At 41.6% G+C, this 137500-nt stretch overlaps 2 protein-coding genes across 3 annotated transcripts in view; one reads left to right on the forward strand and one right to left on the reverse strand.

Moving 5' to 3' along the window:
- Window positions 1-7719: 7719 nt before the first annotated feature.
- LOC103175416 (protoheme IX farnesyltransferase, mitochondrial) lies at window positions 7720-58942 on the reverse strand. Of its 2 annotated transcripts, XM_042342370.1 has the most exons (7): window positions 58844-58942; window positions 52283-52422; window positions 51017-51329; window positions 44361-44485; window positions 20496-20566; window positions 12241-12473; window positions 7720-8702 (listed from the first exon to the last, which is right to left on the reverse strand). In XM_042342370.1, exons 1-7 carry the CDS (start codon window positions 58872-58874, stop codon window positions 8299-8301), a joined length of 1317 nt encoding a protein of 438 aa, XP_042198304.1. In that variant the 5' UTR covers window positions 58875-58942; the 3' UTR covers window positions 7720-8298. The 2 variants fall into 2 exon arrangements, with proteins under 2 accessions (XP_042198304.1, XP_007886637.1); XM_007888446.2 differs by lacking the exons at window positions 52283-52422; window positions 58844-58942 and adding an exon at window positions 52193-52274.
- Window positions 58943-137095: 78153 nt separating this feature from the next.
- The window catches only part of LOC103175712 (heparan sulfate glucosamine 3-O-sulfotransferase 3A1-like), a 61912-nt gene continuing 61507 nt past the window's right edge, over window positions 137096-137500 (forward strand). Inside the window, exon 1 of the mRNA XM_042342572.1 lies at window positions 137096-137500. This exon is cut by the window's right edge and continues 9 nt beyond it. Within this exon, the coding sequence (XP_042198506.1) occupies window positions 137243-137500 (258 nt within the window). The 5' untranslated portion in view covers window positions 137096-137242.

Genomic DNA, 137500 nt, shown 5'->3' on the forward strand with positions numbered 1-137500 from the left:
GAGATCCCGTGAAGGGTGGGTGATGCATCTTAATATTTCGAATAACCTGTTTTTCCCCCCTGTATCCTTTGCTCGTGTGATAGTTACTTACATTGCGTGTTGATGTGCGTGTACCTGTGTTAGATTCGGCCCCAGTAAGTGGAGCCGAGCCGCCAGTTTTTGCTCAATTTAGGAATTTAGAGAACATTACTGCTTTCATGTTGGCTTGAGAAAACCTGGCAAATTCACCAAAAGAGCATTCAGCCTGAACAGGAACATTCAGCCGCTTTATTGTATTCTTATTTCATTTCTAAATCTTAAGTATTTATTTCATTTTCTTTACAAAATGTACGTGAAGCTGCAGATCGTTGAGCCACATTATATATATATATATATATATATAAGGGGTGACCAAAAAGTCATGATAACTACTCTATTATCGAAAAAATAACATGTATTTAAGACTTATTAGACATTGTAATGGTATCACGACTTTTTGGTCACCCTGTATGTAATATATATATATATAGAGAGAGAGAGAGATAGTATAATAATTTGTGGGAAGCCTGTCTTATTTACTGTGTTACAAAAGGAGAAACTATATGATAATATTTAATACTTTATACTGAGTATTCCTGACAGGAGAGCGTTTAAAAAACACTCGCCCTCTTCACCGCATCCATTTCAATTTCCACTTTGTGTACACGTATCGACATTTTAGACTTCAAGCAATTTATTTTTTAATCATCTTTTAGCAATTTTTAAACCCCAACGTTTTAAACCTCGACTCAAACCGACATTTACTCGAGTCAAAAAAAAATTGACCCCCTATTTATTTTTCTGTTGGGAGGGGGACTTCGGTCAAAGTTCTCGGTTATTTTTTTGCGGCACAAACGGACTTTGACACTGACGGGAAAACAGTGTCAAATCGTTTAAAATAACAAAGTTAATGGAAGTCTTCAAAGTGGCGTTTTTACGAGGAGTTTCAATAGGAGAGGAAGTCACTGCGGGTTTCCTATACTCCGCGCAAAATCCCGAGTCCTTTCAATTCAGACCTCTTTGAGGAAAGGTTGAAATTTCTGTCCGAATCGACCACAAAAGTCAGATTCGGGTTCAATTGAATTATTTATTTTTTTTGGAGAGGGGGAGGAACGAAACAACAGCAGCAACTAACCCGTTCATATCTTTTTTTTTTAAAAAAATGTTTCAAATTAATATCGCAGCGGTGTCATTAATCTGATATTCTATTAGTCTGGAAATTTACATCCGACGTTTGTTTAAACGCTGCACTGAAACACAATAAACTCATGAAACGAGTGAAAGACTTCCACAAACAAACCATCGGATTTTTTTTGGTTGGTGGTGGGTGGAGGGGGGTGGGGGGGTGTGGGGGGTGTGGGGGGTGGGGGGGGTTGGGGTGTGGGGGTGTGGGGTGTGTTGGGGGGGGGTGGGGGGTGTGGGGTGTGCGGGTGGGGGTGTGGGGGGGGTGTGGGGGGGTGTGGGGGGTGTGGGGGGGTGAAACTTTCCTATCCGTCCTCTGGATTATTTGGGACATAAATCTACATCGATATCTGTCTCTTGATCGCCTTTCGTTTCGTTTCCTTTTAAGAATCGTTATGAATTGGGGTTTTTTTCGAGGTGGGGGGAGGATTTATGTGTTTACTCTACTTCCAGACCAGTGGCGAGATCAGATCCATCCCATTACACGCGAAATCGACGTGGAATTAACGCGAAGGGATGTGTGTGTATGTAAGCGGGGACAAGGCGCTGTGACACTGTGCGGTTGGACGGGTCTATTGAGAACCGATTGACCGCACATTCCTGGTCAGGAAATACCGATAGAGGAAAGGTCCCCAATAGCTTTACTCAAAAACACCGTATCTCCGGCGGCTCTCACAATGTCAGTGAAAACTCCAACACAAAGGTGTGTGTGTGTGTGGCCAACACAAACTACTGTCACCCCCCCCACCCCCCCCCCCACCCCCCCAACCCCCCAAAATAAAACCCAGACCCGGATCAACATCACCCACAAATAGCAGGAGTTGGCAAGTTCTGAGGGCGACAAAAAAAAACACTTGTCGGACTGGAAGTGTGAAGTTGTCGGGGACTGCGGTGGAATCATCTCCCACTCAGGATAATCACCAACTCGAATTAACACCCACATTTCTGGCAAATTCGTTTTTATTGAAACAAAATGATGAAGAGAAGAAGTCATTCCCCACTCCAGAAGCTTTTTTTACATACAGTATATCTATATATATATATACACACACACTTTAAACTTATCTATTTAAGTTGTGGCATATATAAATATATCTTTATGTATCGTTATATATATTTATATGCCGCAATTGCACATTCCCCACAATTCACAATTACACGACTTGCGATCAAACACTTCTGGGCGAGGTATATTATATATATATTATATATATTTATATCTACAGGGTGGCCAAAAAGTCGTGATACCGTTATAATGTCTAATCAGTCTTCAAAGAAATTATATATTTTTTAGATTATAGAATAGCTGAAAAATAAGACGTTTTGGTCACCCTGTATGGTATATATATATTTCTCTCTATATATATTGTATATATAACTCTGATAGTCCCGTTTTGTGGAACAAAACAATTCATTTGAGAATGTTGGAAGGAGCCAGAAAACACGAGCTGTCCATTCCCCTCCAAACCACATTGCTGCGGATACTTTCCAGAGAAATGTCCACCCACCCCCTCTCTCCCCGGGGTCAGTACACAGCCCCTCTGCCATATACACAATCTGCTGTTTTGTTGAGCGTTCAAAAATAAATCAATGAAACCAACTTTTCTAACCCCCCCCCACCCCCCACCCCCACCCCACACACACACTCCTTTAATCAGCCACTGTGTCCAGCGCAGTCACAACGCAATGCATACTGACAGTGTGACAATGTTAAGGCTACTTTTATTTATATTTATATATATATAATTAAGAATTGCATTTAAGTTCTGTGGACTGAATTTAATCTCCCTCATCGTCCTCGGGAAGGGGTTGAAACAATAGTAAAACACAATCCTATTCCCCACAGCACATCATTTCCCTACTTGTGAGTTTAGTTTACACCTTACATTCAAAGCTGCATATGATAAGTTTACTGTCAGTTCCAGTTGGATAATTACTAATTGGATTGACTTAAAGACAGGAATTTATACCCGAAGCTGAACACATTTTGTCTTTTTAACCCGTGTGTTATTATTGATTAGTAGTTTGGGGGATATATAAGTGTATATATTGAGAATATGGTTTTTGGTGGCCAAGAATCTAACCTCATTGCTCGTTGGCCTCTGACTGGAAAAATCGCAACCAACGGGGGGTTTGGGGAGTGTGAAGTGAAACACAACGCGGTCATTTGTTTTAAATGGGAGAGACGCCCAATTAAGATAAATAAGGCAGGAAATGGTCGCTGTCAGACACTGAGCGATTGAGCTTTTATAGATTGAGGCTTGTGGGTCGCTGCAAAGCACTTGGGTCAGGACGAAAATTGAGGCAAAAACGAAAACCTGTCCTTTATTTATTTTGAATTAACCACCTGCCCAGAGAGAGAGAGAAACTTTGTGAAACAGTCTGTTTACCCGACACTAAACTTCAGACGTTGCAAACTTTATAAATCGAAGAGTAGCAGTTGGAAGGTGGGTATTTCCTTGTGTTTCGAGGCTTCGGGAGGAGAACTGCAGAGGAACTGCAGAGAGGATTTGCAGAGATTCGCCGCAGATTTCATGTGATGCAGAAAAGATAAGCGTTGAGGCTGCAACGATTGAACCCACTCCGCACCCAGTGAGTGAGTGTGAGTGATGATGAATGAACGCTCTCTGTGACTTGTCCGACTTGTACTCAGGACTATTGAAAAGGCTGATGTCTATTTCCACAATTCCCCAAGCTCTCCTTCTGTCTTTGCTGCTTCTTTATACAGATTCATTATTGCTGGCGATCTCGACATCTATTCTAACGCTGAAATATGAAGTGCCGCTGAATGGCGGAGACAATATTTAATATTCCGAGAAACAGCCTTCCCCTCCTCCTTGACAAATGAACTACAACCTAAACCAAATGGTTCACATCTGTTTGGGAGCTTCTTCTGTGTTGCAAATTAGCATTAAAATATGGGTAAACAATAAAGGAAGCCGTTTCTAGATCACAGGACACAGACAATGATTACTCCACTAAGAACCGTGCCAAAAGCATCTGACATGGTTACACCAGATGTTTTTACATCTCCAATAGCTTCCTATTTATTGAAAAGATCCCCCCAACTAGCTGCACCTCTGATTATTTTTCGACTGCTCGAAATGGATTGAATCATGGAATTTTTTAGTCCAGATCATTTGGTCAGTGCTGCCTGTGCCAGTTCCCTGTAAGAGCTATCTGTTTAATAATAATAATAATAATCCTTCCATTTGATATAGCACCTTATCATGCTGTTGAGATACCTCAAAGCGCTTCACAGAATATACTGTAAAGTGAATTGACTGGATATTTTGTGGGCGAAATGCGGCAGCCAATTGCGCAGAGCAGTGTCCCACAAATAGTCATTTAATTTTTTATGTTTTATGTTTTATATTGAGTGACCAAATTATTGTTATTATTTTTAGCCCTACTCTACCCTTTTACAGTATCCCATTTCAAATATTTTACCTAATTCCTGTTTTCAGTGGGCCATTGGATGTGTAAATACAATTCTAACCTTATCCTTTGCTTTTGGCAATGATCTTAAATTTTGGTTAATAATCCTTGTGTTTGATGTTGAGCCAATAACGTCAAAACATCTCAAAGTGACGATATCTAGGCTATTGTTGTTATTGATGCACCTAATCTGGTCAGAGCAAAGTCCCACAAACAGCCATGACGTGAATGATGACTGTTGACCAGGACACCAGGAGAAATTTCCATTTTTTTCTTCAGTAATGTTATTGAATCTTTGTCTACTTGAACAGGCAGGCAAAAACAACTTGCATTTATACAGCCTTCCCGCACGCACACAGGGTAGCGTCCCAGAGCACATAAAATCTGTTGAACCATAGGCTAAAAGTCGATTAAGTTGACTACAGGCAGGGCATTGGCTACAGGCAGGTTAATCATGTCTCACTTGCCTGAAAAGGTGGTGGAAGCTGATTTGATAACAACTTTTAAAAGAGAAGTAGGTAATTATTTGGCGAGGACAAGTTTGCAGGGCTATGGGGAGAGCGCGGGGGAGGGGGATTGATTTGGAAGCTCTTTTCAGAGAGCCGGCATAGCCACGATGGACTGAATGGCCTCCTTCTGTGCTGAATAATTCTATGATTCTATGACTGGAAGAATGAGTTTGCTAACAACGTGGCACTCCCCAATATTCACTGGAGCTTCAGTCGAGTCTGTAATAGCCCATAAAACAGTCACTCCACTTTACTGTATATACCGTGAAGTGCTTTGGGACTTCCTGCTGGCACGAATGATCCCATACCAAATATGAGGATTATTATCTCAATGTCCTGAAATGTGGCTTGAATCCACAACCTTCTGAACAAGAGGTGAAAGTGTTACCAACTGAGCCAAGCTGAATTTGCCACTTTAATTACCGATTCATAGACAAGTAGAAATATTTCTCCCTTATGAAACTACTAATGATTTAAAACACCTTTGTCAGATTGCATCCCAACCTTCTCTATTCTGGTGAAATCTGCCCCTAGTTTCTCTATTCTCTTATAGATAAAGCCTCTTATCCTTGGTATCATTTGGGTGAATCCGCTCAGGAAACTCTCTATACAACTCTTTACAACTTACCTAAAGCGGGGAGCCCAAAACTGGAAATTTGGTGCAGAAATTGGTGAGTTCATTCTCCACTTTGAAGCCATTTTTCTGCAGTTTTTAAAAGAATTTACAGGAAACAATCTTCAAAATTGTGACTGAATTTTAGAATTTGCCAAATTCTACACTTTCTTTTAGGCCTGTTCGCCTCATTAACCGATTTAGACTGAATACATTCCACTTGGGGAACAAGGCTTGTTCTCACAGACAAGTCCCAATCCTCCCCACTCTTCTGGGCCCCAAATTGTCACAGGACAATGTGGACCTGAACCATGTCTTCATGACCACCCACGCAAGTTCTGTACGCTCCGAATCATTGAGTACAGTAATTTTATACCAAGGAGGAATTTTATACCAAGGAGGAATTTCTGCCCCATAATGGCTCCCCCACCTTAGCCCTCTAGTTTCGGTTCTGATGACAGCCCCTACCTGACACTTCACATATCTACTTCCTTCACTGTCCGGCTATGGATTTGAGCCAAACAGCAAAACCTGGCTGTCGTCTAGTGTTGCCATTCATCCTTCTGCTACTTGTGGACATACGCATATTTATGAGACATGATTTCAGCTGTACTCTGATGCTTTATTAGGTGGCAGATGTTTTCTCAGACCCAGAGTGAATGAACTGAGCAGTTCATACCTCGAAAAATCAGGCCAAATTTTTGCAACACCCTCCCCCTCCCCCATATAAATCTGATGTGAACCAAGCAATGTGAAAGTGATTCGTCACGGAGTCCGGCTGCTCAGACAAAATATCTTTCATATAGTAGGAAGAATGTTTCAAAGCATTTCCCAATGAAGAAGGGGATCACCAAAGCAAGGAAAAGGAGAAGGGAAGAGTTTAAAGGCACAGACAAAAAAATATGTTTTTAAGTGGTGTTTGAAAGTGGGGAGACAGGGGATAGACAAAGGGATTTTGGAAGAACGTTCCAGAGTGGGGCATAGTAGCTGATGTCTCGGTAAAAGGAGTGAGGGACAGAAACCAGCGAGAAGGGTCCGAGAAGGAAAATGGAGTAGAATGGGATCAGAGACAAGGATGTGTGAGACCGTGCAGGGACTGAAGATCAGGAGGAGAGGATTTTGAAGTCGGCGAGTGAAGCAGGAGAGGACACAAGGTATGGAGTTTCGTATAACAGTTATAGAGGGTACAGCTCGGGCGTCCAGCGAGGGAAGAAAACATGGATGAGTGTTTGGGCTGGGATGGGAGTCAGCTAGAGATTGCATTGCCTTAGTATGTCGGAGCGTGTTGGAAAGAAGATTTTTTTTCCCATGCTTATTATGTCAATGTCTCAAAGACACCATTACAAATAGTCTAAAATCTCATCAGGAATAATGTGCATCAAACAATACATTTTTGCCCTTAATTTGAAAAACGAATCCAAGATATTAAGCTTCAGAACCTTTTGAGTACCTCAGTATTGCAAGTCACCAAGATCCTCCCACGTCCCACTTTGCAAGAAAGCAGAACATTGTGAGATTATACTGTTCATTTATATTTATTGTGGAAATTTGTTTTAAAAAAAACATTATGACAATATAAATCAAATTGCGTTACACTTGATTAATGTACAATAGGGCTGGTTTCTACACTCAACATCAATTACTCGATGTTTGTGAAAAAGGATAACAACTGAAGAATTTCTTCACCGTTTCACAATTGCAATTTTATTTTCTTATACTGGCACATAATTTTGAAAATGTCACCCTGCTTTTTAGGTAAAACTATAATAGTGCAATTTAAATAACATTCCCTTTCCGATGTGTATTTCCTTTTCATTGAGGTCATGCTTTCTGTAACATTGTGAATTGATGGCTGCATCCAGTGTTGCCACATGTTAGAGTGCTTAAGAGGATAAGAGAGGATAAGGAGGTGCATTTCTGATATAATAAGAGGTCAGAACATGAAAAGCTAAAACTGTATTTCAAAGCAATAGTTAAAAAAAACTTTAATATCATCACAATACTCCAGTGCAATCAAGCGTCAAACACTCTTCAGTTGGAGAATGAATGCTTGGTACAAGCTCTGAAATCTCACACTTGGAGATACCTTTCAAGTTGAGGTATTCCTTTTTATTTTAAAAAAAGCACTGAATTCAAAACTTGATGAAAGCTTTAGTAAGTGCAGTCGAATTTCTGAAACTCTCACTGAGTTATTTTCTCTTCCGGAGGATCAGTCAAACAAAATATTTTACCATTTTGTTTTAAGAACCACAACGAATCGAATGTTGTGCACATCAGCCCCACGTTACCGTTGAGAAGCTGAACACTCAAGAAGTTTCCCTGATGTTCAAACACATTAATGACATTTGAATGCTGTCGTCCTAGACAACGTGACACGAAGACACTCAACATAGGATTTGAAGACACAAAGTGTGGTTCAGATATCTGAGCCACGCACAGGAGGTCCCGACAATTCCCAGAAATGTCTCGTTGGATGAAATCACGCAACAGTGCACCAATATAATATTTCCCAACTTGTGAAGTTTCCCCCAAAGAAAATTAATGTTCTGTTTGCACAGGATCATTTCTGACCAGAGACTTTTTGCAAGTTAACATGAGCAGCAACAGCATGGGCAGGTGCCAGAGGCTGCAGAAGAACAAGCTTCGCGCACTGCTGCGGTCGGGATTCCTGTAAAAACGATAGCCGAGGTAGCTGATGTACAGGTTGATAGGGAGGGAAATGAGCGGAAAAGTCCAAGTGGTTACATCGAGGACGGGAGCCAGTGTCGAGAGCCCAATGAGTCCAAGGCAGTGACGGAGCGCAACACGCTTGCAGAGCGCTGGGTGAGTGACAGACATCATGCAGTAGCCTCCTCGAGAATAATCTTCTCGTAGATTCCAGCTCAAAGCATTGAAGTGTGGGAACTGCCAGCAGTACAGGATGCCACCCAACAGCAAGGCACCTAACAACAAGAGGGGGATATGGGTGTAAGGCTTCAACACACAACCCTGGTTACATTCATAGCACCTTACAGATATTAAACGCATAAACAGTTGACATAGATACAGAATCTTGATTCAAATAATAATAATAATAATAATTCTTGCATTTGATATAGCGCTTTTCACGTCAGGAGGACGTCCCAAAGCGCTTCACAGAACACCCTGTAAAGTGAATTGACTGTATATTTGTGGGCGAACGCGGCAGCCAATTGCGCACAGCAATGTACCACAAACAGTCGTAGATTGAAAATGACCAATTTATTATTGTTTTGGGTTTTGGAGGGATTATTATTAGGCTCTGTGTGGAGTAAGGAAACTTGCCCAAGGTTTCGCCCTCTGCCTGGAATTGAACTTAGGTCTCTCCCTTGCAAAGCGAGTGCTCTAACCACTGAGCTACAGGACTCCACAAATACAGAATTGTGAAGCGAGGCTCCATCACTTTCCCCTTTTAGGGATACAGGCAATGAGGAGGATATTCAGTCCGTCAAGCATGTTTTATCAGTTTATTAGATCATGGCACATTGCCTTTTCTCTAAAGCCCTTAATCCCATTTCTTCATGCTTATCAAATCTGCAATTGTTTTCTTCAGGGGCAATCTGGGGCTTTGTTTATTAACAAAATAACACATCTGTTCATAACATCACCAGGTAAAGTCTCGCCTCGTTGAATACATAAATACAAGAGTCTTTTCCCTGCTGGCCGAATACAGACCTCTTTTGTCACCTTTTCATCCTATGTTATTGCTCCTAGCTATAAAACAGTACTGTTCAGAGCTGGGACATTTATAATGAAGGGTAAGTCAGTCCAGCAGTATCAGTGATCTCTGATCTTCTACTGGTTACAATACAATTTCTGTTTATATAGTGCCTTTCACATCCGGGGGCGTCTCAAACACTACACAGGGGGAGCCAAGGGGGGTGGGGAGAGTGGGAGCCGAGATGGGGGGTTAGGAAGGGAGGGAGGGAGTGAGTTGGAGATACTCTGGGCTAGGGGTAGAATGGCTGGAAGCCTGGCTGTTGGTGGTGGGACATTCCTTCACACAGGCTTCTTAGAATGTGGACTGCATTACCCTGTTTCAGTGACTTTTTTAAAAAAATTCAAACACGACCACCATTTGTGCTAGTTGTGTCCCACAAAGAGTCATGAGGTGAATGACCAAATTAATCTGGAGATTTGCTGGCAGAAACTCCTTTTCTTTTTTTGTGTCACAGTAATAATATAAGCCAACATTGCTGTAGGACATTCCAATACTGCACGGGAGTGTAAGCCTAGAGTGCCAGCTCAAGGCCTGATGTGGGTCTCGAACTGACCACCTTTAAAGAATTTGGTCACCATGAAAACGGTCCTTGTCACTCACAGGATGAAAAATCTTCTCTGTGGTATCCTGTTTACGTCTCCCAGCGTAGAAGTGGCAGGATGCATAAGAGACAATTATCCCTGTTTACATTAGCAAATGCATTACTATCTGGGCAGAAGGGCTGACAGATTCTGGAGCTGCTCTGTTTATCTTACAGTCTAGGAAAAGGCCAGTGGAGTTAGGTTGCATGTTGTACTTGCAAGTTTCACTTGGAAAAGAGCTGCTGGTAGCCAGAGCGTGTCAAGTACCCGCAGCATTGCTGCATTGGCATTGCAATAAATAGGCTGCTCCACTGCAGGGCCATTAACAAATACCTTATGTAACACCAACTCTCCATGTTAAATGAGCACAAAACACTGTGAGGAACACCTCATAGGTTACACAAGTCTCAAGTGAAGGACTGAGACAGGGTCTCAGTGTCAAGTGCTCTGGGGCGCTACCCCGTGTGACGGGCGCTATATAATACAAATATTTACAAAAAAATACAAAAATATAAATCAAAGTTGTTATTGAAGCCGTTGTTGACTGAAAACCAAGTGAAATCCAACCTCAATTTAATTTACATGCATTTGGTCCGTTTAATGCACAGCAATGCGGGTCACATTGGAGACAAGCTTGGAGACTAAGAGCTGTGCGAGGCTGTGCAGTGAGAGGAATTTGGTCTGAGTTTAAATGGGAAATAAAAACAAAGGAAATTCACAGAGGGCAATGAACAGTTGAAAGAGATAGACAAACAGGTGAATGCTCTGGATAGGATTTTACACCGGAACTGAAACACTGGGCTAGGGGACCCTGATATTAAGCCCCATAGACAGGAATGTCATGAAAAGAAAAGTTATCATTAATATGGCATGAGGAAATAGATGCTTCGAATGACGCCACAGGAGCAGAAAAGCTGCTGCTCTCAGGCCACCAAGGCTGTGCACTGTTTGAGGTTTGTTTCCTGGTTAAGTTATTTGTTAAAACACCACCCACTCTGAGAAATCTCTTTATCTGATTAACAATTAATGATAATGACTATCTTGCGGCCATTGGGACCACCTCAGACCACTTGCTGGGTGGCTCATGCTCGTTGGCAGAAACCTTTAATCTGTGTCTTCCTGGCTCCCCTAGGCACGATCCCGCAATGATGGGAATGAAGTTTGGGCGCTGGGACTGCTTTAAACATTGCCGCAAAAGGCTTAATTCACCTGAAAATCACTGGCATTTCATTCTGGGTTTCAATTAAATTTTGATCCAGTAAACAGCAGGCTAAGAAACAATCAGCCACCATTTCATGGGGTGACTACGCTATCCTCACACAAGCTCAGATTGTGGAAGACGGGATTGGTAATGCCACCAATTACCCTGTGGAAAGCTCATCTCAACTGCACAAGATGTCTGAGGCAGGAGTGGTAGGCAGAAAATTGCTCTAAGGGAACACTGCAGTTCTGTTCTGCTGAAAACACTTCCATTTTTATTTATAACCATAAAAATACAAGGGATTTAATAGAAACCATATAAACTTGCTGCTAGTTTTGCTAAAGAGGGCAATCGTGTAAACACCAAAAGTGATGACTTACATAGCATCGAAATGACAGAACGTAAAAAGGCCATTCTGACGATTAAGCCGAAGCTGGTGCTAACTCCTCCACTGGAGCTAACTAAACCAATTCCCTCCACTTACCCCATACCCTTTACATTCTTCCTACTCAAATATTTTTAACTGCTGTTGAATGTTTTATTGTTTTAAACGCTCCCTCTCTCAAAACTAATTCAAGGTCCATCTCAATACCTTGACTGCACTTTCGGTTATCTTTCCCCCTCCCCACCTCAGCTCCTGCTTCAGCTTGGATATCAGGCCAATAATGTCAAGCACTTTGCAACGTCCTCCCGACGTGAAAGGCGCTTTACAAACTACTGTTATAGTCTCAGTTTCAATAGCCAATGTAGCAAAACATTCCACGTTCCAACAATCCTCTGTGTGAAACAGCTTGCTTTAACTTCCTCTCGACTCCTGTTGGCCTATCCTGAGATTACGCATGAGAGAAAATCCTAAAATGTTCTGCACTGGTAACGTATAGATTAGGACGTCTTGGGCATGTCATGTATAGATTTCTGTCTGCCATGCACAGTGAATGAAGGTCGCCCCTCAGACCCACCTGCAGTGATGCTACCCGTTGCTGCAGTCCAGCCCATGACTGGCGGGATGGCTCCAACCACGGATCCCACCCATGTGTTGACAATGCTCAGCCGCTTCATTGGCGTGTAGATGCACGTGTAGAGGAAAATGTTAAAGGCTCCCAAAGCTCCAGTCAGTGGATTCACTCCAAGGGCCAGTAAAGCTATCCCAGGCACGCTGCAGGCTACAGCAAAGGAGACTCCATGGAGAGGGCTGAGAGAAAGAGAGAGAAAAATATAATCAATAGATAATTCTGAGTAGTTCTTTAAATTGCCAAATGCAGTTCATCAGAGAAGTTCGGATAAAGAAGTTCCTTTATCCCATCTAATCTTGTCCTTCCAGAATACCAATCTAAATGAATTCCATTCAACCATCAACGACCTTTGCCTCGTTGATCAAGCCTATAATTATAATTTCAAAGAATTATTGGGATGTTAGACTATTCAGCCCATGAAGTCTGCACTGGTGTTATCCTCCACATGAACAAATTGAATCCCTCTCTCCCACTTGCTTTGCTCCTCATACCCTTTAATATTACTTTACTAGCATCTAATTCCCTATGAAAAGAATTGATGGATTTCTAGTTTGACAACGATTTGTAGCTGAAAATACTATGTTCCAATCAACCTCTGTGATTTTCTTTTTCTAACCTCCCCTTTAATTCTTTGTGATCATCTTAAATTTTACCCTCTCATTACTGACTCTTCGACTTGTGGAAATAATCCAGAAATTGTGTGAAATAACAAGTGCCCGATCCTGTTGCAAAATTCTTCACATTTCCCTCGTGGAACGGTTCCAGTTCATGGAGCCACATAAACGTAGGAGACTTTTTAAGAATTGTAGAAAATGGCTTCCAAATTCAGACTGAATTAAGAATTTTGAAATTCTTAATATGAAGGCATAGATTATAAGGCTAATAATCATGAGATATTTTGGTCCTCCCCGGTAAGTGAACACATTAACATAACTACTTCTGCTGCAGCTTTGCAATGAGACATGGCACTTGACGGTGATCCAGAATTGTTCTTGTTTAATTTTTAATAACCTGTCGATCCTTTCACCTTTTTTAACATTATGGTCAATAATTGAATCTTATTTTCCAGATACCCTTCAGTACTCTTATTTCCCAAGGTTCTATTTGTATAAGCTTAAATGCATGAGTCAGTGGAAAAGCCTCACAGTTGCACGAGCGCTATCTTGTTGTGATTAAGTAGGTTAAAATACGGGGGGGGTTTAAATTATTGCTTGGTGATAATTTATAAAAATAATCTTTGCATTTGATATAGCGCCTTATCACGGCTTCGAGACATCTCAAAGTGCTTCACAGAATATACTGTAAAGTGAACTGACCATATATTTAGTGGGTAAAATGAATCAGTCATGGATTCAGTGGCCACATTTTTTTTAAAGGGATTATTACTCCCAGAAAAGCAATATGCCACTTGATCAGCAACTAGGTTCCTACTTATTACTATGTAAACAGGAGTGTATGGAGTAAGGAAACTTGGCTAACATTTTGACTCAGCCCGGGAATCGAACCCAGGTCCTCTCGCTTGCGAGGCGAGTGCTCTAATATGCTGCAGGACTCCACACTTTGGGAAAAAAATGCACTGATCAATTCAATCTGTAAAATTCTATGGGCTTAAGAATTCTTGCAAATTGAAGCCAAGGGCTGAAAAATTATTTCAGTAGAATGTGCATAATCACATGTCCACTTAGTGAAATTGTCCTATAACATTGGCAAATAATTTGAGTTGTGCATTTGCGTGCGAGGTTGCCCGAGTGTGAACAAGCAGCTGGAGGTGGAGAGATCTAATTCAGGTAAGTATAGAATTTCAGGTGGTCAAACCACGTACACATGTTTAGAGAAGTAGAGTGACAGAAACACACCACACCGAGGCAGGGATACAGACACACACACACACACATATTTACATAATTAGAAATACAGTCAATTCACTTTACAGTATATCCTGTGAAGCGCTTTGAAACATCTCGAAGACATGATAAGGCGCTGTTTCAAATGCAAGGGTTATTATTATTATTAGAAAGGCAGAAAAAAAAGGGAGCTAAAGAAACAAAAGAGAGAACAATAAGAGAGATAGAGGAAAGATATACATATGGTATATCTAGAATGAAGGGCTCAATTATTGCAGATATTGTGCTGTCTATCATACTTCTGAAGAGAAAACAACAGAAAACTGGCAACTATTAATGTGCTGAACAGACACATTGACTTTACCATGGGGTTAACAAAGAAACCTCTTGTAAAACCACCCAGTCTGCTGGACTGATGCTCAATTCCTCAGTAAATGTTCTTTGGGATATTCTGGTTGCATTCGCCACAGCAGAAGAGAATGTTAAGTACCACCTTTGCTCCCAGTCTAAATAGCACCTGAACCCCTTCATCAGATTTTTGCCTTGTAATCTCTCTTTAGTGTCCATTACTTGGTCTACAATAAGTACAAGCGTGCCTCTCCTCTGCACAATAAGATTATTTTGCCTTAAACATTTTTTTTCTGTTTACAAAGCCCTTTATATAAATGGTAATATTAAAGCTTGGGATGTGAGTGAAAGTGAGACGGCCAGAGGAGAACTCAAGAGAAGAACTTGTTCTGACTTTCTTCCTTTGTGTTCAGGTGGGGATCTTCATGTATGAAGCTGCCTGCCCTCTGAGCTGGGAAAAACTTTTGACCTTCGAGGCAATAACTAAAAGAAAGCTGAAAGTTTACGCTATAACCTATGCTTTTTTGTGTCGGCAGTTATGATGATAAAACCATTTTGGTTGACCCAGTTACAATGCACTATGGTGTTCTAACTTTGTCAGTTTATAGTAAGGTTGCACAATGGTCCCACACTATCTTAGAAATGTGGTACGCTTAAATCCCGCCTAAAGACCTAACTTTTTAACTGTGCTTGCAGACACCTCCCCGCACTCTCTCTCCCTGGCTCTTTGTCAGACTGCCCCACTGTCAAACGCCACCCTGCATGAAGGGCGCTAAATATAAATGTCATTTTTTGTTGTTACACTTCCAATGTTGTTCGGCTGGCTTACTGGGCAGGAGGTCCTGCTCACATCACTTAATTGACCTAACGTGCATAGCGGGCAGAAATGGGTTGGTCTGTACTTGTTTTTGGCAACGAAATTCCAATTCTACGTGGGTACAGAACAATTCCAGTGATGTACCTGGAAAAAATGCATTTATACACAGTGTCACAATTCTTGTTTTTTCTAAAGGACTTTTTGAGGAAGCTATTCCCAGGGCAACTCCATATATTCACACAGGATCCACACACCAACAATGGTCTCCTGATCCCAGAACCCCATTACTGTTCTTATCACATTCTTCCGATAGTGACACTAACCCGTAGTTACTGGGGATCATCTGCTAACTGCTGCACGTACAGATTAGCACTCAAAGGAGGTTCAGGACTGTGCACTTATCATTCAGGTCTACAGTGGATTCGTTTTTAAATCCCTTCCTTCCCGTTCCATCTGTAGAGTATTCAAGTCTGTAATTGAGATGGGTAACTGGTGTAATGTGTGCAGCGGGATAACGCTTTCTACAAACGGGAATTGAGAGTCTTTGACCGAATAGAAGGCGTGTCTGAGGTCAGGATGATGTGAAGAGATTTAAAAGCACAAATATTGATTAAGATAAAAAGTGGAGCCAGGCAAGGTAAAAGGGCATTACAGAATAAAGTCTGACTGATGTGGGGCTTGACGGGTGCTGGGCAGGATGAGATAGGAGAACCATATTGAGAGAACACACACCCAAAACATCAGTAATTCCTGTCAGGCCTTGCTGCAGCCGAGGTCATTCAAGCTGGATTGACTTTTCGGTTTAATTTCAGTGAGGATTGTAGGCGTGGCATTCTGCCAGGCTGATTCACATTCTTCATCCTGATCTTTTAATGACAGCTTTGGAAAGCGAAGAAAAATATCTCAGGTGTAGCTTCCTTGCAGGCACTGTTAACTGACAGCTACTCAGGAGGTTCAGATCATAACATTACTGTAAAGAATCAATGTCTCCTCTGTATTTCAGGATGCAAAAGGGATTATAATACTTTGTCAGATTGTATCTTAAAATAAAAATTGTGTTTTATAGTGCCATTCATGTCAAAATGTCTCAAAGCGCTTTACAAATAATCACTGTCATGTGCAGTGACTTTTGTAGGCAAACGTAACAGCCATTTTGCATCACCCTGTCCCATAAAAAGGCACGAGACAAATGATCAATTAATCTTGGCCTGGACACTGGAAGAAAACTCCCTTTCTACTTAATTATGTATTTCATTAAACGGCAGCTGGAACCTTGAACGCACCTGTTCTCAGTTATTTGATGGGAGGGAAAAAGGGTTCCTTTGTGAAGAGGCGTTCTGCCCTTTGCACATCACTAAGTATGCTGCAGTATCTGATACAGATTTTAACAATAATCATCCTTGCATTTGATATATCATGTTCTCGAGACTCCTCAAAGCGCTTCACAGAATATACTGTAAAGTGTAGGATTTGTGAGCGAAATGCTACAAATTATTTTGGGTGGTGAGAGTGACACAAGAGATGTCAGTTATTTTTAAGTAATTAGGTGAATATTTAACCCAAAGACTGGCATTGAGAAACCTAATTCTACTAAAAATTGATAAGTCATTGCTGAGTGAGTGATTTACCAACACTGAGGTTGGTTTGTTTGTAAGCAGTCATGTGTGTGATGTCACCACGCTCACCAGTGCCACTCCTGCAAATACATCTTGAATACCATCACAATTTTTTTTACAACACTGATCTTTTTAAAATTGTCATTGTCAAGTTTCAAAACCTTGTGCTGTGAAGGAACACATTTCTAAAGGACTGTCAAATAATTTGCTTTCTTCCTCCGCTTCTGCCCTGTGATTGAATAGTTGAATATGAAAGCACAGAGTGCGTGTATTGTGCTCCTTTTTAAGTACCACTGTGATTTTTTGAACATCGGATACACTGGCACATGTAGAAACAATGTGCCGTGGAACAGTGTGAACGAGTATTGTGAGGAACGGCCAAGGAGAAATTCAAGCACAGAGATCACAAATAATATGAACAGCTGCCCCTTCTTCCCCAAGGTGCTGCATCATTTGCAGTACCTGCCATTTCTCTGCAAACAAAAAAACATGGCGTTTGGGAAGAACAGACCCCGATGCCAAACATCCGCACTGCAACCCGTTCGTTTAGCGAGAGGGATTGGTGAAGATCCTAAGAGCAAATGTCACAAACCACTCAGGAGTTATTGTGCAGTACATAGCTTTAAATGAGAGACTCAAGTTGCTGAATCCAGGTTGCAGGTTTAAAAGCCGAGACACACACAGATGATAACAAGACACGAGGAACTCTTAATCAGCGCTCCTCAAAAGGTTGAAAATCGCCATGAATTATGAGCATCTATCTATCTGCCTGCTCTTTGGTCTCGTGATAAGCAGAGTAGTAACCATGGCTTTGCGCACAATGAGACATTGGGAAGAAGGTATACAATGCTCCAGTTCCATCAAATTAACTCAGCTTGACCTTTGGAAGGAGAAGGCAGTAGCAAAGGAGTCTCTCTCTCTTCTCAGTTCCCCACTGAAGCAGATGGAGCCTCCATTTAGCAAAATGCACCGTGACTCCAGTGTATAGATGAGCATCTGGGATGTTTCCTCACGCAGTGTGAGGTACAACGCAACCAAATCTATCAAGTGCCCAAGCTTGCGGGTAGCGAGCTCACTTTGGTCGTGACCCCCTTCCCCCATCCCCCCAGCACTCTCAGATGTGAGGAGTCAAGGCTACCTCTGCAGAAACACTATTGAAAAGCCCCGATACCACTGGAATTCAATATTGCAATAGTTTAAACTGTGAAACACTGTAACACAAACAAAACGTTACGGGATCTGTGTAAAAATATAGACCAAAAATTCTTTAAGGTTCAAGTATTCAACATTAATAGGCACTTTATTATTATTATCATTATTCATATCATCTGATGTCCAAATGATCTTAGGTTTCCGGCTGTTGTTTTACCATTTAAGATGGTGCAGAATTTTGGAAATTTTTAAATTCAAGCTTAATGTGAAAACCAGTTCTTTCTAAGAACTCGATAAACTCGCTTCTGGAATGAAGACAGAATTTTCCAAAAATTCTGAGCTTTGTGGGCAGGCAAAGTTCCACGTTCAAAGTCACTGCTTTTTGAGGCATAGAATCATAGATCACAGAATCATAGAATCGTACAGCACAAGAAGAGGTCATTCGGCCCATCGAGTCTGTGCCATCTCACATGTCAATCCCACTCCCCGGCCCTTTCCCCATAACCCTGCAAACCCGTCCTCCTCAAATACCCGTCCACCACGTTTTTAAAAGTTGTCATCAAATAGGCATCTAAGGTCTCAGATACATTCTTTGTCAGATAAGATTCCTTTTAAACGTTTGGGTAATATATAAATCTACATTTTAAAATTGATAGAATTTGACATAAAAATCAGATGCAACCCTTTCATGAAACACGAAAATCATGAAAAAAAATAATTCAAATCAATTTTATTTCCCTTCAGTGAAGATAGATCGATAGGCATTATTCTGCTTTTGAAGAAAGGCCAAAAAAGAGAATGAAGGATGATTGAAGCACAAAGATTCTTATTGCCAATCAAAAATATATTCCAACCTGTAAATGGCCCCAAATTAACCCAAAGTTCGCGTGAAGAAAGTCACTGTAGTCATCACTATATCTGTTACTTAAAAAACAAGGCCATTAATTTTAATATCTTTTTCTATGCACCAAGATTTGACCAATTTGGTATCGCAGATTTACCAAGACAAATGATGTGCGGGAGCTGAAGCAAAGAGCTGATGATGGAGTTAATAACCATACCTTTTCTAGGTGTTGTGTTTCACAATGTCAACCCCTCCAAGAGCACTTCCCATTATGGCTCCGCAGACTAGCTACAGTTGCTGCTTGGTTGCAAATTAACTAATCTCACCCATTGCGGAGTCCTGTAGCTCAGTGGTTAGAGCACTCGCTTCTTAAAGCATTAGGCAAGTTTCCTTACTCCATGTGCCTCTGTTTGCCTAGCAGTAAGTAGGAACCCAGTTGTTAGTTGATTGGCGGATCGCTTTTCCTGGGGTAATAATTTCTTCAAAATAATAATAATAATTTGGTCACTTTAATCCACAACTGATTGTGGGGACGCTGCTGTGCGCAATTGGCTGCCACGTTTCGGCCACAAATATACAGTCAATTCACTTTACAGTATATTCTGTGAAACACTTTGAGACGTCTCGAAGACATGATAAGGTGCTATATCAAATGCAAGGATTATTATCATTATTTATCTCACCCATTGAATTCAGGTACAACTGGGCAATACTATCTCCTCTCAATTCCTATCCAAAAGCAGGCTATTTTAATACCTAAAGCAATTTTGTCCAGATCCACTGACAGATGTTTGGCATGTAGATTAAGGCTAGGTTACGTACAGACCGTGAGGCAAGCTGAGATGAACTCCACATATGCCATCGACCCTCTGGTACTTTGCCCACTCTCTAACCTTTGAGTCACACTCACAACAGTGGGAACCAACAAAATCGAATGCTGTTCTCATGCAACATGTTTTCAACAGAAGTCATTGAATAGCAATCAGGATTTGGTGCACTGGGTGTGTCTGGAGAATGGAGAATCAGAGAATATTAACAGCACAAGAGAGGCCATTCAGCCTGTTTATATAATCTGGTACCCGCCCCTTCCACTGGAGCTCTCTAATTGTATTGTTCCAGCTAAAGTCATATTGCTCCAGCTCTTATCCCTGTTATCCAATAATATTTTCTTCTTTTAATTATTTATCCTGTTACATTGTGTTAGAGACAAAGCTATTTGTGGTAATGTATTCCACATTCCAATAATTTCGGTACAAATCGTAGAACCAGCTCCTTTTTCTTCTTCTGTTGATAATTCCTCAATTTATGCCCTCTTGTTACTGACTCTGCTCATCAGTGGAAAAAAGTCTCTGATGATTTTGAAAATCTCTGTTAGATCCACCACTGCCCACTCAGCTAAATGAGCACAAGCCAGGGGTCGAACATGGGATCTTGCTAGTCTGCGTGGCTCAGTCCAACACCCACTGCAGACAAAGACCCTGGGAATCTGCCAACACACATTTCTATCCCTGCAAACAGAATGCACAGGAACGTTTGGTTGCAATCATCACAGTAAAAGGCACCGCTGAACAGAGACCCACCTAATTTGCCCTCTGACCAGAGGTCTGTTCTTTGTTCTGTTCATGTTGGAATCAAACGGAACCTCAAAGAACTAGGAAAAACAACAGAACATGGCATTAGTGGCTAGCATTTAGATCACAAATATAGAATGACAGTCAATGAAGGCCTGAGAGTAAGACGAAAATACTCTTAAAAAGATGACCCCAAATAAATTCTCGACAAGTCAGAAGCATACTGAATTAGAGCACAACTGGTCTAGAAAGTGAAACCATATACTCTGTCGTGCTGTTGATGGCGCATCACGTTCACACAGGACGGCCAAGCTGTTCGCTGGCACAAGGCTGGTGATTTATGAGCCTGACACTATACCAGTAACACTGAACACTTTATAAAGAGAACCCAGAAAGACGGGCTAAAGCTCAAGGTCCAGGCAAAGCTAATTGGACCATGTGCACTGAATATTCCACACAATATTAGATTACGAAATCTCACACAGTCCAACTGCAATGGCAAGTTGGATTTAATTGGGATGAAAGGTTTTGCCTATTTTACAAATGCGCCTTTGTAATAATTCATGTTTTTTTAATGTTCTAAGTTGTTTCAAATCATAAAACACACTTTGTTTGCATTGATACATGAGTGTTTTATGGGAAGGAAAAAAAAATGGATGAATAGTTATACAGAGCAGCTTTTAACATTGGGTGTCAGGCTCTGATACTTCAAAGTCTAAGTATTTACGGTAACCCCCACTCCTCCTCCCCCCCACTCAACCATTTATTTTCTCAGCTAGTTTTACACAAGAAGCATGTGAGAGTGAAGGCTATAGAGGAGTGAAGCTCATACGGAGTATAAACATCAGCACGACCTAGATGGGCTGAACGGTCTAATTTGGGTGCATAGATTCTATGTAAAACGACTCAGATAGAAGTGTTGTTGTGCAGTGTATTTTGTCCCAGAAAGTCTAACACTATTTGAGTTGGAGCTGAATTGCCTACTGTGCCTACATGTCTCCACTATAATAATAATCCTTGCATTTGATATAGCGCCTCATCCCATCTTCGAGACATCTTGAAGTGCTTCACAGAATATACTGTAAAGTGAATTGACTATATATTTTGTGGGCGAAACATACATGTCTGCACTAACTTGGATCTAGGTCACATTTCCTAGCTTTCTTCCCCTGATAAAAGTACTGTACTTCCAGCTCAATATTTTGGGTTAAAAAAACAAGTTTTGTTCCTCTGAATCCCAGTTCATGAGGATTTTGAATGAGGCATTCACTACAAATTGCACCATAATCCTACGATTTGGTGCAACTTGTAGTGAATGCCTCATTCAGTCTACCCAACATTTGTTGTATTGTAACACCACCTGCAAGCTATCAACTGTTCTCTCACTCCCAATGATGTAGATGCGAACTGTGTTCATTGACAAAGAGGAGGCTAGTAAGAAATCAACACAGCAGTGAAATCAACACAGCAACAAAATCAACACAGCGGTATCTGATTGGTTTTATAAAAAGAGTCCAACTAGGTTAAATAAGACGTTCTTACTTTACAACCCAGTATGTCATTAAAGGCAAATCCTCTGACCATAATAATGTACAATTTCAAGTCAATCAGCTTCTTATTCAAAGCATTCTCAGATCTTTGACAATCGAATCAGAACATATAATCTGTGGATACTACATTCTTAGAAATACTCAGAAACCTTACAATGTCCCATGATAAACCCTTTGTTCTTGCAATGTGAAGACAGCAGCTGAAATTTAGATAAGGATGTTCTTTAGCCAGCAGAACTATGGGATTGTGAGGTCTGACAGAATGTACATTTCTTTCAATTATGTCCTGCAGAGCAATGACTGAATTGTGCGCTTACATTGCTGCTGCTGCTGCTGCTGCAGTAAACTTTATAATGCATTAGCAGGCGATTCATCAAATCGATGATCTGACCATTTGAGACACTGGCCATTAATCCCGGAATGAAAGCCTGCCTCCATTCTTCAGCGCCTATTCGCAATGTCCTCGGTGTTATAGAGACAACGTGGTGCCATTAATGGTAAATGTACAGCACTTAAGACTGCATTACGCACGTAATAGACAATGAGTAAAATATTTGGTAAGCAATTTCTTTTAATACACTCTTTATCCTTGGATAAACAAATCATTATTCATGCAGTTAAAATGTACCGTTCTGATCCCTTATTTATATCAAGCTGGGCTCACTGCTGCCTTTCATTCCAACAATGGTCTGTATTATTGCTTCAAATAATGCTAATGCTAAACATTTTATGCCCCCTTTCAAATTGCAGGAGCAGAATAAAGCTGGAGGTGTGACAGACTCTGCCCTCCGATCCATTACAAAATCCGCTAGAATGTTTAAGCCACAAACACAACTCGGGCTCCTTTGTCCCGGCAAATCAAATGAAACAGAAAAAATAGGATAAATAGTAAAAACATTATTTCCACTAGTCGGTGAGCAGGGAACGAGAGGGCACAATTTAAAGATAATCAAAAAGAAAATTGAAGTCAAGGTTGCAAAAGAATGTCTTTCCACAAAGGGTGGTTGGAATGGAATGTGGAATTCTCTGCCACAAGCTATAGCTAAAGCAGAATCCATCAATTACTTGAAAAGCAAATTGGATTAATGCCTGAAAAACAGAAATATTAAAGGGTAAGGGGGAGCAAGCAAGTAGGAGTAGGATTTCATTGGCACATAAAAAAGAGATTCACTGGCACACACTTGATGGGTTAAGTGGCTGTTTTTGTGCTGTAACATTCCATGATTCTAATAAATGAAATGTGTCAAATGTGTTAATATATAGTCTCAGGTATGTTCCTACCATATATACCTGGGCACCTTTTTATAATGTAGCTCTCTATGTAGGTCCAATAATTCAGACACTGTGTTTGTAAGATATGCAGTAAAACATTAGTCAGCTTTCGGGTTGTCAGGCAGCCACTGATGTCACCTTGGGTGCTTTGTGCACATGAACAGGAAGTGACGCTGATGCACAAGAAACGTAGAACTTGCTTCACCAAATGACATCAAGTGGTGTTTCTTGCCATGAAGTGACATCCCCAGCAACCTGACGACTTGAAAGGCAGCAACTGTTCAGAGCTGGTAGACAGCTAGTCAACACCGTAAACCGAGTATACCACGTTTCCGGTTGGTACAGGTCCACAGTACACCACCCACCCAATATGTGAAGTGGAGCTGAACTGAGGGGGCATTGTAACAGGTTTCTTCTGTACTGTGAGCAGAAAAAAAAATCTGTCCAATCCTTGAGAAAAAAACATTGTTCCTGGAAACACTTTGCTAATTAACAAAATTTTCAACAGATGTCCAGTTGCGTTGCTGGCATTTTACAAGACTTGAAGCTCATGAACACATCAGCTGAATGGAACCTTAGGGAGGTATCTTCTTACATCTACAACTCGGTTGTATGATGTGTAGAACGGTAGGAGTCATTGAAAATTCACAAGAAAAAAATAATGCGCTTTTCCCAGCTTTCACCCCCTTTCGCCCATCCTACAAAGAGAATCTATTTAAATCAACGTTTATGAACCTTGTGGTCGAGGGAAGGGTTATGCTGTAATTATTCCAACAGCATCGCACTGAGGGAAAGGGCCAAATTCCTGCAGGGAGAAAGAACATGTTTTCCTTTGTCAGTCCACACAGACAGTCGTTGGAAAATGTTGCATAGTAACAGTTTGATGAAGGAGTAGAAGATTGCTCCAACTAGCTACCCATCCAACATCTCGAAAGATTCCTTTAGCACACCAATCTAATACAAACACAGCACAACCACCTTCACATTGCCTGGCGTGTTTGAGTAGGTTACTTTTGGCTGTAGAAAAGTAATCATTACCCTGTGTTTGTACTCTATATGTTTGGTCCTTGTTGCCTCAAGGCTCTTGTTTGTCATAGTCTGCTGTTTCTGGAGTAGTTTTTATGATGCTGGGTAGAAAGAAACACAAGAAATCATTTATAAGTCTGGAAGAAGTTTGGAACATTTTTAGCTTGGAAGGAGTTTCTTGGAGCAAACAAGAAAATTCCAGCCCAAATAATGGGGAATAAATATGAATGCAAACGTTTGAGTACTTTTGAAGTGTATACAGATGTGAACAATCTGCTGCACTTTGCTAATAAGTGCACTCTTAAAAAGTGCATTGTTCCACGAAATGCATTGTATTTTCCGAACACCAACCACAAGGCTTCCTGTTCATTGCGTAAAACACAACGGTGCAAAGCGGGTTGACTTGTGTTACTGTGTGGTACATACAGCCTTTATTATCTTATGTTGTGCAGGCCACTGTGATGCTTGAAATTGGTTAATGGAAACCAATTTTTGGTATACTCTATCCAGAGGTTAAAACTAACCTGTGTTATCATATTGTAACGATACGGAGAAATAACACCTTACTATCATTGGACTCAAGGCAAGGCCCCCAAGTTCTGGAAAATCCTGTGAATATTGTTATTTAATATTGGGGATCAAATTAGTTCATTTATAGAAAGGAAAATGATTATTTCTAGCACCACGTGACATCAAAGCACTTCACAAGTGATTCCTATCGAGCGCAGTGACTTTTTTGTAGACGAATGCGGCGCCGGTTATGAGATGAACCAACAATTAATCTGAAGGATTGGTGGCCAATAACCACAGCTAATTGGCCCTTGCTTCCTGCTCTTCTTTAATGTTCAATAGAAACACTAACTCCTCAAATAACCAATGACATAGCACATTATGCAGCTCCATGTTTGTATTTACCGACAATATAAAGGTAGAATATAAAGGTTCAGCCCACAAATTGAACAGTCAATTCACTTTACAGTATATTCTGTGAAGGGTTTTGAGACGTCTCGAAGACACAATAAGGTGCGATATCAAATGCAAGGATTATGATTATTATTATTATAGAATTGTTTTTATTGAATTAAATGATAGCTTTTCCCCTTCTGCTCTCCCATTGCTCAACAAAAGAAGCATGTACAACTCTGACACGACTCCATCAGGCCCACATTTAAAGGAACATGTACTCTCTTCTGCAGAGTTCAACAGTTCAATTAACACTGCATCAGTTCTTTTCAGTTCAGGGATTTTTTTTTAACTGCAGAGTTTGATATCAGATTATTGTTGCACACAGCAGCCTGCATGCACTCAAAAGCTATTGAATTTCCATTTATTCCCATCTACAGTTCCAGAGTACTTTCAGTGACATGTTGTCTAAGATGAATCGGTCTAAATACTGTACCTAAATACTGCCCTAAATGTTGCTGTTCATTCAGCTACTGAGAAGTCTTATCGCTAAGAATCAAGAGGAATTATTGGTGTCAAATTACGAATTCAGGAACTTGATTTTGGTTGTGGTCAAAATCGTACACACAGAGGAACATGCAGCACTGATAAAGAATATTTTTTTCACATGCTGTATGAGTAGTCACATTTGAGGGCTGTTGATTATTACTTATCTACGTCACCTTAGAGAATAAGTACAAACGAAACCTGATGGGAGTTTGCTCAGAAAAAGGCTAAGATGTCTTTATCGTGAAATAGAGACACCCAGCTCTATTTTGTGCTCGAAGCTGTGGGCAGACAACTGAAATTACCAAACGAACTAACTTGAAGCACTTATCCAGGAGTTATCAAGGATTCCATTTTGGAAAAGTCACATGAATCCATCAGAAAACAAAATGGATACTAAATATTTCAGTGCAGTTGATACAAGAAGAGGGCGATGGGTTGATGAAAACATCAAGAGATTGCGTACCTTTTAAGATCTTTTTAACCCAATTTTGGCTGTCAAAATACAGTAATTTATTTAATATTGAGAGATTGTTGCATTATGAGCTGACAGGTCTAATAAAATTTTACATCAAATGCATGCTTTAGCTTTATAAAATCTCTGACGGACAACAGCCGTACCTTTTTAAAGAGAAATCAACAATTTTTGCCCTCATGCCAAAGCTGGTTACAATCTAATCTGCCAACAAGATCTGATAAGCACTAAAGGAAGAGCCATGGTGGGCAGATAGGCATCAGTGTATAGTCTAGAACAGACGGTATCAGAGTGCCTGATACAATTTCCCCTGGAGTCTTATTACAGCACAAGGGTTCTGTTGTCACTCCCTAACTTGGTGAAACATGAAAAAGTATCTTTTTATTGTAAGAGGCAGAAGAAACGTGAGAATGATACAGAAATTCATTAGCAGTGAGTTTACACAACATTCTCCCAGCTATTGCAACATAGGCCATGGTGGCCGCTGAAGTAATGCTTGATACCAGCTGCTGCAGTTTAATGTTTATGTTCCTGCTCTTCCCAGGAATGTCATTATGAGACACTTCCCTGTGTGGAGGGAGCTATATAAGAACAAGTTGTTGATGTTGTTGTTGTCAGGCCCACTTTGACCACAAGGAGGTTATACACAGGACAATACACAGGCTGGAGTCCACACATGGCCTGGAGTGTATTACACGCAGGCTGGTGTTTTACACACAGCATAAAAGACAGGCAGGAATATTTAACACATACAACACCAAACAAAAAAATACAACATCAATTATAAAAAGATATATACTGCACAAGTATATCCCTTTACAAGAGTTGCTAAATTTCCAATAAATCCTTTTCTCTTAAATAGGGATCAGTTTGCTTTTAATCCCACTCAACACCCAGCCAGTGTTTTTGCCAGAATATTAGATACTCCCATTGAATGCGGCCAAAGCCTAAAAGCATTTTTTTCCTCACACACATAATTATTTTTGTTAAGGACCACTATTTAGTGAATCCGGCTTCTTCCTCTGAACCCCAGAGGCAAAACTCTTGCAAGAGCTACTCCTGCGAACATAATTCTAATTGAATCCAGAGCCACAATGGATGCTTCCATTAGATATGACGCACATTGGAAGCGTTGCAAAATAGCATCAAGCAATAGGTTATAGATCACATTTTCATTACAGTAAAGATCCTTTAAAATTCTGCTGAAGATCAAGCATTTGTCTAGCAAACAAGAATGGACAGACCTCTTCTGCCTTAAATTAACACCAGAGATAAATGGTGCCAAGTCCTGTTATCTCTTTATTCCATGTCAATAATAGTTCCCAAGCTCTGCCCAGGGAAGTTTACTATCTGTTTGCAGAGCAGAATGTAACCAGAAAATGTTTAAAACAAAGTCATCCTATTAAAGGGTTAAACACAGAGTTCCCAGTGGGTGTAGAATTCTCACCTGCAGTAAACCAAGGGCCCAAATACAATTAAAATGCCCGGTTTTGGTGCTGCACATCGCATGGCCATTTTGCAGAAAAGGCGAGCTAAGGGGAAACAAAAACAGTTTTGTTTGGGGCAAAGTGCTTATATATCTTGAGTGAATCCCTCTGCAAATAACAAAGGTGAAGAGACGCGATAAAGTGTAAACAAATGCTGAGATTTACGACGCTGTGATAATCACCAGTGTTAGTTAATTCATTAACCAACACAACTAATTCATGAAATGGTTCTCCAACAGCTATGGGTTTCAAAGCATATTTCCGACGTGTGATCATCTGGCCGAGAGAGATCATTTAGTATTTTGGGGAACTTCAAAAACAGCCAAGCTACGAAGCTGTGGATGGCAGATTCAAGGAAACAGCTCTAATCCCTCGGGCTTTCAGCTATGTGTTACTATTCAAAAGGTTGGCCCCAACCTTTCTATTTTATTAGGGACTTTCTAAGCGCGCGCGCGCGCACACACACACACACACAGCAATAGGATCACACAATATACCCTCTGTGTGCCTTCAGGCAGCCAGCCAATCGGCTCGGGGGTACCCAGAACTTGGGCACCTGTTGATTTTATCGATAACAGATGCAATTCTGTTTTCTGCATCAGACAAGGAGCAAAATAACACTTCAAAACCTTGGTACTATTAGAGGTAATAAGCTGAATAGAACAGATCAGGGAGAAAGCATCCGTCCAAGGTCCTCCTCCTCCCTTTACCCACACTCTATAGGGGAAACCACTATACCCGAGATCAGTTACTGGCTCCTCTCTATTCTACAATAAAAATAAAAGGCTATTCATGTTCTAACAATGGGCGACACTTTGACAATACAGTGTACCTTGTCTTTAAAAACCCAATTAAACTTTCAGGTGTGACGCATTAATATGCGGTGCTTGAAATGAACCCCTCCCCCCACTTCTCCCCCCCCCCACCCCTCCATACACAAATACATTCAACTAACTCACTCAAAGTAATATAATGCAGATGGAAATATTGCAAGAAGGCAGAATAGAATGCAGAGAGTACCTTACACAGGAGCATCCTGGCTCATTGCAGCTTGTGAAAAAAAATAGCTGTCTCACAATCCTAAAAATATACTTCCCTAAAAACAAATCACTGCTTGTTGAATCACATTGTATTTATGGACCATGAGAACCTTAAACATCAAACTATTCAGAGTAGTGGTGATAAAAAGACAGTTGCGCTTGGTGTACATTTTTTCCCCACATTTTACATCATAAATACCTCTATAAAGTTCTCTAATGAAACATCTTTTTTGAAGCTTATCTTGTCTTTTCTCATAGCTCATCTCTCTAAGACTAAGGGATCATCTTCATTGTTCTCCTTCGGCTGTAGGGCTTGGACTACACCATTTTATGGCAGAGGCCAGAATCGTACGCAGTACTGCAGGTGTGACTTGACCAGAGAGAGCACTGTACAGTTTTGGATGTGACTTCTGGGGATTGAAACTGAACTGGTTTGCCAATATTGTATGGCCCAGCACGCTAACAAAGAGAAAAAAAACAATACAACAAATTTAGCTGTGGGCTGTTTCTATTTTATATTGTGGGCTCAAAAACAGGAGATTTTGTTTCTCACATTGTAAATAATTGCTCAAATGAAAAATGCAACCCGCCTGAAACTCAGAGATAAGGTTCACCCTATGAGCCCTAACATGCATCATAACTTAACAGAGAAACAATACAACAAATCTAGCTCTGGTCTTTCTTGTCTACGCGGCAACTGAAGAACTATTTGCTGGTTCTAAACGATTGTGTACCTTGTGTGCACAACGCTCAATGTCTCAACCACTAAAATCAAATCGAGAAAGCAACAGAAAACTGAATGCTCAAAAAGATTCAGGTGGCAAACCGGGCAGTAACAACAGTCTGACTGCACAAATACATTGAGCACCCAGTGTTAAATAGGCTGTTAAAGTGAAACTCTTCAAAGCTCACTTTAGCCTGTCAACCGTTAGAAAGATTATGCATGTCCTTCATTAAATGTATTTTCAACACTTGCCAGACTTTGGGTCAGTCTGCAAGTATGCTGGACAGCCCGCCTCAACTCAATACAGCACGTTAGATACTGACACAAGCTGTCAGCAAACATAACTTTACAATTAGAGCCAGGCTGACGAAAGGAGAGTCCAGATAAAAGTTTTTATGGGTCAAAGGGCCAGGAGATTATGGAACGCACCGTATCAGAAGGCCATAGATAAGAGTTGATTAAGGCGTTAAAGAGAGATTGATAGTTATTTGGTCAGTAGCATTTTGAGGAGACATTGAGCAAAGCTGGAGAAATGGAAGTGGAGACTTACTATTGACTTAACACCTTGTGCCTCCGCTTGACTGGCACCGGCTCCTGCCCATCCTCGCACCCTCCGCCCCACTATCGGAGGTTGTGCTTTCAGCAACTAAACCCCAAAACTCTGGAACACTCTCCCTCAATCCCTCCGCCTTGCCTCTTCTCTCCCCTTTTTCAAGTCCCACCTGAAAACCTTCCTCTTCGACCGTGCTTACGGTCACCTCCCCCCTCAACCAGCTCGAAGTGAGGCTCTGCCACTGTTAAATGCTCTGAGACGCTACCCTGGGTGGAGGGCACTATATAAGTGCAAGTTGTTATGGTTTTAACAGCAGAGCAGACTTGATGGGCTGAGCTACTTGGACCTACTCCTGTTCTAAGCAATGGATTCCGAGGGCATGGTCATAGCTATTCAAATACTGTACCAAACAGCACGATCCTGGTGAATGGGTTTTAGTGTTTACAGTAATATAGTTGTAACCCCCGACTGAGGTAAGATTTCATAGGCATTAGCTGCTCTCCAGCACCTGAAATCAAGAGGCCAATCTTCAGCCGTGACTGTTTTGGGGAGATCAGCTGGGTATCGTGACTGCAATGAAATTCTGAGGGCATCACAGGCTAGCTTGATATGTCGCCATCAAAGGTCCAACACGCATTCAATTTCTAGCAGTTTTTTTCCCCTCCCCACCAGATTTATTTAACGCTGCTATTTTAATGTTGATTATCTCCTCTACATCAAGCATTTTTGGAAAAAGGGAACAAAGATTTTCCCAGTGTCCTGGCTGACAATGCTCCAGATGAACTGGTCATTTACCTCATAGCTGTTGCTTGTGCAAATAGCTCCTAGGGATGTCAAAAAACCACTACACTATAATTACCTGTGAAGCATTTTGAGAGCACGATTTGATGAGTTCCTCTATATAAAGAAACAGGACCCAAGCTTTTAAATCTCCTTCACTCAGCCCCTATTGAAATTTGACTGATTTTCTACCTCCTGGCTGCTTCCACTATATCTCAGCTTAGCTACAGTTCTATGCTATTTATTTACTTACACTGGCAGCATCTGCAGCTCATATTGACAGAGGAGGAAACTACCCATAAAGAATTTCTACAGCACCCACATCACATAAATCATTTATTTAATGCAGATCTCTGTATCTCGTGATTTTCCCTGGATACTTTATACCCAGATAAGAGTCATGCATGGTGATTATACAGAAATCCACAAATGATAAAGCGTTCTCCATTACTTAATTATTACATCTGGACGAAGCACAGTCGAAGCTCTCAAAAAACGTCTCTGTCTTAAGGGGTTAGGGAGCAACCCAAACCTTAAACATTTTTCTAAATAGCTGCACATAAAATATTTAAATGTGTCATCTATCAAAGGAAGGAGTAATGCTGAAAGGAGGAATTGCTGGTAAAAATTAACAAATGTACTTAGCACAAGTAGCTTAAAAATTTCACTTGGCTATTTAAAGTCTGTTAAAAATTACAAACTTATTTTCAAAGCGATGCAAGAGGCATAATTACTTTTTGAACTCTGTAATGTTATTGTAATGGTAACCCATATGGAGCTTTCAAATGCAACTGGAGGCCCTCTGTCAATTTACATATAATTATCATCTATTTAACCAAATCAAGGGTTCATCCGACAAAACATATTTCTATTTGTTTCTGGCAAATATTGGGAGGCGGAACGAACCAGATTTAGTAACTGGTGCGGGCAGTGTTATGAGTGGTATGATGTCCTGCTTGGCACTCCCTAACATGGTAAATGATGCGTGAATTCATTGCCCTTGACCGATACATTAGCACCAGTCGTAGAATAGATTAATTATGTATTCAAAATGTGTTAGGAGAGTGCATTTAATATGATTAGTGAGGCTGTCAGAATTACTTAAAGTTGACCTCTGCTTTGAGAATTGGTGCAAATTGTCTATGTACAGATTAACTCAATGGATTGGACACATGGCTTCCCTGAGCTTGGGTGCAAAGCAATACTCAAAATAACTGTGAATGATAATATCAACAGCAAATGAGGTTTCATTTGAGAGCACATATGATCAAGAACTGTCAAGAAATAATATGAAGAGCGCGATTTGGTTTGTGTGTTTCCTTGCCCCAGTCCCAGATGCTCACCTCTGCGATGCAGGCGGAACATACACTTGTTCGGGTCTTCTGATGGAAGAACACTTTATGGATCATTTGTCAAGAGGAGGCATGACAGGGTGAGATGGAGTGACTGAATTTTTTTACACCTCATGGCCGTGCTACAAAGCAACGAGGCTGAAAAAATCGTTTAATACATTAGGGCTTTTTCGAGGAAAATCAGAAAGCTTGATGAAAGGGGGAAATGGCAAACACCCATTTATTATATAAGCACAAGGAGGTCCTGAGTTCGTAATCTGAAGATGGGCAATGGAGGCTTTCATTGAGGACATTTCCTTATTAGTGATCGCGATTTTAATTTTGAAGTCAGTATATGTCACACTTCCAACTTACAACTGAATTTTACATTCTGTATGACTTTAAATTTAAAGAGTTTTTTTCAAATAGCTTAGACTACAAGGCATTTTGTGAGTCCGTTCTCTTTTCTTGGAAAAAAGTGACAGTTAAGGAGTTTACAGAACATTTAAGCAGAACATTTGAACACGTGTTGCTATTTCAAGGCGTTTATTCTAAGCAACAGAACCCCAGCAAACAGCGTTTTTGAGTGGTTCTGTGAAACGAGTGGGTTTGTTACACTGAACGAGCTTATCATGCTGCATTATCTTTTAAGGGCACGTAAACCTACAAACTTCCTATTTCACGATATCTTTGCCATCCCTTCGTTCCAGTGATCACTTGGATATAAAATATATGGATATGGAGTCCTGTAGTTCAGCAGTTAGGGCACTCGCCTCGCAAGCGAGAGGATCTGGGTTCAATTCCTGGCAGGGGAAAATGTTGGGTAAGTTTCCTTACTTCACACGCCTCTGTTTACCTAGCAGTATGTAGGAACCTGGTTGTTAGTCGATTGATGGATCGCTTTTACGGGGGTAATAATTCCTTAAAAAAAATTGAGTCACTCAATCTACGACTGTTTGTGCACAATTGGCGGCCATGTTTCATCCACAAAATATATAATTACAACATACAAATATACAGTATATTCTGTGAAGTGCTTTGAGGTGTTTCGAAAATGTGATAAGGCATCACATCAAATGCATGGATTATTATTACTATTATATACACACACACAAAAAAGGTTTTGATTGCACATATTGCCACCCTATCCTGGAGTTTGTAATTAAAGAGTGGGTGCGAGCAGCACGGAATAAAAGATTTCAAGTAAATTACTCTTGTTTTCTATTCTTATGTTTTCAGAATGGAATGATTAAAGAGCTATTTTTAATGCAGTCATGCATTTTTGTGAGTACAGTAGTTTGATTCCAGCAAGAAATAACTACAAAAACTCTCAGTGGCTGCAGATTGAAATCTGGAGCGTCTCCTAGCTTGGGCTGGCAGGCTGGGCAAGTGTTAACAAGACGACTGACACTTGCAAAATGCCACAGGTCAACACCTTGTCCGATACAGTGTGCCCGTGTCAGATCGGAATGCTTCGCCAGCACAAGAGAACGGGAATGAGAAAAAAAAATCTAAGCCCCCAAAGTGAAAAAGACATTTGGGTAATGTTGGAAAGAGTCATCCTTGTTTATTTTATATCCTTTTAATTTTTTAAATGGTCTGCAGTTCCGCGCACTCAACCTCTCTAGCATCTGTGATAAATTAAGGAATTCTTGCTTTAATCCCGTTAGATAAACTGTGGAGGCCTCCCGCTAACTCCCTTATCTACCCCTTCACATCCATCCTTTAGGCGCTTCATCATGTGATTTGGACCTGAAATATTTGGGCTCTCCAACAATCATGTTTGCCCTGAAAGCAAAAGCACTCAATTCCAACCAAAAACTTTCAGTAGTTTATACTGCCACATCTGGGCCCTCATTATTCCTCTCCTACCTGTGCTTGATCTCTTTACAATGGATAGTATTACATTAAGTGAGGCTTCCAAAGCTGACTTAAAAGCATGTGGGATTTAGCAGCAAATGCATTTTGAACTCAAATTAGGGCATCTTATCGTCACAAACCTACGCAAATTTATCTTACATTTGCAAACTGTTTAAAAAAAATCTAATTAATTTGCAGATTTGATTCACAGAAGAAAACACTGCAAAGGACATCTTTAGATCTTGGTGTTCACAGGTCCAAATAAATCAAATAAGGCAATTGGAATCGATTGAAATCAGCTCCTTTAAACAATGTAGAAATCAACTGGAAAGTATACGAGACAAACTAGTTCTAAATGGTGTGCTTAATCAAACTGCACTGTAACATGATGTGCTATGGATCAGCTGTCTTGTTGAAACAGGTAATGAGCAGGTAATTAGAATAATCTGATCTGGACTATTTCCGAAGTGTTATGGATCGCACCTCGTGTCAGGGTTTCTTCTTTATGTAGTGATGTTGAGTGAACACAGACATGCGGCAGGTCGACAGTGATATGAGGAATGGTGCTTACTGATTGGTGAGTAATCCATCCTGGGATTAGGCACAATGTTACACTGGCCTCCTGCAAGCCCCATTTACAAAGTAGTACATAGCTTCTCGCCTCTTCATCAGCAGAGCAGTGATAAGGCTTGAATTCAGCATGCTTCTAGCAGCGTTTCCTGTTGCCTTTCTAATTTAACTCGTAACATTAGCAGAGACAATTACTGAACAGGTTCAGTAATATCCTCAGTGCAAATGGCGTGTGGTAACTGCGCTCCCACATACTGTCTCTGTAACACCACTTCTGAGATTCACGGTTTGATACTATTTCATTCAATCCGTGTGTTGAAAACTAAACGTGCAACTGCTGTGAACAAAAACCAAGTCCCACTACCCAAAGGCTTCTATAGACTGCACAGCAAAGGACCCCTGCCAGTGATGTAGTGCCGCTCCTTATGCAAATGCTCTGTCATTCTGCTGTGAAGTGCTCAGTTTTTTAAAAAAACATGAATTACCCTATATAAAACAAGATGGTGCTGTAACTTGTTTTTCCATAAAGTTTTATGCTTCTCACAGGAATTCAGAATCATAAAATCATAGAAAATGTACAGCTCAGGAGGAGGCTATTTAGTGAGCTCCTCTCGGCTGATGATAGAATCCCCACTGGGCCGATGTACTCGGATCTAATCTATTCCCCAGTTCTTTCCTTCTGTCTGTGCTGGTCTTTCTCTTATTGGAGTTATCTATTTTAATCGCATTGCCTTGCTCATTCGCACCGCCCCCACACCCAATCTCATTCAACATTGCTTTTCCCAACAAATTTATCCAATTCCCCTTTAAATGTTTCACACCCATTTTTTTTTGCTGCATGTGTTTTTGTTTCATTGGAACACTTTCAGAAATAATTTCACAAAGCTTCTTGCTTTTGTAGTAAACTGCTGAAACCACACATGCCTAGAAACACACAACAGCTGCAATGCAACCTGAGCTGTAAACAAGATAAAACATTCAATCTGGACAGGAATGAATTGTCTAACAGAATAATTTCATTCCTGTTAACAGGAGGGAATATAAGGAGCCCAGAAGGAAAACAGTTCAGAGTGTGGACTTGCTATTTATTTAGCAGCAATATTCAATTGTCAATTAAATTAACTGTACAGAACAAAGAGAAGAATGCTGAAGCTCATGTACAGATCACAGCGTAATGTTGGGATAAATATCTCTGGGCTCTTCTAAGCTACTATAATGCAAAGGCTCCATTGTGGTTTTACCCTGAGCCGGTAATTAAGGCTGAACACAACAAAGGCTGCCTCACATGGACTTCCATTTAGAGATTTATTAGCTGTTTGGACTCAGAAAAATTGACCAAAAAACCTGCAAAAAAAGCATCACTAAGTTTAAAAATAACATTAAGCCCCAAAATACTCAGAGCATTTTAGAAACTTTACAGCCAGGCGTAAATCTACTTTCATAACTGACAATTCCTCGCACTCTGTGTGACAATTAATGTCTGTTTTCGCTTTGTTGCCAGCTGTCGTTCTCATCACTAAAGTTTGTTGATGGTTTTGCTTTAGACTGTTTCACCGAAGAATGAAATCTCTTCAAACCTGTTTGATGCCTTTTGATGTGAAACCTGTGGCTATGCAAATAAGACAGGCATAGTTTAACATTAGAGCAGAGCTCCACTCACCCAACACAATAAGTGTTACTTATTCTTCCATAAAAAGTGTATTATTGCAGCAGCTACAAGCCAGACTTCCTTTTCCAACAAAAAAACATTCATTGGCCTGTATTACTTTACAGTGAACCAGAAATCATATCCACAGTAAACATATGACACCAACATCTGCTGCTTCAGTTATTACCACTCTGAGATTTAGGCCAGCACCACTACACTCAATCAATAAAACCGTAGATTTTCCTCCTAAAATGTTACAATTGTCCCTGTGCTGCCTGCTCCCAACAGGTAACTATTCAGATCAAGTTTAACATCTATTCGCTTTACAGTATATACTGTGAAGTGCTTTGAGACGTTTCAAAGACGTGATAAGGCGCAATATCAAATGCAAAGATTATTATCATATATGTTATTTTAACGTCAGCTATCATACATATTTAAATCATCCTTGCATTTGCTATAGCACCTATAACACTGAAACATCTCAAATTGCTTCAGAATTAGTTGTGTTAACCATCTCAAGTCTCTCCACCTTACTCCCTCATTCTCTGCCTTCAAAATATGTCTTAAAACTTATCTCATTGACTGGACTGACCATGTTTTCAGACACCTACCCCTTTCACTCACTGGCTCTTCCCTACCTCAGTTTCCCAGTCAGTTGAGTGAAGCAGTTTGAGACATCTCCCAATATCAAAGACACTATATGAATGCAGAATGTTGTTGTTAAAAGCAGTGACTGTATATTTTTAAGCAAGTATTTGAATCAATGGTTAGGTTTGCAACTCTGTACAGGCTCAGCTATGAAGCACACAAGGCTTTTCATCAGGTAAGATGAACCTTGTACATAGGGAAAAACAAACCTTTTTCAGTTGCAGATTGCTGTCGGATTGATCGGTGCTGCTAAGCTTTCAATTTCAACAATGTAGGTGATATTGCAGGATAACAAGCCATTTCCATTCTTGGCTCACAGTGGAGAATGGGTTTACTCAATGATCGCAAGTCACAGCAAAGGATTAAAAAAAAGTGAGTAGCAAACATTTAGATTGAAACTGCTAGCTTCGTATGAGAAGAAATATTAAAGGACAGGTCTTAAAATTATAACATCATGTGGTTGATTATCAAATGGCTTCATTTCAAATTAATTTGTAGGAATCAAATGTAGGGAATCACTTTGCACATTTATTAAACTGGGATTAGAGTCATTTGAGGAATTTAATGAAATAAGCAGATGCAGATGTATTAAAGGGCACAGAGGAGGAGACATTTGAGATTCCGATAAGATGATTTTATCCAACACAAGCACTAATATAATGGATCGATTTCTTTCTAATGTCATTGCTGATTTCCATGGGGCCTTAATTGTTAATGTTTGTGGCCATTTTAGGAAAGATCAAGTGGATTTTCCACAAAGTAACTCAGATACAAATTCGTTGTTAAAATCTTTTCCATCTCGATCCCATTTCTCAAGAGCATTTCATGGTTATAAATGAATGTTGATCATCATGTGGGAGAGAGAAATACAATACACATGAAGTATAAAAGACTAAATACCTGTGCTTGAACTTTAAATTTTTAAAAGAATCATCAAAAGTATTTTTGTTGCGCTTTCTTTAGCTCTGTCAAGGTTACCGAGACCCTCATACACGCATTCATAACATCCAGGCTTGACTATGCAAATTCCCTGCTTGTCGGCCTCCCCAACTCCTCCCTCCATAGGCTGCAGATCATCCAGAACTCTCTCGTGTCCTCTCCCGCACCAACCTCCGTGACCCTATCACCCCCATCCTCAGCCGACTCCACTGGCTTCCCATCACACAGAGGATACAGTTCAAGATCTGCTCCTCACCTTCAAAGCCCTCCATGGCCTTGTTCCCCTGACCTCTGTGACTTCCTAACCACTACCATTGGCAGGCGGGCCTTCAGCCACTCTGCCCCCACTGTCTAGAACTCCATTCCTCAGCCCCTCCGCCTCGCCCCCTCCCTTGTCTCCTTAAAGCTCCGTTTCAAGACCTTCCTCTTCGACCATGCCTTCGATGATCCTTCTTCCCCCCCCGCCCTCCACCCTCCCCGATCCCCTGCTCGGGGCCAAAACACTGATTATCCAGCACCTTGGGACGTCCTCCCAACGTGAAAGGTGCTATACAAATATAATTTTGTTGTTACAGCTACATTTTTTATAGAAAGATACAAGGCGACAGTAGTAATAATCCTTAGCAAAGCAGAGCACTGCCTGTAATGAAGTGAGTATTGGCCTTTTCCACCTGGAATTCTCTGCTGTAACTAACTGCATTGTACTAAATGTTTGCATTACTGTATCCTGTAGCTGTAGGTGAAGTTACGTCTCAAAGCCCAGCCTTCTGCAGACTACACAAATCGACACAAACTGCTTCCCCACTGGTATAGTTTCACTCATCAGCCATAAACCACATAATTATTGCTTCTGATTCATTTTTAGATTAACTAAAGAAACAAACTTCATACCAGTGAAATTGGGATTCCCTTTAATAAAACCACTGCATCATCAAAAGCACAGAGTACTTGGGTTCTCAGTCAGTTGGTCTCCTCAACATGAGTTTGTTTAAGGCCCTCCCAGCTCCGAGCCCAAACTTGCAGACATTTCAGAGCTATCGACATAGGGGTCGTCAGTGTTTGGCATGTCTCAGTAAAAGAACAGGAATTTCTACCATTGATATGGAATAAAGTATTATAACTGGAAAGTGAAAATTCTCATTTCTGTAATTCGGGCTAAGGGAGTATTACAGTTTGGACTGCAACATCTTACTTTCTAATGGTTAACCTCCCTCCCATGGCCATTAATTTTTTTTACAATTGAGAATGCATAATGCAATCACATGATTAGAGTCATGTAGTTTGCTAGATAGGAGGCATAGGTCATTTCACACCAGTCCGTGTATCTCCTAAGTTCTCGATATCTCCTCTTCCCACTTCACCCCCAAACCCCCACCAGCCCCATCTCCTGGCCGCAGCTTGTTCTCCGCCTCATTCATTGCCGACAAACTCTGGGACGGTAGTAAAAGGAGCACGTGAGAAGGGAAAACAAACCTGTTTACTAACTTTAACATTAGGAATATCGAAAGTTATACTAAACAAAGGTTTGCAATCATGGAACATAAAGTGACAACCAATGACAGTGATTTCAGAAGTTCTGTTGAGACCAGTTCAGGAAATCTTGAAGACAAAGTTAAAGACAATGACAGGACTTTTCATACAATCTACAGACAGAGCTGAAAAGATGTTTTGAAGCGATAGTCTTTCCTTTCTTCTTTTCCCTTAACTGCTTTCCTCAGAGATGACTCTGGAATGCCTTTCACCCTCTCCTCCTTCTCCTCCTTCCCCCAGCGCAATGTTTATTTGTGATCCGAGACCTTGGCAAGAGATCCATCAACTTTTATCCACAGCTGCTCAGATCAATCACACAGGTAATCTTCTGATCCAGCCACAGAACCAGTCACTTATACAAACGGTTTGCATTAATTGAAACCTACCTGTCCTATTTACTATACCCACAGGTCTTGTTTAAAAATAGTATTTCAGCTTCATTTTGATCCATGTTTCAAGGACCTAATTTGAGCCAATGGTACAAAAGTTATGGCTGTACAGGTTAAGATGCAAAAGGCTGAGGACTTTTGAGACATTCAGGTTTTAAATCAATCCCATTTTAGCCAAATACATCAGTAAGGAGATGTTGATCAGAGTAAATGTAGAATAATTAGAAGTTAAACAGTTATTTAATCAAGAGCAAAGGCTGAGCCCTCTTTCACAGTGAGGTGACGCATTCTTTATTCAAATTTCTATAGTATCATGCTACCCCACGTGAAGGGCACTGTATAAATGCAAGTCACTGTTATATTCCCCACAGTTTTATTATTGAAATAAACTGAGAGCGAATCATGATGCTTTTAATATTTGCTTCTTTTTGGAGCCGGGAGATGAACTGTAAGTAGGCAGCAATTTCAGCCATCACAACACTAAACACTGGTTACAAACATTGGTTACAGACAGTCCACATTCCATCAGATGATGGACTCTACAAACATACTTATATTACCATTTACTGCAAAGATGTTGAGCAATTCTTTCGGTGTGCCTGTAGCTCAATATGCAGTTTGCTTCGGCTTATGTCGAATACTGATGATGATGAGCATGTTCTCTAGTCTCCATCATTACTTTATCGCTAATGAAAGGCAGTTCTGTTGCTAATTAAAGCAGGTATAATGCACCTTCACACAGACTATAAAAAGCACTGATATCTGTAAGCACTTAGGGTACAGATGAAACCGCTGAGGAATGCTGTGACATGTCACCCTCACAATCATTTCATCAGACAGGGAGATGAAAGGAAGCACCACGGCTTAAGGCAACTTATCTAGTTAAAACCGAGCAGACTTCACAGGAGACGATCAGGTGTTTATACTCCTTAATGGAATGCTGCTCTCTAGCATGTACTCAGGTTGGCTGAGGTCTGTCAAAACGATTCCTCGCGCTTTTTAAAAAAAACATAATCGCGATTTCTAGCTGTGCACTCCCGCTGGTAACCATTGTAATTCCCACAGCTGAAAAAATAAAATGGGGAAGGTCAAATGCATAATTTGTCTGTTTCCTCTGGCAAGCCAAATAACAGTACGATTGCATCATTAAACAAACAGGGTTTGCCCTTTTCTGTGGCAATAAGTGCAATGTGTTCAAGAGCAACACTTCCACTCGTGGGTTCGGAATCATAAACGCTCACACTACAAAATTGTAAGGCTGAACAAGACCCTCATTGGCACTTTAAATGTTAGTTGTAAAACCTACAGGAACACAAGGCATCACACACCACAGATCATTATAAATTAATGGAATGTCTCAAACTTGGGTTATTCTTATTGGTTCCATTATTAAAACCACAAAAAAGTACAGTCCTGCTCGTTTACCTAGTATTGTAGTTGTGTGCAGGAAAAGTGCTTTAGGAAGTCTAATGACTGTCAGGCAGGCAAACAGAGGAGCGAAACTGTGTCAGGAAAATTATGAGTGAGGGAGGAATATTAGCCGGGACAAAAGTTCCAGCGCTTTTTCAATAGTGCAGCAGGATCTTTAGAGTCACTTGAACCACCAAAAGAGGAAAAGAGACCTCGGTTTAACATCTCAACTGAAGGACAGCACCTCTTGACAATACAGCAATTCCTCAGGTCTCCACTGTAGAATCAACCTAGATTATACTATAACTGACAAAATAGCCCATCCCAGGTTGAGCAATAGGGAGGCGGGTTTACCTGGGAACAAAGATCTGTCTGTAGGAATAAGCTATTGTTAGCAAGCATAACTCTGCTTTGTTTCTGAACAAGCCTCTGGCTTCCATTTATGTTCATGTCTTTCTACCTTTCTCACTTCCTCTCCCTGTCCCCATTTTATGCCTGTCTCCCTGTATTTATTCTCTCTGTGAATCTCATTCCTCTGTCTTTGTGTCCATCATTGCATCTGTGTCACTCTCGTCTTTCTAAATGACTGCCTTTGCCACTCTCTTCCCTCACACTATTATTTTTCACACACTGTCAGTCAAATTTTGTATCTGTCTATTCCCTGAATCAACCTTGTACGACACGCATTTTCTCTTCTATCTTTCAGCTCTCTCTTATCTCCAACTATCACACTCATTCATATTTGTTTTCCCTACCTATGTTTGTTTCCGTCTGTCCCTCTTTTTCTCTCTCTCTCACACACGCACTTGTTTCCTTCCTCATTCTTCCTCTCCCTTCCCACTGACTTTCTCAAACCTCAAAATTTTTATTTTATTTTTATTTTTATTTTTTAATGGCAATTGTGATAGCCATTTGCCCTCAGCAAGCTCCCACAAATAGCTAAGTTGTGAATGACTAATTTATCTGGACAACTTCTGGCAGGAAAGTGAGAGAAATCCCTTTCACTTTTCCAATCGAGTCATGGATCTTAAAAATCCACCTGAAAAGGCAGACCGACCTCAGTTCATAACCTCATTCAAAGATGGCCCCTCCAACAATGCTGCTGTTCTCCCAGCACTCCAGTGTCGGTCAACCTAGTCTGTGAGCTCAATGCCCAACTCAGGACTTGAACCTACAACCTTTTTATATAGAGGTGTTGGTTCTGTTAATTGAGCCAAAGTTTAGCTTGTCTGATAGATAAATATCTGAAGAGCTGCCAAGCTGTGCCATTATTACTTAAATTAGGTGGAGTACACCTTTCATGGTTTTTCACATTTGCAAGTAAAGTCCCTAAATGAATAATTTTATCAAATACAGTGATGATTCAGCAGAAAAACTATAAAGTGCCACCTTTAACCGTACCTTTTCAAACTAAATGGAGCAGTCCTCTCTCTCCTTTTGAATTTGCTTCATCTATGAAATAATGGCTTCCTGAAATCCGGTCTGTACAAACTAAAGACACTTTCGACGCTTTATGTTAAAGCTGCTGTATCTCTTAAGAAGTTTCGCCAGACACAGTGAAGTTAACTTTGTTCATCAAAGAAACAGCTTTTAGCAAAACAGCTATTGTGCTGAACGAAAATATTTTGAGGGAAAAGCGACTGGTAACTGCAAGGACAGCTAATCAAAAACACTGGTATTCAAAGCACTGCATGTAAAATGGAGTAGCACCTGCTCAAATGGTCATAACCAACAGCATGTGGGACAGCCAAACATGGCATTGTAACCCAGCAAGAGGCAAGCAGTTAATAAACTCCTCCAGGAGAGGAAAGGCATAGAAGAAAATTAAATAAAACAAGAAGTGGAAAAAAAACCTCTGCTAACATACCATTGATTGCAGATTGTTAACAGAATAGCCGTCTAACGCAGACAAAAAAGGTGCTAGTTTTAAACAACAATAAACCACAATCTATGTGATGTATAAAATGAAACCTTCAGCCTGTTGTGCAATCAGTGCAAAGAGCACCTGTTAGAATTTCTTCCCTAAATTAAACATTCTGGGTGGGATTTTGCTGCAAGAAATGTGGATCTCAGCCCTCCCCATGGTTCAATGATTTTTGTCAGCTTGTTGCTCAGCCCATACTAACCAGGAAGGCCCCAGGTTTAATCAGCAGCTTGTCTGATCTAAGACTGAACTATAATTGATGTTCTATTGGTCATCATATACGATTGAGCTTGGCTCTAATGTCCCCAGAATCAAGTCGCCTTCTGCCCCTCGCTGTAGAGGCCACTGCCGTATCTCAGTAGAAAGAGAAATATTTTCTAAAACAAATTCAGGACAGGAGGGGAGAAAATTGGCAAGAATAAAAGAAAGGAAATTTGGAACCTAATCAGCCTTATGTAATTTCGTCTTGACAGATCACAAATAAAACATTGCAGAGCGGTTACAGTATTGAACCTTGATGGAACTCCAAAAGTAAACCCTTGGCACTATTACACCCTATTAAACTGTTACAAACTAAATGCAATTCAAAAGGAGGTCCTGCAAATGGAGACAGCGAATAAAATCATAGAATGGCTACACAATCATTATTTTGGATAAGCAGGAGTTTGACACATGCAGAAACCCTTCATCAAGTTTAAAATTACCCAAATTAGACAGATTTTCATATATTTATACCACCTACACATGGAAATTTCTTCTCTGAACTGAAATACACTCTGTCTCCCTGGAGGAATGCAGATTGATAATAGCCAAGGCTCGGGGAACCCAGAGTGTGCGTTGTGGTACCTCTAAAGTTCCACCAGCTAAAAACACACAGCTTGACATTGAGTGCCCTGTATGTCAAGTTTCCCACTGCTTTTGCTATTAGGACCACCCTACCCATTAGGGCTTTGGCTTGAAAGGTTAACAGGAGCTGAGTAGGAAGAATTCCTGCTCCCACTACAATGTAGAAATAGGCTATTTGGCTTATCGTGTCACCCAATCTAATCCCACTCTCCTAACTGCACTATACCCTTTCATGTGCAGTCTCTTGAAGCGTCAAATCACCCTAAAAGATTTATATCTGCTGTCGCAACAATAAGTGAAGGGGAAAAAACCCACCAAACAACTTAAGCAAATGTTTCCTTGCCAAGGAAGAAAATAAAACTCAATCCTGCCTATTTGTGCCACCCAGTGCCCTGCCTTGTGTTACAATGAATAACTCACCTGGTTAATGGTATTGGCAGCACAGGAAGCCAGGCCTGTTCCAACAGAGGCAAGCAGGAAACAGCTAAGGTCGAAGGACACTGGTGCCATTGCAAAGCCGGCAGATGCAGTCATTGCAACTAAAGCTGAAAGAAACAGACATAAAGTCAGAATTACCTCAACACAGAGCTGGTCCGATTGCCAACTTTAAAAAAAGAGAGGATTTATCTGAAGAGAAAAGTGGAGAAACTGATCACATTATTTCTGTAAGCAGCAAACGCTTTCAGGCCTGTAGGTATTTATGTATTACTTAATAATAATCCTTGCATTTGATATAGTGCCCTATCACATCAAAGCACTTCACAGAATATATTGTAAAGTGAATTGACTGCCCATTTAAAACTTATTTATTTTAAGGGATTATTACCCCCAGAAAAGCGATCTGCCAACTGACTAACAACCGGGTTCCTACTTTAAACAGAAGCAGTGTGGAGTAAGGAAACTTGCCCAACGTTTCACACTGCCCGGGAATCGAACCCAGGTCCTCTGGCAAGCCAGGCGAGTTCTCTGACCACTGAGCTATAGGACCCCCTTTCTTTAATGGATTAAACTATTTCAATTTAACAGCTTTCTCCTTTACCCAGTGACAACATTTTGAAAGCTTTATTAGTTAGAGGGTTTGGTAATGCATCTGCTGTGTGCAACTCATTGCATATTCTAGGATCATCCCTGCAGGAAAATTATTTAAATCTTTGAACAAAATAAGCCTCGAGGCCCCAACTACTGCAGTTTTGGAAAATAACTTAAGTTTTCATTCTCTCCATTTGTTCACCATTTAAAGATATTCTGGAAAATAACATTAAGTGGGGAGTACGGAACAGGCAATGGATTGGGCTCGCACAGCGTGCAGGAAGGATGCTGCCAACAAATTGAGGTCACAAAGAGTACAGCACTAATACCACACTGTGGAAGCCCAGCACCCTTTGGCTGAAGTATTAAACTGAGTTCATATCTGCCGAATCTGGTATTTCTGGCAAATGATAAAGATCCCACGGCAGTGATCTAAAAAGCATGAAGTATTCAAGCTATTGTGTCTCCCTCATCCAAAACGACAACTTGCAGGGGTCGAGAAGCAGACCTGCTTTAGCATTTGGAGAGAGTGCTATAGGAATTTAAGGATTGTAGTGCATGTTTCCTTGGGTTAATCAGAGAATAATGCTGTTGCAAACGGCTTGTGTGATTGCCCACAAAAGCATCACCACACTTATGAAGCACTTTGAGAGCATTTCATTGTCATAAAGTGCTTAAAAGGGCAATTTCTTTGTTTCTTTCTTTAGGAGAGAGAGCGACAGAAAACATGCAGCCATGCTTTGGCTTTCTGACTGGTATGTGCATGAGGGGCTGCCACTCACTCACACAAGCTGAAACTAACAAGAGACCCCGTGCAAACCCGTAACTCACTCTCTAGACATCTGTTATTTAGCAGAATTTAGCAGTCAACTTTTTAAAACTTGACTGTGCTGCTAAACGTTTGATGTTGCATCAAAGTGTCTGAGGGCACCAGTGAAGAGACAATAAGATGGCCCTTTCACATCACTGAAACCCCGTAGTAGAATTAAACACCACTGGTCTAAGGTCTTAGCCTTCAGACCATTGTCAAGACAATGCAAAATGTGTTCACTTAATTTAAAATGCGCAGAATTTTAGAAAACTCTAACTTCAGTCTGAATTTGTAAGCCCATTCTTTTCAAAGATTGCAACAGAAAGCTTTCAAATTAAGGAAGAATTTTAAAACAATTTGCATAATCTTTAAGTGTAAGATCATGATCTTAATGTTTCGACTGTAAGAAAATGTCAGGCCTCAGATGTGCAAAGCTATATTGTATGAAAAATAATCTTCAGAATTTGACATGTTCACAAGGGGAGCATTTTCACATCACAAATATTGTAGCGAACAGTTATACAGCAATTGGGGGGCTCCAAGAACCCAAGCGAATGATGGCTCACTTCAATGCGTGCAGTAAGTGACATCAGTGGTAACCCGATGACCTAAAATGCGGACAATTTTTAGCTTGTGAGAACCCAGCTGACAATTTGAAGTGAGTCTGTCGGATTTCCGTGCACATTTTTGATTTCTTTTGTAAAGTCAATGTCGAGGTGCAGCATACCCCAATCGCACAATAAACAAACCTGAGTTATAATGAAGTGCATTAAAATGAAGCGAGTTATGACAAGCTCTATTGTATATACACATGCACTGTACAGTAACTATGGAACAGCAGTGTCAGACTTTAGAATTCCTGGTCCCTTATCACCAGTTAACATTTTAAACAATGATTTTGTGGAAGTCTTTCCTGCTCTCCTTCGCTGCCATTCTCAACAACAGGTACGGTTATTCTTTAGATGGGGCTTCCAAGCCATCTGCCTTCGTACCAAACCAGTACAGGTTACTAAAGATCCTTCACCATAATTGTACTGCCCAACCTGTAATTAACCAGCAGACTGTGCTGGTCATCAGGCAGTGAACTTTACTTGATATAAACTTTACTTAATAAATTGAACTGGTCTAAGCTATTTCCTCCCCTGGACTCTGGCCAGATAACAAACTGCTAGACTCCAAGCGTCTCGCTGCAGTACAGTTTAATCACTTGATAAATTATTAAATCCCCTTCAACAGGTGCCGTTTGGTCTTGTTTAATTGCACAGCATACAGATGTATACTGTTACAGCAGAGTTGGTGTAGAATAAGGCAACAGGCTGCTCATTATAAGTATCAGATGTCAACTAATGGTTGGCCATTAGTTTCTGGATTCCTGATCCATAATCTCATAATAGGTTCACGTTATGTAGGAACAAATTTGTGCCATATGGAGACCGATGGATACAAAATACTCACGCAGATAACTTGATCAAACAAACTAGCCATCTAACTGAACAATCCATTAGCACACCTGAAGGAAATTTAGTCAACACTCCTGTCACTTGAAGGCCAGGAATCCAGGGTAAAAAAAAAGTTCACTGTCACCAGCACATCAGCAGAAAGCAGAAGATATTCGCCCCTTCTTGTGGTTCTGAAATATTCCAAAGAGATTCAAGGGAGTCTCAATGGAAACTAAGTGCACAAAAACACAATATCATTACTAAACTGCAAGGGTATGAGCAAACAGAGTGGGATTTAAAATGGGGAGGAAATATAGGAAAGCTGAGATCCCAGTGACATGGCGGACTTCTCCTGTGCAGATATTTTCACGTTTCTATGTAAACAGTAATAATGTAAACAGCAGCACTCTCAAAAGCAACCCATGTACCAAGAAGAAGCACCTTTATGCAATTTGTATAAAATCCAAGGACGGATGTGGGATATATGATCCTATGCCCCTGTCCACACAGCTCTTGGATCTGCCAGTGTTAGTAATGGGGGAGTGTGGGGAGGGAAGAAGACAGCATAAAATAAATTCAGGTGCAGATCACACTTCACTCCTAGAGTATGTTCAAGAGTAGCATTGACTTGGACTGACTTATCAAACCAACTGAGGAGTGGTTCATGGCACAGAAAGGCAGATGATGTGGGAGCCAGTAACCAATGAAGTTATGTGGCATCCCACACATCCAATTCCGACAGTCACAGTGGATAATAATTGAACACTTTCCTAGTATCTTCATATTCATGAATAAATATCGCCATAGTGTGAATCACTGTTGCAGTGTTGGTAGGAGGAAAGGGGTGAAGCAAAAGGAGATTTAAAATCAAATCAAATAAAATCAAATTACTGTATATCCCCAAAATTAGGGAATTTAAGAATTTTCTGCAATTGAAAATCTGAATGAAATCTAATGTATACAACAATGTGTAGGCCAAAACACTGATTGTCCATCGCCTTGGGATGCCCTCCCGACGTGAAAAGCACTATACAAATGTAATTTTGATGTTGTTGGCCATTTTACTTGAAAATAAGACAACTCCTGGAGTCCTGTAGCTCAGTGGTTAGAGCACTCGCTTTGCAAGCGAGAGACCTGAGTTCAATTCCAGGCAGAGGGCGAAACCTTGGGCAAGTTTCCTTACTCCACACAGAGCCTAATAATAATCCCTCCAAAACCAAAAACAATAATAAATTGGTCATTTTCAATCTACGACTGTTTGTGGGGCATTGCCTTGCGCAATTGGCTGCCGCGTTCGCCCACAAGTATAGTCAATTCACTTTACAGTATATTCTGTGAAGCGCTTTGGGACGTCCTCCCGACGTAAAAAGCGCTATATCAAATGCGAGGATTATTATTATTATTATAACTCTTTGATTTATTAGTTTGAATGGTAAACTATTTGTAAGCAACAAAATCTCACCCTTCCATTTAGTGCAACAAGGACAAATAGTTTAAAAGAAATTGATAATGAGGATACATTCCCGAAAAATTGCCTTTTTTTATTAAAATTCTTTGAACTCTGGAAATTAATTTTTTTGTTATAATTGATGTGGTCAACAACAGATGGGTAGTTAATTAAATGTCAAACTTGAAATTATTTTGAGCGTTTCTTGCCAGAATTTTGCCAGCATGACTGATCTATAGTAAAACACAAGTGGGAAACAAATGACTTGTTGCCACCATTGACCTTTCACGATACATTTCATCCCCTAAACGCAGCTGCGGTGCCAATTAAATGGTCTTCAATGGAACCTTTTGGTTAATTAATTCTATTAAATGGTCAAATAACAGGAGTTGCATTTACGTTCTGCTGTGCCGCAAATTTATAAAACAATTTCTCCCACAATGCAATAATGAATTGTTTAAGATTTCTTCCCATTCAAATTGCTACAAATTCGGAAATAAATTACCCTGGACGAGGCACCAAAGGCAAAATGTTCCTTGTATTACGTCTTTCTGTTTGAATAAACACCACGGAACACATGGAGACATATTACATTTAGATGAATGTTCTCAATCCCAGGATGCTCATTATCTGGGACGGATGGTATTTTAAACAGGTTCAGTTTAGCACACATTCCTCTACAGAACAAAGTTCCGTAAGAGTAAACTGTATAGATTATATCAAAAAAAATGTATGCAAGGCTGTCACTGCTGTGTCACGCCCATGTTTCACGCAAAGTACAGAGCCAGGCAGCTAGTCTGTGCTACAGTAAAAAACAAATGATGTAGCCTAATTTAGAATGGTGTGGAGTTGGATATTTTTAAAAACTCCAGAAATACTTGGCACTTTTACAGCTTCATAATGCCCATTTTTTAAAATGTTTGAGTTGGCCTTTGCAATCTTTGGTGAGGTATTTTCCTCTGATCTTCCTCTGAGGGTACCGCTAAAACATCAAGATATTAGATATCCTTAAACACCTCACCCAGTCTGGATTTCTCTGTAATTTGGCCCTGTGTTTAATGATAAGCTTCATACAGTGTAATGAAAGACTTGCAGACCACTAGAAGTGACCTCTGTTGCAGCATTTAACGCTAATGGACAGAGGTAGTCCTCATTACACAGGAGTAAAAGTCAAGGGAAAGAAAATAAGTCGAGCCATCTCCTTCATGGAGGCTCAGTCTTCTAGCATTCGTGCAATTTAACTTGAAAGCTGCCATTTGCGAAATGTATGACATTTACAAGGCTACCCAAAAAATTCTGTCCTCTATAATTTTAGACACATCTTACACCAAAGATGATAAGCAGTTGAATGGAGAGATGAGCCTTTCAAATCTACTGCCAGTCTGTTGTTGATGGAAAAACAAACTCAGTTCCTACTTTGCTAACAAGTTTCATTACTTGCAAGTTCAGCTATTCAATTGGAATAAGGTGCATCGCTTTTGGAACAACAACAACTTGCATTTATATAGCGTCCTTCGCACCGGACAGCGTCTCGGAGCACTTAAATATTTATATAAACATAAATGTTTATCATAAATCTCTGACAATAGTATTTCACAACCTGTTACTGGCCCATCAGCCACTTGAGCTAATCATGTCATAGAATCCTAGAATACTAATCCACAGAGACAGGCCATTTGGCCTATCAGGGCTGGGTTACTGTTTTTCTCCACATGAACCAACAGATAATAATAATCCTTGCATTTGCTGGCATGTTTATAACGTCAAAACGTATCAAATATGGTTACATATAATTGCTGTCAAGTGTAGGAATGTACAACTGCAGGAGTCAATTTACCCACAAGGCTCCACAAACAGTCATGAAGTCAAAACTAAGTTAACTAGAGGAGCTGTGGTCAAAATCTAATCCTAGATATAGATTCAACATTTGCTAAAAGATGGAACCTGTAACTCTGCTAGTCTGATTAGCTCAGTAATCCTCCCCACTCCAAAGTGTTATCTGTGCGCAATTGGCTGCCGCGTTTCACCCACAAAATACACAGTCAATCAACAATAATAATAATCCTTGCATTTGATACAGCACCTCATCACATCTACAAGACATCTCAAAGCGCTTCACAGCATATATTGTAAAGTGCAGTGACTGTATTTTGTGGGCAAAACTCGGCAGCCAATCACGCACGACGAATAATTATTATTATTTACCCACCGAGCCATTTTTTTATTGTTTATATCCAGCAGGAGATTGTAAGGCAAACTAGTTTGGGGCTTACAATCTCCTGCTGGATATAAACAATAACATAGAGTGTTGATCTCCTTTATGTCACCGAAAAGGATGATCAAACATTACCTGTAAGCTTTATTTTGGAGAGTCTTGCATAGATTCCTGGCAGGTCTGATAGCTGCACCTTCATCGCCTTCCATTGCCTGGCCTCCCTGGCATGATGTGCCTCTGCTTTGTCCTCCGCTACCTCAGCTGTTTCATCTCTCTGTGTTGTGCTGCCATCACTCTCTTGAAGGCTGGACGGGTGAGATGTGACTGTAGGAATTTGCTGCACTGAATGGAGAACAGTGTCACCGTTTTCTGGAAAAGTTGTCGCTGCTACTGGTTCAGGTTTCGGCTTTGCACGTTGATGTAGCCTCTGATCAACTTTGGTTACATACTAAAAGAGGAATAGCAAACCAAGACTTAAATTACAAACATAAATATGAAGATTGGATCAAACAAACCCAAACCAGTTACAGTAGTTTGCTCTTATAAATCCTTTCCATAATCAAAATTGCTTGAATTAGGAATTCAACGTTCTGTGGTTGCAATTTGATGCTGAACTGAATACGTACACACACACACATCATACCTACAAGATCACACACTGGTTCAATCATGTGCTGTTGTGTAAACTGACTAGCAAAGCAAACTAAAGGACACGTACACCATCATACTTATCCGATCATTGGATTTCTGACAAAGATACTTACTGTGCACCTCGATGTGCACGACACAAAATATGGCGGAAAACATGCGGCTTCTACTCACGACTAACAATAGGTTCGTGGCTTGCTTTATATTTACATTGTGGTTAAAGCTTTTTTGTCTTGTCCTGGATGTTTGAGAAGGAGGTGGTTATTTAGGAAGAGGGAAACGATATTCTGACACAATATGTTCGTTGATGGAACAACATTCTACTATTGCTAAATAAATTGTGAATAAACTAGGTTACAGAAACGTTTGTATTGTAGTATATTCTGTGAGACGTCTCGAAGACGTGATCAAGCGTAATATCAAACGCAAGGATTATTATTATTCTCGCTTCAGGTAATCAAACTTTGTATTATCATATTCTACAGTATCATATTCTGACTAGGTGCTAATTTCAATTGGTACAGTGTCATTGGTTGGATTAGAAAGTGTGTTCCTGTACAGGTTGCAGTCACCCAACAAACATGACAACGTTTACAATTCTTTGGAAACGGAGAGTATATTGGACTGCATTTCCCTCCCCAANCACACAAACAAAGCACTCACCATCCACAGCTTCCACATATACAGTTAAGAAACCACAGCATATCCCAGGAAATATGGACTCTCATCCCTCCCTCAGGCAGTTTCACTGACCTGGCACCTGGGGAGATTAAAGTGCTGGAATGCGATCCATTCTCGATTGCCTGATCTGTAACGATGGACAATAATCCTCGGAAATTCCTTTAATATTGTTACTTTCTGAAAAGTGTGAAAAATATTAAGAACCGATTGACCTGGAGAGAGAGAAAATAACAACAACTTGTTAAGATGAAATCAGGAAATAGCAAGCCCCATCCACATACACAAAGAGAATACAATGAGGCATGAAGAGATGCTGGATTAAGTGTCTCAAATCCTCTTAGATAAATTAGTGACAAACATGATCTTATCTTGAAACCACCTAATACCTGACCACTAGGTTTTCTAGAAAAACTGGGATTTCGGGATAGACGGAGACAATTCCACATAGGAATTTTACTGAAAGTTAAACATGACCTTTTTATTTCTTAAAAGATTAACAATTAAGAGCCACAGATTGATCCAAAGGGATTACCAAATCTGAGTAATTCTCAGAATCTAAATCCTAGATATCAAAGTGAGGGATATAGTCACGATATCTTATTGTGTTGCCAGCATCAAATCTGGATGAGCCTCATGACAAGTCATCGCAAGTCTAAATTAGCTGACATTATTCGCCTCCAGAATAATAGTCACTCATATCTAATTAATCTCATTCTGCAAAATTCACAATGATTCTTTTATGGGAAAGGCGCTGTTTAAATATAACTTGTGATGGCAAATCAAGTTACAGCCAAAACACTGGAATGCAACATCTACAAAAGTGCACTTTGCTTCTCTTCTTACTGCAGTTAAAATGCATAAAGTAAACACAGCAAATAGAAATCCACGATATTATTGTAGAATCTATTCAGATTTAATAGCTTCAAACAGTGCTTAAAATGATGTTTAGTCAGCCAGTGTTGAACACGTCAACGGCGTGCTTCGTAAGAAACACAAATATTTCTTTAAATAGGAATGTGTTTGAGTGAACCAGGATTACAAAAGGAATTAAATGTACATTCACCTGGTATGTTAAGTGGTGTACTTAAAGGCTGAAGTAACACAACTGCATTTGGGGAACAAGTGAAAGAGCTCATCTGATATGCGGACATTTTTTACATTCAGTGCAGATTGATCGGATGTCTTTCAGTTTAGGACATGCCTCACATCTATATGTGCTCTGCTATGTGAGCACATAAATCTACAAATGGAGATGGGGAAAGAGCAAGGAAATGGAATTAGAGTGGATTGCTCCAGTGGGAGGAGTTAGTACTATTGTAGGCTCAATGGGCCGCGTAGCCTCCTTCTGTGCTGTATTTCCTGATTCTGCAGAACCCATTGCCGATGTGCAGCCAATGAGCAATATAGCACGTATGAAATGCTTAAAAAAACTTGAGGCACTGAGGGTTCAGTGCAATCTCTGAAATGCACCTCAGAGATTATGTAGTCGGTTGATTCAAAAACACGATCTAAAATATGCCCACTACAATAGGAACAAATTACACTTCAATGCTTTCAAGTCAAAGGACTAGTTAGGGAACAGATGGTTGGTTTAATTTTTTTATCTTGTAAACATACATACTTGTTTGACTATTTTCATATCATCCAAAACCAAATTTTCTTTGATAATAGCAATTCAATTGAACAATGTAATCCATCTTCCAGTTTAGGCATTTCCTTTACACAAGCAAATAATCCAACATTAATTCAAGTAACCGATTAAGATATTTACACCTAATTTCCTTTAACAGAAAGTGCACAAATCCCCAGCCCACTGACGCACTGCTTTAAAGTCCTGCCCATTTATCACACCATAATATCACTTCAACAATCTGCTCCATTTTCCAGCACAGTGATGCACTTGCCTTAATGCGAACGCATCAAACACGATTTCAAAGGGGATTTGTCTTCAATCTCGCAAATGGAGCAAATCAATTTTGTCATTATTCATGCTCTACACAAACATTAAGCAGAAACGCCCTGCAAGTGCTTAATTTTGAGTGCTGATGTAGCCTTTTGGCACCAATTAAAATGGGACGATGGAAAACTAGCACTAAAAAGGGATGTGGAAATTGTTATGATTAAATTGTTAGCAGGACAATCTCTGAAGCAACTCTACATCAAACAATTTACAGCTGTACATGGCTGAAAATTCAGTTATAAAGCAGGAAGATTAGAAGCCTGCTGTTGGTTGCTGAGATAAATGTGTAGTCTGAGAGCTGCAACAATGAGTTTCAACCTTGGCTAGTTACTGTACACACAATCATAGGCAAAAAGGTCCATCCATTCCCTGTGGCTGAATGCAGAGCAGCGCACACAACAATGGACAATCATTAACCTGTGGGTCTTCAAGGACCAAATATGAAATCTCAAGACTTTTTTTAGATTAAGGAACAAAATGACACAAATAATATGGCTCATTTAAATTTTGCGCCAATCTTACATTTTCCTTTAATTTTCTCCCACTTTTCCCTCTCTGTTATCCATTTCACAATGGAGTGGTTCAGATGAAGAAGGCCTGTGGGCTTCTAATCTAACCAATCTTAGTGTCTCCCCATTATACCATCAAGCTGTTTCTTAAATGAATCTCTACCACCCTTACATGTAGCCCATTCCAGCTGTTCATCACCTTCTGTGGAAAGTGTCGACACAGCAAAGCCAATAATTTCTGTTTCCAATTGGTTCCTCAAACACTTAATGTCCTCTTGACAAGCCTGACCAATCTCCCTGCTGTCCTACTGCAGTATTCTCTACAGTGATCTCTCTCTCCTTCTTCCCCTCAAGTCACCTCACTGCTTAAATTGATTAATTAAACTAATATCTCATTTACAGTTGAAGGGAAATGGCTGAAATCAAAGATGGATTACTTTAAGAGCAGAATTCAGCTTAATTTCCAGGACTAAGGCAGAACTTTTTTCAGTAATAAATCACCCAATGATGTTCAAACTAATACGTCCATTATAATATTAATCAAGAAGCAGCTGGACATCATCACTAAAACAATGACAGATAAGAAGCCAAATTACATCCTCGCTGACTCATCTCCAACCTTCGTCTAGACACCCAATATCAGACAGCCTAGCTATCATAATCATTGCTTTATCCTCTAAAAGCAGCACTTTCTACAAAGATATCAGAAATATATGAAGTAATTAAAGTGTCAATTTTGTTCAGGAACTCAAACTGTAGTAGCCTTTGCTACTATCCATAAATCCAATCACGCAGCTTCAATTGCAGCCAATTATACAATGCAACAAACCAAAATGCAACTTCTTTATTTCTCAGCATTCCCCTCAACTATTTTAGGCCGGAAACTGCACAGTATAAAGCAGCAGCCACTGTCCCTCTCAAGCAGACCAAAATTCCTCTTAGCTTCAGATTATTGTCTTCAAATTTAAAATGGTAAAGAATTTTAGAAAATTCTTCCATTTAGTTTTAATTTGGAGTCAGGCTTTCTGTGAAATTTGAAGACAATGCTCTTAAGACATTGAGAACCTTAGGACATCTGGGGTGTAAGAGCAGCAGAGGCACTTTTTTTTTCTTGTTGAGAAGTATCCAGACTTTGTTTCATTTCTCTCTTCATTCATTACGTGGCATGTGCAATATCATACCCACAAACCACATCTTACTGTGTGGCTTAACATAGAGGCACAGTAAACCAATCTCAGCCAGTCCATTATCCTACACCATGCCAGAGCACCCAATTTTGGACATGGAGATCCTATTTAATAATAAAATAGGACTGTGACCAATTACAAACCTTAATTCAATCAGACAAGAGCACCCAAAACCCAAGGTTTGGACTGTGTATCTTCATCACTTCGCGACGCAGAATCAAAAAATAGCCCAATTTTTATTTCCATTTTTGTAACTTCAAACTATAATCATACTCATGTTGGAAACTCCACGTGTCCAAAGACTGAGTCAAAGTTGTAGGGCGCTTAGTGCTGTCACACAGGAGACTTCTATTTTATTTGTTTCACCTGCATTCAAAGAATATCCAAAGGAAAGGGATTGTGTGCTTATCAACTAATATCCCCCATTTCATTTCAAAAGAGGATCTCTGCGTCCTTACATACAGGACTATATGGGGGTTTCAGTTAAAACATTTTGCATTACTATCTCTCAGTAGGACTTTCTATGGAATATTTTCCTTCAACCAATATTATGCACTTACGCACTGACATCTCCTAACTCTCCCCACCACCTTTGCTCAGCTGGCAAATGTCTGCTGTACTTGCCTCATCCCTTCTGCTTCACAATTGGCAGCCTTGTTTTCAAACACTATACCCTGAATCTCTGGAACTCCTTGCCTCAATCCCTCTGCCTTGCCCCCTCTCTGCCCAACTTCAAATTATACTTTCCTCTTTGACCGTGCTTTTGGGCACCTCCCACCCTTTACTGGCTCGGAGTGAAGCCAACTCTGCTGTTATGCGCTCCGTGATGCTACTGCTTAAAGTGCACTATATAAATGCAAGTTGTTGTTATGACGAGTTTGTAACAATTTCCAATAAAACATCTTACAAATCTGAAAAGCACCAACAGCTCATCCTTAATATAAAACTTGCACATAAATAGACTACCTTTGACATGTCTTTAGACATGATATGAATTGTAAGTTTTTTTATTAATTGTGATTTGTCCAATTGGGCAATTTAGTAACGGGATACTTGCCCATAAAATATCATAAACACATATTCTTCTAGTTAACTGTTATTGCCTACTTGTAAGAAAAAACACAATTTAAATTTCAATGTGGTTGTTACTTTAGCAAAGAGGAGTAGGCTTTGGACTCAATTGAATGAAGTAGTTCATACTCATGATTCTTCATACAGCAAACTAATGAACTCAATGAAGCACAAGAGGGAAAAAAAACCTTCAGACGTTGCTGTGGTAAAATATGATTTTAAGAATACTGTTTCTCTTCAAGTCTCCCAATTGATCCTGTAAGTGAACTCCCTCATCCACTATAAACTGGGCAGCTGTTGTGTGTCTGGACTCTGACTTAACAGACAAATGTGTTTAGGTTATTGATAGCTGATAATTCTTCGTGAAATTATGGTCCTACCAAAATTGCATCTCTTTTTTTTCAAAACTGGCTTCTTTGTCATTCTTTGTTTGAATCACTTATGAGCTCTCATTGCTTGGTCAGATGAGTATTAATTCAAGCCGAATAATAACAGTTCAGCTCAGTCTAGACTTGATACTCCAGTGCAGAACTGAGGAAGCCCTGGCTTGTTGGAGATGCTGTTGTTTGACTAAGCAAATGACTGCCATGTTTGTGTATAAAAATAGCCCTATCTGTGAGGTGTTTTGATCTAAGGTACTATAAAAATGCAACTTTATTTCTTCCACTGTTAAAATATTACGTGAGGGGTCTATATATAACTAAAGGCCTCATAACTCAAGAGAACTTCCTTCACACCAGGATTGTTCAAAGTGTTTCACAGGATTTTATTTGTATCAAATGCAAAGACTATTATTGTGAAGTGCAATGATTGTGCTGTGATTTTTTAGGCAAATACAGTAGCCAATTTGCACACAGCAATGTCCCACATACAGCCACGAATTGAATGAGCAATTTTACAGTGTGTGTGGAGGAACTATTGGCAGGGTCACTGGGATTGACTACAAATTCACAAAGTTCCACAGTAAAACCATTTCCTTCAACCATATCTGGGCTCTTTCGATAGGGATCTTTAAACATCCACCCGAACAGGCAGAAGGGACCTTGGTTTAACCAGTCGTCAGAAGGGTTGCATCAATGACAATAAAGTGTTCGCCCAGCAACACATTGGGTGATCAGCCACCCGAGACAATGCGAGTTCAAAGTCCCAACGTAGGGTTTGAGCCCACAGCTTTTTTGCCACCAACCTGGCATCACCAGGCTAGCACCGAGCAGAGAAGTGTTGTGGTGGTGGGAAAGGGGTTATATGAACTAATATGTGAATTTATTGCAATTATATATATATATATATAATATATCGCAAGCGAGAGACCTGCATTCGATTCCTGGCAGGGCTAAACCTTGGGTAAGTTTCCTTGCTCCACGTGCCTGATAATAATCCCTCAAGAAAAAACAACCACAAAAATTATTCGGTCACTTCAATCCACGAGTTTGTGGGGACGCTGCCGTGCGCCATCGGCCGCCCCGTTTCGCCCACAAAAACATGTCATTCGCTTTACGGTATATTCTGCGAAGTCGTGATCAGGCGCTGTAGCAAATGCACTGATGATCATCATCATCATCATCGTCATCATTATTATACTCTAAAGCTCAGTGCAGAGGGGGTGTGGCACTGTCAGAGATGCTGCCCTGAGGAGCTGAACCCATAATCTTTCCTGACCCTCCATAACAGTATATATATATGTATATATATACACACACTATATATATATATATATAAATAAATAAATAAACGTGGGGCGTTGGCGCCGCTTTTATATCCCCGTCCATTCAAGGCGCCGCCCCTCCCCCCTCAAGGTGACCGGGTCACCAGGTGGCAACGCAACGCCGGTCCCGCGCTGCCCCTCCCGCTGACCGATGCCCGGTGGTGGGGGTGGGGAGGGGTGGGGTGGGTGCGGAACACGTACCTGGTGCTCGGCGCCAGGTCGAGCGGAACATACTGCGGCTCCCCCGGGCAGACCGGCCACTCACTCCCCGCGCGCCGCCATCTTGCGCTGCTCCTGACCCGCGGCGCGTCATCACGTCCGGGGTCAGCCTGGCCGCGGTTGTCAGGGAGACGGACGCCGGGCCTCGGGTACACCGCGTGGGAGTCTGCCTCAGCCTCAGCCCGGGACTGCCACTCGGGCCTGCAAACACTGTGAGTGGTGGGGCCCCGGGGAGGGGGTTGGAGGAGAGGGTGGGGAGGGGGTTGGTGGGTGTGTGGGGGGGTTGGAGGTGTGGGGGGAGGTGATGGGGGAGTGGGTGATGGTGTGGTGGGGGAGGTTGGAGGTGAGTGAGGGGAGGGGGTTGGTGGTGTGTGGGGGGGTTGGAGGTGAGGGTGCGGAGGGCTGGTGGTGATGTGGGCGGGGGGGGGGTAGTTGGAGGTGGGGGGGTGTGGAGGTGGGGGTGGGGCTGCTGTCCTGGGAGTTGAACTCATGAGCTTTTCTGAGCCTCCAGAGCAGGGCTGAGGGAGGTGGTGCATTCTCAGAAATTTCTCACAACAACTGGCACTCATACAGCGCCCCTCACGCGGGGTAGCGCCCCGCAGCGCTTCACAACAACAACAACAACATTACATTTGTATAGCGCCTTGAGGTGGGTCTTGAAGGAGGCGAGGGAGGGGCGAGGAGGGCGGAGGGACTGCGGGATGGAGTTGCAGAGGGTGGGGGCAGAGTGGCTGAAGGCCCGCCCGCCAATGGTGGGGCGAGTGAGGCGGGGGACGTGAAGCAGGCCGGAGCCCGCTGAGCAGAGGGAGTGAGCAGGATGGTAGGGGGTCGCATAGGTAGAAGGGAGCAAAACTATGGAGGGTTTTGAAGGTGAGGACCAGGATCTTGATCTTGTATCCTCTGTGTGATGGGGAGACAGTGGAGGCGGGCGAGGATGGGAGCGCTGTATTGTTGAAGGTGCTGTTTTTCAGGTGCGACATTATACCAAGGTTGAGGTGGCCATTAAAGATCCTCCTGGCACCATTCAAAAGAGAATACAGTTTCTCCCTCCCAGTGTCCTGGCAACAGTCCCCGAGATAAAATGGATCGTGGTTGTTTGTGGGACATTGCTGTGCGCATATAATTATTGTGAGGGATATGACAACAAAATATATAATTTACACAGTGCCTTTCACAAAATGAAACATTTTAAAGTACTTTATAAAGATGGAGTGCTGGTGTAAGCATGGTGATGGGGGTTGGGAGGGGGTGGGGTTGTTGGAGGAAGATGATCGAAGGCTCAGTCAAATGGATAGGACTTTAGAAGGGTTGGAAAAGTGGAAAGGGAGGGTGCATTGTGGAGAAATTTAAGAGAGCTGCAACAAGGCAAGGTGTGTGAAGGCTCACTCGCTAATTGTAGAGAATGGGGGGCATGCACAGGCCAATCCTGATAGTCAGGGAGATAGCAGAGGTAGGCTGGGACAAATTTGAACGTTAGAATAAGGATCTTAAGTCAATCTGCTGAGAAGACGGGGGTGCTTGCTGTTTGAAATTCATTGACAAGTCCTCGCACAGGGCTTCAGCTAGAACAATTAAGTATGACATAATGTCACAGAGAGAATACTATCATTTTGTTCTCAACAACAACTTGCATTTATATAGCGCCCTTGTCGCTGAATGGCATCTCAACAATTATGGCTTAACAACAATTGTTGAAATGATTGTTTGTCTCCAATTTGTCTCCGCCAACGGTTTCTCATCCAGACTACACACAGTCTTGTGTAGTGTTCCTCAGGGCTCTATCCTTGGTCCCCTCCTGTTCAACCTCTACATGCTCCCCATTGGTGACATCATCCGCAGACAGTTGGTCAACTTCCACATGTACGCGGATGACACCCAACTCTATCTCTCTGCCTCCACCTTTGATTCTAGGACAACTGACGTCCTGACAGACTGTCTGTCTGATATCAAGTCCTGGATGAGAGGCAACTTTCTACAGCTGAAAGTCAGCAAGACTGAGGCCCTCCTGACTGGCTCGCGCCAGCATCTCAGCACCTCAGACACTGGTAGCATCAGCATCCATGGTTGCACACGCCACCTCACCAAGCCAGTCAGGAACCTGGACATCTTGTTCAACCCACAACTGTCCTTTCTCCCCATATCCATACCATGACCCGCTCTGTCTTTCCCCATCTCCACAACATTGCCCAACACTGCCATTGCCTCACCCCTCAGGCCACCAAAACCCTCATATACACATTTGTCACCTCAAGGCTCGACTACAGAAACTCCCCTACTTGTTGGCCACCCCAACTGTTCCCTCCACAAGCTACAGATCATCCAGAACTCTACAGCTCGTGTCCTCTCCTACACCAGGATCGTGACCCCATCACTGCCACCATCGTCCGACTCCATTGGCTCCCTATCCCACAGAGGATAGAATTCAAAATCCTTGTCCTCACTTTCAAGATCCTCCAGGGCCTTAGCCCCTCCTACATCTCTGATCTGCTGAAACCCTATCAACCTATCCACTCCCTCTGTCCAGCAGGCCTCACGCCTGACCCGCCCTACCATAGTGGCCAGGCTTTCAGCCTCTCTGCCTCCACTCCTTGGAACTCCTTCCAACAATCCCTTTGTCTTTGTCCGTGTCTTGCCTCCTTCAAGGCACGACTCAAGTCCCTCCTTTTTGACTGTATCTTCAGCCGCTCTCCTACCCCCTCTGCCCTCCCTCATCCCAACCCTGACCCCCCACACTCGGATCCTGATCCCTGACTGTTCAGAGCCTTGGGATGACCTCCCGATGTGAAAGGCGCTTTACAAATATAATTTTGTTGTTGTTACACAACCACTATACTGACGTTTAGCGAACTGCATTGGTATATTTAGCCTCAAAGGTATAATAAATCCTGTCTGGCCAGAGCATATATAACCCTAGCGATAAGGACATCCAATATTCATATTTTGTTTGTTTCAATACTTTGAACCCAGCACCAACAACTTTTGAATGTTCATCTCATTGGAAACTCCAAACCTATTTCTTAATGACTGACAAACATTCAAAAGTCTGCTTCAGCTGCCACCAATTTTAATGACTAAGTTCAATGTTTATTGGTACATCTGACTGTTGAGCAGCAGATTGATGGCTTAAAAAGGGGAAATCCTTTGGCTCAGTCTCTCAGGCAAAATTGAGGCTACAGCCTGGGCCAAACCATCAATCAAAACAGAGGCAGAGTAAAGAACACAGCATTATTGTTCAGAAGCATTCAACTAAACTCTTCGAGCTAGATCTTTTGTACTTTGAAACCTTAAGTGATCTCTTGAAGGGAACAATAGGAGGTGTTAAATATGCCTTGCAGTGTGGCTAAAGGAGGTCAGGCTCTACACTGCTTAACAAGATAAACTCGGGACAATTGGGTCTAATTTGAGGTATTTCTTAATGGGATTTCTTAATAAGAAAGACAGTTTGAATTCCTGCAACCCACAAGGCCATTCCTCCAGAACTACGTATTCCTTATAAATTGGCCACACCAAAGGCTTGATGTTTCTTGGATTTGCCTGGTCTTGAAATTTATGATTGTATAGAATTCTAAAACACTCTTGAATTCAGAAATAAAAACAGAAGTCGCAGAGAGCACTAAGCAGGTCAGGCAACATCTCTGGAGAGAGGAAATTGAGTTAATGTTTCAGGTCGATGACCTTTCATCAGAATTGGGGGATGTTGGGAGGGAGCAGTTTAGAAGCACAAACAGAGAAGGGGGCAAGAAAAGAAAAGGCAAAGGAAAAAATTATGTGGTGGACAGTAGATGATGAGATCAGAGGTGTTGATAGTGCAGGACAAAAGAAGGCAATAGTGGGAGATTAGTGAAAGAAAAGATGTGTCTGAGACCCAGAGGATATGTGAATAGTTATAGAAGTGGAGGGAGGCAAGAAGATGGGAGTTGTGTGGACAATTCAAGTTGTCCAAAATTCCGTAAAATGTTAAATATTAGGAAAAATGATCTTGAGGCTAAGACAGTGAGGTCTGGAAATTTTAAGGGGATCTTTATTCAAACCATGGCTGAACCATTCATCATTTCTCCTTGAATTCATGTTCACACGGATGGTGAAGAGCCTCAAACACATTTATAATTCATTCAGGCAATTAATACAGTTTTGGTTGGCTGAAACCGGCGGAAACTAACGCGAAGCATCAAACTTCAATTGACTTGCTTGTCTGAGTGGTGAGAGTTTTTTTGCCTCCTGCTTTATCACTCCATAATTTAATGTCATGTTCTGCTTACTGTCAGCCATGAACAACTCTGCAGGTCTGTGATCACTGCCAAAAATAGTAATGAGAACCACAGTTATTAAGAGCCCAGATATTGTCAAAGGAAATGGTTTTAATGTGGTGCTTTGTGAACTTGTAGTCTATCAAAGAATGGACAGCGATGCTGCTACATGGACCAGGTTCCCACTTTAAAGCCAGTGCCCAGCAACACACACTTTTTTAACCTAGTTTCTATTTTGCGTGTTACGCAAGATTGGATGAAGAAGGCCTTTCAGCCCATTCTTCCAGAATACCCACCCTACTGTTTTCAACTCCACCCCCCAAAACCCAAGCTGCTTTTTAAATGAATCCAGAATTCTTGGCTAGCAACCTGTTTCAGTCACTGATTACTCGCTGATTAAAGAAAACTTCCTAATAAGCTGTACCGAAATTAGCCTTTACAACTCTAAACCTATGTCCTAGCTAGAACATGTTCCACTGTCTCGATGCATCCTAAAGTAAAACCATACCAGGAGTGGTGAAATCTCAGGATTGTTACCAGGATTATACTGGAGGGCGACAAGAAGCAACATTTTGGCAAAATGGTTAAATTCTGTTTTTTTGGTGCCATTGAAGCCAAGTCAATTGCAACATCGGAAAGGGGAAAATCAAAAGTGAAGAATGAAGATATAAAAAGATTTGGGGGAAAAGAGCAGGGAAATTGGATGGAAGTAGGTAGCTCCAGTAGGGGAGCTAGCACAACACGGTCATGATAGAGTTATAACCTCCTGATGTGGTGAGAAACCTAGGATTACACAAAAGTACCCAATATCAGAGCTAGTGTACAATCCAAACTGATTCCAAATCTCTTTCAAATATTTGCCCTTTTTTTGTGTGCAAGCATCTTTCATATAACTAGAAAGACCGGAGCGATTGAGACTGCTTTTCACCACCATTCTCCAGTCGTTGGCATATTTTGAAGAATTCAGGGAATAACCTTTTATTGGTGTATGGTGTTGACCTTTGTACATTGCCAGGTGTTTAAAAATTATTCAAGCATACTCAACAGAGAACTGGAGCTATATATGGTAAAATATCACTTCCGTCTGAATTAGATTCTAGATCCTAACTCTCCCAGATCATCAATTTCAGTCACTCATTTTAGTTTCATGAAATAAGGAATTCAACACTTTTATTGTCCCAAAGAAATCTTTGAACACTTCTTAATTAATATCAGCCAGGGTTTCCATTACTCATCACTATTCAGAGACTCATTGCTGGAAGGTGAGTGGATGTTGGTTGAGGGCACCAATAGAAAGGGCCCAGACTCAAGACCAGGGAGAAGGAAGAAATTTTGAATAGAACCGGGAAAGAAAACAAAAACAAAGATCACTGGGAACACTCAGCAGGTCAGGCAGCATCTATGGAGAAAAGAAAGTGGATCAATGTTTCAGATCCATGAGCCTTTGTCAGAACAGAATTTTGCGTTACAAAAAAGAAAACAGATTATTAAAAAATTTCTCTGAAATATTTGCATCTGGTTATCAATCATGTCTATCATGTCGAAATTTTAATCTATAGCTAAATTAAGGGAAAATATTATTTTAATATCTGGACTTGAAAGGATTTGTTTTCCCAACAGACCTCTCTTTGAGGCATTCTGTTACCTGAGTGATTAATGTGGAATAAACTACCCCAAATTTTCCTCTCACATGGTTTAACGTTCAGGAAATAATTTCAAACCCGAGGCGTAAAACAAACTTATTGATGGCTTTTTATATCCTTCATTCGCCACACACTAAACACATCAATGTTCTCACAACAGAAGGCTTCCTATCCCCTGTGAAAATACGTTTCGACAGTAATGGGCCTGTATCTGAATGGCTGGATTCAAGTGTAATCTGAAATATTCGTGACCTCTCGCTCCGTTTAACAGTTTAAATATTTATCTAAAAATTCAATAAACTTGTTCTTATTTCTCCAAACCACTTGCAATGAATACTCTGTATGACTGAGAAAATAATTAAATAAAAGCAAAGCTGGAAAGCATATTGAGCATGTCTGCCTTCATCAGAGCTAACAGTGTCACTTCATAGTCTACAGCATTGACCGATTCAATCAACATTTTTTAGCAAATTGCTATTATTCCGTCGACTGCATTATTCAGCCAAGAGATATCTAGAAGAAATAATTTTCAGACCTATTTTCTTTCTATACAGTATATTGCAAAATAAAGTATATTTCGCATCCGTTTCGCCTACAAAATGCACAGGCGATCCAGCTTACATACTGTGAACCACTTTGGGATGCTTCAATGACGTAATAAGACACTATCAAATGCAAGGATTATTATTATTATTATTTTCACTCGCATCAAACTCCACACATCCATCACCATAGGCTCCACTTTCTCCCTGTCACCTGGTGGATTGATTTCAGATTCTTTATCCTTACCTATAAATTTCCCCATGTCTTAGCACCATTTCCATCTCCTCTCATCTTCTACCCTACTCGTCCCATCCCCTGCGCAAACACGGGCTTACTACGCAGTCCTCGCCCTCTCTGCGCCACCATCGGTGGCCGAGCCTTCAGACTCTAGGGCCCTAACTTCCTGAACTCCCTCTACCCCTCTGTGTCACCTTCTTCTCTATCTGACTTTGAGTCCCACCTTAAAATCAACCACACCTATGGTCATCTCCCTTCTCCCCTTCTCCCTTGCTGTACGTGCAACTTGCTGTGGTTTTTGTAGTCTAAACATTGTTCCGATACCATCATTTGTCTTGCTTCACCCACGAGAGAAGATTTCATGCTGAACATCAGAGGCCCTACTGGCAACTGCATTGGCACCATTGAACAGAACATTGCAAATCATAAAAACAGAATTAACAAGGAAGACAGGGACTGACTTTTCCCTCTGGAAAGAGAAATCCAGGACAAAGTGGTGTAATCTTCAAATTAGAGCTAAGCCAGATAAATGTGAGTGCTGAAGATATTCACACAAAGGTTTGCAAGACCGTGGAATGCATTGACCCAGACAGCTATATAGGCAGAATCGATTGAGGCGTTTAAGAGGGAGATAGATAGGTGCTTGTGGATATTACGGGAATTAAGGGATGTGGAAAATGGGATGTGAAAGATAAAAAGCTGAAGTGAGCTAATAAAATGGCAGAAAGGGATGATGGACAAAATCTCTTGGCTACATAGTTCCAGTGGAGGAGCTGGTACGAGTAAAGGTTTGATGGTGTAATTTCTATGATTCGCTCATCAGTCTGAAGTTTTATTTGCTTTTACAATAGGCTTGGATCAATTAGTGCCTAAGGATCTGCAGGTTTGTTTCATGGTTTACGCTTCATTTAGACATCCCAAACCAATTTTCACTCTCAACGGTGATCGGAGAACCTTTCATCCTTTCCATCTGGACCTGGATTCAAGCCCTGAGGATCCAGACATGAAAGGAAAGTCCCAACTCTCTGCACCAAGACAGTGCTGTTTAATGTGAAGAATTGTTTAACCTAAGAGAGGAAGCTGGGATCAGAAGAAGAACTCGCATTTTTTAGCACCTATAACCTCAAAAACTTCTCAAAGGGTTTCGCTGTGATTATTCCCACATGTGTAGTGACTGCATTTTTGTGGTGAAACATGGTTGCCATTTTGTGTCCTGCAAGCAGTCATGAAGTAAGATGGGATTTTGAATGTCCTCATGAACATTAAAACATTAAAATGACGCCTCATCAAAAGGGACGGCACCTCTGATAATGCATAGCTGGAAAAAATGCTAACTGTTTTTATTATCAGCTCCTCATAACCAGCAGAGGAATGAATGTTCTCACACAATAGTTCAGCCGAATGTTTTGAAGGTACTTGACTATGGAATTTTATTCAGGATCTGAGGAATACCCTCACTGCTACAGAGGTGGAATTTGTGTTGCTGAGACTGACATAAATGTAGCACAGATAATAACTAAATATCCCCAGAAATAACCTCTCAACCACACCTTATCCTTTATAGCTCCTTTCATATAGGGTGAACATCCCAAAGAACTTCAAGGAAGGGGAGTTTGAGGAAGTTGACCAAAGGCATGGTTGAACAGCTATATTTACTGGAGGGGTTCGAAGGTAGCGGGAGAAGGCTCAAAAAAGAGATTTTTGCAAGAGCGCAGGAGTGTTCATAGAATCACAGAATCATACAACAAAGAAGGAGGCCATTCGGCCCATCGTGTCTGTGCCAGCTCTTTGAAAGAGCTATCCAATTCAATTACAATCCCCCATTCTCTCCCCATAGACCTGAAAACTTGTCCTCCCCAAATAATTATCTACTTGTCTCTTAAAAGCTATTATTGAATTGGCTTCCATCACCCTTTCACCCTTTGTTGTGGGAGACGGCTCAGCCAGTGATGGTGGGACAGGTACTTTGAGGAATGAGCGGTAGACTAGAGTTGGAGGAGTGGGGGAATAAGGAAGAGAATAGGCAGAGCCTATTGTAGAGGTAGGGTGAGGCCAGATTGTAAAGAAATTGGAAGGTCAGAGCAAGGAACTTGAAATCGATTGACAAGTGTAACTGGATAAACAATATACAGTCTGTAGATCACAAAGAGCAAAGAATGGAGGAAGAATGCCCCGAAATACAAGGCTTACACTAAGGTAGAAATCCAACGGATATACCTTGCCCAACAATGTTAAAAAGAGGAACATGCTTTGCACAAAGAAATGAAAAATTCATCATTTTCAATGTTCTCAATTACAGCAATTGGATGTCAGTGTATGAAATATTGATGATCAGACTTCACTAAGGAGAACAACATGTCTTCAGTTCCTTTGGAGAGCGTGCAAAAGAACTCATTTGTCTGGTTTGTCTGTGCGTCACTAACCTACTCACTGTGACTGCTCTCCACAGCTGGAGGCTCAGGCAAGGCAACAGGTTTATAGAATCATAGAATTTGTGCTCATATTGATAAGGAACGAGCTCAATGGTCTGAAGAGTCAAGTGAGACCGTTCAGTCCCATTCTCCTGCTATTCCCCCTCAAACACACACCTTTTCTATCCTTTTTATTTTTTTGGCTAATTCCCTTTAAAAAGCCATTGCAATTTTCTCAGCACTTGAAGTTTATCATAGAATAAACTTCTGTTCTGTAAATGACTTATTTTAATTGCAGGTTACACAATAAGGAATTGTCTGCAAGGCAAACACCAACTGGAATACATCTCTCCTTTAAGATTCTTGGCTCGGTTGGTAGCATTTTCACTGCTGAGTCAGATGGCTGTGGGTTTAAACCCCCGTGATTTTGAACTCTGAACAATTTGAAAAGAGAAGGGAATTTCACCTGGTTTCCTGGCCAATAATCACTCCATGGCTGTTTGTGGGTCATTGCTGTGGGCAAATTGGCTGCTGACTTTGCCAACAAATAATAATAATCCTTGCACTTGAGATAGTGCCTTTTCACATCTTCGAGATGACTCAAAGCACTTCACAGAATATATTGTAAAGTGGATTGACTGTATATTTTGTGGGCGAAACGTGGCAGCCAATTGCATACAGCAGTGTTCTACAAATAGTCGGGCATTGAGTGACCAAATTATAATTATTACAATTTACAATAAAATATGAAGTACTTAGAGACGTCTTGATAATGTGACAATCTGATAAGGCGTTATATCAAACGCAAGGATTATTAATACGTTTTGACAATGTGATAATGTGCTATATCAAATGCAAGGATTAATAGTAATTATTGCGAGACAGTTTTGACGTGATAAGAAGCTATACATAAAAATAGTACTGCACAATACTTAAACTTAAGTGTTCTAACCAAATAAAATAATCAACAGCATGTCATTCACTTGTCTACTGCTGGGAACTTTCTGTAAATTCCTTTTATTTGGTGGTAAATCCGAATTTATCTAAAGAATGCAACTTGGCAACTGTTTCTATTCACAGAGGAGCTTCACTGAACCTAAGTATATATACTGGGAATGCTAGCAAGGCTCCAGAATACATCATGAACATTTGGAAGTGTACTGGAGGCCTCATGTAACATGGGACCCTCACTGCAGACCTCCCTAGATACTGACAAATTCCTAGCTGAAACAAAACGATGCAGGTTTCCTGTGTAGTATTCTGTAACTGTTTAATTAAAAGTTTCCAAACGGGAAGCTCTGTTTATAATCTCTGCCCTCTGGGGATGGAAAGTAATGCCTTGCAACAGTGAAAGGCTTTCAGTGGGTTTACGCAGGTCTATTACACCAGCACAAGTACAGTACATCACACTGACTGATCCAGAGCTTGTCCAGCAGATTGAAATCAATACTCCGATATCTGTACTGCTGAGCGAGTCTGATACACACAGACTCCAAACAGAAACCCAACTCTTAAGGTCGTGTCATAGCAAAACAAATTACGTTTGGAGTCGAGTCGAGGTAGCATGCTGCTTTCTATCATTAAAAATCAACACATTATCAAAGAGGAAAGGCCTTATTTTGTAACCATGGAAACTTGGAGATCTGAAAAGGCTCATTCCAAAAGGTGTCAGTTCTGGCACATTACTGAGGTATGGACGTAGGTGAGCTAAATGGACATCTCTCTTTGATGGAGGCTGAACACGATTCTGGTGGTAACCTGCGGCTTGATATTGCATACAGCAAGAATAATTCAGCATGCAGAAAACGATTGCAAAGCACATTTGCTACACATTTGAGATACAGCACAGCATTGCACACGCTTTGAACAGAGGTGCTGTTAATGGAAAGTAACATTATGCTTTGTGGCCTTTGATTATTTGGCCTGATAAATACTGCCTGGGTTAAAAGTATGAGAAAAGGTCATAAACGTTACTGACATCCAAGCGGTTTTGTTAATTCCTGTTACAGTTCATTTTCCAGATGGCTATTTTGTTCAAACAGATTCACTTGAAAAACCCTCCAGCAAGAAACAGAATTTCACAAACACGCATGCAACAGAAACCCAAAATACTCATGGCAATTAATTGCCAAGAAAGTCAACTTCAACTCAATACATCTCAAATCGAATTCTATTTGTGTCCAAATACAAGTCCCTCTCTGCGGCGTGCATTTTGCTGTCACTTTCTGTTTGATGTTCATTAAGAAAAGGTGGATCAAACATTAATTGTAAAATGACGCACTATTTACACCTTGGTTACAGATCCCGCTGTGGAATTTTGATCGACTTTACTACAAAGAACTGGAGAAAGTAACCACAAGAAACCCACAGAATGATTCAAACCAGATTCCGCTTTCTACATAAACGATGGGGCCTGGAAAACCCATACGTGTGGAAGAAAGGGTGGTTAGGATGGGATTTATTGTTCCAAAACTACAGGAGCACAAAGCTCTGAAATTTCCCCCAGGCTTAGCCTGAGATCATCTTATCTTCAAATAAAAGATGATGCAGAATTGTGTAAATTCCTAAATTCAGGCTTGGTTTGAAAGCTGGATTTCCATTGTTTTTTAAAAATAAACGAGCCAGCTTCTTCCAAATTAAGACAGAATTTAAGAAAATACCATAATTCTCTGTTTAACTTAAATTTTAAGACAAAAAATGAGCTTCGGTGCTAAGACCAGGTGAAATTTTGAGTCTGTATGGACGAGCCAATGGTGATGTCTAACTATCCTCTCAAACCAAACCTGGCACAAGAGGGGTTAACCCTTTGAGGGTGTGGGACTGATTCCAGCACGTATTGGTAAGTTTCCATCAATACTTCTATCTTCAACTGGGCTCCCATAGGGGCAAAGCCCACAGTAACTCTGCCTCCACCCACCCAGCCCCCTCTTCCTCCCCCAGGGCAGAGTTCCACTGGGTTTTCAGGCCTCCCTCCAGCCCAGTGCTGAAGGGTCAGACACCAAACCAGTAGCTACCCTCCAACATCAATGTAACGTCACACGATACAGAGTTGGCAGTGAATGGTAGGAGATCAATTAGCAATACCACAGATCACAAGATTGGTTGAGATGAGGATGGCCCTTTGGTCCATCTGATCTCATTGCTGTAATATACCCAGCCCACCACCAATTACAGCATCAGTGACCAACATGTATAGTCTGTAGTGAAGGATACATTCACACTCAACCACGTAGGACAGAAGCCATGGCTCAATTCTTTGCAATGCACATGTCAAATGTCCTGCACAGTGGTTTAGCAAGGAGAAGCCTGGGTCAGTGCGACATCCAATTTTATCCTTTACATCAGTGAAACACAGAAAGAGACACAATGCTATCTATCCATGGCTCACATGGCGAGGCTGTCACATGAATGATATTTTTGGACAGGCAGCATTGACTCCATTATTTAATCTTGTTCCTAATCTCCTCCTATCACTCCCACCCACACTCACATTCCCCCCCCCCCCCCCCCGAAGTACTGCTCCATTGAGTATTTTTCATCTGCCTTTAAACGCTAAGATGACAAAGAACGTGAGCTTGGGAGGAAGAAAAGCAGAAAATTGTATCAGCATAAATTTAATTAACAGTCTTTGGACTTGAGTAATGGAGAAGAGTTATGCAGAATATTCCATCTTTCATCTGCTTCGCAATGAGTTCCCAAAACAGGGCACATCCATTATCTTTCTCTGAGCACAGCTGCTGCCAGAGACACCCTCAGATGATAGCTACTCACGTGAGAACCACTGACACCTGATACTCCAGTTCACTGTTGACAGACTCCATTTGTTTAAAAAACAAAGCACCACCCTTGCGTGACGCTTTAATCTGCGAGTTTTTGGACAAGGTGATGCGAGCTGATGTAAAGCATATGACGGAACTTGCTTCATCCTTCACCTGTTATTCAGACGCTGTGCTTAATTGAGCGTCTGTATGTAAATCAGCCTGCAAAACTCTACTGGCTGCAGCGTTACAAATAATTTCGGAGGAGATGATTTATTGATAACTTAATAAAAGATGAAACATCTCTCTGGTTAAATATTCTCATGCAAAAAGAGAATCATCCCTGAATAGTCCCAATGGCTTTAGGAGGTGTTCCAAAATGATGTAACTACCATGATAACTACACAACAGTTATTGTGGTTGACTCAGTTGGAAGCACTCTCGCCTCTGGGTCAGAAGGTTGTGAATCCTGTAGCTCAGTAGTTAAAGCACTCGCCTTGCAAGCGAGAGATCTAGGTTCTATCCTGTCCAGGCAAAATGTTGGGCAAGTTTCCGTACTCCACACTCTTTTTTCCTAGCAGTAAGTAGGAACCCAGTTGTTAGTAGATTGGCAGATTGCTTTTCTGGGGATAATCCTCAAAAAAAAAAATAATTTGGTCACTTAATCCACAACTGTTTGTGGGATATTGCTGTGCGCAATTGGCTGCCGCGTTTTACCCACAAAAATGCAGTCAATTCACTTTACAGTATATTCTGTGAAGCGCTTTGAGATGTTGAGAAGACATGAAAAGTGCTATATCAAATGCAAGGATTACAATTATAATTTTGTTATGAGTATTATTATTATCAGGACCCTGACACTAGTGGCAACCCTGCCTTGTCAGAGGTGCAATCCTTTGTAAGTTATCAACCTCAAGACACAAGAAAGAAAATTAAACTGACCTTAAATATGGAATAAATGATCAACCTAGCTCAGGCTGGTAGCATTCTTGTCCGAGTCAGAACTCTGTGTGTTCAAGCCCCATGTCAGGAATTTGAATTCATAGACCAGACTGACACTTCAGTCCTAACCCTAATTGGAAGTGCTGCATTGGCAGAGGTGCCATCCGTCAGATGAGATGTTATAACCAAGGTCCCATCTGCCTGTTCAGATGGAATGTTGGAATAATAATCCCTCCAAAACAAAACAATAATAAATTGGTCATTTTCAATCCATGACTGTTTGTGGGACGCCGCTGTGCGCAATTGGCTGCTGCGTTTCACCCACAAATATACAGTCAATTCACTTTACAGTCTATTCTGTGAAGCGCTTTGTAACATCGATAAAACATGAAAAGCGTTATTTCAAATGCAAGGACTATTATTATGTTAAAGATCCTGTGGAACCATTTGAAAAGGAGAAAAGAGTTTTTCCCTTTGTCCTGGCCAATAATTTCCCAGATAAAAAAAAATTGTTCATTTCCTTCGTAGCTGTTTGTGGAACAGTTGCATGAGGGGGCTCTATATAAATGCAAGTTGTTGTTGCATTTAGGAATGATTTCGCTGGTGACTCAGGAGCTAGCAGAGAGGTGGCTAACTAGATTCTATGCAAGGCAACTCTTGAGTTTTGAAGAATTATGAAGCTGGAAGTAGACCATGAGAAAGGATATTGCCGAATGTGAACCATTATGGGCCGTGGATGAAAAATGAGTGGGTCGGATACGCTCGCCAGTAAATGGGAACGAACTGGCAAAGAAATGCAGTCGGAGAGGGAATAGAAAGTTTTCTGGGACTTTACTTAATAAGAAAAGATGCCCGAGGCAAATTTCTCCATCTTTTACTGCCTTTTGTACAGTGCTCCTTTGACATCAAGGATGTAATATGGAAAGTACACCAGGCATTTAGCCCTGCTTTTATGTAGCACTTTGTCATGTTGTCCAATTCACTGCCCCAAGGACTGATGAAAAGGTTACTCAGTCTCTGTGATACACATAAATACAGATTGTGATATTACTGGTATTACGACTATTTATCAGTGTTATTACTTTACTCTGAAATTTGGGCAACGAGATATCACTTGTTTGATGCGTGGGGGTGGGGGTGGGGGTGCCTTGTTGAGCTGTTGTTACAAATTCCTCTCTTCTGTGACACGTTTGAGGTCCCAGATGTCTAATCACTTGATCGTCCGTAGGAGACTATGGGGTAAAAATTAACTCGTTCCTTGTGTTATTTAACATAAAGAATGAGTTAAGGAACACTGCAAATGTTACCCCATTAATTGGAAACTACCTTTTTTTATTAACTGGAAGACAAGGAGGAAATGTAAATATTGAGGTTAGAAATATATAAAATAAATTTGTATAATTTAGTAATGCATTGTGATAATTAGTATGATAATTGTTGTGCATCTATAAAATGTGCAGTCACTACACATTACACTAAATATTAGGAACTCTGTGTGCCATGCTATCTTCCTAAAATGATGCTTTATTAAATGCAATGATTATTATTATTACTTATTTGTGCTCCTAGCGTGAAGGGCGCTATAAGGTGTTATTATTGTGACAAGTGCTTTGTGAAACTCTGCAAATTTCACCCGTACAAAATTCTCAGGACAGAATATGATCATTCAGACCACCCTGTCTGTAACTCTGCTTCTCAGACTTAAGTCATTCTCTTTTTTTTATTAATCTCACTTTCTAGCTCTTTCCCTGTGTTCTTTAATGCTTTCACCAGTCAAATGCCCAGTTCCCTTCTGAACGATTCAATTTTAAAGAATTGTGCTTGCCCACAACTCACCCAGTTCCTGATCACTATCCTGTCTCAGGCCTGTGCTGGGCAGTACTTTGTGTGCGGAGGTTGGTTGAGGACAGGAATAGGGGATGAACACCCTGTCAGGCCTCAGGATCAGTCATTTGACTGACGGACCCAACAACATCTGCCTCTGATGCAGCCATCCTCACCACAGGCCCGAAACACAGGAGGTTAAATACAAAGCCAATCTTGTAATATCAGATTGATGGCTTGAAGATTTATCTTGATCATCACTGGGGGCAAAATGTCTGACTTGTATTACTGTGGGAACCGGGTAAGCCTTTCTGTGAGCAGGAGAGGCTTGATGGGCTAAATGCCTTCCTCTCTGCTCACTTTTTCAGCTACTTTCAACCAGCTGAAGTTAACTCGCCAGCAACTCACACAGTATTACAACACTCAACTTCCGGTAGGGATTCATCTGTCTATCTGTGTGTCTGTCTGTGTTAATGTGTGTCTGTGTGTGCGTTGGTGTGTGTCTGTGTTTGTGTGTTTGTGTCTGTGTGTGTGTGCGTTTGTGTATGTGTGTGTCTGCCTGCCTGCCTTCTTCACACTGCAGAATAATTGAAAGGTTAAAAAAAAGAGCGACATTTCAATGGTTAAATATTCTGACAAGGAATGCTTTGTGAAACACAATGCATTTCACCTCATATCTGGAGTAATATTGGCATAACAGCCACAAAACTGGATTATAATTGCCGGTGTTCAGACACTACGCCCTTAATATCCGGAATTTCTGGCTTCAATCCCTCTGGCTCCGTCCTGCCTTTATCTGTCATTAAAACCCACCTGAAGAGTTACCTCTTTGACCGAACATGGTCACCACCCCCTCGCCTTTCTCCCCCTAACCCCGCCATCATACAGCGCTCTGAGATGCTATATAAATGCAAGTTATTGTTAGAAGCACTACAACTTGTGTAATTTTAGCTAACACCAATGTGTGGTGTGTTTTTTTTGTTCTTTGACACTAATCTTATAGAACAAGAAAGAGGGGAATGAATGACAGCATTTTGGAACTAACATAAAGAGCTTCTCCACACGTTGGGTAGGAGGGGGTTTCAGTGAACAATTGACAATATCAATAAAAAAGTTTGCTTCAGAAATTCCATCAAAGTCGTTATGCTTTCGACTTAATTTATGGCTGGATCAATGCTGGACCACACAGGCAGATTATGTTACACCAGTAAACCACACCCAACTCTCTCTCACGTACCTGAAAGCTTCCCTTTGAGGGAGCGTCGTAAAATCGAGATTTACAGCCACCGTGACAGACTTTAAAAAGCTCCTCACTGAATACTATACAGTATTAAGTTAAAGGCGCGTGGAAAAATTTACAATCACAGCATTAACTATCAAGTTATGTCTAAAAATAGGGCCTCGTTGTATTTTTTCCACAGTGTGATACACAGAAGTCCCTTTCATGACCTCACATCATCACATTATGCACCATTGACTGTGGTTCAAGAGCAGGGCAGTCCTGATGATCAGGGCAACTGAACAAGAGAACATTCTATTGTCTGGCTGGGGTTATTATTATTATAACATTTTAATATTTGATATATAGCCTTATCACGCTATCAAACATCATGGAGATCTGTAGCTCAGTGGCTAGAGCACTCGCCTTGCGAGCGAGAGATTCGAGTTTGACTCCCCGGCAGGGCGAAACGTTGGGCAAGCTTCCTTACTCCACACATATGTCTCTGTTTACCTAGCAGTAACAACAACAACAACAAGAATACATTTATTGAGCGCCTTTCACGTCGGGAGGACGTCCCAAGGCGCTGTACAGTTGGGTCAGGACCCGAGCAGGGGGGAAATGGTCAGGGTGAGGGGAGGGAAGGGAGGGAGCGAGGAGGGGGTAGAGAGTCGAGAGGGGAGCTGAAGGCACAGTCAAAGAGAAAGGTCTTGAGACCGGCCTTGAAGGAGGAAAGGGAGGAGGCAAGGCGAAGGCACTGGGGGATAGAGTTCCAGAGCCTAGGGGCTGAGAGGCTGAAGGCCCGGCCACCGATAGTAGGGCGGTTGGGGCGGGGGATGTGGAGCAGACCGGAGGCAGAGGAACGGAGGGTACGGGCAGGTAGGTAGGGGGATAGTAGGTCGGAGAGGTAGGAGGGAGCGAGGCCGTGAATGGCCTTGTAGGTGAGGATGAGGATCTTGAATTCGATCCTCTGGGGGATGGGGAGCCAGTGGAGGCGAGCGAGGGTGGGAGTGATGTGGTCCCGAAGCCTGGTGCGGGACAGTACACGAGCTGCAGAGTTCTGAATGACCTGCAGCTTGTGGAGGGAGGTGCCGGGAAGGCCGGCGAGGAGAGAGTTCCCATAGTCCAGCCTTGAGGTGATAAAGGCGTGGACCAGACCTTCAGCCGCGTGAGGGGTGAGGTAGTGCCGTAGTCTGGCGACATTCCGGAGGTGATGGAAGGCGGTGCCAGTTGTGGTGCGGATATGGGGAAGAAAGGACAGCTCAGGGTCGAACAGAACCCCGAGGTTCCTGATGGCTTTGAGAGGTGGAGAGTGCAGCCTTGGATGCTGATGCTGTCAGCGCCTGAGGTGCGGAGGCGCTGACGTGAGCCAATCAGGAGGGCCTCAGTTTTGCGCACGTTGAGCTGGAGAATGTTATCTCTCGTCCAGGACTCGATGTCGGACAGGCAGCTGTCAGGACATCGGTGGTCGTGGAGTTGAGGGTAGAGGAGGAAAGGTAGAGTTGGGTGTCATCCGCATACATGTGGAAGTTAACCCCGTGTCTGCGGATGATGTCACCAAGGGGGAGCATGTAGAGGGTGAAGAGGAGGGGACCGAGGACAGAGCCCTGAGGGACACCGCACGAGACAGTGCGGGGGGTGGAGGAAAAACCATTTGAGGAGACAAAGTGAAGACGGTGGGAGAGGTACGACCTAAACCACTCAAGGACAGGGCCTTGAAGGTTTAGGTGGGAGGACAAGCGGTGGAGGAGGATAGCATGGTCGACCGTATCGAATGCTGCCGATAGGTCGAGGAGGACGAGGAGGCAGAGGGAGCCCTGGTCACAGATGGTCAGGATGTCATTGGTGACCTTGACCAGGGCAGTTTCTGTGCTATGGGCAGCACGGAAACCCGATTGAAGGGGTTCGAAAAGTGAATGGTTGGAGAGGAAAGAGCGCAGCTGGGATGCGACAACTCGTTCCAGGACCTTGGATAGGAAGGGGAGGTTGGAGATGGGCCGGTAGCTTGATAGTAAATAGGAACTTGGTTGTTAGTTGATTAGCTGATCGCTTTTCCGGGGGTAATAATCCCTTCAAAAAGAAAATAAAAATAAGAATTTGGTCATTCAATCCACGACTGTTTGTGGGACGCTGCTGTGCACAATTGGCTGCGTTTCTCCCACAAAATATACAGTCGATTCACTTTACAGTATATTCTGTGAAGAGCTTTGAGACGTCTCGAAGACGTGATAAGGCACTATATCAAATGCAAGGATTATTATTATTAATAATACTCAATCTTATAATAATTCAATTAAATGGAACATTGAAATGATCATTGAATGATCAGATGAAGTATCACATATTTAACCATGTAATATTTTTTCCCATTGAACAGTAAAATCTTATGAAGCACTTTCGAGAAGTTTGAACAAAGTGATGAGATGCTGTATCGAATGCAAGGATTATCATTATTATTATAATGACATTTGATAGTTAATCTATTTGCTGCTTTAGATGATATTGGGGGTCCAATGTATTTCTAATGGGAACCTATCATAAGGAATCTGAATCACGCAAACGGGGAGTAATTGGGAGTGGGATTCCGATCTGATGCAAGCTATTTCAGGAGTGGAGTTCCTGTGTGCTGGTAGGAATTCCTACTGGGATTATTTATTAGGCATCTCATTAGAAACCTGGCATTTTAGACACCATTGGAAGATATGGAATATTGACCCTATCGTTCATCTGCCAGTGTTAAGGTAACCTATTAACCCTTCCCTTTCATCATACCACAGGGCTCCTCCCTAGGGAACTGCACGTTTGAACCCAAATAAATCACATTAGTTATTCGTATAACATGCACAAATCGTATCTCACTGCAAAGAAGGTCTCAACATGTCCTGTCTCGACAATGAGCTTCTGTTATTGATCTTGTTATGTTGTAGAAGCTTCCAATATGTACTCATTCACATCACTGGCTTATCACAGCACGAGGTGCTGAGAACATACAGATCACAACAGCTATTAAATTGGGCCGCAGAAGTTTTTCTGCCTCATTAGCATAATTTTAAAGGTGAAAAATGTAAAGTTTAAGAGAGGTCCTGGTGGTTAGGAATACAAAAACATCCCTCTATGCATTAAAGATGGCAATGTCTTAACTCTGAAAAAGACTGAGGAAAATCTCCCCAAATCACAGGGTGGGGGGGGGTTAATCCCAAACTCAGGGCGCACTTTAAGGAACATTAATACTTTTTGATGTTACAAAATGTAAGCAATTAGAAAAACAAAGTTACAACTGTATAGCACCTATGTAGGACCTTGTGGAGTCCTGTAGCTCAGTGGTTAGATCAATCGCCTTGTAAGCAAGAGACCTGGGTTTGATTCCCAGCAGAACGAAAATGTTGGGCAAATTTCCTTACTCCACATGCCTCTGTTAACTAGCAGTGAGTAGGAACCTGGTTGTTAGTTGATTGGCAGATCACTTTTCTGGGAGTAATAATTCCATTAAAAAAATTGGTCACTTTAATCCACGACTGTTTGTGCACAATTTGCTGCCACATTTCACCCACAAAATATACAGTCAGTTCACTTTACAGTATATTCTGTGAAGCGCTTTGAGACATCTCAAAGACTTCATAAGGTACTATATCAAATTCAAGGATTATTAATATAATGTTGAAATAATAATAATAATAATCCTTGCGCTTATAGTGCTTTTCACGTCGGGAGGACGTCCAAAAGAGCTTCACAGAATATACTGTAAAGTGAATTGACTGTATATTTGTGGGTGAACGCGGCAGCCAATTGCGCACAGCAATGTCCCCCAAACAGTTATGGATTGAAAATGACCAATTTATTATTGTTTTTGGTTTTGGAGGGATTATTATTAGGCTCTGTGTGGAGTAAGGAAACTTGCCCAAGGTTTCGCCCTCTGCCTGGAATTGAACTCAGGTCTCTCACTTGCAAAGCGAGTGCTCTAACCACTGAGCTACAGAACTCCACATGTCTCTAAGCGCATTATGATAATTATTGTCAGCAAGCGTGACAGCCATGAAGTGAATGAACAATTTTTCTGGAGGATTGTTAGCCAATACACTGGGAGAAACTCCTGTCTCTTCAAATAGTGACTTGAGATCTTTAACTGCAGACCAAGGCTATGTAGAATTTCTGATGCTTTTTCTTGTAGTTTTTGTTCTCTCTCAGGAGATTTTGCTGCCAACTTTTTGTTGTACTCTTCACATCAGACACGTCCCATAGTAACTCTGAGATTGATTTACATCTGCAAATATTACACTGTGCTTCTGCTGCCAGTTAGGTTTCAATAATGCAGATCCCATTCATTAATAAGCCGGCAGTTCAGTTAACAAATTGCTGCTTATACAGGATGAACAAACAGTCGTGATAACTACCCTATTATGTAAAAAATATTATCATTTCTTTAAGACTTATTAGATATTGCAATGGTATCATGAATTTTTGGTCACCCTGTACATGAACTGAATTATGTGGTGAAAATACCTTATTTTTCATAACTGAAAGATTGTGTTGGTATTGTTTAAAATCATGAAAGGATTAGGGAAGGTGGAGGTTACTTCATCAACAACAACAACTTGCGTTTATATAGCACCCTTCACATAGAATAACTTCTCTGTGCTCCTCACAGTGGCAGGATTGGATACCCAATTGTTTTCAATTGAAAATAGATTGTTCCCACATGTTGGCAAGTCCAAATGAGGAGGGATAAATATAGGATAGCCATTAGGAGATCTAAGAAGAAGTTTAGAAGGAACTTCTTCACAGAGGGGGTGGTGAGAATATGGAACTCACTGTCGGAAGCTGTGGTTGAATCAAAAAGTCCCAACTCCTTTAAGAGCATATGTGATGGCCACCGGCAAGAGAAGGGAATAGAGGGGTATGGGAGAGGGGATTAGAGGATTGTAGGATCGCGTGGAGTCTAAACATGGGCATGGACCAGTTTGACTGAATGGCCTGTTTCTGTACAGCAACACTCTATGTTAGACTATACAAGACGTAATTTAGCTTTCAGCACAGAATTCAGTCCATTGTGCATTTGCCAACTCTATTATATGAGCTATATGTCAGTACCCATTCCCTGCCTCCTCCCACGTACACCATCCCTATACCCTTTTATACTTTGCCTCTTTTTACACTAATCAGTGTTATTCTATGTTTAGCTTTAGAACCATAACAATTTACGGCACAGACGAAGGCCATTCAGCCCATTGTGTCTGCGCTGGCTCTTTGAAAGAGCAATCTATTCAGTATCATTTACCTGCCTTTTCCCCGTAAAAATGACTCATTTTTAGATATCAATCTTGTTCCCTTTTGAAGGTATTCATCTCATTGCTTTACGGGACTTGACTGGCACAAAATAATGTGCTGTGTTTGTCTACGTTACATTCAATTGATTTCTAATTCAGTCAATTTGTAGGCATTCACTTACAAAACATGCAGTCACAACAACTTACAGCAAATCCTGTCAAGGGCTTTGAGACATCCTCTCAACATGAAAGGCGCTACATCAGGTATTAATTATCATTTCTTGATTCATGTAATTCTGTAATGTGTTCAAGATATTTCTTTCACATGAAAACAGACATACAAATATACATTGCATTGAGCTTCAGCATTCAAGTAGTTTGATTACTTGTCTGACCAAAACTAAATAGTAACATTATAATAATAATAATCCTTGCATTTGACATAGCGCCTTATCACGTCTTCGAGACGTCTCAAAGTGCTTCACAATATCCTGTAAAGTGAAGTGACTGTGTATTTTGTGGGCAAAACGCAGCCACATTCAAGAATATTCAAGGAGAATCTCACGGCACAGAAGGCTTCAAAGGACAGAGTGAATCTTTGCACTTACCATTCCAATGCTACTTGTGTATAATACTTTAACAGAAAAGTGTATGCATTAGCTAATTGGGCGCCACTGTGCTTTTTTCTTCATGCATTTGAAATGTGATTCCCGTTAAACTGGGTCATTGTTCTATTTTTGGCAATTGTTTTATTTCAAAATATCTCGAACCCACAAAAGGTTTGAGTTGATGTTGTCTCAACAATCAGCTCATTCTCTGGCAAGACATTAAAAACAAACCCGACTTGTAATTAGGGATTTTTCTTGTTTATAAGTTGATTTCAGTTTCTGCCTTTACCTGTCTTCAATTTAACATCTCACCCCTCGCCTCCCCAGATTTATTCCAACTCAGTAAAGATGTTGACAAAATCTTTCAAAGCTCATCACTTAGAAGTTAGTTTGTTGAAGAATTGCTGTTTAAACATCACTCCGAACAGCTTATTTAATTGGTTTGTTATTATGGCTGATTGCACCTCAAAGGCATCTACCTCATGCCAATTACTGCAAAGTGGCTGCCTTTACCTTACATCTGTAGCGGGCACGCAAGGCGATGTGGCAGAAGAAGTCCGCGCTGGCCATATTTGGTATAAACAAACATGTTAAGTTTATTCGGTCCAACATCAGAGAACCCACAGCAGCTCTTCCATGTGCTCCTCGCAGATTACAGGAATTAATGTCTTTTATCCCCCTCTGGTCTCTTCTCAAGCCCTGTCCTTTGGATTCCCTTTTGCAGAGAAGTTGAATTATTCCGTTGAGAGAACCCATTCCTCCTCTTCCCTTTCTATCACCCTCCAGGGCCAGTCAGTTCAGGCCTTCATAGAATCATAGAATTATACAGCACATCGTGTCTGTGCCGGCTCTTTGAAAAGAGCTTCCAAATCAATCCCACTCCCCCGTGCTCTCCCCATAACCCTGCAAACTTGTCCTCCCCTTCTTGTCCTTCAACTATTCACCCTGCTCCCCCTCCCCTTCGCCAACACCCAATAGCACACCACTAGCCCTCACCGCTCTCCTCTGTCCTGTCTCTAGAATGTCATGCTCTGGTATGAATTAGTCTAAATCAGTATTGATTCACGAACAACCCTCCTAAAGCATGGTTTCTCCCTGGTCAGAGTGCAGGAGGGATCCTCACAATAAGAGTACAATCCTGCTTGTGGGACACCACTGTGCACAATTGCCCACAAAATATAATATATATTTACAATATATTCTGTGAAGCGCTTTGAGACGTCTCGAAGACGGGATAAGGCGCTGTATCAAATGTAAGGATTATTATTATAAGACTTTGAGTGGAGCAACGATAATACGACTCAGCACCCAGGAGTCGTGCTGTAGAGGTAAACTCCCACCCATCCTCATGGTTTTGTTTGAAATATTTGTGCAATTGTTCAGTTCCTGAATCCTCAAATCGTATGGAAGGGAAACGTTTTATGAGAAAAGACTGTCCACCTTTTTCAAGGTTAAGTTTGCAACTCAATCCTCTCCCCAACACTCCCAAATCCACGGGAGAGGAGAGAATCCCGGCTTCCTTCCTGCTTGTGTCCTAAACTAGACTTGTACCAATGCAGAGCCATTCCCGGACTGACGCAGTACATATGCACACAGTCATTATTTGCCTAATCCCACTGATAGGACACAGGGTCAAGTGGATAGGTCAGCATAAAACACAGGAACGACAGAAAGACAATTGCCAGGAGGTGGTGCAGCACAAAACTGTCCCAAAGAAATGGCAGGATAACAATCAGCGGGTTTTAATTGTTATTGCTAAATTGTCCGTAAAGCCATTTACAGTCAGACTGTAAATGACTTGGACTTGGGAGGGTTGAGGAGATGGTTGAGTTTCACTTAACCTTGAAAAAAAGAGGGCAGTCTTTTCTCTTAAAATGTTTGCCCTTCCACACTATTTGAGGATTCAGGAACTGTTTAATAATAATAATAATCCTAGCAATTGATAGAATGCCTTATCACGTCATCAAGACGTCTGAAAGTGCTTCACTGAATATATTGTAGACTGGATTTTGTGGGCGAAATGCTGCAGTCAATTGTGCACAGCAAAGTCATGGATTGAGTGACCAATTTTATTTTTTTGGAGGGATTATTACCCCCAGAAAGTGATCCGCCAATCGACTAACAATTGGGATCCGACTTATTGCTAGGTAAACATAGGCATCGGGAGTAAGGAAACTTGCCTAATGTTTCACCCTGCCGGGACTCAAACGCAGGTCCTCTCACTTGCGAGGTGAGCTCGCTAACCATCACGGTACGAGCCTCACACAGGCACCATACGATCGTACAAATGTTTCAAACAAAACACCACCCTCCTAGGAAACCACAAGGATGGGAGCTTACTTGTACCACAAAAGTTCAGCCAATTCCGGCTGGTTACAGAACCGTTTTCAATTAACTGCTCTTCCGTGAACCCTTGGTGCGATCGTGATGTTGAATGAAATTACTGCATTAAGTTTGCGAATGGGAAAAGAAATGACAAGGAATAGTCAGCTGTGTTGATGAGGCATTATACTCCGGGAGCTTGAGTAGTAATTTCACTGTCTGCAAGATTGTTATTTCACACATGGCTAGACTCAAAGTGTTATTTCACACACTTAACACTTGACAGTCAGCGGGAGAGGGTGGAACACCTAGTACGGCAGGCGAAGTCACTCAGCCAGTGTTGATGGCCTTCAGCATAAACAGACTATCTGGCCCATGACTGTCAGTTCGCTCTCTCCCTCCGCTAGTTAAAGGCCCATCACCAAACATATCTCTTCTCATACTCTTTCGGTCATCTTTCCCCTCCCTCGATTCCCACCCCCAGCTCGAGTGCCCAACCAGTGCTGTCATGCGCTTTGAGATGTCCTCCCGACGTGAATGGTGCTGTGCAAGTGTAAATTGTTTTGCATCTCCCTCACCCGTTTAATGACATTTGTTCAGTCTTCAAGTCACACTGACAGCAATACTCAATCTGGGGCACAATTTTTCAGGCGGTTGCCTTCCAATCTACAGGAGTGAAAACAGCGTTTCACAATTCATTCCTTCAGATGATTGCACCTTGTGTAATGGTTCTCAATTTCCCCCCATTGGAGGAAAGCACACAGCAGATGTGCACAATGGGGTGAAAAATGCCTTGTTTCATTATGGAATCAATGTGATAATTATCGAAACTGCAGTTGATAATTATTGTCCGATCTGATTTGGAAACATTTCCACCAACAACTGCCCCCACCCTCACCCAACCACAAGGTGAATGACAGTTTTTCTGGAGGATTGTTGCCCCAGGACACTACCTAGATACTCCCTTTTTTCCCCAATACGTTATCGGATCTTTAACCTGAACAGCGCTCCCCTGTACTGCACAGGAATGTCAGCCTGGACTGTGAGCTTGAAGCTTGACGTGGGGCTTGAACTGGCAATCTTCTGACCCAGTGGCGAGAGTGCTACTGACTGAGTGAATAGGAACTGTGAAGAGTGTGTGTGTGTGTGTGTGTGGGGGGGGGGGGGGGGGAAACAACATCAGTATAGCTCGTGCAGGACAGAAATACTGTAGCCCATAAGCACTATACAAACACAGCATGAGCACTGAGCCAGTACTGAGCTTAATCATTTCATCAAGCCCACCGCTGTAAAATGGTTGACTACACATCTCTGCCGAGGAACGCTGCAAATGAAGATATCTGTGCACCTAATTGATAACATGAAATACACAAATAGGACCCATCTGTAAGTGTGCATTCAGCACGGAGTCCAACCGCAGGCAATACTTTGCAAATGTATTGTACAAGCACAACACGGATCGATTAAAGCTCCATTCATAAGAGGGGTTAAAGTTAAAGTTTGAGGTTTGCTTGATGAATGTAAATTGTAATTATCAGAACTATCAAGTATCAGCTCAGGAAGAATTGCATTTTATTTCAAACAGTGTGGCTTTTCACCGCACGGGAAAGATCAAGACGTGCTGGGACCTGAAGCTTTTATCTTGTAACTCAGTGGTTAGAGTGCTCACCTCGCACCCGAGAGGACCTGGGTACGATTCCTGAGAGGGTGAAATGTTGGGCAAGTTTCCTTACTCCACTCGCTTTGGTTTACCAAACACTAAGTGGGAACCCAGTTGTTAGTCGAATGGCGGATCACTTTTCCGGGAGTAATAATTCCTTCAAAATAAATAAAAAAGAATTTGATCACTCAATCCAAGACTGTTTGTGAGACACTGCTGTGCACAATTGGCTGCCGAGTTCCACTCACAAAATACAGTCAATTCAATTTACAGTATATTTTGTGAAGCGCTTTGAGACATCACGAAGATGTGATAAAGCGCCATATCAAACGCAAGGATTATTAAAACCATTTGCAGGTGCAGCTGAAATCATGAATTCTTCCCAACAGTGAATGAATGAGCTGGTGCTAGGTCTCACTGCACTGAGCACTCTCACATCTTCGGTTTAACCCAAGGAGCTGATGTTTTCTCTGATGGGGCATAAGACTTAGTCTCACATCAGTGTTCATGACTCCATATTGTTACTCAGACATTTGTTATGAGAGTGGGAAATTCAAAACAGTCAAGGCTGACATGCCAATCCAACGCTGGGGGAGGTGTCTGCATTTAGATGAGATGTTAAACTGAGGTCGTGTCTGGCTACTCCAGTGGACGTTAAAGATCAAAAAGAATTCAAAAATAATAGGGAGGTTTTGCTGGTGGTGTGGCTGACAATACGTCAGTTAGAATTGGTCATGGCTGCATTGGCTATGTGCAAATTGACTGCCGTGTTCACCTACAAATACACACTTTATAGTAAAAATCTGTGAAGCGCTTTGAGGTATTCTGACATTGTGTTAAGGTGAAGCATCAAATGCAAGGATTATAGAGTTACACGTCATTAGATGTGGCCAGAAAGGCAGCCTGTGCAGATGGTGATGGTTGAATACTCTGTAAGGCAGGGTTCACGAGACACATTTTAGGCTTGTGAAACTTTGTGCCAGAAACGGTGTGCCAATCATCACTTACAGCACACAATGAAAAGGACTGATGCTAACTGTTAGTTTCTGTATGAATCCCCAGCTTCTAGCACACAGCAGTTGGTCTGGATGGAGCTACGTAGCAATATAACTAATCCTTCCAGGAATTAAGGTAATACCATAATGAAAGGCACACACAAAAAAATAATTATACGTCGCGAGCAGTCGACCATCAAAGATTTCAAAGATGAAGCAATTAGAATATCTTCAAACAGTTTGCCTCAACTGTGTTATGTATTATTAGCTTTCCTGTAATTTACACAGTATCATATATACATCTGTCGAACTGAAATCATTGGGACTTTATTTTTCCTCTGTCTAAACAAGGCCCTTTCTGTGTAGCTCTCGTGTAATTGTCTTCTGTGTTTTATAGCAATTGTAAGAGCACAAAAGATTGCAGAGCCTTGCAGCGTGTTAATGGCTATGACTTGGAGCACCAGCAAAGTGCTATGTGTTGGTTTACCATGATGGCGGTGATGCTGATACTGGTTGTTTGGGATCTGGTAGAGTATGGCTGAGCTTTGGTGGAGTCTGATTAGCATTAATAATAATAATCATAACAATAATCCTTGCATTCGTATATCACCTCTTCGAGACGTCTCAAAGCGCTTCACCGAATATACTGTCAAATGAATTGACTATACTTTGTGGGAGAAATGCAGCAGCCAATTGCGCACAGCAGCATCCCACAAACGGTCCTGAATTGAATGACCAAATTATTATTATCTTTTACTTTTTTTTGAAGGGATTCTTACCCCCGGAAAAGGGATCCGGCAATCGACTAACAACCGGGTTCCCAATTACTGCTAGGTAAACGGGGGTGTGGAGTAAGGAAGCTTGGCCAAGGGGGAATGAACCCAGTCTTCTCGCTTGCGAGGCAAGTGCTCTAATGACTGAGTTACAATTTGCCTTGATCGCTTTTGTCAACCATCAATGCATGGAATTTTCACCCGGAACAGGGCTAGATCGAGGAGCGGGTGATCACCTCCCCTTTTCTCCTTACACTATCACGGTCATTGGGTGTGAAATTAGAGGTGTGAGTGGGGGTGAGGGGAGATTCTCCTCATCTACCAGTATATTTAAAATGTGGAAGTCACCACTCTCTTCATTTCCCCTCCAGGCCACCACTTCTCGTCTAGCTCATCAAGGACCTGGATGCTAATCTCCCAGGAGCCGTGGACACAACAGCCTCTTGAGCAGTTAAAGCTACCGTCCCCTTTAATTCCTTTACCTAGGATCGCAATTTGTGCCCTCACATTCACCGGCTCGCCAACCAGCGCAAAGAATCCCTTATTGTTCCAAGTGTGGTTATATTCCTTGCCCCGCTACAGATGCTGATACAATCAGAGAAGTGAAAGCTAAATTGCAAAACCAAGGCAAGCCAAGTTGCATTCAAAGGTACTTTTCATACATTTGAGCTCCTTACACCACCGCTTTACATATTCGCCCACAAAATATAGTCAATTCACTTTACAGTATATTCTGTGAAGCGCTTTGAGACGTCTTGAAGGCATGATAAGGCGCTATAACAAAAGCAGATATTATTAATATATTATTATTCCCTTCACTAACCTTTCGTATTGCCATTACCGCCTGCCGGATCAACTATTTTAAACTACTTATTAGCTGGGACGATTGATTGGATCTAGTATCAGATTTCTTTCAGATAAAAAACTATTTATTTTAAGTGAGACCTTACAGGAGCTCAGAACGTAACAGGAGAGGAAGATTGTTCGATCATTGCGTCTGTGCCCCCTCTCTGCAATATTTAGGCCCACTCCCCCATTCTTTTCCCTCACGCCCTTTTCATATTATTCTTTAACTATTTGCCCAATCCCCTTTTGCAAAGCTATTATGGTTTCACTTTTTGTTTTGAAAAGATATATTTATTTATAAATATAATATTTAGTGCAACAGAAATCCGAAACAAGCACAACATCTTCTGTTGCGATTTTTTCCTTTTCTCCCAACACTAAAAAACATTCCGTTGTTTAAGGTACATTCCTTCACCACACATAGGTTATGCACACGTTTTTTTGGGGACGCTTCCTTTAACACAGTCGGATGTTGACCCTGACTACCTTATCATATTGGCGTAATAATATGCCATCCAAGTGTTCTTCATACCTGTTCCTCCCTCTGCTGTCCATTGCCTTCTGTTTTCCATTCTGGGCATCATGTCTCAGTCACGGTCACTGGGTCAAACTCCTGTTTATTAAAAACAATTACTTTCAGACCTTTCAGGCTCTTTTTCCCCTTTCATAGGTCTCCCAGCACAAGGGGTTGACAATTCAAGCGAGAGACCTGGGTTTGATTCCCAGCAGGGCAAAACTTGGGGTAAGTTTCCTTACTCCACACGCCTCTGTTTACCTAGCAGTAAGCAGGAACCCAGTTATCAATCGATTGGTGAATTGCTTTTCTGGGGGTAATAATTCCTTCAAAATAAACAATAATAATTTGGTCACTTCAATCCACGACTGTTTGTGGGACGCTGCTGCGCGCAAATGGCTGCCAAATTTCGCCCAAAAAATATACAGTCAATTCACTTTACAGTATATTCTGTGAAGCGCTTTGAGACATCTCAAAGACATGATAAGGCACTACATCAAATGCAAGATTATTACTATTATTATAATAATTCTAGGTACGAAAGATTAAACCTGACCCCCAGACTCAGAAGGACCACACTAAGAAGTGGCTGTTGACTCTCTCTTCCTCCCAGTGATGCAATTCCTGGTTTCTGTGTCATTCTCTTCCCATGGGGAGCAGCATCTCACTGTGTGGTACAGATAAGACTAGAGTCCTGCAACCTTGTAGAACCTTGAAACTTTAATGGGCCATTCGACTGCTTTCCTGAAGAAACGTCACATTTTTGCCCCAGAAAGGGAAATGTTCCATTCATCACACACATGGTTCTGATTTGAGGCTATCAGGCCATGGCCAGTAATGGGGTAGATGTTAAATGCAGTATTAAATACAGAAATCAAATGCCGCACTGGAGACTAGTGCAGGTATTGAACAAATAGGTCTCAGTAATGGAAACCAGAAGACACTCAGGATTCTGTCTGCCGGTCTAACAAGGACATAATGAATGGAGGCTGCCCAATATCTCTGTCTAATTGGATCTTTAATCAGCTTCAATTGCAGATGTTTCTTCCGAGTTTGTTAGTCTCGAGTTTGATTGTATTCTGCGTTGATACCAGGCAGAGGTGGAGTCAGGCCATTTCAAACAGTTCAGAAATGTGTTTGGAAAGTGCAAAGCGAAGGGCTAACAAGGCAACCCGCTTGCTGCTGTTCACGGTGTGGATATTGATCTCTGTGGGTGGTCTCAGCCTCAAGGTAATATTTCAAATCCAGCTGCTTCTACGAGCGTTTAAATGTCATCCGGGGATTCACTTGACACAGTCGTCATGTTTAATATCAGGCATAGATCAATAAAACACGTGTGTGCAGGTTGGCAACAGTATCCCCAGAATTAATGACTGTTACCACTCAATGGCTAATCCCATCCGTACATTTCCGCAGATATATGTATTTTCATGACACAAATGCTACCTGATTATTGGTTGTAAAAAGCATCTCCCTGATCAATTTTGTTGGTAAATGCAGAGTCGGAGTGGTGAGGGATGTGAAGAGAATGTGGTTGCAGAGTGCATTAGACACATTCACCCCAATCCAGAGAAGGAAATTTGCCAACATTTTGCTCTGCTGGGAATCAAACCCAGGTCCTCTCGCTTGCGAGGCGAGTGTTCTAACCACTGAGCTAGTGACCCAAAGTGCTACCACACGAGCCAGGCTGATACTGGAGAGGAGGCACAAGGAAGATCTTGTTGAAATGTTGAAGGTCCTAAATACAAAGGCCCGGATGAACAAACCCTATAGGGACTCGAGCCCAGAAAAGAGGAGGGGAACAGCCAGTTCAGATGGAATGACTTTTCAGAAGAAGCAGTGAGCGTGTGGAGCAGGCTGCCCGGGGAAGTGCTGAAGGAAGATCGTATCCGCAACTTCAAAGGGAAATTAGATAGCTATTTGATCAATTAGTACAGGATTACGTTTTTTTCTCCCAAACATTTTAATTTTTCTTAACAAATTATTCGCTACAGCAAATTGGACTGAGTGAGCGGAGAGACTGCATGGAGGATAACTCTTGGGAGTTGTCTATAAAGAGGCAAAGTATCTCTCAGCTTTCAAAGCTTTCCTTTGAGAACGAGACCAGATGCTTTGAGTCATTTGCGGATCCTCATGCAGTGTATCTGCTCCGGATGCTTTTATCTGTTATAGTCAGGATGGCTGAGATCTATTCCTTTTATAATAATAATCCTTGCATTTGATATAGCGCTTTGCCAAGTCTTCGAGACATCTCAAAGTGCTTCACAGAATATACTGTAAAGTGAATTGACTGTTTGTTTTGATGGCACCACCTTACAGTTCTTGCATTGGTCACTGAGTGAGTAACACTGAGGACTTGGGCCAATGAATAATGGCACTTTCAGCTTCCCATCATCAACATTCCAGGAGTTATTACTGCCATCTGACTGATACAACGACCGATGGCAGCTGTTGTGTCAGGATTTCACACCTCTCCAGCTGTCAGGCCCCCGCAACCAAACTGGGCTAGGAGTACAGAAGTGCTCTTACTGCAGACATTGTTCTTTTGACTGATTATAGCTCATTCTGTTCGACCGTGCTCTCGTTCCGCTGTCCAGGGCTTTCATTTTTCTTCCCAAAAAAAGACTGTTTTTTTAACTCTTTCTTTCACCCACTTTTGGCACCTGCTCTCCCATCCTGCTCCGCGATGTTCATTAGACCGGGTTCCGGAGCTTGTCGTCCACGCTGGACAATCCTAGAGCACGTTCGTGAAGTTGGCAACAAGAACGCAGGAGCATTTATTGGTGGGGTAAAGGCTGCGTTGCTACAAGGGACACATTATGAAATGCCACAAACCTCGCTCACACCCTTCAATGAGTATCTCATTCTTGTTGCGAATTTACAGCAGAATCACAGTAACTGACTCAAGTGCCAGCTCTGCAGCCAATCTCTACTGTTTGACTTGATTCCAAACTCGCACTGATTTCAGCAGCGCTCTGGTGCGTGGGCTGAATTGTGATTCAAACTGAGTTAAACACAATCCAACCAGTGTCAACCTCTCTATGCATTATCCCCAATATTAGCGCTGCAGAAATCTCACTTTCAAGAGAATGACAGTGTGCAGGGCTAAGGGGTTGGGAAGGGGGTCTTTCAATTAATATTTTATTTGTTTGGTCAGCCATTATCATACTTAAGAGTATCCAAAAAGACCGAGTCCCATATACGTATGTATGCCACCCACATATGTAACTCAACCACCATTCCTGGCCAATTGTTAAGCTACTCTCCAGGTAAAGAAAAAATATCGGTTTCTGCCTTAAATTGTCCTATACATCTGTATCCTCTTGTTCTGGCTTCCTGCTTGTCTCCCGCACCTTCCGCCCCACCATTAGAGCTCGCACTTTCAGCTACTGCGCCCCGAAACTTTGGAACACTCTCTCTCAATCCCCCCACTTTTCCACCTCTCTCCCCTTTTTCAAGTCCTGCCTTAAGACCTTCCTTTTCGACCGTCCTTACGGTCTCCTCCCACCAACCCCCCCCACTCCCGACTCGGAGTCAGACTCCGCCATTGTCAAGTGCTCTGAGATGCTGCCCTGCATGTAGGGGGCTATATAAGTGCAAGTTGTTGTTGCCTTGTGTGTCCTAACGTATTGTTCTGGGTTTACTTTTTCAATCCCATTTAAAATGCTGTGAGTGCTGGAACCAACTCTTCTATTCAGATGCTCACTTTCTTTCATAGGTTCAATATCACCCACATCATAATAATAATAATAATAATCCTTGCATTTGATATAGCGCTTTTCACATCTTCTAGACGTCCCAAAGCGCTTCACAGAATATACTGTAAAGTGAATTGACTGTATATTTGTGGGCGAACGCGGCAACCAATTGCGCACAGCAATGTCCCACAAACAATGAATAATAACTATAACCCTTGCATGATACAGCACCTTATCAGGTCTTCAAGACGTCTCAAAGCGCTTCTCAGGATATACTGTAAAGTGACTTGACTGTATATTTTGTCGGGGTATGCGGTAGAACATGAGGATTTCATCCCTTGTTACGTGATTGTACAACCCACCCATACGCTCTGCTTGAGAGCATGTAACATACACCGTTCAATTTAAATTCAGTCTGAATGTGGTAGCCTGTTTTTTGACGTTCTTAAAAAGAAACCAGCTTCCAATTTAAGATTGAATTTGAGAGTTTCTTTAACATTTCTGCACGATATTAAAGGTTAATAATAACAATGATATTCCCAGGACATAGTAATGTGCCTTTCATATCAGGAGGGCGTTAGTTAAGACAACATAGTCTTACAGGCTACGGCTAGGTGGAATTTCAAGTCTCTAGCCTATGGACAACTCAATTACAATTTATAGACGAGTCAAACTCATGAGTGATAGTGTATCATCTTTCAGTCAAAGACTCAATCGCTCTGTATGGGGTAGAACATGAGGATTTCAAGGTAGTAAAGGAATCAGCTGTTTAAGTGATTGTCTGAATTTTTATCACTCTTGTCATGTCTGGAGGCTTTTCCATTATGTGACCACCTGGACTAATCAGGTGAATATTATCTAGCAACACGGTAACATATCATAGAGTCAACAGATTCCAGCGCTCACAAAGCTACTTCAACCATAACCTAACATTTTCTTTAACTGTTTCAGTGGGTTCCTTTTTCCTCAAAGCATAAACCTATCTACTGAATGCAGTCCAGTGTTGTTGAATCCAACAAGAGGGTTATTATCCCTTACTATTATCCCTGACGTGGCACTGTTTGGAAAGAGGAGTTTTTCTCTCCCAGTGTACCGGTCAACAATCCCCCAAATAAAATTGGTCGATGGCTGTTTGTGGGGCACTGTTTTGCACAACTGGCTGCCACATTTCGCCCACAAAACGCAGTCACTGCACTCTATAGTATATCCTGTGCAATGCTTTGAGACGTCTCTGTGACGTGATAAGGGGCTATATCAAATGCAATGATTATTATTATTGTTATATTATTATCACAATGATCTGGTCACTTCAGAGTTCGCACATTCCAAAGTGTCCCCGTTCATAGCTGGGATACCAAACCGAGCATCCTGTCTGGACGTCAAAGGTCAAACACTTTTGGAAAAGATAAAGGAGATTTTGTTGTCCTGGTCAACAATTCTCCAGGTGAATTATTCCCAACATGGGGGTCCAACAGCGTTCTGACTTAGAGACTACCACAACAGAGCACTCTGACAGTGATATAACAATACTTGCTTCATTTCAAATCAATTATATTTTGTACAGCACTTCAAGACATCTAATACAAATGCAAGTAATTATTATTCCAGCTCACCTCCCAACTTCCTGTGCTGAATCCACATTGTGGAGTCCTGTAGCTCAGTGGTTAGAGCACTCACTTTGCAAGTGAGAGACCTGAGTTCAATTCCAGGCAGAGGGCGAAACCTTGGGCAAGTTTCCTTACTCCACACAGAGCCTAATAATAATCCTCCAAAACCAAAAACAATAATAAATTGGTCATTTTCAATCTACGACTGTTTGTGGGACACTGCTGTGCGCAATTGGCTGCCGCGTTCGCCCACAAATATACAGTCAATTCACTTTACAGTGTGTTCTGTGAAGCGCTTTGTGACGTCCTCCCGACGTGAAAAGCGCTATGTCAAATGCAAGGATTATTATTATTATTATTGTGAATATCGGGGAGAGGTGGGAACACTCAGCAGGTCAGGCAGCATCGATGGAGAAAGGAAAGTGAGTCAACGTTTCGGGTCACAGACCCAATTCTGACGAAGGGTCGTGGACCCGAAACGTTGACTCCCCCACTTTCCTTTCTCCATAGATGCTGCCTGACCTGCTGAGTTTTCCCAGCTCTCTCTGTTTTTGTTTCAGATTTCCAGCATCTGCAGTATTTTGTGTTTTGTTGTGAATATCGGTTTTAGGCTCTAACATAAACACAGTGTCAAATAGCAGAGACGAGAGACTATTTTCCTATTCACATTTCATTTATTGATACATTGACAAATGAATCCATGAGCTCAAGATTGAATCATAGACAAATAAATGCCACCATTATTTAATTAACTGGAGCCCTGCCATGATTTTCAGTGTTTATTAATACAGAAATTACATTTGACAGCATTGTTTATAGCTTCAGGAGAAACGTGGGAGAGTAAACCACAGTAGTATATTTGTCAGGCACTGGAGAAATTCTTCTCTAATACTCTGCTGAAGACTGATACCTCAGGCAGGCTTGCCAAGCCCAGCTTATTGCACATTTGATCCCTATCTTACTGCATGCAGACCTGGTTCACACCCAGCTTAACAGTGAATGGAATGGGTCACATTGGAGCAAAGAGCACAGTACCAATTATTGCCACACCTGAGCCCCTCTCTGCTCCTGGAAAACTCTTTAATCCCTAAAAAGCTGTGATTTTTTAATGTCATTAGGATGGTTAAGCCGCCTCAAGTTTTATCAATATTGTTCTGAAATGGCCCTCATGCTCCGACACTCGAGAGCGAATTATTGCATGTTGTCACTGTCTGTAATGCGCCTCTCTGTACTTTGGCTGCCTCCATTCTTCACGTTACAGCGGAAAGCACTTTACACAGCGCTGCAGCAGACATGCCTGCTCTGACCGACTGTGAATCCTCATCCTGTGTTATAAGTCTGTCCCTATGTCTACCTAGCTTCTCCCTCAAAATGTTACAAAAATGTTTTGCCCACAAAATACACAGTCAATTCACTTTGCAGTATATCCTGTGAAGGGCTTTGAGATGTCTCGAAGATGTGATAGGAGCTGTATCAAATGCAAGGATTATCACTCTCGGATTCGACTCTCTACCCCCTCCTCGCTCCCTCCCTTCCCTCCCCTCACCCTGACCATTTACCCCCTGCTCGGGTCCTGACCCAACTGTCCAGCGCCTTGGGACGTCCTCCCGACGTGAAAGGCACTATAAATGGAATTGTGTTGTTGTTGTTGTGGTGTATCATTATTATTGTTATTGCCCATGTAAAGTGATGTCACCTTTTCACTGCTGATCAAAGGCTGACGCGTTAGTGTCCCTCCGTCCATCAGAAAAGTCACCTTTTGCAACTGTTTACAGCTCAACATCTGCTTCTTGTTTACGACAGGCTGCACATCTTTTAAAAAACAAGTAAGATATAGAAGAAAATTGCATTGCGTGACTCCCTTTTGTACAGCCAGCTCACACACTGCATTGTTCACAGGTCTTATTATACTGCAACAACAAACAACAAATTAAATTTGTATAGCGCCTTTCACATCGGGAGGACCACTCAACAAAACTTACCTGGCGCTAATTCACAACACGCGATTGTGTTGTTGTGATGTTATGCCTAAAGGCTGCTCATCTGCTTGTGTCAATAAACAAATGGGCAGCAAGTTGCTGACAGTGAAGTACAGGAAGTATTATTTTTGAATTCAGACCATGAGCGCTAAAATTAAACATTTTAGAAGCTTTGTCTAAACCCTAAGGGCCGGAGATTGGATCAGAGATTCAGATAACTAATGACTGTTTATAATGCTGGAAGCAAAGCGCTGGAGGTGTCTGTCAGATGAAGGATGTGGATTGGGAAACCTGTCTTATGATATCTGCATTGACCAGGCAGTGAGGAGGGCTCTGATCGCCCGGAAGGCAAAATACCCGATCAACATCCAAGTTCTGACCAAATGTGATCGAACCTAACGTTAACTCACTTTCCTCTCTCCATAGATGCTGCCTGACCTGCTGCGTGTTCCCAGCGACTTCTATTTTTTATTTCCAACAGCTGGAGTTCACTTCTTAATCCTGGTAAAGACGTTTTGCAAGTTAATAACCTGATTTCCTTTTGTTTGCAGTTTGGTCATTAAAGTTTGCAAAGACATGGACCAGGAACTGCAGGAAGGACCAATGGACAAGACTATAGTTTCATGAGGTTAATGTAGATGTCAGCCCGGCTCAGTTGGTAGCAGTCTCACTGCAGGGTCAGAAGGTTGTGGTAAGCTCTACATCGAGAGTTTGAGCGCATAATCAATCTATGCTGACATCCGAATGCTGTGCTGGGGGAGTGCTGCATTTATCAACAACAACAACAACAATTTACATTTATATAGCACCCCTCACGCAAGGTGGCAACCCAGAGCGTTTGAGAGTGGCAGAGCACGACGCCAAGCCGGTGGGAGGGGGAGGGGACCGTAGGCACAGTCGAATAGGAAGGTCTTCAGGCACGACCTGAAGATAGGGAAGAAAGGGGCAAGGCGGAGAGATAGAGGAAGAATGTTCCAGAGTTTCGGGACATAGTGGCCGAATGCGCGGGCTCCAATAGTGGAACGGAGGGTACGAGAAGGCCAGAGCCAGTCGAGTGGAGGCAACGGGTAGTGGGTTGGGGGGTAAGCAGGTCGGAGAGGTAGGGAGGTGCCAGGACATGATAGGATTTGAAAATGAGTGTGAGGATCTTGAAATCAAGGTGTGAAGTGCTTCACGTGAGGTATTAAACCGAGGCCCATTCTACCTGTAAAGATGGACGTTAATGATTCCATGGCATTATTCGAAAAGAGAAGAAGTTCTCCTGGTGTCCTGGCCAACAATCCCAGAAGATCATGAAGTGAATTGATCATTCACTTCATGGTCTTCTGGGAGACATTGCTGGGTAAAAATTAAGCAGATACACCACCTTGTGTAGTGCACCCTCTGGATACATTAATGTGCCAGATCCATTCACATTGGAACATGTTGCCCAACTCAAACAGCAATAAATTGGGTTCAACTTTTCAGCGTCTCAGTCACATACAATATCAAACTCTTTGTTCCAAGCTACTTTTATTTACTTGAAATTGAGCAGAGTTTTTTTCCCCCCCAACAAAAAGTACCTCCAAAATCAGGACCATAGAATTTCAACGACCATTATTACTCTTTGAGGTTCAAATTAATAGCAAGATAGAGAAGCACACCTCCCTTAATTCACTTCAGAATAAAGACATCAAGGTTAAGCACTTGAGCAATTCTGCCACTTCAGCTTCACCGTAAATGTTAATTGGTATGTTAGGAACCTCTGTAAATTAAGACAACAAAAAGAGGAGAGCAGCTTGTGATTACACAATAAGCATCTCGGCTCACTGGAGAATTGTGCGCAATTGGATTTCAGAGTCTTCTGTGAATTGTATTTTTTTTTAAATTGTAAAAATGCATAATTCCAGCCCTTTAAACAAAAAGAAAATCTTGGATATGGCACAAGAGGTGGAGCTTTCTCTCTCTCTCTCCCTTTTTCTCTCTCTCTATCGCTGGGTAAAATCCGATTATGGATTGAGTGTATTTGAGGATCTGTTAAAACAGGATAATAGGGTGACACTTTAACTCAGATCAGGAATTCTGTGCAATGGAGAAATGGATTTGATCTGGTGGAATTCTATGCTGTTTATCCCAAGAAATCAGTCCCAAAAAATGTACCCCAAGGTCTGTCTGTCTTTATCCCTAGAAATCAAGCACTCGGGAATGTTGAAACGGGCAGAAAACATCGGTGACAGATTCAGAACGGCTGAAATAACAATTTCTAACTCAATCCATAAATGGTTGGGCAATGTTGCAGCGCCTGATTACATGGACTCAAACAAATGCAGGATGAGAGACACTTTCTATTCATTGTGCATCACTGAGTTAGTTGCCTGCCTTGTATCCGCAAAGGAAAAACTCTTTAAGAATTTCCTTCCATTAAGTTAGCCTTGCTTGGGCTGTTCATCGCTCTTGTGTACCATGGTGGCCGAATAGATAGAGATGTTATTAACACAGATGGTTGTCATATGTATGTAAATGAGGAGCAAATTGAATTCCATGTCCCTTCTCACCACCTGTCCTATCAGAGACTGTCCCCATAGGGAGGAGGCGAAACACGCTATTAATCTGTCATTGCAATGCGAATTAAAACCAACACATTAATCATCATTTGTTTACTTTACCCCAAAAAAACACACGTTTGTCTCTGCGAACAAAGTGAATTTCCTAAGTCACTGTTCAAAGATATATTGTTGGGTTTGGACCACTGCTGGAAAGAATAAAATAGATATCACATTGCCTTGTTCTGGGTCAGTTTCGTGAGATTAAAAGAAAAAAAAGGAATTTGGAAATTGAAATAAAAGCAGCTGTCAAAAAAATTAGCATTGCTTGGGGAACATCAGACACCTTCTTCTGAAAGTCTTTGCATGGGGTTCAATCACTTATTAGAGGGGACAATATTATTTTTCCGAGTCCTTTATATAAAGCCTGAGTTAACCTCATCATCATTATTTGTCAGAAGTTTCCTTTCCAGAGATTCGTGTTTCAACTTTAAACAGGATTTTATTTCGCGAAAAAAAAATCACCCTGACATGTGGTGCACATCAAGCTATCATTATTCTTCCCAATTAGCTGGGAATTTCACATCTTATTTACATATAATAATAGATAGTTCATCGTGTGTGTCTGGAGAAGCAACTCAAAGCCCATATATAGAACTATGTTTGGTTTACAGCACAGAAGGAGGACATTTCAGTCACAGTGACTGTCCTGAAGGCTTGCTACCCCACTCCAATCCCATTCCCTGTTCTTTCCCCACATTCAATTACTCGTGGAGTCCTGCAATTTAGTGGTTAGAGCACTCATCTCCTTCACAATCGAGAAGACCTGGGTTCGGTTCCTGGGCAGGGCAAAACGTTGGGCAAGTTTCCTTATTCCACACGCCTCTGTTTACCTAGCAGAAAGTGGGAACCTGGTTGTTAGTCAATTGGCGGATCGCTTTTCTGGGGGTAATAATCCCTTCTCAAAAACATAATAGTAATAATTTGGTCGCTCAATCCACGACTGTTTGTGGGTCACTGCTGTGTGCAATTGGCTGCCGCGTTTCACCCAGCCCCTCAAGCCTGTTCCACCAGTTTACTAGATCTTGATAGTAATCTTTTAATCTTTATGCCCTTTCACCAAAGCTCTTGATACCTCTACCTCCATCTCTCTTGATTCTACCTCAGCAGCTTTCGTGAAGACATGCTTCCTGACCCCAGTTCCAATCATAGACAAAGTGGACAGCTTAACAGTCTAGCAAAGAGGTTGATTCTGTGATTATTTACCTCAGAGGGTAAATAGCTGAATTTGAACGAAAAGAAGGACTTTGATTTTATGGGGCTCATTATCGTAATAATGAGAATCCGGTTTTCCATGGTTCCTTCTTAAAAGTACTGTATAAACCGAATTTAAGAAGTTCCCAAATTTCTGCTTGGTCTGAAATTTTAAGATAATAGAGCTAAGGCTGAGGTATGGACTGTGGGGAAAAGATACCTGGAAGTGGTCAGGTAAATGGCCTGTGAGAAAAATAGGAAACGGAGAAACAAGAAATCGGGCTTCTCTGATGAACACCAAAGAGTGGTAGTCTTTGACATGAGTAGAAGGTCAGGCACGTTGTTTAGACAGATCATGAAATTCTGTAGCGTGGTGGTGAGAGAATTTGCCTCGCAAGCAAGTGGACCTTGGTTCGATTCCTTGGCAGGATGAAACCTTAGGCAAGTTTCCTTATGCCTCTGTTTACCAGCAGTGAGTAGGAACCCAGTTCTTAATTGATTAGCGGATCGGTTTCCAAGGGTAATAATCTCATCAAAAAATAATAATAATAATTTTGTCACTCAATCCACGGCTGTTTGTGGGACACTACTGTGCACAATTGGCTTCCGCATGTTGCTCACAAAATATACAGTCAATTCACTTCACAGTATATTCTGTGAAACACTTTGAGACATCTCAAAGACGTGAAAGGCGCTATATCAAGGCTAGGCTGGCACTCCAGTGCATAGCTGGGAAGCGCTGCATTGTCAGAGGTGCCATCCTTCTGATGAGACCTTAAACCGAGATGTCATCTGCCTGTTCAGGTAGACAACAACAACAACAATAACAAAATTACATTTATAGAGTGCCTTTCACGTCGGGAGAACATCCCAAAGCACTGGCTTTGGGACATCAAAGACGTCAAAGATGGCACTATTCAAAAAGAGAAGGGAGTTTCCCCTGGTGTCTTGTCCAACAAATCCCATCCCCCCAAATAAAATTGATTATTCACAACATAGCTATTTGTAGGACATTGTTGTGCTAGCACTTTATAGTCCAAGCATTTTGAGATGTCCTCCTGACATGAAAAGTGCTAAACGAAATACAATAATTATTATTTATACTTATATTTTTCACCTCTAACCATGCTGGTATAATGATAGCCTTCTCTTGTGTACATCTTGGAGAGATTTATGTTTGACTACGGCATGATATTCGTGTAATCTCACTGAACAGGCTGTGGGTTCTCAGCTGTTTGGGGATGAAAGGGTGTTCCTTTTATAGACTCTAACTACCCATTGTGTCCGGAGACGGGCAGCAGGGGTGCACAGCTTGAAGTCAATTCATTAACATTAGTCGTTTTTGCCCGAGAATTTGGTTGATAAGATCTCTAATACTCCTCAGAAACGAAACTGCGAGGAGACATTAATACCCAACCCAGGCCAAGGCAGCAATTTAAACCCTTCAGAATCCAAGGTGCTGATTGCACATGTATAAAATACTAAGGCATCTCTGAGATCCACTTACTTTTTCCATTACAAATGTGAAATGTGTACTGTGTAGATTAATGTGCCACAGGCCCATAGAGATGATAGCAGGGGATTTCAGAGTCTCGCTGCCTTTAAGCCTCACTTCTTATTGATCTACAAAGACCGAGTTCCTGACTATTGCATCAGTCGCCCTCCATTAAGACTCTGTGTGCCTCTAACACGTTAGTTTCAAACATGCATAGCCATCACCCCAGTCTGTGCCATGCTCCACTGTCTCCATGTCACCCAACAGACTGATTTCAAGGTCCTTCCTCGCAATTGTAACCCTAACACCTCCTTATCTCTGTAACCTTCTTCAACCTCACTCTCACTTCTACCGTGCCTTCGGTCAACCTCCTACCTCTACCCTCCCTGCCCTCCACCCCACCTGATCCCAACCACCAGCTCGTGTGCAGATCCCTGACTGTCCAGCCCCTTGGGATGACCTCCTGATGTGAAAGGAGCTATACAAATATAATTTGTTGTTGTCGTTTTGCTCACCCCTTCCACTCGGTTCTACCCTCCTTCTCACTGTCCTTCTGAAAAATGGCCTCCTTCTGTGCTGTAATATTCTCTGATTCTATAGCATAAAAGCACAGTAAGATTCCTGGCTGTAAGGTAAGGACAGTGTCAGCTTGGCTCAGTTGATAGTTCTCTCGCCTCACAAAAATAACCACTACACAGAACACTAATAACTGAGAGTTGTTTCAGGTAATACAGTAGCCATTTGTACACTGCAAAGTCTCCCAAACAGCCATGAGGTGAAGGACCATTTAGTCTGGAGGATTATTGACCAGGAGAACAGGAGAAACTCCGAAACTCCCCTCCCTCTATGCCTTCAGACACCTCACCACCTTCCCAGTCCCTCCCCACCCCCCCCACAACCAACCCCCGGGATCCCATGCCATCTCTGTAAAGTAATTTAAGATATTGACACATGTAGAAGGCACTAGATAACTGCAAGCTGTTGCTGTTAATTGAATGTGCAAAGGGCATGAAGGAGTGAATTGATGGAGAGACTCTGGTTCAATCAGAGAGAGATCAAAAGAATAAAGTATTGAGATGCCCAATGCTTGGTGGACTGCTTCCGCCCCTTCCCCCACCCCCCCGCTCACCCCCCTCCTCCCCCGGTGCACCCCATCCCTGTCACAATGTTTGGCAGAGTTCCCGCATTCAGTCCTTAAACCCAAATAAAACCAATAAACAGACTAGTAACCGGCAGCTGAGATTATCAAGAAGCTTTGGGAGATGGTCGGTAATAGAGAGGAGAACACTGGGAAAATGGCCGGTAAAGGTGAGGAATGACAATCAGTGGCGAGACACAGGAAGAGGATTGGAGATTACACGAGAAAATGAGATGTGCACAGATGGAGTCACAAGCCAGTTACCAGTTCGTGACACCGGGAAATGGCGCCCATTCTAAAGGTTAAGATATTCACTTGACAAGCATGTGCTTGTCAGTTCCAATTCCCGAAGCCCATCGCTCTAATCCGCAGTTACACATTTGATAGGTTTTCATTACTCTCCTGGGCTCCTGGAGAAGGCCAGGGCAGAGGGGGGCACAAGCTATCTTGTCCTGCAGCCTGGTGCTACTCTCATCTGGTCTCAGTGATACACATGCCTGCAAGTAGTATTGAAACAGAGCTCTTGGTAAAACAAGGCAGCTGGGGGGAAGCTAATGCAAGTGTTTAAATCATAGAATCATAGAATTACACAGCACATAAAGAGGCCATTCGGCCCATCGTGTCTGTGCCAGCTCTTTGAAAAGAGCTATCCAATTCAATCCCACTCCCCCATTCTCTCCCCATAGCTCTGCAAACGTGTCCTCCCCAAATAATTATCTACTTTTCTCTTAAAAGCTGTTATCAAATCCAATAACAATAATAATAATCCTTGCATTTGATACAGTGCCTTATCACATCATCAAGATGTCTCAAAGCGCTTCGCAGGATACACTTTACAAAGTGAAGTGACTGTATATTTTGTGACTGAAAGAGAACTTGACTGAAACAGCTTCATCCTTCCCTGGTTGTTAGGTTGAAATATAGCTCAGCCAAGATTTCAGGGCACCGTTCTCTCTCTCTCTGGTGGGCAATTCTACACTACATGTTGTCCTGGTGTAGAAGAGGCAGGATTTGGTCCAGCTATCACCAAAACGGATTGGTAAAATCAAACCAGTAGAAATCAGGGATCCTGGGTCCTGTACGAAGCATCCAGGTCAGAACGCTTTACCCTTAATCGTTACTTGTTTGTGGGACACTGCTCTGCACAATTGGCTGCTGTGTTTCACCCCCAAAATATTGTCAATTCACTTTACAGTGAATCCTGTGAAGCATTTGAGACGTCTCGAAGACGTGATAAGGCGCTATATCAAATGCAAGGATTATTATGATTATATTACCCCACTGAATAAGTACCTTGAAATGTCCATTCTAGGTGAAAGGCATTACACACTTGGAAGTTCTTGCAATGACATTAGCTGAACAAAGCATCTCAAGCATAAATGTAGAACTGGCAGGTATTTTTCTAGACTCCCCTCTGATTCTTCAGTTTCGCCCACAAATATAAGGTCAATTCACTTTGCAGTATATTCTGTGAAGCGCTTTGAGACGTCCTGAAGACATGAAAAGTGCTATACAAATGCAAGGATTATTATTATTATTCTCTCCTTCCCTCTTCTTTCCACTTCTGTGTTTCATTGCCTCTTTCACGTGCTTGTGTTTTCTTGTTCCTTTCTCAAATGACGAAGTGATCTGACTGATCTTCATTTCTAATTCTATATACCTTGGTAATTTTCCCTAAGTATGGATTTTAACTTTTGGGAGGAGAGGAGTGTGTCTATGTGTGTGTGTGTGTGTGTGGATGAGGAGGTAACTGTTGAATGCAAGAAAGTGTTTGCACAGTGGGTCATTAGCAACTGGAAAGGGTTACCAGGGAGGATGGTTGAGATCAGGCACTGGGACTTATTGAAAAAGCAGCCTGATGCTGTGATGGGAAGATGATGGGGAGGAATCATGGAAGGATGAAAACAAATAGACTGAATTTCCCTTGTGATAAATAACAGGTTTTATTCTTCCTTCCGTTCAGGAAATAAAAATGTCTTGTTATTTATTTTGTTTTACCTTAACCAGGTACTACCATTGTTCAACAACAACAATAACTTGCATTTATAAAGTCAGCTTTCACACTGGATGGCATTCACTTCTCCTTACACGAAGCATGTCGTGGGCACTTTATAGAGCCAAGGTGTGTATGTGTGTGTGTGTGTGGGGAGGGGCTGGTGGGAAAAAAGAGGTCACAAGCCACAAGCTGCACAAACAGTTTCTCAATCCACTTCCAATAATAAAAACTAGTTAGCTCTCAGATTTAGTGCATTTATAAGCAGGTGGAATCGCATCTAGTGAGTGCTGAGACAGATTTTAGTGTCTGTTATTAGTCTTAATAATGGAGCATCCTGACAGTGTGGTTAAGTGATACCATCTCTTCCAGGAGACGTGAGGAATAAACGATTATCACCCTGACTTCAACTCACTCCTCTCTTGTTCCCCCCCCCCACTCCAATGGCATTTCCATGGATGTTAATTTAAGTCTGATTGGACTCGCTAGTAAATCCAAATTCTGTTTAATTTTTGCAAATGGTCAAACCTGGTTTTAAACCTATCATTTTTGGGGTCGGGTGGGTGTCTGACACACGCGGAAACCCATCACCGTTGCTTAAGAGCATCCGAGCCAAACTGAGAATTCCATGCATCCCACATGGAAATCCCAGAGATAGATTGTTGGAATAGAATGCGCTCTCTCTCCCTGGAGGGAAGCATCCTGCTTACCTAATTCTGGAAAATATTAGGTGTAAGTGGTGTTGGGTTTACTTCAGTTGTGTGGAAAGATGTTCAAAATTCACTCAAGTCTCCCCATTCCCTGGGCCTAAATCCTTCAGGTTTTCGGAAGGTGGGGGGGGGGGCCTACTGCTTGGACAATACCTTGGATTTACGGGGTAAATGGAGCAGGCCGGAGCCGGTAGGGAGTAGCAAGGCCTTGGAGGGATTTATTTTAAAGGGGGGGAAATGGGAGGGGAATCCCAATTCTCAATGAGTGTTTATCTCAATGTCTTTCCGAGGTTCAGGCTGTTTCAAGTGGAGCGGGAGTGAAAGCTTGACAATCATACAAAGCTCTGACATTGCAGGCGGTGCTAAAAGGTAATGCCATGCTGTGTGGCACGGCAATCTGTCCGCAGATAATTCCAAATCCCCGCAGTCAGCAGCTAAAATAGCACTAATCCCACCGGACAGCCTCTGATGTCTCCATTCCAAACAAATGACTGCGAAAGATAGTAAACACGTCTGTTATTAAACATACCAGCTTCGAGCAATAGTGCGTGGTGTGACCCCTGGACAATTTCAATACTTACTAGGAATGAATTTGCTTTTGATATTGATAATTACCTTGTCATATCCAACAGTAGATGCATCCGTCTAATTGCAGTAAATAAGGGCGGTTCATTTACTGCGTGCTGTGCTCCCCACCCCAATCAAAGAAAATTAAAATGACTCCAATTAGCCATGCAAATCCTACCAATACTAAATGCATTTCAAATGAGACTGCAGCAGCAACTCGTCTAAACTCGGTATTTATGAAGAGCTGGAAATGAATGGAAGCCATTAATATTTGTCAGTGCAATAAATTCCCTGTTAAACACTCATAAGTCATGTGCTGCCCTTATGAGAGAATCTCCTTTGAAAATCATATGTCCTTGGAATTAAATCAAGTACCAAATGCTTCATTCTTCAAAGAACACTAATTCCAATCTCCTTATAATCCTCCTCTGTGTTTGGTTATATATTTAATGGTATTTAATTCCGCTCTTTGAAGGAATGAATTTGCAATAATAATGAAAAGAATAAGTCTTATTCTCAAATGATCTGCATAAAAAGGCAATCATTTATCTTGCCATTGCTGTGCTTCCCAACTGAGGGCATATCGAGAGAGGTTTTGCTAATGGGAAAGCATTGGGGTCTAATTTCCAGTATTTCTTAACGGGATCCCTTAAGAAGGACATCGTAAAAATTAGGTTTCGTTCCAACTGGAAACACTCATTCCAACCAATGGGAATTTTTGTTCCCAACACAGTCTGCTTCCAGAGGAGAGATACGTGGGTCGAGTTACTGAGATTTACATGAAATGAGACTACGTATCCAGTGCTCCAAGCAGAATGATAATACTTGTATTTAATGCAGCACTTTATCAAGTTGACACATCTTGAAATACTTTGTGCAGAGAGTTACCACGTTCGCCCACAAAATATGCAGTCGATTCACTTTACAATATATTCTGTGAAGCGCTTTGAGACGTCTCAATGACATGATAAGGCGTTATATCAAATGGAAGGATTATTATTATTACTTTGAAATGTAGTGATTGTGGGGTATCTAAATCTAACCACAATATACCTCTACTCCTTCTACTTATCAAACTCTGAATATAGTGTTATGTCTCATTTTATCTGACTCTGTTCATCAGTAACTTCCTTCCTATAAACTCCACTGTATAGTACGTTACAAAATATGCTGCTTTGAGAAATATCTTTCAACGTTTCATTGCAAACCCCTGCCTTCTCCGTATCCCTCAACTCCAAGTATCTACCTACCTACCCAACCACCCAGCTACCTATCTATCCCAGAGGATGCAGTTCAAAATCCTCATCCTCGTCTTTAAGGCCCTCCATGGCTTTGCTCCTTCCTACCTCTGTGAACTGCTAACCCCATATCATCCTGTCCGCTCCCTCCGCTCAGCAGGCTTCAGCCTGCTCCACGTCCCCTGCCTGGCCCACCCCACCGTGGGTGGTCGAGCTTTCAGCCTCTCTGCCCCCACCCTTTAGAACGCCATCCCACATTCCCTTTGCCTCATTTCCTCCCTTGCCACCTTCAAGGCATTTTTCAAGACCCTCCTCTTCAACCATACTTTTGTTCACCCTCCTACCCTCCCTGTCCTCCATCCCTCCTGATCCCAACTCCCCCCACGCTGCTCAGGTCCAAATCCCTGACTGTCCATTGCCTTGGGATGTCCTCCTGACATGAAAGGTGCTGTGTTAATGTAATTTTTTAATCGTATTGCATCTATCTATCTCCTTTTTAGTCGCAATCAACACTGCATTGATGGATCTCTGGGGGAATGCGCTCCCCGCTCTCATCGCCCGATATCACCACTAACTACCTGGAGAGATGGGGTAGGCCTCTGTGACCAAAGATGAAGACATGCAGACTCAGACGCACAGCAGTTAGTCAACATCAAAGTGACCGCGTGAATGAAACACTTTGAGCCACATCAATGTGAAAGAGTGCTGTATTAAACACAATTATTATTGTTCTATTTAGAGCTCATTTAATGTAAATCTCAGTAATCTCTGAATCATTAAGTGGTGCTATACTAATTATAAAACACATCAGAGGTGGCTTTGCATGGATCTGAATAATCTATGACTCCTAGTTGAATCCAAGCAACCATTTTTTGTTTCTTGTGGGGTTTTTTTTTGAATTACTGAGTTATCACCATGTCTTGAACAAAGCCTGTACATCACAGTGTGTTTAATAACTTTAATCAAGAGCTTTGCAGGGAGGAAAGAGCTCTTGATTTATGAAGCAGGGCAGGAAGGTGGACTTTGCTAATTTAAAACGAACAGTACAATTGTTGAGATCTATGATTAATTGAAACGATTCGGTCCATAATTACTCTGGAGGCATCGCGCTGTATTTAATGAATTTGTTAATATCTCCAATGTGTATAATTTGGTTGTAAATAAATGATGGGACTTGGGAATTAGCAGATAAGTAATTTGAGTATTGATACGTTAGTACACCTGAAGCCTGAAATTCCACCTGGTTTCAGCCTGAAAACAATTTTGTCTTAAAATAATTTGATTCACTCTTTTTAAACTGAGGAAAACCAACTTCTAAATTAAGACCAAATTTACAGGGTTATTACACTACAATGGACACACAAAACAAACTTCATCTCAGCTGAATGAATGGCTGACACTCCATGCAGCACTGTGGTACACTGCATTACCAAAGGTGACGGGTGAGAAATTACACTGAGGCCGCATCTGCCTGTTCAGGTGGACATTAAAGATCCTGTGGCACTGTTCGAAAAGAGAAGGGAGTTTCTCCCCGTGTCCTGGCCAACAATCCCCCAAACAAAATTGGTCACTCACTACATGGTACTTGGAGACAACCTACTGACCTGAAAGACGCTGCAAGGATAAGTATAAATATTTTCTTCAAATGTATCTCGCTTTTATTGACAAATCATGGAATCTAGAAAAGAAGAAACTTCTTTCAAATGATAACACCCCAGAAAACAACACTTTTTTAAAATCTTATAGGACTTCAGAAAGAGTCCGATTTTGATGATTTCCTACCAGAATTCTTCATTACTTTTAAATGTTTCCTTATCCACAATGGGGCAGCTCCCCATTAGTGTGGATAATCTGCTCTCTACTCTAATGCAAATTAGACGACAAAGAGAGGATAAAATTGTGATTACTTCAATGCTTTGTAACACAATAGAAGTCAGAAAGATTTGGCGGAAGTCTTTCCTTATCAACTCGCTCTGCTGTGACGCAGAAGATACTGTTTAATTGCTGGTTCTATTGCATGAATGCGTCTTGAGGGAACACTGGAGGACAGTAAGCCAATACAGTTAGTGTTGGCCAAGGTGAATGACAGTTAGAATTACTCCCACTTCTCATTGTGTTTCACTGTTGACTTTGAATAAAGTCCCCTGGCCACTCTGCGACCATCATTTTCTATTCAGGACTATATTTTTGTTATGCTTTTTGGACATCTGCCCAGATAGAGTAATATATCATGCTTTAATGCTTAGTTTTCATGCAATATGGTTCACATCTCAAATGAAACCCATTAAAATTAAGATAATAATATAAATAACTGTCTGTTTTAATTTGTCAGCCTCCCTTTTATGTTCTTTCCATGTGATTCATTATTTCCCAAATTTTCTGGCAAGCTTCCCACTGCTTGTCCAACTGGGACCACCCTACCCATTAGGGCTTTGGCTTGCAGGGTTAACAGGAGCTGAGTGGGAAAAGTCCCTGCCCTCAGTGAGTATTGGCAGAAAATTGACCCAATTTCAAGATTCCATTGCCAAGCAGGTCACCTTGGAGCCATAAGTAGCTTAGCTTCTCACTTACCCACCCCCAAGGAAGATAGCCATTGAGGTTGACGCAATTGATCGTTTGACATCCAAGAAGTGCAAAAAGCTCAAGCCTTAGGCAAGTTTCCTTACTCCACACCTCTGTTTATCTAGCAGTAAGTAGGAATGTGGTTGTTTGTCGATTGGTGGATCGTTTCAGAGGTAATAATCCCTCCAAAAAAAAATGCGGTCACTCAATCCACAACTGTTTGTGGGACACTGCTGTGCGCAATTGGCTGCCACGTTTCGCCTGTAAAATATTCAGTCAGTCCGCTTTACAATATATTCTGTGAAGTGCTTTGAGGGTTTTCAATGACATGATAATCATGTTAATGCTTGCATTTGATATAGCTCCATATCATGTATTCGAGATGTCTCATAGTGCGGCAGCCAATCGCGCGCAGCAGTGTCCCACAAACAGTCATGGATTGAGTGACCAAATTATTATTTTGATTTATTTTGAAGGGATTACTATCCCCGAGAAAGCAATCCACCAATCGACTGACAATTGGTTTCCTACTTACTGTTAGGTAAACAGAAGCATGAGGAGTAAGAAAACTTGCCAACGTTTCACCCTGCTCAGCCATCAAACCCAGGTCCTCTTGCTTGCGAGGCTAGTGCTCTAACACTAAAACTACAGGATGATAAGGTGCTTGTTCAAATGCAAGGATTATTATTATTATTAAGTCCCAAATGAACGGATGGAGTAGGATCTGAAGATTTGTAATGTGCTGTAGCACCGGAACAACTCGCTGTCTTGGATTCTGCGTCAACCTCAATGGCACTTTTCCATGGCACCAGGTAAATAAAGTGCTGCCTCATTGTGCACTCCCATGACACCAGTTGGTGGATTGCATTCTATTACATATGGCTGATATTAAATAAAATAGATTGGTATGAATGAACACAATGAGCACCGGAGCTGCCGGCACGGGGCAGAGTGGAGGACAATCTTACACGTAGTATTTATTCAATGACATTTGGTCTTCATGTGTCTACATGTATTGATGTATCTACATGATCCTGTGTAAGTTTATTCTACATCTGCAGGGTAATCCATGCTCCTGTGAGGCTAGTGACCGTTACAATACAATAATAACACTCGGTCTCCTGCGGTCTTCACAGTCAATGCAATTTCTGCACAACACTGAATGATCATCAACATAGTTTCAAACCTTAAGAGATTTCAACAAATTGGGTTAGGACAGGAGATGGGGGCAACAGTTTAGAATCTGTCAGTCTCAGCATTAGATATTTCAATTGTCTTGATTTCTATTGTGACGGGAATCTAATTGTAATGTTTCCTAGCAGAATTCCTTCATAAGAAATGTGTGCTTATCTAATTTCTGAAACATCTACACACTTGTTTATTAAGAAATCTTAACACATGCATCTTAAATACGATCTAGTGTTTGAAACTTCAAATGTTTCAGAAATTGGAAAAATACTCATTATTATTAATATAAGAAATATCAAAAATCTGCCTCTATTTCTTCCAACCTTGACCCATTTTAACGTAAAGCCCACAACATCAAAACGACTTGGAAATTGACCATTTCAATTGCCATTTCAAACCGTTCCAATAATTGCGGTCCTAAATGAAAATGAATAACCTTCAAAGTAGATGGGTCAATCTCCGACTAAATTGAACACATGCTGCCTGTGGGCACATTGTGATTTGATGAGGATTATCCAAAGGGTTTACAGATACAGAGGAATATTTGCCTTTCCCTCATATCCTGTTACACTATCACTTAAATAAAATAATAGACCTGTTCCATTCCCCATTCCAAACAATTCAGCAGTTAAAATTCAGACTCATTAACTGTGACTTTAACTCCTGTGGGAAATTCTATACTATACATGAACCTGCCCACATAACTATTTCCTGACCGAAAACATTCAGCGTGTGGTTTCAATAAATGGAGACACTGGTGTGAATTTGGCCAGTCAGCCTGAGGGACAAATAGGATTTCTGTGACAGGTGGAGGTGTGAGCATTGACATCTATAGCGGCTTTCTCTCCCCTGACCATAGTCATTCCGCTTATTCTTCTGATACATCTTGCCGCGTTTCCTTTAAGCCCCCTTTCTCACGTCAGTATATCTATTGGAGTATGGTGACCCAAAACATGGGAGGGTGGGTGGGGGTAGAAATTGAGCTGTTGAGTATTTCGAAATGTTGAGTACGTGTTACTTAACCTAGACCTGTAGCTTAGTGGGTAGAGCACTTGCCTCGCAAACGAGAGGACCTGGGTTTGCTTCCTGGGCAGGGCAAAACTTTAGGCAGGATTCCTTATTTCACAGGCTTCTGTTTATCTAGCAGTAAAGTAGGAACCAAGTTGTTCTGGGGGTAATAATCCCTTTAAAAAAATGTGGCCATTTAATCCATGACTATTTGTGGGACATTGCTGAGCGCAGTTGACTCACAAAACATACAATCAATTCACTTTACCGTATATTCTGTGAAGTGCTTTGAGACATCTAGAAGATGTAATAAAGCACTATATCATATGCAAGGATTATTATTATTATTAACTGCAATCATCTATCTGGTTTTGCCCACCTAAACCAGAACCTTGAACAGAATAGCGCCTTATCAAGACGTCTTAAAGCTCTTCACTGGAATGTAGAGTACTGTGAAACGGATTGAGTGTGTATTCTGTGGGTGAATGCGGAGGCCAATTTCACATAAGAATGTCCCACAAACAGTCACGGAGTGAGTTATTATTTACTTAAAACTTTAAGAGGTTTTTACAAAATTGCTCATTTTTTAAACATTGTTCCTTCACACTCTGAAGCCTTTCACTGAACGCTTTCTGCCTCACTGTCTCTCTGTCTTTACAGAAGTAACACAAGGAAAACTAGGTGCAGCTCTCCATGTGTGGTCTCTAATGCTTTATAGAGTGTCAGCGTCCCTTCCTCCGACATACAGTGGATTCAGTTAAACGCTCCAACATTCTGTTTGCCCTTGTAACCATTTCCATGCACGACAGAGTGCCCAGGGGGAACTGGAAGTGATTACAAGGTAATGTTACAATCAGTGGATTCATCTGCTGTCACAAAGCAAAAACAGCAAAACTCAAGCTGCTTCTAACCATCGTTCAAACCTTGCGAGTAAATTGCAGCCTTGAAAACACTTCCTGATATCAGCGTGGGCTTTAGTGGAGGGAAAAAAACATATGGTTTAATTTTATGTGGGAGTTTTACTCGTTTTTTTGGGGGTGGGTGGGGGAGGTTTCCAATTGTGTGCTGGTGGTCAGGCGAAATATCAGACGCTGCACTTTTTGATCAACGAGGAAGTCAGAATGGATGAGCTGGAAGTACCATTTACCATTGGAAATGGGGTTTAAACCACTCGCGCGTGTATGGGACCGATCATATTATACTGTACACAACTTGAGCGGTCACAATAGAAACAGTCAACCACATTCTCCCATGAAAAAATAATCCTTGCATTTGATATAGCGCCTTATCATGTCTTCTAGACGTCTCAAAGCGCTTCACAGAATATACTGTAAAGTGAATTGACTGTATATTTTGTGGGCGAAACGTGGCAGCTATTTGTGCACAGCAGCGTCCCACAAACAGTTCTGGATTGAAGTGATCAATTTATTATTATTAATATTTGAAAGAATTATTAACCCCAGAAAAGCGATCTGCCAACCCACTAACAACCAGGTTCCTATTTACTGCTCAGTAAACAGAGGGGTATAGAGTAAGGAAACTTTCCCAACATTTCGCCCTGCCTAGGAATGGAACCCAGGTCTCTTGCTTGTGAGGCGAGTGATCTAACCACTAAACTACAGGACTCCATTAAGTGATCAAATTATTACTTTTTTTTGAAGAGATTATTACCCCCGGAAAAGCAATAGGCCAATCGACTAACAACCGGGTTCCTACTTACTGCTAGGTAAACAGAAGCATGTGTGGAGTCAAAAACTTGCATGCAAGGTGAGTGCTCTAACCACTCCACATTACAGGAATTAATTACAACCACTCTACAGGACTCCACATTATTAATATTATTATTGAGCCTTTGTGATTCAGGTGAATTTAAAGAGACTTCCCCTCTCCACCCTTCCCCTCTCCCCACTTTCCCTCTTCCCCCTTCCGCTCTCCCCACCTTCCCCTGACTCTCCCACTGCTCTTCGAAGAATCCTTAAGTATTTCCGCCTCTTTTTCAAGTCTTGTATGTGGATCAAGACTTACCTCTTTGACCGCACTCTCTTTCCTCTCCTCACTGTCTTCAACTCCCACCACCAGTACAGGTGCCCAGCCAACAGTGTGAAGTATTTGAGGTGTCGTCTTGAATTGAAAGGTCCTATATTTAATGCAGATTGTATTATATTGCAAATTTATCCCCACATTTAACATGAATCATATGATATATAAAAAAACAATTAGGTCACTCAATCCACGACTGTTTGTGGGACGCTGCTGTGCGCAATTGGCTGACGTGTTTCGCCCACAAATATACAGTCAATTCACTTTACAGTGTATTCTGTGAAGCGCTTTGAGGTGGATTATTATTATTATATCACTATTGCAAGTGGACTCTGCTGGGAAAATGAGCTGGTGCACTTGCCTTTATTTCCAATCAAACCTATTTTGTGAAGCACTTCGAGACATTTTGCATGAAACGTGCTCTGTAAACACAAATGGGGCAAAATTCCACCTGGCTCCAGATTTACTCTATTGTCGTAACATGTCCAAAATGTCCACAATGTTTCAAATTGTTAAATACATTGATTTTTGAGGCTGGGTTTCTCAAAGTTTCTTTACGAGCTACATAAAGACAGGCTTCAAAGTTAACACTGAGTTCAGCAATTTGCCAATGTTAAACACTCTGATATGCTATGTTAATAGAATATACCCAGATCCAGGTGGAAATTCTAGCCAAAGGTGTTGTTCCTAATGGCATAATCCTGATTCCTATTGTTTCCGTTGATACGCAATCCTGCACTCATCACCTGAATTGCAGAACTGAAAATTTGTGACAACATGAGATTAGGGCCAGTGCCTTGATGTATGGCCCACTCCCACTGCATGCCTGAGACACTCTTTTTTAATAATAATAATAATTTGGTCACTCAATCCATGACTGTTTGTGGGACCTGCTGTGTGCTATTGACTGCCGTGTTTCGCCCACAAAATATAGTCAATTCACTTTGCAGTATATTCTGTGAAGCGCTTTGAAACATCTTGTAGACGTGATAAGGCGCTATATCCAATGCAAGGATCATTATTATTACTATTATTCTGCGTGGCTGATTCCATGTGGAATGTGCCTCTCAGTCATGCATTAGTGCTCAGGAATATGTGCCAGCACCAGTGAAGGCTTGCTTACTGTTGGCTTATTGTCTTCACCAGATGCTCTAATCAATCAATCAATCAATCAATCAATCAATCAATCAATCAATCAATCAATCAATCAAGATGATAACATATTGAGAAGTTACTTACAGAGATATATCAACAGATTAAAACTGAGCAGAATTCCGCTTCCCGTCATTTTCCTTTGGATCCTATTTGCTCGGTTCACAAAGCTGTGCTCTGAAATGCCGCCCGGCATGATGGGCGCTATATAAATGCAAGTTGTCATTGTTGCACTCATCACCTGAATCACAGCTCTGATCCCATGTAGCAACCCAAGGCTGGGCTATATTATTGCTGTACAGTTGGACGTCTGGTTGCCTGAAACACTCTCTTTGATGCACTTTATTTAATAACCACTCTGGACTCTTTCCTTCCTCCACATTATAAGCTGATGTGCGCTTTCATTCCTGCACACTGTGACAAACATGAACCATTTAACTTAAACACAAGCAGATCTCTAACGAGCACACAGACACGTTAACTCAATTACTGAGCCTGCTCCCACCAGCACCATCATTCTATGTTGCAGAAAACACCAGTGTTTCTCATTATTTCCAATATGTTCACAATTAGTTAAGGGAGAACTGGAATTATCTTGTGCATTAATTAGACTGATGTAATTTACTTTTCACTGCAAAATAAAAAGCCACAGGAGTATGTTCAGGAGGTGATCTGATGGAGGGATTTACTTATTGAATCATAGATTTAAATCTTAGTTCTCCCAATAGTCCAGTGAATAAAAGCCGAGATAACAAACGCATATATAACGATAATAATCTTTGCATTTGATATAACGCCAACAGTCTTCCAGATAAATTGGTTCCTCACTACTCGAGCTGCTTTGTGGGATTTGTCTTTTTTTTGTGGGACTTTTATTTGCGACGTCTCGAAGCCGTGACAAGGCGCTATATCAAGTGCAAGTATTATCATTATTATACTGTAAAACAAACACACAAATCTGTAAAGATCTCATTTTGTGCAAAGAATTATAATATCTTTGGGACTTAAGAATGAAATAATTACACTCAGAAAGCAGACAAGCATTATAATAAATTAATAATAATCCTTGCATTTAGTATAATGCTTTTCACATCAGGAAGAGGTCTCAAAGCGCTTCACAGGATTTATTGTGTTAGCAATTGTGTATTTTGTAGCTGAACTCGACAGCCAATTTACACACAGCATTGTCCCACAAGCAGCCATGGGGGAAACCTACAAAATACACAGTCACTACACTTTACTTTACTGTGTATTCTGTGAAGCGCTTTGAGCCATCTCGATGACTTGATAAAGCGCTATATCAAATGCAAGAATTATTATTTTTAATAATTAAACTTTTTTTGATTAAATTTTTAACATCCACCAGAACAAGCAGACAGGGCCTAGTTTAATGTGTCATTCAAAGGACAGCACCTCCAACAACGTCGAGCTCCCCCAGCACTGAATTGGAGTATGTGAGTTCAAAGTCTGGGCATGGGGCTTGAACCCGCAACCAACCGACTGAAACAGGCTAAGCCAAGCATTATAGGCATCATAACAAACTGCCTGTCAGTCATCAAGTCTTGGATGAGCGCTAACTATCTACAGTTGAATGTCAGCAAGACCGAGGCCCTCCTGATTTGCTCATGCCAGCACCTCCGCACCTCAACCACGGATGTGCACTCCACCTCACCAAACCAGTCAGGAACCCAGGCATCTTGTTCAACCCTCATGTGTCCTTTCTCCCCCACGTCCGCAACATTGCCTTCCCCAAACTCCGCAACATTGCCCGACCCCCGCCACTGCCTCACCCCTCAGGCTGCTGAAAACCCTCATACATGCCTTCATTACATCCAGGCTCAACTATGCCAATGCCCCGCTTGCCGGACTCCCCAACTCTTCCCTCCTTAGACTGCGGATCATCCAGAACTCTGCAGCCTGTGTCCTCTCCCGCACCGCTCTGTGAACCTATCACCCCCCATCCTCGCCCAAATCTACTGGTTTCCTATCACAGAGAGGACACAGTTCAAGATTCTGATCCTCACTTTCAAAGGCCTTGCTCCCCCCTACCTTTGTGACCTCCTAAACCCCTACCATCCTGCCCACTCCCTCCACTCAGCGGGCTGCGGCCTGCTCCACATCCTCCGCCTCACCCACTGCACCATTGGCGGGCGAGTCATCAGCCACTCTGCCCCACCCTCTGGAACTCCATCCCACAGTCCCTCCACCTCACCCCTTCCCTTCCATCCTTCAGGTCCCGTCTTAAGATCCTCCTCTTTGACCATGCCTTCGGTCACCCTCTTTCCCTCTCTGCCCTCCTTCCCCAATCCCAACCCCCATCTCAGGCCCAAAACACTGATTGTCCAGGGCCTTGGGATGTCGTTCCGGCTTGAAAGGTGCTATACAAATGTAATTTTGTTGTTATTTTGTTGTCGTTTCCAGATAGAAACTCCCTTCAAGATAGTAAAATAATAATAATAATACTTGCATTTGATACAGCGCCTTATCGCGTCTTTGAGACATCTCAAAGCGCTTCATGGGATATACTGTATAGTTATAAAGATACTTATAGATTAAAGATGCACAGAAAACATACAGAAAACATTATCCTCTTAGACCTGTATGAAGGTCATCGGGCCAGTTATCCAAATAAGATTAACACACATGAATCCGAGGGAAGGAATAAAAAAATACGAAACTGCAATTTGTTTTGATAGAAGGAAGAGATTAAAAAGGATGAGGTATGGGCACCACAAATCACTAAAATAGAGAAAAAAAAGGAATAATTCTCTCTATATTTAATACGCCACCTTGACATGCTGTTCTAGAGCACTCGATAATTAATTGATGCAACATGTCAGTGGGGAAAGACTGGTGGGCAGTAAATCTGCCGAAATTAACTTTGCAATCACTTGGGTCAACTGCGCAGACAGAGGAGGGTTTGCCATAATGTACAATTACAGTGATCGCACTGAACCAATGTAACAGTAGTCTGTTCTCCGAACTGTGCTCCACATAACAACTAACCGGACAAAGCCAGCCTTGTAGTGAAAATGAGCTGATCTAATAGCAGTCTGTGATGCCTGCTAAAACATATTATATCATAATGTCTCCTTCCACTCCGCACCTGATGAAGTCATAATGGACCATTCTATTTCAAAGACCGATTACAAAAGTGTCTTTTCTTTGAATTTCACACACAATGCACCCCCGTCTCCTCAGTACCCATGTGCAGTGCGCATAGGTGAGATGTTACAGCTGTTATCAATTTCAAGTACAAATACACAGACAGATGGGCCAGACACAGCGTTTCTGAATCCAAACAGACCTTCCCAACACAGGGACCATTATTTTATCAGGCTCGCCATGCACTGCACACAGATTCACTTGGTGCAAAACTCTCCCATCTCACCCCCCCGCCCCCCCCCATCCCCTTTGGGCTCCCGGCAGAGCCCAGAATGGAACAATGGGCAAATTTAGTGAAGAAAGACATTAATGCAAACGTGGAGAGGGCGCTAAGTGAGATTAATTCCTCTAAAAAAAGGGGGTGATTTGAAAAAGCAGGTAGCGTTGGCACAGACATCATGGGCTGAACAGTATCCTTCAGCGCTGAATGTTTCTAAGTTTGTACAACTTGTAGTCGCATTCAACAATAATAATAATCCTTGCATTTTGGTGTAGCGCCTTATCATATCAGATTGGAAGGACGTCTCAAAGTGCTTCACAGGATTTACTGTGAAATGGAGTCACTGTGTATTTGTAGGCAAATGTGGCAGCACAATTGAGCACAGCAAGCACAGACAGCCATGAAATGAATGACCTATTTATTTTATTTGGGGGAGTGTTGGCCAGGACACCGGGAGAGAGAAGCTTCCTTCTCTTTTCGAATTGTGCCATGGGATCTTTTAACGTCCACTTGAACAGGCAGATGGGATCTCGGTTTAATATGAGGGATCTTATGATCGAGAAGAGTAAACTCTCAATACTGCTAAGTCACATTTTTCGTTCATCTCTTCTGATCTCACACCCAGACATCCTCCTTCTGGCCTGATTGAGCCTCCTCTGACATGCAAAGGAAGTTTCTCCCAGTGTCCTAGCCAACAATCCCCCAGATAAAATTGGTCACTCAAATGACTTTTTGCAGGACTTTGATGTCTGTAAATTGGCAGTTGTGTTTGTCTGCAAATACAGTCACTACAGTTGACAGCAATTTATGTGTGAAGTGCTTATGAGATGTTTCAATGTTACAAGCAGGCACTATATCAAATGCAAGGATTTTTATTAATTTTTAAGAAAATGATTCAATCTTTCACTGATAATTCCATTCTACATCCATTAACTCCCCTCGCACTCCCATTGCAATATGAAGGCCATTTATAGTTTATATGGTTCTCCTTTGGTAACTTTCTCCATTCATAGATTAATTCTCCTTTGGGTAGATAAGTTTTGCCTAACTTTTCACTTGCTCCTCACATCCTCGTGACTGTATTTTCTCAGCCCCTACAGTTTTAACTGTTGGAATATTTCACCCATAAAGCATTCAGTCAATTCACTTTACAGTATATTCTGTGAAGCACTTTTCACATCTAGAAGACGTGAAAAAGTGCTATACTAAATGCAAGGATGATTATTATCATATAAATGTAAGTTATTGTTGTCGTTGTTGTTAATATTTCTCTTACCCAATAAGCCCAATCTCCTAGCTACTCTCCATCCATCCTTCAAATGAGATATTAAACCGAAGTCCCATCTGTTTTTTAAAATGAATGTTAGTGATACCACAACACTATTGAAAAAGAAAAGGGAGTTCCCCCTGGTGTCCTTCAGTCTTTCACCCCAAAGCTGTTTGTGTGATCTTGAGAGAGAAACATGGCTGCTGTGTTCAGTCACTATACTTGACAGTAACTACTGGCAAAGCACTGAGAGTCATTTCGACAAAATAAAAACATAAGTTCTCTCATTTCTCACAAATAAAATGCTCCAAAGCATTCGACTTACAAGCGAGAAGACCCGGGTTCGACTCCTGGGCAGGGAGACACCTTAGGCAATTTGCCTTTTCCACACGCCTCTGTTTACCTAGTAGTAAATAGGAAACCGGTTGTTAGTCAATTGGCAGATCGCTTTCCAGAGTTAATAATCCCTCAAAAAAAATGCAGTCACCCATCCACGAGTTTGTGGGATACCCCTATGCTCTATTTCTTGGCTGCAACGTTTTGCTGACACAATACACAATCAATCTGCTTCACAATATATGTCTCAATTACATGATCAGGCGCAATATCAAATGCAAGGATTATTATTATTAAAAATCTCCACACACATTCAGCCAGACAATGTCCAGCAAAGACTGAGATCATTCACTTTCTGTCTTCCCCCCCACCCCCGAGCCTTGTAAGAATAAGAAGTGTGTTCACATCCTCGACAGCATTCCTACAACCCCAGGGCTGTGGTATTTCTTAATAGGATTCTTTAATAAGAAATCCAACTCATGCAAACAGAATCTGGCTGGGAAACAAAAGTACGTCACTCCAACCCACATTCAGGGTTTACTTCCAGAACTCAGGTTGATGGATGTTCTAAGGGAATTCTTCGTCAAATCCTATTTGGAAATACCACAAATGAGACCGCACAGTAACTAAAAGGATTCTGCATGTTCTTTGCCTGTAAGAACTTACAGCAGTTACTGAACAGCCTTAATCAGCCGCTGGGAGAATTAGCATTGATCTAAAGAGCTCACATGAATAAACATGAGCAGCAAAAGCCAGCACAAACACCATAAAACGGAAGCTTTTCAAAAGCACCAAGGAATCTATCTTCTTGCCATTTTGGGTTAGGCTGGAGTCGGCCTGAGCTCAGCTTTAATGGCGTACAGCTAAATATGTGTAGCTTTCGTACCTTTTGTGCTACAATTAACTAGTTTACAAGCTGTGAGGTGAATTTAAGGGACATCGTTACTGCAGTCAATGGAGTTCCAATTTGTCTTGTTCATTTGACGCAGCAGCCTTCGGTAAATTAATTAGTTTTGTGTCGCTTCGAGGGGTAATTGAAAGAACAAATGGGGATTGCAGTCAATTTCACTGCAGCCTATCCCCAGTCGCTGCACATTTCATTGCGGCTACATTCCCACAGTAAAGCAGGCTGTGGCTGCCAGTGCCAATGGCTTGGCTTTCTTTAAAGACCCTGTGTTATTCCGCTGCATCAGTGGAATCGGTCGAACAGCCGTAACTGTTGGCATGACAACATGCCCCATCCCGTACGGCCCTTCTTCTGAAAGCTGGACAGCTGAACGTGCCTGAGAGATGACGTGAGGATTAGGGATTGTAGTTGGGTTTCTGATGTTGCCTAAATAACATTGTGAGAGACCCCACTCCCTCAAAACAAAGCTAAGATCTCATCTCTCTCTCTCTCCCTACAGTGTCAGAGCAAACAGGGACTGGGTGAATATCTCACCTTGGCACTCTCTCACTGGGATCAGGCATAAAGGGTTTATTCAATGCTGTTTCTCTCCGCGCCCCCCCCCCCCTTCTTACCTAGGATTAGACTGGGTCACGCTGAAAGCTTGTAAATCTTTATGAAGCTGAGTTTCACTGTTATTTTTAATATATTTAAACGCACAGAGTAAACAGCAGCAAACAGATTATTGCACTTGTAAAGTTTCACATTAAAATGTCAGGTTTTGTGTGTGTGGTGGGAGTTTTAAACTATTTTTAAAAGTACAGAATTCAGACAGTTCAGGGCTGTTCTGTAGTGAGCTCCCTCGGCAGGGTCTGGTGTTCAAATACAGGATGACCAAAAAACTTTTGATACCATTACAATTCTAATAAGTATTAAAGAAATTATTTTTTTTACATAATAGGGTCGTTATCACGACTTTTTGGTCAACCTGTATTAACAGGAGTGTTAATGGAGGTAAACAGCGAAGAGGTACACTGGTCACTAAGTCAGTAATGAGAGCACACATTTATAGATTATTACTAAAAAAAAGGACACGCACACAAACACACACAGAAGGTTATCGGGACATGAAAAGATCGACCAAAAACGACCAAGCAGAATCCTTAATAGCCTTTAAAAGGGAATTGGATAAGTAACTGAAAAGGAAAGTGTGTGTGGGGTGTGCAGGTGGGTGCTTGTGGGAAGGACTGGCGGAGGAGTGGAACCCGAAGGACAGTTCTTACACAGCCACCACAGACACGATAGCTTTGAATGGCTTCCTTCTGCGCTGTAAAATTCTATGATTTTATGATTCATCTTCCACACTATAATGGGAGGAATGTTCGGCCTCTGCACTCGCCTGAGAAACCACAGATGCAATTACGTTTACTGTAGCAGAGGAGAAGGGCTGGTAACAACATCCGACATCTTACCCAATGCCCTCGCAGGGGCTGTGTTAAGTCACCGAATTCGCATCGTGTTCCTAACTGATTTGATCAGTTTCTTTCCAAATCACCAGCCCAACCATCAGCAAAGAAGTAAAGGCACCCTGTGCACTCACATCCACATGGCACTGTAACAACACAGCCCAGACTGGGTGTGAACAAGAATCGTTGTGAACGCCACACCGAGAGAAGCCTTTGAGTGCATGTTGGATTTGAACAAAAGTCTCAGGGTTGAAAGAAAAAGCCTCTTAATTCACCATTTCAACCAATCTTGGAGAGCATTGGTGCATTACCTACAAAAAACAGTCATTACACGTGACAGCAATGACTGCAAAGTGCTTCGGGAAATTTTGTCAAGAGAAAGGTGTTTTGAGTTCTGTCTAACAACAACAACTTACAGTTCTATAGCGCCGCTCACACAGGGCAGCGTCCCAGAGAGCTTAAGTTCTAAAGTTCTGATTGATCACTAAGAAACAACGCAAAATCACTGAAATCTTCTGTCTGACTCCCTCTCCCGCGCGATCTCTCATTGTCACCCTGACTGCTCCTGGGGCTTTTATTGGATAAGATGCTGAATTGGACACTTTACCACTCTGTGCCTAGGTACACAGGTCAGGCTGACTTCTCCCCCACCCACACCCGTGAAGAGTCTGGTCCCCTCCGCTGAACAGAGTAAAACTGTTGCTGCAATGTCTGTGGCAATGTAAACAGGTTAATTTGCTGCAGACGCCAGCCCACTTTGATTGCTTTGAATGGCCTTCTTGAGTCAACGAACTAATGCCTTGTTTATACTGAGACCTTATGTCGCAATCTTTTCTCGCCCATTGACTCTGCAAATACTCAATAACCTGCAGGACCTTCGGGGGGTGTGGGAGGGGGTGGAGGGGAAGGTGGAAGACATCTTCTCAGAGATAGTGTTTTTTGATTCACATTCAGACCAGGAGACATTAAGACATGTTTGTGGCAATTTTTGCGATGGGCACATCGTATGAATTATAATGCAGCAGCAATTGTTTAAATCTGGTTTTCCACTCTGCTGCGAATTGTCGCCGAAATCAAAGGTGTGTTTATCTTGTCCTGAGTCAGAGTTTATAGGTAGAAGCAAACTCATTTTTGATTTATGAGCATTCTGGTGAAGTTGTCCATTGTAGTCAGTGGGACCCTCTGTTGCCCTTTAATGGATTGGTCACACTCAAAGCCTCTTCCCCATTTAGACACGGATATTGTATAAGATATTCTTCAACCAGACTCTTTGAAGTGTATCTTTTCCCTCCCCCATCGCTCTGCTCTCTCAGAGTCCTGGCTGGCCCCATGCTTGTAGATTATTGAAGAAATGAAACAAAATCCTTTTCTCTGTTGAGAATTCCACCAACATTGGTAAATGGTACTTTTTTTCTGAGCATCTCGGCCAAAAAGAAAAAAAATCTTTTGAAATCTTACAATCAAATCTGTCAGTTTGTGTCAGTTTGGCTCAGTCGGTAGCACTGTCGCTCTGGATCAGAAGGTTGTGAGTTCAAGGCCCATATCGGGACGTGATCTGATAATCTAGGCTGATTTACCAGTGCATTGCTTGAAAGTTGCTGCATTTGCCAGAGCTGCTGTGTTTCAGATGAGATGTTAAATCTGTCTGTTCGAGGCCCCATAGCACCATTAGAAAAGGGAGTTCTCTCCTAGCTGACAAATCTCCAAATTAATTGCTCATTAACCTCGTGGCTGTGTGTGGGACCTTGCTGTGCACAAAATGGCTGCCACATTCACTTATATATAAAAAAAATCACTTCACTCCAAAGTAATTAGTGAAAAGCATTTTGAGAAATTTCTAAGTCTCAAATATGCTACTTGAGGGCAGGGGACTGGGACTCATCTAAAAAACAGTTGGTACTGCTGCGCGAAAGCATTGGGTTGATATCAAAGGATGTGATTCATTCTCTATTGATCCACCAATAATCTAGTAAAGGGGCATTGGGCCAAATCATAGAGGTTATGTCTTCACTTACAGGGCAATGGTCATCTTTCAACAATAAGGTACGTTTTCACCATCATAGGTGTATAGTGCAACATTAGCCATTAGATCTGATATAGAATCATAGAATATTACAGCACAGAAGGAGGCCATTCAGCCCATCGTGCCTGTGCTGGCTCTTTGGAAGAATTACCCAATCAGTCCCAATCCCCCGCTCTTTCCCCATATTCTTGTAATTTTTTTTCCTTTTCAAGTACCTCTCCAATTCTCTTTGGAAGCTTGTTATTGAATCTGTTTCTACCAGCCTTTCAGATGTACTACAGATGTTACGTTGGCAATATTTATCACTCTTTTAAAGTTTTTTGTTAGTATTTACATTGCAAATGAATGTTATTAAGAAATATACTCTGAATATCACTGTCTAATCCACTGTGAATAAATGACAACTTTGCCCAAACTTTGTTGTAAAACCAGACTCTTGAACACGACAGCAGAGATCAAGAAGAATGTAAAATGTGTGAGGGTTATCAAGATCCCATTATCCTATTCACGATGACACTACTTTGGAAGTCAAACTCATGAATGCAATAACCTTACTCAGAATGAGTTATAGGAGGAAATGGGGATGACATGGTGTGGTTAAAGAAAGGATTGTTCTTTAGGGCTGAGCCAGCAGTCCAACATCCTGTATAGAGAGAGCACAACTGCATTGATAAAGCTTACTTTGTGCAGTCTATTCCTGTTAAACTACCATCAAGTTTCAGCTATTATATCTGCACTTAATAAGAACAAAGGGAAACAGAGGTAAGACACATTGGTGGGGCTGTGGATCTCAGGTTCATGAATAAACCCACTGCAAAGAATAATAATAATCCTGTCATTTGATAAAGAGCCTTATCACGTCTTCGAGACGTCTCAAAGTGCTTCACAGAATATACTAAAGTGAATTGGCTGTGTATTTTGTGGGCGAAACGTAGCAGCCAATTACACACAGCAGTGTCTCACAACAAATCACCACTACTGAGCTCACCTGCATGGTGTTGGAAGAGAGCTTTGGGATTAGGATTCATTCCAAACTGGGGGGAAAAAAATTTACATTGGAAAAAAATGTTTGTTTTTGAGCAGGCGTGACAGAAATAGTCTGGAGTGGGAGATAGGATTCCTGAAAATAATGTCTTTGTATGTGAATCGTTATTTTATAGACTCGTCTCACAAAAAGATCCTTTGTCGTTTGTTTCAGTGTGAAAATGAGAGAAAAATTGACCAGAATATGATCCTTCACTCATTACTCTATTTGCATTTATGGAACATGCCAAACTCATAAGGTGACCTTTAAAAGAGACATACTCGATAATCATTGTACATCGCAACAATGACATTAAATGCAGAACCTTATACCCTGAATGTTTGAATGCTTCATACTGTTAAAGTGTGGTGACTGTGTGTTTTGCGTTACTTATATAATATTATAATAATCCTTGCATTTGATATAGCGCCTTATTATGTCTTCGAGACGTCTCAAAGCGCTTTACAGAATATATTGTAAAGTGAACTGACTGTATAACTTACAATGTTACTTATGGACTGTGTAGTTAAATCTGTGCAACAAGCTTCGAAAAAGCATGTGGATTATTAGTATAGCAATACTGGTGAGCTTTGACCCAGATGTAGGGCCCACATAGCACTGAGATTGTCCGTTTGCAATTGCTGGAATTCCATTCTCTCAAAAAGGAGAGGCATTTTCAAGTCAGCAGAGGAAATATGGAAGATCAATAAGTCTTAGAATAAATTGTGCTTAGATGAAGAAATAAAGGATCTTTGTGCAGGGCAATTGTAAAGATGAAGCTAAATGCAAGCTTGTAATTCAATCAAATGGTTCTAGATTACATCATAGGCCACAGGAACGTATCTAGAGCGTTTTATAAAGAATAGCGGATTCCAGATTGAATTGCTGTGTTTAATTCCTTCTACATCATCTGCCAATTCACACAGCAAGTGCTGACCATGTTTCAGCAATGAGCGGTGAGGGAAGGAAGTAGCTCAGAACTTCACCCACAACACACACAGTCAATACCACTTTACAATAAATTCTGTGAAGCGTTTACAGACATATTGGCGATTTGACAAGGTTCTATATCAAATGCAAGGATTATAATAATGTTATTTTGTAGACTCGTCTCTCACACAAAGATTCTTTGTCGTTTGTTTCAGTGTAATAATAATTATTATAATAAGTGCCTCACCATTGAGAGATAGTCTGAGAGGGAAATCTAGCATCACGTTCACAAAAAGGAACGTAATAACAGAGATCGGCATAAATCAATGCTGGTCACTGGGAAGTTCCGAAAATTGTAGATTGAGCTTTATTGATGTTTCGAGGCATTAAGTTGTGTTGTAAAAGTTAATGCGGATGAATGCATATTCTACTGTGGGACAATAACTGAAACAAGGTCACTGATGATGTAAAGATATGAGACTAATATCCAGTCTCTGAATTTGACTTCTACTCTTTGCCCCCATAAGTTTTCTCAGGTTATCCACTTTGGTTCATTGACACAAGCGATTTTGATTTATAATTTGCCATAATAAACAAACCATTATGTGTTGCTCATTTCACTTCATGGCTATTTATGCAACATTGCTACATGCAAATTCACTGCAGCCTTTGCCTACAATATACACTGTAACTATACTTCACAGTAAATCCTGTGAAATGCTTTGATATGAGCAAAAGCTGGTGTTTCAAATGTAAGGGTTATTATTATCATACTATTTTATCTTCCATACTTTACAAGCAAAAAATAGTCAAACCAGAGATTGACTTTCACTGAGAAATGTTAACCTGAGGGAATCAAGCCTAAATCCCATGTTTAAAGACTATCCAGGCCAGATACAGTTCCAAGCCACACATTTACTGCCTAAGTGAGAGACCTGAGTTCAATTCCAGACAGGGCGAAACCTTGGGCAAGTTTCTTATTATTATTACACATCGTGTTACCCCTGTGTCTGGAATGCAATACGCACTCTCTCCCTGGAAGGATGTACCCAACCCAAACTGAAGAGAATAATAATTATAATAATAATCCTTGCATTTGATATAGCGCTTTTCACGTCGGGAGGATGTCCCAAAGCGCTTCACAGAACACACTGTAAAGTGAATTGACTGTATGTTTGTGGGCGAACGCGGCAGCCAATTGCGCACAGCAATGTCCCACAAACAGTCGTAGATTGAAAATGACCAATTTATTTATTTTTTTGGTTTTGGAGGGATTATTATTAGGCTCTGTGTGGAGTAAGGAAACTTGCCCAAGGTTTCGCCCTCTGCCTGGAATTGAACTCAGGTCTCTCGCTTGCAAAGCAAGTGCTCTAACCACTGAGCTACAGGACTCCACAAGTCCTGAAGAGAAACCACAATTAAGGTAACATACACTTGATACAAGTGTTCCCCTTGCTTTCCTCTGTTTATTATTTATTGTTGGTCTTAATTGGACACAGATCAAATAAAAAGATACTTGTTTAGTCTTATCTGCTTCGTCAATATAAGTAATGTGAGGAGGTTTAGTGTTGTTTTGATGGTAGTACAGTACCAAAGTGCATCCTTCACGCCTGGCATGACACACAGACAGTGGAGATTGGATTAAGAGCAGTGGGTACCAAGCCATCATGTGCCCAAGATCCCACATCGCCTCTTAATGACTTTAAGTAATGGTCACCATCATTCACTTTCCGAGTGACCGGGCGTGATGAGTGATGTGAGGTATTTATAAATTCCGGTAATTTTACTTCTTTGTCGGGTGAGGGATGGAAAGTGGCGAGGAACCAAGTGCTCCAATTGGGTTTCCTGCGTTAAATGTTTGCCACTGATAAATTAGGCAGTGTTACATCACACCCCACAACACATGCCACTGGTTCATATAAGCAGCCAAAATCAGATGGTTGCAAATAAATCAAAACCTCTTTTATTTAAAAGCCAGAACCATGAGGTTTCATCACTTGTGGCATGTTTCGCCCACAAAATATACAGAGTAAATGCACTTTATAGTATATTCTGTGAAACACTTTGAGACGCTCAACAAGCGATTATTATCATTACTGGAAATTAAAGATTAGATTTAAGAAGTAACGCTTTTAAAAGTACTTACTAAAACGTAGCATTACAGTGTGCAATAGAAGCCAAGAAAGCAGTGACCTTCGGACAGATAAGTAGGAACCCGATTGTTAGTCGATTGGTGGCTCGCTTTTCCGGGATAATAATTCCTCAAAAGAAAATATCATAATTTGGTCATTCGATCCACGACTGTTTGTGGGACACTGCTGTACGCAATTGGCTACTGCGTTTCGCCCACAAATATACAGTCAATTCACTTTACAGTATATTCTGTGAAGCGCTTTGGGACGTCAAGAAGACGTGAAAAGCGCTATATCAAATGCAAGGATTATTATTATTATTAATTGCTTTGAGACGTCTAGAAGACATGATGGGGCATTACATCAAATGCAAGGATTATTATTATTATTATAAGGTTTACCCTGAAAACCACTCAATTGCTCCATTGGCAGCCGTGCCTCCAGCCACTCCGCTCCAAGCCTATGGAACTCCCTCCCTCAATCCCTTCACCTCGCCCACTCTTTCCCTCTTTTCAGGTTGAGCCTGAAGACCTTCCTCTTCAACTGCGCACATGGTCACCTTTCCCCTCCCCTTGGCTCGGCATTGGACTCCACTATTGTGAAGTGTTCTGGGATTCCGCCCGGTGTGGAGGGCGCTATATAAATACAAGTTGTTGTTGTAACCTGGTTTGGTTCAAAACCATTTATAGCAGGAATATGCTTTTTTGCTAAAATTCTGCTGAGAGATTCCAGGACCCTAAATTCTGCTCAGTCTTAGCCTATAAAGCTATTTTTATAGGCTATTTTTGCTCTTAAAATGTAAGATCATACAGTCTTAATATTACAATCTTACAGTCTTAAAATGTAAGATCATTTTAAGACTGTAAGATTGGAAAAGAGAAGGGAGTTTCTCTCTCCCGGGGTCCTGGCTAACAATCCCCCAAATAAAATTGCTCATTAACTCCATGGCTGTTTGGGGTACATTGCTGTGTGCAATTGTGCTGCCACATTTGCCTACAAATACACAGTGACTCCATTTCACAGTAAATCCTGTGAAGCGCTTTGAGACGCCCTTCTGATGTGAAAATGCACTATACCAGACGCAAGGATTATGTTTATGATTATCAGGCAGAATTGGAGCAATTTCAATCTTAATGACCTTAAACTAACATCTTACATAGAAGTCTCATTCTTTGAAGAACTACTCCTCGGAATGGCCATTTCCAAATTCAGACCAGATTTAAGAGTTTTCCACAAGCCTTCAGGGTCCTAGACCATTATAAGACAGGATAGGGTCCCAAGCTGGTGATCATTCCACCTTTGGCTTTCCCCCACACTGCTCCTCAAAATGAAATCATACCACACTCCACAATTTTAAGAGCCACTTAATAAAAGAGTGATTAAACAAAATTAAATCAATTAAGTATTACTTTTGCCTGTTGGGTGTAACCTGCGGGATGGTTGCACCCCATTGCTTTAATCCATGTACAGTTGCTCAGGTTTAAAGTACCTTAAATTTATCCAATCTCCCTGGCACACATTTATAGCATCTATTTTATCCCTTCTCTCTGTCTCTCTCTCTCTCTGAGACGTCCAACACAATAGTCTTTTATTTCCATTCAATCCATACACTTGCCTTTAAAATGATCATTTACACATGTCTTTCTAAACCAGCCCCTTCGCGCTTTCTCGCCACTCTGGTATCCACCAGTTTTAATAAGGAGGCTTAACTTTAAGGTGTTTTCTTTCTCTCTATCCCCACACTGTTTGACTCAATTCTAAAATATAAAGAGTGATATATTTCACAAAAGTAGGGCTCTGGGTCCTTTCTCTGCTCAATTTATTTCGTGTTACATCAATGTTAGGTGTCAGGGAATTTTTTTAAAAAATTTAAGTTACGAAGAACAATCTTGCCCACAAAAGGCAGAGTTTATGCAATGTAAATCTGACCATAGAAAAGTGTTAAATTGTGTTGTTTTAAAGCTTCACAGAGCTTAACATGGACATAAGTCATTTTGAAGCCCCTTGGCAGCTAAATGTGTAATAAGCACTCATTGCAAGTTATACTCTTGTTAAAAAAAAGAAAAAAAAAGTGATGGTTTTACTGCCGATTGATTTATCTGAATGACTTTATAATGTGGGATCATGACTCGCAGCTGAGGAGAGAGCGAGAGAGAGGCAGCCTTGTGCAAGCAGTTACTGCCTCTTACAGGATGGAATGTGGTTAGTCAATCAAAGGGCAAAAACTAACAGCTTCTTAGTTGGGGAAAGGGATTTCTTCTAACGACAAAGTCTAAACTTTTTGCCCCAAAACATACAGTCACTACACCTTATTCCTCTATTCTATGAAGCGCTTTGAGACATCACAATGACGTGATAAGGCGCTACATCAAACGCAAGGATTATTATTACATTGTATTATATTAGCACGTCCGAGTAAGAAATGATCCTGTGCACATTACACTATTCTATCATTTCCACTATAGAAACACAACTATATTATTTGCACCAACACCAAAGAATCACAATTCGAAATGAACTTCCTCTGTCTTACATAATAGTTTCCCATTTCGATTTCTCTTCAAGTAAAGCAATGTGCAGCAGGTCGAAAATAAAACGCTCTAATGTATAATAATAATAATAATAATAATAATAACAACAATAACAATCCTTACATATGGATTGTAAAAGTCACAATTAAATGACTAAAGGGCAGAATAACACAGACAAGCGCAGAATGAGGTTGGCTTCTGAAATGAGTTGAACACAAGTTGTTAAAATGCTGTTTTAAAATGCAAACTTTCGATAATAGGCAATCCTGGGCTCACCGGTGAGGGGATTGGAACAGGCACTTGAAATCGAGAGGAAATACAAGGCATTTGGCAATTAACCTCTGCGCCAAATTAACATATTCTTCCAATAAAATAATTCTAAGCACTTTTTGAAACTTCAATTATTTTTTAAACTGAGGCGCCACATTGATTCGTTTGACAAAGTACAGCGCTGGAAATGGAAATAAGAATGAAATTAGAGAATTACTGTATAAGATACGACGCTCTCTCTCTCTCTCTCTCTCTCACACACACTAAATAAGTGTCAGTATTAACCAGAGCTTTGACTCTCGGTGTTATGCGCAGTTTGAGGGTTTCAGGTCGAGTTGATTTCAGATGTCGCTCAGTTACTGGACAGCGATTTGTGCGGTAGGTCATAAGAATAAAATATCCAGAAGGAAAAACACGACAGAATATTTTTAAAGTTATCGCGGGGTCTATTCCTGTGACTTTAGAGCAATAAAATACCATTACGTTGTGTGGCGGAATGGCTGAAACAGACAACTTTCTTTGGGAGCGTTTGTAACTTTCATTCGTGAGAAAAGAAAACAGCATTTGGGGGGAACATTTGAGATATATATTATGTATAATTTATATAACGTCTTGCAAAGTAATAGCCTCAGCGGAAAAGATAAAATAATCCATGCAGATTAATATATATATTATATATATTAACATATATATATATTATATATGTAATATATATTAATATAATATATATACATATATATATTATTATGTATAATAATATTATGTGTGTGTGTGTGTGTATATATATATTTATAAACTTTTAAAGTAAAAATAACACTAAAAAATTAAAGACTTTTTGCTGGTGAAACAATTGGAGATGTACCTTGTGAGCCATCACTTGGTTGGGAGTGTTTTGTGAGGTGTTTTAGGGCACTTTAATTTAGCGACACGTTAATAAACGCCCAATTAACAACGTCTCAGAAAGCAGCACTTTTCCCTAAACTGAGAATAAAAAGTGTGTGGCATTAAAATTCATGTCTGAAACTCAAGAGCGTCGTTATCATTACAGCACTTACCGAGTCGGGTGTTAAATTCAGACACATATAAAGCACCGAATCGGGTGTTTAAATGATACAATTGTACAGACAGGAGAGCGAGAGAGAGAGAGAGGGAGAGGGGGAGTGAATGTAGGCAGTAATTGGGGCTGAATTGTATTTATTTTTGGGGAAAAAAAGTTGGGCAAAACAGGAAACTTTGTGAGATTGAGATCGGATGTTGATTCTCACAATTCGACCCCAGGATCCACTTTTTTTTCCCCCCTTTAAAAAAGAATGAAGATTGCGGAGTGGGAGCGATTTGTTCACTCTCCACCCACCTTTTGTGTGTTTCCCTCAGAACATATGGCGCATCCGAGAGGGTCGCAGATTTCTTGAGCTGAAGTTCTTGTCTCAAAAACGCTGATGTTGCAGAGAAATCGAAGCACTGACCAGGTATTTTCATGCAAATTCTAACCTCACACAGAGAGAGAGAGACACACACACACACACACACAGAGGGGGAGAGACAGAGAGAGAAAAGGAGAGACCCCCTCCCCCAAAAAAATAAGGTAACAGATGTGAAACATTTGGTTTTGTGTGTGCATTTCACTTGTAAAAGGAAATGGTCTAACCATCGGGAGGGGAAGGGTCTGAATTAAAATGAGCTGTCGGTTCCTTCTGCAACACAAACTGGGGGCTGCATTAAATTAATGAATGCACATAGTGGGTGGGTGGGTGGGTGAGGGAGACAGCACAGGACAGGGAGATCGAGGTGTTAAACGTGTGCGAGAAAAAAAAAGTGGGCTGCATTTTAACAAAAGTTGACCACAAAAGAAATAGAGAGAATGAATGAAGGTTCAGATGCGAGAAGTTTGATAGAAAAGTGCCCATCAGTAATATCTGCACCACAGCCTCAGCCGCACAAGATGTTGTGTTTACTTCCATCTCAGTGGATTTGATGGCCATGTGATTGTATCTCAGGTTTTTTTAAAAAAATACCTCTTATGTCCCCCAACATGTTGCACACCAGCCCCCTTTTCTGGCTCATGTATAAGGTTAAAAGCCCGGGGTAGAGGAGGGGGAGTTTCAGAAGCGTTAAAGTTTATTTTCTCAACGTGTAGTTTTGGTGCACAGAAAGTCTTATTTTTCAGTTACCCCTATTATTTTTTTTAAATAATTTATTTTAGCCTTATTTTACATTGTAATGGTATCACAGCGTTTTGTATTATGTAACATGTTACATAATATCCCTTAACATTATTAATTATTATTAATGTCCCTTAACATCGAATTTTTGCTTTCGAGTTGCAACTGTAGAGAAACTTCCATTGTGTGTAATGGGATCAGCTCCTCTGATTGCTGAGCAAACTCTTAGCTACATATTACACTGAGAAAAATAATAAAAATTTGGTCACTCAATCCACGACTGTTTGTGGGACACTGCTGCGCGCAATCGACTGCCGCGTTTCGTCCACAAAATATACTTTACTACATATTCTGTGAAGCGCATTGAGACGTCTCGAAGACACGATAAGGCCCTATATCAAATGCAAGGATTATTATTATAAGTGACACTGATATTTACGTGTGTGGATTTGCAACATAAAATATCATGTCCAGCAAAAGGGAGGAACAACAATTTATTTTGGCAAAAAGTCACCTCTGCTTCTTTTGTAAGGATGATGTGGGGTATGTGTGCGTGGGGGGGGGGGTGGAATTCATGGATAAGTCTTCAGAAGAGACACTATAATTTCTTGTGTGTCTCTCTGACTGCCTTTTGGTGCCTTTTACGGCAAGTTTCCTTACTCCACACACCTCTATTTACTTAGTAGTAAGTAGGAACTTTGTTAGTTGATTGGCGGATCGCTTTCCGGGGGTAATATTCACTCACTAATAATAATAATAATTTGGTCAGTCAATCCACGACTGTTTGTGGGACACTTCTGTGCACAATTGGTTCCAGCATTTGCCCCCACAAAATACACAGTCACACTATTTATATATACAATATATTCTGTGAAGCGCTTTGAGACGACTTGATAACGTGATAAGGTGCTACATGAAACGCAAGGATTATTATAAGACATCCCACGGTGTAAAAGATCATTCAAAAGGGTGAAGACACCAAAAAGTTCAATTTGTCCATCTCTGTTTTGAGGGAGGTTCTGATTTCAGCAATGCTCCCGAACGGGACCATTTGCAATTGCAGATGGAATTAATTCACTAACAGGAAATTGTTAGATTTGTGAAAAAAATGATGTTTTTAACATTGTGTTTTTTAGGGGAAAAAAATAGTATAACATTTGGTTTTCAAGTCTGCGCTTTCTGAAGGTGAAGGGGAGGAGGGGGCTCGGAACTGCGCCCCCAAATTGTGGATTTTTATGCGCATGTCAGCACACTTTGCTGCCCCCTTTCCCCCTCCCCTCTCTTCACCCCCTCTCTCTTCCCCCCCTCTCTCTCTTTCCCCCCTCTTTCTTCCCCCCCCCTCTCTCTTTCCTCTCTGTATTTTCCCCCCTCTCACTCTTTCCCCCCTCCTTCTTCCCCCTCTCTTTCCCTTATTTGCCCCCCCCACCCTCTCTCTCTCTCCCCACCCCTGATAAACCCCCTCATTACACGGTCAGCTCTCCCAACGTACAAACTCACTGGAGGGAGTGTTGCTTTTATGATCTGTCTCATTCCACTAAACTTCAGTTGCAATCTGAAAACAAATAGCTTGGTGGTCACTCAGTGTGTCTGTGTTTCTCTGCGTGTTTGTGTGAGACATATTTCGGGGGAGGAGGAAAGAGGGTGAAAAACAGCATCTCATTCGAAGGGGGGGGGGGGGGGGGGGTGGTTGGGGCTGGTGGCGATATTATATGTGAAATAATCCCCTTCCCTCCTCCCAACCCACCACACACCGAGTATGTTATTTGTAGCATTTACTGGTCTGACATCAGTTGATAGCAAAACATCACCAGCTGCAGTGTTAAAGGGAGGCGGGTGGTTTTTATTTAATGTTTGTGGAAGATATGGACCGGCCAGAACCCAGGTATATGGACCTAACCTGTGGATGCTAAATCACTAGTGACTGCCACTTCCCCACCAATCAGGGTAACAAACCTGACCAGGGTCTAACTGGCTGCATCGCCCACCCGCCTGTATCCTCGGATAATCAGACCTTTTCGGGTTAATTTCAGGAATATCCCTCCCACTGACGTCTTTATTTCTGTAATATGATAACAATATAATTTTCAATATTGCACCTTATCATGTCTTTGAGACGTCTCAAAGCGCATCACAGTAAAGTGAATTAACTGTGTATTTTGTGGGCTATATATATAGATATATATAAATAAATGTATGCCATACACACAGAGGAAATTTCCATGGGTCTGAAATGGAATGCCCTGCTCACCTAATTCTGGAGAGTTTTAGGCGCAGATTGGTTTGGGGACCCCCAGAATGGGCATCGGGAGTAGCTGATGGGAGTTTAACCAGCTATAATCGCGTAGCTTGCCGCTCATAGCACATTGTCTGGTGAGCTTCCCACTGTTTGTCCAGCTGGGGCCATCCTACCCACTTGAATCACTTGTCTTGCAAGGGTTAACATGAGCTGAGTGAGAAGAAAAAAAATGTCTTAAATTTAATTTGACAGCTGGTTACCCCAAAATTCCACGTTGAATGTTAAATACAATGTTCCCAAGTTTAAGAGTGTGAGAAATACACTGTCAGTTTAAAAACTCAGAGACTGCGAGAACACGTCTTAAAGTGTAAGATCAGGTGGAACCGCGTAAAATTCTTAAATTTGGTCTTAACGTTATGATAACACTTATTTGCTTTTTAAAAAAATAAATGATAATAATCCTAGCGTTTGATATATACCGCCTGAGATATCTTAAGAGATTCGCAAGATATACTGTAAAGTGTAGTGACTGCGTGTTTTGTGGGCGAACATGAGAAGTAAAATAATCCGCGCATTTGATACGGCGCTTTTTCACGGCTTCGAGACCTCTCAAAGCGCTTCACAGAACAGACTGTAAGGTATATTTGTGGGCGAGGCACGGCCGCCGATGGCGCGCAGCAGCGAGTGTCCCCCTCGAGTGGAAAATAAAGCCAGAATTTCTCGATGCGTTGACGCTTAAAGTGATGTCCCATTTTTGTTAAGGGCTAAACTGCCAGAGACCAGAGGGGGACCTTCAGACCTCCGGCCACTGTATGGAAGTCTGGCAGCTCTTGACCATTTCAAGCCAAGACGCCTCCACCCCAACCCCAACCCCCCCCACACCCCAACCCCAACCCCCCCCCACAACCCCAAACCCCCCACACCCCAACCCCAACCCCCCCACACCCCCTCCCACACCCCAACCCCAACCCCCCCCCCACACCCCAACCCCCCCACACCCCCCCCACACCCCAACACCCCCCCCACACCCTAACCCTCTCTCCCTCCCTCCCGGTGATTGGACAACGAGTTCCGTGACGTACATCCCAGGGGGTTGGACGATCCCTCCTATTGGCTCGGCTGTGGTGTCCGTGTCAAGTGCGTCATTGGTGGGTGGGAGGGGGGGGGTCCGTTCCCACCCAATTGAGGAAGTTGGTTTCACTCAAGAGCCATGTGGCTGCTCCAACACAGTCAGTGCTGACAGGGACAGGGCATCTCCACACAGAGCCCCCACACCGCCTCGGGGATACCCCGCAATCCATCGGGGCTTCAGCTTCCAGGGATGTACAAACAGGACCTGAGCCAACCACAGCCATAGAAGTCCTATTTTGTTGTGTGTGAGAGAGGGGAGACTGAGGGGGTGAGGGGGGTGAGGGGACTGTAAAAAAAAAACCCCAGTGGCAAACACATAATAAATCAACAAAGCTCAAAAAATAACACTTTTTATTTTTTTTTGGTGGGGAGGGAGAGAGGGAGGGAGAGAGAGAGAGAGAGTAGAGGGAGGGAGAGAGAGAGAGAGAGTAGAGGGAGGGAGAGAGAGAGAGAGAGAGTAGAGGGAGGGAGGGAGAGTAGAGGGAGGGAGGGAGGGAGAGAGAGAGAGTGAGTGAGAAAGAGAAAGGGGGAAAAAAAAGAAGTCTTGACATTAGTTTTCTCGCCCTCCACTCATGGCCGGAGCCGAGTGTGAGAGTGTCAGCCCAGTGTGGCACTGTCTCTCGGCGTTGAGGACCTCCGCGAGTTATGGCAGTTATTAGGTCGCTGCTCCCGGACCCTGTGCCCCCCCAGCGGTACCCCAAAGCCGTGGCCATGCTGTGCTCGCTGCTGATGTGCCTCCTGTACTTCTTCCTGTACTATGTCACCGACCTCTGCCACACCACCCCCGGCCCCGTCCGCGGCTCGGACCCGGGCGGGAGGGCTCTGGCGGCCGATTGGGACGAGTGGCGGTCGGTGCGGAGGAAGAGACTGCTCCAGAAGCCGCAGCCGCGGAGCCACCTGGAC

The sequence above is a fragment of the Callorhinchus milii genome, unplaced genomic scaffold (assembly GCF_018977255.1).
Source record: "Callorhinchus milii isolate IMCB2004 unplaced genomic scaffold, IMCB_Cmil_1.0 Scaffold20, whole genome shotgun sequence".
NCBI classification, from domain to species: Eukaryota; Metazoa; Chordata; class Chondrichthyes; order Chimaeriformes; family Callorhinchidae; genus Callorhinchus; species Callorhinchus milii.

What these genes read in the sequence shown, in the direction of transcription:
- LOC103175416 (XM_042342370.1), bottom strand. Translation starts at nt 58,874, where the DNA reads ATGTTCCGCTCGACCTGGCGCCGAGCACCAG. An exon ending in GACCTGGCGCCGAGCACCAG is followed by an intron (nt 52,423 to 58,843) that starts GTACGTGTTCCG and finishes CTCTCTCTCCAG; the next exon opens with GTCAATCGGTTCTTAATATT. An exon ending in CTCCAAAATAAAGCTTACAG is followed by an intron (nt 44,486 to 51,016) that starts GTAATGTTTGAT and finishes TGTTTCTTTCAG; the next exon opens with CTTTAGTTGCAATGACTGCA.